At 46.4% G+C, this 144,179-nt stretch overlaps 1 protein-coding gene and 1 pseudogene across 1 annotated transcript; one reads left to right on the forward strand and one right to left on the reverse strand.

The window, feature by feature from the left end:
- Window positions 1–6,650: 6,650 nt before the first annotated feature.
- On the reverse strand, window positions 6,651–7,482 carry LOC146193989 (uncharacterized; annotated as a pseudogene).
- Window positions 7,483–56,763: 49,281 nt separating this feature from the next.
- Window positions 56,764–109,696, forward strand: LOC146193990 (acid-sensing ion channel 2-like). The gene is made up of 13 exons (XM_084600145.1): window positions 56,764–56,852; window positions 60,506–60,741; window positions 62,400–62,596; window positions 66,150–66,310; window positions 76,157–76,266; window positions 77,073–77,233; window positions 80,370–80,474; window positions 82,436–82,563; window positions 85,110–85,184; window positions 94,222–94,273; window positions 95,314–95,348; window positions 95,467–95,539; window positions 109,150–109,696. The coding sequence occupies exons 1-13, from the start codon at window positions 56,764–56,766 to the stop codon at window positions 109,579–109,581; spliced, it is 1,854 nt and encodes a 617-aa protein (XP_084456271.1). The 3' UTR covers window positions 109,582–109,696.
- The last annotated feature ends 34,483 nt before the right edge of the window (window positions 109,697–144,179 follow it).

Below are 144,179 nucleotides of genomic sequence, written 5' to 3' on the forward strand. Positions count from 1 at the left end.
AGTGGGTATAGTCAGGCTGATGATGATGATAACATTGTAACCCTTTTGAAAATTGCCGTCCCAAGTTTCAGGAAACGAAGTTTCTAGCCAAGGCACAGGACAAGATAGAAAAAGAAGTTATTGAAGCATTTTACATTCATCAAAGAAAAGACAAGTACGTTAGCAAGCCTTCTATACTCCTTTCTAAAGACGAACTCTCCTTTTTGGAAGTAAATGTGTAGTTCATTTCACCGTTTTTTTTTCTACGCGTTTTTTTTATCTCATTTTTTTTTTTTTTTCATTTATTTTAGGCGCCTTCTACACGCTGCCTTACACCTTTTGAATTTTATACTTTTATTTTTGACTTCTCTCTCATGTCGTCTTCGATTTTCAAGCTCTTGTGGCTGCCCGCCTTTATATTTATCTTGTCTTTATCCATGCGACCTGCCTTTCACGCATGTGATTCGCAATGATTGAACTGCTTCAATCCCGCCTAGTTTTTTTCTCCTTTTTTCTTTTTGTTTTAGTTTTCCGATTTAGTGTGGTGGTTATCGCACGTTGATGCAGATCAGAGATGTTTTTAAAGAGTTCCTAGGTTTCTTTTCTGCTCAATAAAGTTGGAAGTTGCGCGTCTCTCCTTTTGTGTCTTTCTTCTTTTGGCGTTTCTTCAGTGCTATAAAAATCAAGATCATGTACCAATAACCCGTCAAAAAGTCCTGCTCCTGATATGGCTCTATCCCACATGGGTCTCAAGAGTAATGAGGTAGCACATGAGCTAGCTCGAGGACTCACTTTCCGAGCAGCTTATCATCTTGCCCCTACATGCCCGCCTTGGTCAGAAAGGACACCATACTCACTTTTTTTAGTCAATATTTATTGCCTCAGGGCATCAGTAAGATATGAGATGAAGGATGAATGAATGATTAAATGAATGGAAAAAGGTTGGCTGATTTTATGAAGTCCAGAAGTGCGCGATGATGAGGTCCCTGCGTCCAAGTGACGTATGAGGCAGGATTGGTTGCTGAAAGGCCAGCTATGCTCAGGTGCCGGATTCGTGTTGGCTTGAATGCTGGGCAGTCCCACACCAAGTGGTGGATATTGGCCTCCACATCTTCGTGTTTACAGATCGGGCATCCTGGGCGAGGATATAAGTGTTGGAAGTGTGACCGCGTCCTAGTGACAGCTGGTGCCAGGGCAACACCGACCCGGATGCTCCTAAGCGCAACCTCCTCTCCACGGGTGAGACCGTGGGGAAGGGATATCGTACACGGAGGGATAAGTGCACGTGTGCGGCGCCGGAGGTGCTCCTTTCTTGACAAAAGGAGGGTAGCGTCGTCCACTTCGAGGAGCCGTGGGATGGATGCGTCTTGGTAAACGAGGCGGGTTGCTAAATCAGCTTGACTTTGGGAAGGCAGCAGATCCCGTGGGACCCACTCAATACGTATTGATTGAGGGATGCGTGCTGCAAGCTGGTGGATGTCTTGGCAAATTTTAGGGCAGCGGCTGACACGTCGGAGCAGATGTACTGCTTGAAGTGCGTCAGTGGGGATGACAACGTGGGCTGTAGCTGGAGCATGGTTATGGACGCCACGGAGCAGAGTGCCTCCTGAACTGCCACGAGCTCAGCGCCGAAAGATGTAAGTGGTTCCGAAAGCTACAACGTAGTTGTCTGATTCAGGCTAGGTCTCCGTGGACAGTAGATTGCCGTTTTGGCTTCACAGCCTTGCAGGCTTCCATCTACGTACACTACTATGGAATCTTGAGGCAGGTGAGTATCTTGTTCTTCAAACCTCTGGCGAAGCAATGATGCTGAGTTGGCAGACGTTGGTCTACGGATTTCAGTTGGCTTATTGTCTCCTAACTGTATAAATTTCCAGGGAGGGAGAACTGGCGCAGGTGGCTGAAGAATAATGTGTGACGTTGCATACGCCCTCAGTGCTTGCGTGGAATGTGACAAAGTGGCCTTGAGTCTGCCAGTATCACGGCGCAGCTGCACCAGTTCATCGATGGTGTTGAGCTGCGCATTCTCCTGTAACGCTACTTCACTTCGCGCGACCTGCTCCAACACTATCGTCTTTCTCACCAACTCTATCCAAGTCCGCACTAAGAACTTACAAAGACAGCGGCGCGCACATATGGCGCCAGCTCCAGATGGACACTTTCCCCAATCTCTTAACGATTTCATAATATATTTTCTGAACGGTATATGCCGATGCGTAAATACAGCAATATCCCAGCAGATCTCCTTCTATGGTCTGGATTTGTCCACGGCAAAACACGCCAACACCTACTCAACATGCCTGGGAGGCTCGTCTACGCAGCTCCACCCTGGACGACGACCAACGAACGCTCATCGGCCTCGCTCTAGAGGCTGCGAGATTCCAAAAGTCTTGGCCGACCCGTAGATCTGGGCCTTCGGCCCTTGACTGCTTTTATTAATGGTTACCAACCCAACCAACCCAAAGCCTAATGTAAGGAAGTCAAAGAACGAACAGCGCCGCGGCATCGCCATTCCCATCGCTTGTCTGCGGCGCCCATCTCTCGCGTTGAAGCTGTGCCCTGCGGCTGGCAATTCTATCCTGCTGTCCCGAACTACTGGCAGCGCTAGATGTTCGACCAAGCTATTAAACCTACATTACACTTGGTGGAGGTCAATCCGTGGTTTTCGGTACCCATCTCCTCCTGGAACTTCGCAGCAGAACGTTGACTGCCCCAATGACTGAGCCGACCTCGTTGCACCCAGCTCCGCCCGTCACCTGCACTGGTGCCCTTCGTCAATGGGACCCCGCTACCTTAGTGAAATCAGCGATGACGACGTTAACGATTGGCTGTCCGCTTACGCACGGGTCAGCCTTCACAATAACTGGGACGGCAATCGTAAGCTCAACAATGCCATCTTTTACCACGAGTCGGACATTACCACCTGGGCTAATTTCAAGACTAAATTTTGTGAGGTCTTTGGCCACCCCACCGTCCGCAAACTCTTCACGGAACAGCGTCTTTGGTCGCGAGCGCAGCTGACCGATGAAACGTTCACCATGTTATGTTGAGGACGTTGTTGATTTGTGTCGCCGCGTTAACCCGACCATGACCGAGGCCGTTAAGATACGTCAGGTCCTGACGGGAATCGATGGCGGCGCCTTCAATATACTCATCGCCATGGGCCCCACTACGGTCAAGGAAATCTACAACCTCTGCTAAAGCTATGACGAGCTCCGCTAGGAGCATGTTTTGATTCGCCGCCCGCCTGACGCTTCACTCGCTGGCCTAGCCGCGGAGTGGGAGTTATCTAGCCTCTCCGAAGACACCAAGGCTTTTGTATCTGAGGAGGTCACGCAACAAGTTTCTCTGCAGCTATATGTTAAGAAGTCACCAACTGCCCTTGTTCCAGAGCTTCGCCGTGCAATCCAGCTCCGTGCAATATGTCTCAGAGTCGTTCCTAACTCTGGTTCTCAAACAGCTCCAGTCGCACCGTTCTCTGCGCCCACAATGCGACCTTCCGGCGTTGCGCCACTGAGCTACGATCCAGCATTCGTGCCGGCTCCTGTTCAGGTACTGTATCGCACGTATGCCGAAGCCGCTTCTAGTTCACCTCCTGCGCCAGCATATGCCTATGCTTCGCCCCCTGTACATTAGGCACCAACAGCTTTTGCTCCCCCTTTGCCTCAGACATCATCTCCATGGCGCACTTCTGACAACAGGCCTATTTGCTATCACTGTGGCATCCCTGGGCACACTATACACGCTACTGCCGGCGCCGTTTATCTATGGCCGTTGTTGCACGGCCTGCGCCACCTTATTTGGCACCCCAGTTCCCAGTCCCATCGGGCCCTCCAACAGCGCCCCTGATACTCCGGACTTCCTCCCTCGTCGTTCGCCTTCACCACGTCGCCGCTCCATTTCGCCAATGCGCCGACGACCCGCTACCCAGCCGGAAAACTAACCGCCGCAGTTCGCGAGGCACGAACTGCGTATTCGACAGAATTTCAGTCCTCGTGTTAATCCCGGGAATGTTATTGCTGTCATCGTTGAAGGTGTTCATGCTCTTGCGCTCGTCGGCACCGGTGCCGCTGTATCCGTTATCAGTCAAAACCTATGCCGCTCTCTCCGAAAGGTGACTACGCTTCTCATGGGACTATCGCTTCGTACCGCATCCACTCACAGTATACAGTCGACAGCCGTCTGCACTGCTCGCTTCGTCATTGCTGGAGCCTTGTACATAATAGAATTCTTCGTTCTCCCCACATGTTCTCATGACGTCATTATCAGCTGGGATTTCCTGTCGCAGCATCCAGCTATCATTGAGTGCGCCAGTCATCAAGTAGGGCTCATTGAACCAAGTGTTGCACCGTCTGATGCCCTGCTCCACGAGCCGTGTCCTCATTCTGCGGCAAAACTCCTCGTAGCTCATGACACAACCATACCACTCGTTAGCTCTGTTCCCCTCACTGCCTCTTCTGCCACCGACGCCACAGTCCTCTTTATGCCCTTTAACGTTGTCTGCCGCCGCCGCTACTTACCGTTGCCATTTGCCTTCCTTGACATGAACAACGGCGCTTGCACACTTCTGGTAGCCAATCCTCTTGCGTCTCCTGCTATGTTTTTTTGAAGGGGAGTGCCTCGGCCCCATCAAGCCCGTGGACCTTCTGTTCGCTTTTGATGATGACATTCCCTGTTTGTCCAGTTGACGCTTTGACTCCAACTCGTGTTGCATCCGATCCGCTGCAGCGGGACCTTTTTGACCATTCTGTGGACAGTGCTCTAGAGCCGCACCTCTGTGAGAAACTTCTTGACCTTCTGCACCACTTCCACTCCTCCTACAACACCCCGCAATCTTCCTTGGGTCGCACGACGAGCGTTTCCCACCTCATCGACACGGCGCTCACCCACCTCTCCATCAGCGGCCGTATCGTGTGTCCCCGACTGAGCGCCGTGTTATTGCCGAACAAGACGACGACATGCTGCAACATGGAGTAATTAGAAACTCCTGTAGCCCATGGTCGTCTCCTGTGGTCCTAGTTAAGAAGAAGGATGGCTCAATACGAGTTTGTGTTGATTATCGCCGCCTCAACAAAATTACTTGTCGCGATGTGTACTTTTCCACAGGTTTTATCATTCCCCTCTGAGTCATTCCATTATCAGCCCTGCTCACCGCTTTTCACTTCGCACCAGTCACCCGAATGCCGTCCACACACCTCGAGCATCCACGTCTTCACATCTCAAATCATTCTTTTAGACTGCAAAAGATTGGAACGGCCTGCCAGCTGAAGCCTTTGCCCATCCTGACCATAAATGTTTCAAGACGTTCATCACCAAATTAATTATGATTTGTTAGTCCACCCCTCATGTAACGCCCTAGTGGGAATTTGAGGCACCAATAAATAAAAATAAATAAATAAATACCTTGGAACGTCGAGCATCGACGCAGTCGGGCTAACAAAACACATAGGCGGGTCAATCGATGCTGCAACTTCTGGAGCTAGGGAGAAAGGCTGCACTGCAATTGCTTGCAGTGGTGAAGCCGGCCGTCTAGAGAACCTCTGAACAGAGACCTAAGCAGATGCATGCAGGGGAAGTGGGTTGAGTAGTAGAAGTTCTTCCCGCACGATTTGCTGGATAGTCGACGGAAGATCTGGTTGGGCATGATCATCAAAGCTGGCTGCGGTAGACATGTTGGCCAGCCGCCCAAATTTCGACGCAATACGACGTGTTTCGAGAGCTTGAAACGCGCGGATGTGTCTAATGACATCGGAGACAGTTTTAAGGTTGTCTGGCAATTAAGAAGTTGTACACGTCATCCGCGATTGCCTTCAAAATGTGGCCTACTCTGTCTTCCTCGGGCATGTTGGAATTGACACATTTGCATAATCTGAGGATCTCTTCTGTATAGGTGGTACAAATTTCGTCGGGTGATTAAGCTCGTTGAGCAAGTTTCTGCTCTGCCCGCTTTTTTCTCGGAACATAATCGCCAAAACGCTGTTTTAGCTCGGTGGAAAACCGTTCCCAAGTCGTAAAGGTGTCCTCGTTATCCTCAAACCAGGTTGTCGCCGTGTGAGTTAGAAAGAAAACGACATTTGTTAGCATGGTGACATGGTACCATCAGTTGTACTGACTACCTCGTTGCATCAACTAGCCCAACACTGTTTTATTGTACTCATGCAGGCAGTCATTCGTTCATAGCTGGCGTCTGCTTTGAAGAACACTTCGGCCAAGTATGCTAGATTTTTTGACACAGAATGATCATTGTGTGTGTTGCGAAGCGAACATATCCCTAAATGGCGCTCTGCCGGTTGTTCTACATATCGCGCAAAGCTTCTCCTGTAATCCAACATAGTGTAATGTGCAGTATGCAGGTTCAGTATGATCGTTACGTTTGTAATGTTGTGTGCGCATAAAGAGAGTCGGTTAATAAAGTGGTTTGGTGCACGACTGCGGCCGTGTACCAACCCCCATGGTGCAGGTCGGAGGCATCCACGTAGAACTGGACAGCTCAGAACGCTGTAGGTGAAAAACAGCTGTGAAATGACAAACGACCGAAAAAAAAACTGCGCACTGCTGCAGACGGCGAGCGCAGAAAATGATAACGATGAAAAATTTTTATTTTTATACAGAGAGGGTACGGCAGCGGTCCTTAATAGGCTGACCCTTACAATTACTAGGTGGGCTTCCTCTTACGGGAGCCCGTTGGCGTCAGCCCCGGCCCGGATCCGCTCGACCAAGGCTCGTTGCGCCGTTAGGTCAGAGCAGCCGAGCAGAGCCGCCTCCCAGTCCTCCCGGAAAGAATTGGGTAGGGGGGATAGATTGGGGGTTTTTTGACATGCCCACACCATGTGGAAAATGTCCGAGGAATTTTCCTCACAGTGCGGGAATTTCTCCGTGCAAGCGGGGTCAAAGTATATTAGTACTGCTGGGCACGGTGAAGTTTTGGTGTAAAGGCGAAAGAGAATGCGCTCATATTCGCCTTTGTGAAGCCATTGCATGGCTTAAGATATATTGAATGGCTGGATTGGTAGAATTGACTGATTTCTTCAAAAGTGTAGGTGGGATTGGGTTCGGAGTCCAGATCGGTGGGAGATGAGATTAGTGCCCGGAAAGTTAGCACGCTGGCGGCGACATCGGCCGTTTTCGTTTCCCTCGAGGCCAGTATGCGCCGGAGTCCAGATAATCATTCGATGCGCGGGGGCACCGAGATAGTCGCTGTTTTGCAAAATTTTGTTAGCGAGTATGATATGTACCCTGCTCCATATTGCGGCAGGCACCCCGTGAGTCCTGACCTGTGGCGGCTAGCGCGATGGCAATTACCTCTAACGAGTGTGTAATGTGGTGTGCGCATAAAGAGAGTCCGTTTATGAAATTGCTTTGGTGGACGACTGCGGCCGTGTACCAGCCCCCATGGTGCGGGCCGGAGGCATCCACGTAGAAGACTCCATGTTTTTGTCCTTTGTGTCGAGCCAAGGCTTCCGCCCGCGCGAGACGTCTGCCACTATGATTCTCTCATGTCATGTTGGCCGGAACAGGGCTTATCTCCAAGGCATATCACTACTGTGTTGGGATATGTACACGCTCTTCCGAACGTCTTGAGTGGTGGTTGATCAGTCAGGCAAGGAGGCGGCGACCCGACAGCGTTTTAGACAGTCTTGTGTATTGGTTGATCAAGTGGGGTTCTCACAGCTCATTAAACGTGTTCACCATTCTCAGACCAAGTAGGCGTTGGTGGGGGGTACTTATTTATTTATTTAGTAACCGCTGGTCGGAGGGGTTGATCGGGATGTCGAAGGCACGCTTGTGTATTTTACGGAGAATGATTTTTTAGTGCATTTTAGTCAAATTTATGCAGGTGGATGCATGGAGCCGAGTATAGGAATCGACTGGTTAGAAACGCATGCGCCTGTCGCAAGGCACTTTTGCTTCTTAACCCCCGCGCTTTTTTGAAGCCCGGCGAAACATGCGGCGCACCTGGTCCCCCACCTTGTACGCCATTTCGGCAGTGTTGTGTCAGCTGTGGGATTTTTGTGAATAATGAGACTCAGGACTCGGATCTCATAGTGTTCGGGTATGGGTCCACTGTTAAGGATGAGGTCGATTTTGGTGGTGCACTTTCGTGAAGAGCATATGTGCACACCCCCAGGGGCTGGCAATAGGCGGCAGAAAGGTGGGCGGATGAGGTTAAGAAGTTCGCAGAGGTCAAGTGAATGTAGCTAGCACAGGCCCAGATTAATTGGAGGAATATGGGAGAGGCCTTCGCCCTGCAGTGAGTATAGTCCGGCTGATGATGATGATTGTGACGTATGTACACAAATTCAGATTTGGGCAGGGAGCACTGAAGGCCGCAACGACGGGCGTAGTTGTCTACGATGTCCGCCGCTTACGGTAGGTTGGCCTCTCTTTCTCCTACCGAGCCGTGGTTAGCCCAGATGGTGATGTCGTCGGCATACAGCGCGTGCTGTATCAGTCGACCCTCGCCAGCTGAGCGGGAAGTCTCATCATAGCTAGATTGAATAGGAGGGGCGAATGAATGAATGAAAAACTTTATTTACACAAAGGAAATTCTCCCGGCGTTGGTGGAGCCCTCAGTCCGGGGCCCCAGTGGCCTTTGCCGTCTTGCGCGCTCTGTCAATCAGCTTGAGCTGGTCGTCAGGCGTCGAGCAGGACAGCGCAGCCTCCCACTGCTCCGGTGTTGGTGTGGTGTTTATTGGTGCTACCTGTGTTTTTTGACAGGCCCATGTAACATGGTATAGTGTAGGGGGTTCTCCGCATAGTGGGCATTTATTTTCATATGTAGTGGGGTGGATTTTACTGAGTAGACTCCGATTGGGGTATGTGTTAGTCTGTAGCTGTTTCCAGGCAACCGACTGCTCTCTATTGAGGTCTTCGTGGGGAGGTGGATAGATCCTCCTTAAGGCTCTTTGATGTTCAAGGATGGCTCCATAGCGTCTAGTGACTGCGTCCGGTTCCCCGTCGTTGTGCGCCCCCCGGTTGGCGTATGCTCGGGCATTGGCGTCGGCACGTTGGTTACCTTTGACAGTCTCATGGCCTGGTGTCCACGTTATGAAGCATCTCGAAAAGCTGATTTTTCTTGCTTTGAGTATGCGGATGGCCACAGTGGATATGCGTCCGCTGCTATACCTTCTGCATGCTTCTTGCGAGTCCGTAATTATTTTTGTGGTAGCCTCCTCACCCTGGTGGGTGATAGCGAGAGCGATTGCCGCTTCCTCAGCCTCGAGAATGTTGTTGCTCTTGATCGAGGCGCAGTTGACTTCTTTGAGCTGGTGATCAACCACACTGGCTACCGCTCCGCGTTCTTTGTATGTGATCGCGTCGACGTACAATATGTTTTTTTTTTCCCTGCGAGGCTTCTTTCGTGTGCCTCGGATCTTGCCTCTCTTCTGGCCTTGTGTATTTTCGGATGCATGTTTTTCGGAATCGGGTTGACCTTAATGATCTCTCTTATTTCTTTCGGTATGCTGCCCGTGCTGTTTATTTCTCTGCAAGCATCTCTCATGCCCAGTATATTTAGCGCGTTCCTTCCCGTTTGCGTCTGCATGAGTCTTATTTTCTGCGCGAGAAGGTGGGCCTCGATGTGCTCTTGCACTGTGTTGTTTATGCCCAGTTTATTGAATTTTTCGGTCGAGGTGTTGACCGGTAGTCCAAGAGCGCATTTGTAGGCTTTCCTCAGGATTGCCTCCAGTTGTTCTTTTTCCTGTTCGAGCGGAATTTCGTAGGGGACGCCATATATAATTCGGCTTACAACGAGGGCCTGTACTAGCCTACATGTGTCCTCCTCGGACATGCCTCGTCTTCTGTTGGAGATTCTTGCTATCATTCGCGTGACCTGCGCGGTGGTACTTGCTAGCTGCCTGATTGTTTGATCTAAACGGCAATTGCTTTGTATCCGCATGCCTAGGATTTTTATTTGTGATACTTCCGGGATCTTCTTTTCCCCTATGTAGATGTCTATGGAGTTGTGCAGATCGTACCCTCTTCTGTGGACTCTGAGCACCTCAGATTTTTCCGGAGAACATTCAAGGCCGCAATGTCGAGCGCATGCGTTCACAGCGTCTGCTGCTCTCTGCAGACAGTCTTGCTTTTCTCCTAAGGATCCCCTGGTCACCCAGATCGTGATGTCATCAGCATAGATAGCATGTCTGGCTCCTTCAATTTCTTCAAGTTTTTTTTGCTAATCCGATCATAACAATGTTAAAGAGCATAGGGGATATCACTGAGCCTTGCGGTGTTCCCTTTTGGGGGTCGGGAAGGTGTCTGTCCTGATGCCGCCTATTCCAATGGTGGCGGTTCTGTTGCTCAAGAAGGCTTTCACGTAGCTGTGTATTCTCTGCCCGCAATCTAAGTTGCAGAGCCCGTCTAGCACTGCCCTGTGACTGACATTGTCGAATGCCGCTTTGAGGTCGAGCGCGAGCAAGATGTTTTCTCCGTATTTCGGGACCGTGTTAAGCACCTCCTCCTTGATCTGCAGGAGGATGTCCTGTGTTGATAGATGTTTTCGGAATCCGAACATAGTGTGCGGCATGAGGTCATTGTCCTCCAGGTGGGTCTGCAACCTCTGAAGCACAATTCTTTCGTTTTCCTTTCCCAAACATGACGTCAATGAAATGGGTCGTAGATTTTCCAGGCTGGGAGTTTTTCCGGATTTAGGAATCATTACTATTTCCGCATGAGACCAGTCTTTCGGGATGGTCCCCTGCTCCCAGTGTGTGTTGATGAATTCAGTAAATCTGTGGATTGAATTCTCGTCCAAGTTCCTAATCATGGCGTTGGTAATGCCATCCTTGCCTGGGGTGGTGTTGTTTGTGGCAGACATAACAGCGTGTCTGACTTCTTCTATAGTAATGGGTTCGTCAAGAGTGGGATTTGCTACTCCCGTGTATGGCGAGCTGTATTCGGCGCCCGTTTCGTCACCGATGTATCGCTGCTTGATGTTCTCTAGCAGTTCGCGGTCTGTACCTTGGAATTGGTGCGCGATCCTTTGGATTGTCTTATGGTTTTCACACTTGGTCTTAGTTGGGTCTATGAGAGCCCTTAGCAATGCCCAAGTCTTGGCCAAACCTAGAGTCCCCTGTAGATCGTTGCATTTATGGTCCCAGTCACGTTTTGAGAGCTCCATCGCATATTCTTCGGCTTGTTTTGTGACCTCGGCGATCTTTAGCTTGAGCTTTCTGTTGTGCTTCTGCCTTTTCCATCTCTTTAGCAACCCCCGTCTAGCATCCCAGAGGTGTAAGAGATGTTTATCCATGTTGGGCGTTTTGTTGGTGAGAGTGACCTTCTTAGTGACTTTTTCCCAGTCGGATTTGATAGCCACTACACAATCCTTAATGTCCTTGATCTCTGTATCCTCAGACTCCGCCCTGGTCTTTCTATAGGCTTCCCACTGTGTGAGTCTAGCTTGACCATAATTTTTCCTGATCGGAAGAGTTTCTATCTGGATGCGCAAGATGCAGTGGTCACTGCCTAGCGTCTCCCCGTCGTTTTCCCATCTTGCCTGCCTTATTCCTTTGACGAATGCTAAGTCTGGGCACGAATCGCGGTTGATGCTATTTCCCACTCGCGTTGGCTGGATGTGATCCGTGATTAGGCTGAGGCTTCTGCGATCAGCCTCTCTGGCTAGATCCTTGCCTTTCGGAGTTTCTCTGACATAGCCCCAGCTTTTATGCCAGGCATTAAAGTCCCCAAGGATTAGAAGACCCCTCTTGCCTGCTGCTTGTTCTGCCTTGCCCAGCAGGTAGCTGAAGCTAGCGTTCTTTTGGCTGGGCGGGCTGTATACGTTAAGCAGGAAGATGCTTTCTTGGCTTCTCTTTTGGGTAATGACTTCGATAAGAACGTGGTCAATGTCCGTTCCCTCGATGTCGTGTCTGATTGCGGTGATAGTTTTGGCAACCAGCGTGGCGACCTTGCTTTCCCCCTGCCCCTCATATGCTGAGTAACCCGGGAGAGTGGGTGAGCAGCCGGTTTCCTGTAGGGCGATTATGTCTGGCGGTACTGTACAATTTGTGATATGTTGTTTAAGAAGACCCCGCTTTTTGCTGATCCCGCGGCAGTTCCATTGCCATATTTCAAGGGTTTCCAACTTGACCGAGCTCTTACGGTGCCTCGCCATGCTCGGTCAATGGCCTATCATAGGGTTTGCCTCTGGATTTCATGCTCGTGAATTGTACTAGGCGTTCTATATCTCTTTGCGCCTCTGCCTGGATGTTAGAAATGAGATTACTAAGATTAGCTAGTGAATTGTTCATGGCTGTCATGGCAGTTGCGAATTCTTGCCGCCCTATGGTGGCTGGCTGAGTTTCATCTCTTCGCGCGTTCGTGTCGGTCTGCCCTGTTCTCTGGGCTTTGAGCTCTTCTATAAGGTCGTTAAGTTTCTGTCTCAGTTCAGCATTTTCCGCCCTGAGTGTCTGAATGGTTTGTCTTAGTTCTTGCACTTCGTGAAGTTGTCCACTAGTGTTTTTACTGAATTGTGCCTGCGCGTTCGTGTTCTTTGGAACAGTGGGAGAAGTATAGAAAAGCTGCGCTGCCCAGCTCAACTTACTCTGTTCCTCCTTTTTTATCTTCTTCTGCTGCTGCCCCTTTTTTGTTTCTGGTGGCTCCCTGGTCCTTGATCTCGAGCGCGACGCCGACCTGGACCTGGAGCGCGACGCCGACCTGGACCTGGATGGCGAAGTAGCATCTGAGCTGAACCAGCGTTTCCGAGCCCGGCCGCGTCCGCCCGTGCCGCCATCGCCCTTTGCTGCGGTGTCGGTTTCCTCTTTCGTTCTGGTCCGTGGACTCCTCGGTTTTCTTAGGCGTTGCTTGCACTCCTTTGCCCCTGTGGGATGCGCTTCCTTGCACAGCGCACACCTGGGCTCACACGAATGACCGCCCTCGATGACTGGTTCACCGCAGTTCGAGCACACAACGGCGTCAAGTGTCGGGCATACGTCCGCCCTATGCCCAGGCTTGAAGCATATATAGCAAACTTGGCGCGATGATCGGTAGAGGTAGCAACGCGTCTCACCGCCGTAGTAATAAACGTAGCGGGGAACGATCTTGTCTTCGAATGTTATGACGGCGCTTTGAGATTTTCCAAGCATTCGTGCATATAGGATTTTCACTCCTTGGGTGCGTACCCTAAGATGGGACAGCAATTCGGTAGGTGTTGTACCGACATCCAGTCCGTGGATCACTCCTTTGCGTGAATTGTCCGGCGCGGCAACGTAAGCCGTCACAGCGTAGTCTTTTGCACCGAAGCGTAGTCTCGGAATGTTCTGTACAACGTTGGCAGTCTCCTTGCTTGGCGTGCTGATTATGGCGATGTTAGATCCGTTGTGCAGCCGTATAAGTAGGCTGCCTTCGTTGCAGATGTCTGGGTTTCCACATGCTTTAGTTATAGCCCGGGCCATCTGATGCGTGCTCAGCTGGCTGATGTCGAGCCCATTCTTTGGTCTAATAATGATTTTGAAGTCTGCTTTCGGCAGTGGAGGTAGTTTGCCCTTGCGAATAAGATTTTCCTTTTGTTTGGGCTGGCTCGGTGGTGGTTTGCCTGCCGCTTCGGTCCCGGTCTCCGGAACGGCAGTCAGCCTCGATTTGTGGTATTTTGCGACGAACCATCCTCCGCTGTCGAGTGTCTTCTTTGGTAGCGTTCTCTTCGTGTTTTGTCTCTTGAGTCGGTGTCGTGGCTCCGGTCGATGCCGCTGCGTTGTCAGCAGCCATCCTTGGAAGCTCCCGCGTGAGCTTGAGCAGCGTTTCGTCGGGCCGATGGCCCGAAGCTGCTAGGCTTAGCGCGGCGTTCTCTGCTTCGGATCTGCGAACGGCCAGAAGATGGTGAAATCTGGACTTACAGATGAAAATCTGTTATCAGCAGATTCAGCTTGATTAGTGGAAGCCGATGGAGTATTCCACTTTCTGTAACGTTGATGTTTTCCGGGTAAAATACGGCGTCGAAGCAGGAGGTCATGTGGACCGCGTCCGCTCCATCTGGCCCCCTAGCGGAAAACCAGGAGGGGCGAAATGACCGCTCCTTGTGGAGTCCCTCGCGTGCCTAGTTCGTATAGACCCTATTCACTATCAAGTTTAGCAGGCGGCAGTTGTGGCAACCCTATATTGCGGGGACACCATAACGTTGGGCGGTTCGAAACTAAAAGCACACAAAAGCGCTTCTGACGTATCGGCGCCGGTCTATCGGCGTTCTCCCTGTTACGCACCGCTCATTTGTCAGGGACTTGAAACGCCGTTTGCAACGCCGTCCAACCAGAGCTCGGATTTCACCGACGCCGTGTTCTGATTCGCCGTGTACCTTCTCTCTCTCTTTTAGAGCGCAGCTCTTTGGCGTACGTTCCTGGGTTTCGCGTCGGCGTCGGCCTCGTAACCAACTCCGCCCCCCTTTCATCCCCCCAGCGCTAGCAGCGACCGACTGATACCGCTGGATGCCGCTGACGCCGCTAAAGAGTCAAGATAACGTGACTGCATAGAACACCGTCGCCGCCATGCCGAAAGAGGAAGGAAGGGTCCCCCCCCCCCCCCCTGTTCCTGTGTGGCGGATAGGGTGCTCTTCAGTTGTCGACGCGCCGTTATTTCACGTAGGCCCCGGCACGACGACGAATACGTGACCACCTTCCCACGGCTAGACCTGGTTCTTGGCGCTGCGGAAGCGAGGGTATCATATTATTTGCGTCGGCATCGGCGACGTTGTCCCTGAAACCAACTCCGCAGCTGGGGTTGACTCACTATCGGCGTCAGCAGCATCAGTCAGTCGCTGCTATCTCTTCCCTCCTCCCTTTATCGCGTTGTCCGCTTGCTGCGCTCGCTTCTGCCCCCATCGTTTGCCGCTGGGTGTACACGCCGCCCCCCTCCCCCCTCTTCCGGAGAGTCTCCGGTTGTCAAAGCGCCGGCTCGAACTTAATTCCTTTCTTCGCTCCTCCTCCAATGCAACCCCTGTGCGGTGGCAATCAGGGAGCCAGATCGGTGGCGGCGGATCTGTATATGTGCACCGCCCGAGCCGAAATTGCCGCTGCCGTTCGCCACTGGGAAATTATCTGAATACGTGTGAAAAATAAAAAAGAATTATGTGATAGCGCATACATGTGTTGCTCGATTTCTTTGCCTCAATCTATCGAAAAGGTGAAACAGCTTATTTGCTGCGCTCAAATTTCGCATTAGGAAGTAACGTAATCGTCGGTAATTTTTTTCTCCCTCTCTGATGTTGCATTGTGCGTGCCATGGTTGCCAGTAAAGCTGCAATGACGTCACGTGAATAAGCTCTATAGGCCGTGTGCGGTGTCCTGAATCCGGATATATGATTGTTGCTCTGTGAGAAATTGCCTAATATAGTTAAAGTTGTTTTGGTCGCAATTTTGAGAGTGATGTTGTGAAAGGCCTCTTCAAATGCAAAGCGAGTACTACTTTATCATTGAGGCGATATTCGATCGAGTTGAGAATTTTCCGTTCTAGTCGAAGCAAGACATCCTTTCGCGCACCATCGTATCCATTAATGTTCCCACACAAGAAGTAAAGGAGATTGAGTGGAGGTTGTCTGTGTTAATGGTATACCAGCTTTGGGAATGAAGGTGACCAGCGCCGCCTTCCAACCAATTGGGAGTGGTGTTTCGCCGGCACCTAATAGAGTTTATGTAAGCGAGAACTGTGGACTATGCTGAATCGGGTAGATTGGCAAGTACTTTCACGATGATTTGATCTCGTCTCGGAGGCGTGCTCACTTCATTTTTCATTGGGCCGCCGCTTCAGGTCGTGTAGCTGTAACGGTTGGTCCAGCTCTGCGTTATCGGAGCCTGTATACGAATCCTCGGGGATCCTGGTGTGTACAGAGCTATTGATCTCAGTGTTTGCAGTCCAATTTTGAGATGTCTCCATCGAAGATGCGAATTGCTCGTTTTAGATGTTTTTGCGTTTACCACTCGGGTTTGGGTAGGTCAATAATTAGGGCACAGAAGAGGCGCCACGTACTCCGGCTGAACATTTGCCGCGCCGCCGTGTTGCATCGATGCACCCAGTTAGAGTAGGCGAGTTGGGCCGCATAATCTGCCGCTCGTTTGGTGAGATCGGCGATACGAATGTTGAGCTTCGGATTGTGTTTTTGCCAACGACGGAGAGGCTGTGCTGGGCCTCACAGAGGTGAAGGAGGTGATTGTCCACCTCAGGGGCCACCTCTGAGAGTAGAATGAGTTGAATTTGAGTTTATAAGGAGCGAAGGCTGGATATCTATTGCTGGGACCAGGCTTGGTACCCTTGCTTTTGAACGGGGGTCAGTTTGGTGTATCTTTGTCGGAATTTTGTCCAGTCGGGCAATTTTACCTTTGCGAAAGGTTTTGCCATTGGGAGGCTGCGAACGTTTGTATTGAGTATGCAGTCGATACCCCTGCCGATTCTGCTGTCTGCGCGCACCACTATGTTTTTAAGTGAAAACGCCGTTAAATTCTTCAGTTTCTTAAATTCAGCCACGTCCACTACATGAAGAAATGTGTGACAAGATGTAGCGGCGGCCACAGCAGTCCGATGGTAAAGGCCACGCGCAAAGGAAACAAATTATTATACTGACTTGACCTCTAAACACCACATCTAACAAGAATCATGCCTTTTAAAGTTCTTTTAAGAAAGCAAGAAATTCATCTGCGATGAAAATTACATGAAAAGCTAACAAGATCATATTCCTGACGGCTACCGGGCGGGTTGGGCAGTTTATTTTCGTTCGCTTACATGCTGTCTGAAAACTGATTTTTATGCAGCATTCTAGGCTCTGTATAGTTTCAACGACCGTACTATTGAGCCAGTGTAGCGCACGTGGCCGTACGTTAAACTGTATGAGAAGCTTATCCAAATTAGACAAACCCGAGCTGTCAGAGCGCCTGTTAAGGATCTATATCCCGCTTCCCAATACAAACCTATCATGCTGTATTAAAAACGTTTAATGTGGAGCGTCCCATCTCTGGGAAGATGTCCCCACATGCACCCCAGATGCATTCTTTGTGTAGGCCCGCATATGACTGGGACTGTACCTGCAAAGCGCGGGGCCGTAAAATAACATCCCCCCGGAACACCATCTCACCAGCGTCGACGCCGCAGCAGTCCCGCAGTGATCAGCCGGAGCGCAAAACAAACAGAAGCAGCTCCACAACTTTGAGAACGAATTACAGACGCTGACAAGAGAGCTGCAAGAATGCACAACTGAGCTGGGCCGACCGCGTTTCCGGCAACGCCATCGGCCATCTCCAGCCAGCCCAGCCCTTGCAAGAAGATCCCAGGGACCGGGAACGCCGGGCCTCTCGTGACGAGATAAGCCGCCTTTCCTCCTTCCTAAGTACCCCTCCACAGCCTCTCAATCCGACCCACCCCTCGTTGATCCCACCTCCTCCTCCACAGAATCTTCGAGTATGTACCCTACAAAGAAACAACGCACCTTACATGCCACACCTACCCTCACGTCCCCAGAAATAGACGCTAGATTTGACGCAATGGATGCCAAATTTGACCACAAACTAAAAGAACTAGACGCCCGCCTTGAGGCTAAATACAGTCACCTTCCCGCTGCCCTTACCGAAAAGCTGGATCAGCGTATGGATGCGATGCTCAACAAAATGGTCCAAGTAATGGAAAATCGCTTCACCCAACTTCTAACCCCTCCCTCTACCCACACCCTCTCTCCGCAAGCTCAGCCGGCCTTTTCCCCCGAAGAACAAATGCCAGTAGACTCCTGTCTCCTTCCCCTCCTTCAACCTCCTACACTCCAGTATGGCGGGGCGGACCAATAATTTCCTCCCATGTTAAGTTGGAATCGCCGGTGCTTTCGGGGCAAACGCGCGCCTCTGCAACTTCTCCTCCCCACCCTCACCCCTAACATACTCCTTTTACAAGAAACTGCACACCAGGCAACACTTCCTGGCTACACATCGACACGCACTGACAGCACCAACACACCCAGGGCGTCTACACTCATTCATCGCAACATCACGTACAAAACTCATCACATCACGTCACAGACGCTATGCGTGGTCACAGAACTTTTAAATCACACATATACTCTCCCATCAATCTTCATAGCAAAATATATACCACCCACCATCCAAGCCGATGGCCTCGTTAGAAACACTTCTTCGAGAGCTGCATCAGCTAACAGGGAAACTCCCGCTGCTGATAGGCGGAGATTTCAACAGTCAGCATATTGACTGGGGATACACAAAAACCACACATTGAGGTCGCAGGCTCTCGCTGCTCCTGTAAAACATCTAACTCAATGTGCACAACATGTTCCATACTCCCACGAGGATTGGAAACAGTGTCAGCATGGACACTAGTCCCTGACGCTGAGCCGCTATCTATTCAGTGTTACCTGGAACAGAACACAACATACACTAGATAGTGGCCACTACTTTATCAGATCACTGTCCCGTACAAACCTCCCCGTCACACGTACACAGCACACAAACTCATTGACTGCGATACCTTTCTCGCTTCGCGAACCGCCAATTCAGACGCTCCCATCAAAGACATCAACGTTTGGGTGCAATCACTTATGGATGATGTTCACTACAACACGCGACGCATAGAAACTACAACCGAAACCCCTACCCGTGACTCACGCCTAGCCCACCTCTGGGAGGCTTATCATGGCATCCTGGGACGTTGGAAAAACAATAAATACAATAGACGACTAAAAAAGCGGCTGGCCGCGCTTCAGATACAAATAGAACAATATTTTCAGGAGCTGTGCAGATCCGATTAGGGACAAGTATGTGATAGCATAGCCGGAAACCTGTCCACCAAACACGCATGGCAACTTCTCCGACATCTCATTGACCCTACCCGCACCATGTCAACAACACAACAGCACGTGACACGCCTCATACAAGAACATATTGAAGATCCCGACGCCCTCCTAGACACACTTCAAAACACATACACCTCTCCGGGAGCCACAGCCTAATTCGACACTGGACACAGAGTCCACGGAGACGGAAGTCAGAGCAGCCCTCCTCAGTCTCCGAACAAACTCCGCACCTGGTCTGGACCAAATCACAAACACCATGCTCCGTAATCTGGAAGAGCAGTCGATCACCAAAATTACGGCATACTTTAACCAGTGCTGGGTGGAGGGTGTCCTCCCGCAGTCCTGGCGTCATGCGAAGGTTATATTTATACCCACACCTAAGTTACTTACACTCAAAAATCTTCGCCCGATTTCACTAACCTGTTGCTTCGGGAAGCTTTCCGAACATGTTGTGTTAGCGACACTTACAACACATATGGCACACAACAATTTATATCCGCACAGCATGGTGGGATTCCGATCCATCTGTCAGCACAGGACGCCATGCTGCAACTCACCCACGACATTTTCGGCCCAGTCCTTCCTTGTCACACCAAGGCAGCCTTAGCTTTGAATCTTTCCTAAGCTTTGGATCGCATCGAACATGAGGCGATCATGACTGCCCTATCCACATTGAATGTAGGTGCGCGAACGTACATTTCTATTCGAGCATTCCTCACTGGCCGCACGGCTGAGGTAAACTTCGGCCCTCTTTCTTCCTCCTCCTTCACGCTTCAAAGTGTCGGCACCTTTCAAGGGTCCGTCCTCTCCCCCTTTTTGCTTAGCGACACCCTAATCCGCCTCGCCCGAAAACTGTCAGACATCCCGCATTTAAAACAATACAATACAATAATAAGTTTATTTCCAGGTTCAACTGGAGGGTTCCCCGGATAAAAGCTGCCTTCGCAGCTTGACAGTGTCCAGGAAACCCATACAAGCAGCAGCAGACGAGTGGTGAAGGAAATCTCCAAATATGTCGTACATACAGTTCAATTCAGTTCAGTTCAGTTCAGTCGTGTCCGACTCTTCGTGACCCTATGGACTATGTCACGCCACGCTTTCCGGTCTCTCACTATCTTCCTAACATCACATAACTTGATCTGCAGTGCCTCGAGGATGTCATCTAACCATCGCGTTCGCTGCCTACCCTTTCTCCGGCGACCCTCAACCTTTCCCAACATCACATCTTTATCCAGCGACTCCTCTCTTCTCATCAAATGACCAAAGTAACTGCGCTTTAACTTTAGAATTTGACCCTCCAATGAGCAGTCAGAGTTTATGGTCGACAATATCGACTGATTTGACATTCTGGCAGTCCAAGGAACTCTCAAGAGTCTTCGCCAGCACCACAATTCAAACGCGTCAATTCTTCGGCGGTCAGCCTTTTTCACAGTCCAACTCTCGCATCCATACATCACAACTGGAAAGACCATAGCACGAGTAGTCACATTCAATAACAAAAAATTAAATACACATGTAAACTCACTTATAAGCTTTAAAGTAAATGACACAAAGAGAAAAACAGTTGAAATGCGCAGTAATTTAAGGGAAAAATGTCAACTGGGCAAACATTCGGCAATCTACAAACAGAAGCATCAAATCACATTTGAACAAAATATTTTCGCAGCTCGGCATTTATGTACCTTATTGTATTTTGCTAAGTGTTTAAAACATGGGGCAGGTTGTAAGATAGCATTTGTAATTTATCATCAGTGCGAAAACGTGGTACATTCCATGCATTAGTACTTCTTGTGTGCATGTTAGCACGATGCGTCTCCAAAGATGCTAAGGAAGAATAAAATTCGGCAACGGATGCCTTCGAAAAATACATGATTTGTAGTAACCAATAATCATACAATTGATCAACACGGATAATGTTATGTGCTTGGAATGCATATTTGGAGGTAGTCGCATAATCAACATTAGCTATTATTCGAACAATTTCCTTTTGCAATACGAGAAGCTTATTTATGTTTGCCTTGGTCATTGTGGGCCACACAGTAGTTAAGGTGAGAAAAAAATAATGCGTAATAAACTTGCAGTTTACACTGCATAGGTAGAGTTGCACGACATCGCTAGAGGGCCCCACAGACAGAAGAGAGTATTTTTGCAGATAAGTTCAAAGTGACTATTCCAGTTTAAATGAGATGAAAAATATACACCACGGGATTTATGTTCCTCAACAATTTCTATTTGTTGATTTTCAAACTTCAGTACACAGTTTGGTGGTGTCGGCTTGTTTCTTGCGCGAAACATTACAACCTTCGACTTTGTAGGATTTACCTTTAATTTATTCATCATGACCACCTAGCTAATCTATCCACTAGGTCGTTACCTTTCGTTATTTCATCATTGAGATTAAGGCCTGAAAAAAGTAATGTGCTATCATCGGCGTAAATTACAAAATGAATGGAAGACTCTAGTTATAATGTCATTTATATAGGTATTAAACAAAAGGGGTCCAAGTACGCTCCCTTGCGGGACACCACAGCTAATAGGTAAAGGGGATGAAAGTTCATTATCTACAGATACTGACTGGCTTCTGTTTTGGAGGCAATCTTCAAGCAGTCTGAGGGGTTTACCACGGATTCCATACATTTGAAGTTTATAAGCAAGGATCGCATGATTTAAGCAGTCAAATGCCTTACTAAAATCAAGGAAAAGGCCCACCGTATACAAGTTGTCATTAATATTGTTCAAGATAATTTCTTTCATTGCTAATAAGGCTGTTTCTGTTGATTTGCCTGTTCTGAAACCAAATTGCGACTCAGATATTACCTTATGTTTATCAAAAAACTTCGTTATTCTTGAAGAGATAACCTTTTCCAGTCCCATAGAAAACACGGGGAGCACCGAAATCGGCCTATAGTTTCCTGGTAGGTTTCGGTCGCCCCTTTGTAAATTACTGACACTTTTTCAGTTTTCATTCCTTTGGGAAAAACCCCGGATTCAAGTGCCAGGTTATAGATATGAGAAAACATGGGACAAATTATAGATATGACATATTTCAACGGTGTCATCTGCATGGCGTTTATATCTAAGGCTTTGCTATTACTAATTCTCATATACGCGTTATAAACTTCACTTGCATCAGTTGGCTCGAAGGATATAGTTTCGCTAACCTGACTAGGATAACCGGCGATAAGGGTGCCTGTAGGATCTTGAGGTGAAGTAACACTATTACGAAAATGTTTGTTGAAATGTTGTGCGAGTGCTCTCCCCCTTACTTCGTCTCCACTGACAAGCATCGTTTTCGTAGCATGGTTATTTGCACGGCGACCAAGGACATCATTTAAATCTTTCCAGGTAATATCAGATCTACTTGAACTGACGTTAGAAAAGAGCCGCTGATAATAGATATTTTTAGCTTTCCGCAGCTCCGCGTTCAATCGGTTCCTTAACTTTTTGAAAGAAAGCAGCGCATCTTCTGTGCGTGTTCGAAGGAACATTAGATACCGGCAATTTTTGTCCTTTATCATTTTGAACAATTGTTTTGTAACTCATGGTTTTCTTATCTTTTTGGCAGGGGTGCGTACTTCCAGCGGAAAGTGCTTCGTATAAAGACGAAAGGAATGGTGAAAAAATAGGTCGTACGCATCATTGACGCTCGTTTTCTGCAACACACAGGACCAGTCAAAGTTCATAATATCGTGCTTAAAAGCTTCCAATGAGCTATCGTTGATGCGCTGCACACGTATGGACTGTTTCACAATGTTTCGCTTAACATGCTCATTCCGAAAAACGACAAATACTGGACATCAGAAGTAATTGTACCGCAAGAGAGTACACTGGTTTCAATATCCATAATTAATAAATCAAGTGCAGTCGCACTAGTGTACGTGACACGTGTTGGTGTTTCTATTAAGTTTACAAAACCGCAGGATATAAGTTTCATGTTCAAATAACATACAGTAGCATTCTGGTCAAGCATATTGATATTAAAATCACCACTGCACAAAAGCGAGCATTTGTTCAGTGACGCATATTCTAGAATCTGGTCAAAATAATCTGTAAAAGCTTTCATGTTGCCATTTGGGGGGCGATATACAACAGAGATCACTTGGTTTCGATGTTGCAGTGTTAAAACTTCATAATCTTCTGTAACTTCACGGAATATTCTCGGATGATTCCTTTCTGCACCATTTCGTCCACCTGTTCTTGAATTATCTTGCGCTCTGCCGGGGAGACTCTAAGGTAATTGGCGAATAGGGGGTGCGTCCCCTGTATTAGTTTTGTGCCGTAGCCGAGAAGTTGGGAAATGGCTACCCGATCCGTTTGAAGCAAAGTCAAACACTTGGGCATGAGTTGTCAAAATGTGTCGCAGAATATGACGTTCACTAGATGAGAGCGATTTGTTGACCATGGGCCCTCAAACTCGGCACAATATTCAGACTTGTCTTTCGCGGCTCCTTTGCAATCGGAAATAATTCCAATGGTATGAGTCACATAATTCTCAATTCGCGTGAGTGTCAAACCAGAAGGAAGACGAACAGGCTGTTCTGACACGCTCAAAGCCCAGAGATATTCGCGACCATCCTCCACCTCCACGACGGAGCGTGGCACCAAAATATTTTTTTTCGCTCCATTCGAGACATCTGGCTCGACGATTATTGAATTGGGATCTTGGTGAGTGTCAAACCAGAAGGAAGACGAACAGGCTGTTCTGACACGCTCACGGCCCAGAGATATGCGCGACCATCCTCCGCCTCCACGACGGAGCGTGGCACCAAAATATTTTTTTTTCGCTCCATTCGAGACATCTGGCTCGACGACTATTGAATTGGGATCTTGGTGGGTGTCAAACCAGAAGGAAGACGAACAGGCTGTTCTGACACGCTCACAGCCCAGAGGTATGCGCGACCATCCTTCGCTTCCGCGACAGAGCGTGGCACCAAAATATTTTTTTTCGCTCCATTCAAAACATCTGGCTCGATGATTATTGAATTGGGATCTTGGTGGGTGTCAAACCAGAAGGAAGACGAACAGGCTGTTCTGACACGCTCACAGCCCAGAGGTATGCGCGACCATCCTCCGCTTCCACGACGGAGCGTGGCACCAAAATATTTTTTTTTTCGCTCCATTCGAGACATCTGGCTCGATGACTATTGAATTGGGATCTTGGTGAATGTCAAACCAGAAGGAAGACAAACAGGCTGTTCTGACACGCTCACAGCCCAGAGATATGCGCGACCATCCTCCGCCTCCACGACGGAGCGTGGCACCAAAATATTTTTTTTGCTCCATTCGAGACATCTGGCTCGGTGATTATTGAATTGGGATCTTGGTCTGGGCTAGTTGGTTCATAACTATCACGAAATAAGCACAGCGCGAAGAAACAGGACTCAGGAAGAAGACACATATGCGTCAGTCCTGTCTTGTATGTGTCTGCTTCCTGTGTCCTGTGTCCTGTCTCTTCGCGCTGCATTTATTTCGTGATGACTATTGAATGTTTACCCATAAACGATTCAGATGACTTCATGGGGAGAAACGTCGCCGTCATCGCCGGCAGCAGCACATCTTGCTTCAGTGCGAGACCTCCTTGATGACTCTGAGACATGTTATCTACTAATGCGAGTATAACGTTCGGCTGCCAACAAATTTCACAGGCATTAAAGTCTAAAGTCGCACCACACTCGCGCAAAAAGTCAACACCTAAGATCACGCCATGCGTGCCACGTCTCAATACAACGAATTCTGTCTTATAGCACTCGTCACCAATTACAACTGCATCTGAGCACAGGCCAACCGGAAATAAAGTTTCACCCCCCACTCCAAAAAACGTAGTGTTTTTGTCCCACACAAACATAACTTTCTGTCGAAGGCGGTTCTTAAATGAAATGCTCATAACTGACACGGCGGCACCAGTGTCAACCAAAGCATCCGTTTTAACATTGTCTACACACACTCACACTTTGTTCTTTAACATGACGATAGGCAGAGGTATGCGTGAAATTGACCGTTTTGCCACCTTACCGCCATCGATCGCACCACCTAGTTTCCCAGCGGTGGAGAAACAAAGCGGCGATGTGGGGATGGTGAACGGGGTTGTCACTGCGGCGTGGGAGTGATGCTGCGATCGGACACAGGGGAGTCATTCCTTGCGCGCCGTTGAGGGGAAGGGGGCCTATAGAAGGTAGAGGGTGGCTGCTGCTCCCACTGGGCACAATTCGTGAAGCGTGGCTGGCGGCTCTTGTAGTTCATTCAGGATCCCTTGGAGGCCGAGATGGGGCGACAGAAGCACGACGAGGAGCACCACGAGGCACTTCATCCAGATGGAGTGGATGCTGCTGTAAATAAGGGTGTAATGTTGGTTGCAGGGTCCGCTCCACGCCGTTGTTATAAGATGGTTCGCTGTTATTTTGTGCATCCCATGGCATGCGCTGTTCCCATGATGATACGGACCTCGATGTCGGGTGGTAAGGTACATCAAAATTTATACTTTGCCACTGAATATTCAACTCCTCGCGTATAATCCTCCTGACCATAGAAGCGATGTCTTCAGACTCCGGAATTTCGATAGCGGCAACAGTTGTCACATTAGAAAGACAGCCAAATTTGGGCGCTATCGGACGTGCCTTTAACGCCTCAAATGCCCGGCACTGCTTGATGACATCTGCTACTGTGGCAAGGGTGTCCCGCGAAATAAGGAAGTTGCACATATCCTCAGCAATCCCCTTGAGAGGATGCCCTACCTTGTCTTCTTCTGACATCTGCCGGTTTACAATGCGACAAAGTTTCCTCGATTTAACGTGTGCATGTCTCACCGGGCAGCTGGGCTCTCTGGGAAAGCTGATGCTCAGCGCGTTCCTTCTTCGCATTGGAAAAGACTTTGACTTTCTTCAACGAATCGATCCCAGGTCGTCAGGATTCCTTCGTGGTTGTCGAACCAAGTCAGAGCCGTGCCAGCGAGGATGAAAACAACATTGTACAGACGTGCGATCCGAGTTCCGGCGGTTGTACCTGCTGCATCTTTCGTAATGTTGGAGCCATTCTTCTACGTCATTTTCGTGCTCACCGTGGAACGTACGCGGCTCTCGCTGGTAGGGAAAGGTCGTCGTCTCTTCAGGTCGCTGTTCATGAGTCTGCGTCGTGCGGGTGGTAGCCATTGAAAGGTACTGTTGAGGAGATAAAGGTGGCAAATCTGCTACACGACGGCTGCGACGAGGTACTGGCGGATCCAGAACGTTTTTACCCAGCGCCTAGCACCAAATGTAACGGATGAAATGGTTTTAATACAGCTGAACGTCGAATGAAGGACAGACGCACACGGCTCAGAAACCTGGATCAGTCTGCGCGCGCCTCGCCTCCTCTGTTTCTGCTCTTCTCAGTAAGCCGCTACGCGGCGTAACAATATTATTGACAGAGTGGCCTGCACTGTGTGTCTTTTTGCGGATGATTGCGTCTTGTATAGAACAGTGCGAAACAGCGATGATTCCAGGATTCTACAAAAAGATGTTGATTCAGTTGTCGACTGGTGCCGGATGTGGAAAATGGACATTAACTTGAAGAAAACCGCACACATGCCTTTTTCAAGACGTGTTCAAATGCCTGACTTTTCTTACGCCATTGACGATGTGTTGATGAAAACAGAGTATGAATTTAGGTACTTGGATGTAATCCTTACATCCAATTTATCTTGGAACTAACACGTTGGTTACACAGTATCGAAAAGTGCAAAAATGCTTGGGTTTCCGCATCGCAATTCCAAATCGTTCCCCGTTCTCTGACAGAAAGACCTTATTTTTCGAATGTTCGCTTCATTTTAGAGTACGCGTGCACAGTGTGGGATCCTGTCTGGCTTATAATCCCCATTATTTCCCCTCCCTTAAGAATCAGACGGTCGTTTCGCAATTTCTCCTTTCCCTTGCCCTACTCCACCAGTCTCCCAACCTCCCCTTTGTTACACTTACTTGTTCATTATCTATTTGTTCATCTTTCTCGGAAAATACTAGCGCCCTCTTCAGATCTGCCACTTTTCGTCTGGGATGACCGGCTGGAGTTTCGGGCACTTCAGCACTACAAGGTCTAGTCTCTATTTCAACCCCACAAACCACGAATAATATATCTACTTCCTCAAATTTTGCCCTGTACGTTTTCGTTCGCAGGACCCCTGTGCTTTGAATAATAGCCAGCTGCCTCGTGAGTTATCAAAATATATTTTGCCTCCTTATCTCCTGTTTTCGCTTTCTATACACACCTAGCGTCGATTCTTCTTGCATTCTTGCCTCCCACATCTTTCTATATATTTCACCTCCTAATTTATTGATGGACTTCTTCCTCACTAATATGTTCCACTCCCTCTTCAAATCCAGATTAATTCGAGGCCTTACCATCTTGTGGTCACTGCATCGCACCTTTTCGATTGCCTCTACATCCTGCATAATGCCGGGGCTAGAACTCAGTATGAAATCAATTTCATTTTTAGTCTCCCCTTTAGGAATTTTTATGTCCACTTCCGGTTCTTTAGTTTTGCTAAAGAAGATATTCATGACTCGTAAGTTATTGCGTTCAGTAAACTCAACTAGTTTACTCAAACTCAACTCGGCTAGCGTTCCAGCATTCAACTTTGGCAGGCTCAGTTTTCCAATGGCGGTCTGTCCCCCCCCCCCCCCCCCCCCCCGGAGCCAGAAAATGTTTAGCAACCCCCGCTGCGTCACAGGTCTGACCGCCACCGTGGTCAGTTGCTCCACAGCCGCTGGTGACTGAGGGCCGGGTTTTTGTAGGACTGATCATGGGAGGTTGTGGCCAATTACTGCACCAAGTTGGCTAACTCCTGTTCTTGGGAGGGAGTGCGTTGCCGGTGGTGTTCACCGGTATCAGGTCGTTTTTATTCAATTTCATCGACACGCGTGTTATCTATTCTTTTTTTTTTTTCTGGTAGAGAATTTCGCGGCACCGGAATTCGAACCACGGTCCTCTTAGATGCGAGACGGATGATCTACCTCTACGCCATCTCCACATCCGCATTTCAGGTAGCATTTGCCTTCGTTCAGCCATATGTCTAGAGATCTATAATTCTCTACATGGTCAATCTTTGTTTTCTGTACTTTGATTGAGTCGCCTTTGTCATCATTATATACCATCATCTCTGATTTCTTTCTTCTGAATTTCCGCCCCAACTCAGCACCCTATGTCCCAGAGATTCTTTTTAGGTCCTGAAACCCATCCCGCTTTTCTGCCAGCAGGACAATGTCATGTGCGTACGCCAATCCCGGTAGCACTTGGCTTATTTTATGTCATCCCAGCATATATCCCAAGTCTACTCCTACGTCACTCTTCTCAAGGCTTTTTTTCCATCTGTCTCGTACGTCATCAATAGCAGGGATGAGAAGGGTCAGCTTTGTTTGAGTCCACTTTTTACTTGTTTGGCTTTGTTGTTTGTGCCTCCCACGTTATTATAGCCTCGTTATCTGTGTATAACTTTTCTAGGAACCTGACCAGGCCGCCATCCAATTCATATTTTCTTAATTGGCCCCACAGCTTACCCTGATTCTCATTGTCACATGCTCAAAAAGGCTAACCATAGAGATCTCTTGTTGCTGCAATCTCTATGCACTGGGTTTTTATAAACAAGTTATCATCTAGTCCTCTGTCTTTGCGGAAACAGTTCTGCAGCTCACCTAGTATCTCCTCATCCTCTGCCCATTCTTCTAGTCTACTTTTAACAAGTTGCATTGCCTGTCTATATAGGACTGGGGTGACTGTAATTGGGCATGCCCAGCTTTTTGGGACATGTACTACTCACGCCATCTACCGGCAGGTGGCGGCGACAGAGCGCGTTACTTAATGGGAACGGGTACAAAAAAATACCTAAAACGTGAACAAATGCACGTACGCAAAATGATTCCGGGATTTATATAATATAGAGTTAGCCGAAGACTGTGCCGAAGTTTCAGCTCTGTGCTCCTATTACACGAGCTTCCCAGCGCGTCTGAATATTATGCATTGCTTCCTATGGCAAGGCACCAAAATTTCCCTCTTTTTCAGACTTTGAAACTGTATAGCGTCGTAACGCGGATAGATATCGAAAATGATTCCCGGTTTTAGGTACCCTAACATATGCTGATTAAAATGGTTTGCGTCGATCTGCATAGATTTAATCATGCAGCTTCCTGGTGCCATTTTATGTGCAACCTGATGTCGCCTCGCATATGAAACACGGCGCCTGCAGTGGGCAGTTACGCAGAAGAGATGGTTGGGTGATTCCACATCAGATGGATCAAAGCGTGGCTTGTCGAAATTTTTATGTGATGTTTCCTGATGTTTAAAAAAAATATCTGCAACTGGTTTTAATCCATTTTTGTTTTCTATAAGCACCGGGTATAATTAATGGCCACGAGGTCTAGCTCTGCTGTTTGGCTAAGTTTTTATGAATGACATAAAGTGTTAAAGTTATGTAAATAAAATCATTTGAGTTATGTAAATAAAATCGTTTGACTACATATCAAAATGTTTTTATTTCCGTTCAATTATTTTTATTTTTGTTTTTTATAGCGAAATTTTTAACGAAACGTCAACCCAAGGAAACGACTTTTTTTTTTGCTATTTTGCGTATCTAAAAAGAAAAAGATTACTACAAAGCAACAGAAATGTGCATTATGTTTCATGTTAACTTATCTATCAAACTGCCAGCGCTCCTATCTAACGTTTCCGATTAAGCGTTATAATCGGGCTAACTTCAAAAAACGCTGCGCAATGGAAAATTCGGACAACAATGAAAATACTTTGTATTTCTTAAAATTAGTCCACATATTATCCTCTACATCAACTTTCATAATCACTAAAAACTTATTGCGTAATTCCATTGCACTAATAGTTACGGCTTCTTTAATGAGGTCCCTCCGCAAGGCTCAGCGCGCAATGCGGATTGTAGAGTCTACGGGGTCATTCCAAGCCAACGCATCCAGACATTGCACTCGACCATCTTCGATTTCTTTTTAATAAATTATGGCCTGTTGTATTGCTGTGATGAATATTATCCTGGCCTTGTTATAGCGGAAAAAAATTTTCCAACGCGGCCGCCGTTTGCAAACGGAGCGAAACCTAGCCGCACAATCAAATTTGTAAAAATTAAAGTTCTTGACGCACAACTTTTAAACTTTTTCATGCAAATAAAACAAACATGTTTAAAATGAGTTCACATATAGATTATTTATTGTAAATAAAACGCGCATAATTATGATTTACAAACATTTCAAGCTCTGAAAGTTACATTTCATTCTACTGTATACCCTTTAGAGGAGGCACTCGAAGCAGTGGAATAGGTCTCTGTCCATGCCGTCGCAGTCAACCGCATCGCCCCTGTTACGCTAGCTGCTAGCTTTACTAAAAAAAGGCAGTTCGTTTTAAAAAGGGCAATATAGTGCGAACATAAAATATTATAATACACACTGTCCTACGCAACAATTCGAAACAAAATTTGTGCAGTCAAAATCACCGCGTCATTACAATGTATTGCTGTTACATATACAACCTAAACAGTCCACTACACATGTCGCTATAATATGAATGTAGCTATAAACATTTCACAACAGACAGGACGCATAAAAGAAGCAATGCTTTAAGAAAAAACAGGAAGGCAAACTTCTCGTCGGTTAGCAAGGAATATCAGTCAGCAAAAGTTGACGTAATTTGAATATAAATATGCTCACGGTTTATACAGCCAATGCAGCTTATGTCGGACAATGTAGCAATATCCTTGAGAGTTTCAAATGTTGTGGCTCGAGCTCCCCAGATGGTGCAGAAACAACGGCACAGAACGGCAGACTATCACATGCAGGAATAAGCGGACAAAGGAGTCAGGCCCTCTTAAATAACCTCGGGCGTAGTTTTGGCGCCTTTTTTGCCTGACAGGAGTGCTTTCTTCTATATATCTTCTGTCCTGCTGTACCTGATTGGTGTATTTTCCCTCGCCGGAGACGTCTCCGCAGTCACACTGACTTTAGATATTTAGCTTTCGGCATCGCGCGCGCGCGCGTGTGTGTGTGTGTGTGTGTGTGTGTGTGTGTGTGTGTGTGTGTGTGTGTGTGTGTGTGTGTGTGTGTGTGTGTGTGTGTGTGTGTGTGTGTGTGTGTGTGTGTGTGTGTGTGCGTGCGTGCGTGCGTGTGTGTGTGCGTGCGTGTGTGTGTGTGTGTGTGTGTGTGTGTGTGTGTGTGTGTGTGTGTGTGTGTGTGTGTGTGTGTGTGTGTGTGTGTGTGTGTGTGTGTGTGTGTGTGTGTGTGTGTGTGTGTGTGTGTGTGTGTGTGTGTGTGTGTGTGTGTGTGTGTGTGTGTGTGTGTGTGTGTGTGTGTGTGTGTGTGTGTGTGTGTGTGTGTGTGTGTGTGTGTGTGTGTGTGTGTGTGTGTGTGTCGCGCGGCCCTGCAGCCTAATATATGTATATGTTTATTTATCCACTGCACAGACGAGAGAGAGTTTTCTTCTTGGTCTCAAATTTAGTGCGCCGCCTGTGCTACGCTATGAGCAAGGAGGGCAGGCGTGTGTAGCTTAGAATGCTTCTTTAGAGGATCTAAATATACACACTGCACGTTCGCTACTCCCAAAAGCACGATTCAGCCCCATGTCCCATTTCGTTTCTCCGTATGTGTACATGAAGCGCCCCTCTCCACCCATAAAAACTGGGCAGTAAATCGTGCCTACTTAAAGCACTCGAACGCTGCACTCTTCGTTCTTTTCGCGCATTTGTCCTGACTCTTGGTGTCATACATCAATATGTCATCGGGAAGGCCAAGTCAGGCAGCCATGTCAGTCACATAGAACTGACAAAACGAATGGCGATGCAGGGAAGAAAAAAGCGACAGTATGGTGCTCTTTGTTCTGGTGCCTGTGACGGGCGTAGCCGGGTTTTAAAGCGAAAAAAAAAAAAGAATAAACCAAGACCCGAGGATAAGCCCCTTTACCATGCGTTCAGCAGGGAATCTCACAATGTGCGAATACACGCTTCCAAGAAAAAAGCAATTCCCTTGCCCGCAGTGGCCCAAGTGTCCGAACCCCACTTTGCGGAGACAGACATCTCCGTTTTTTTGTGTCTTTTTTTAATGTAGCCTTCGTGAACTTAAGGAAATGCAGGCGACCTCTTCCTGCAGCTGGTCGCGTGCTCGAATTCTTGGTAGCTGCAAGGAGGAAGTTTGTACACCAGTTCTGTAGCCTCAGGTCAAGCGCAGACGTTTCGGCCCCACATTCTTTACTTGGGCTTCCGATGTTTCAGACTCGTCAGGCGAGCAATAAGCTGGGCTTTAAATCAAGAGATGTCAGTTTTATTGCCTGTCTCGGCTGCAAATGCTTTCTTCCTTTGTAGGACACACGAGGGGCGCAGGCCAGCGGAAAGGAGTCAGTGGCGAAAGCTTGGTCCCGCACAGAGCCAACGGGCACAAAAAATACAGGCAGCGAAGCTTCTTTAGTAAGAAGACTCCCCATTTCTTTCTCTTTCTGTCCCCCTCTTCACACTAAGCGGGCGACGGGGGTCTGGGGTCCCACAAGAGCAAAGAATAGTCAGGCAGAAAGAGGGTAAGACCGTTTGGAGAGGGCGGAAGGCCTGCATCGTTGCTCTTGTGCTGAACAATGAGAGAATCTGTTTGTTCAGTAGCAGTCGCGACAACCCAAAGAGGACCGGTCCGAACGTTCGCTTTTTACAAGCGGAAAGCAGAGTACATTTTCAGTGGAAAGCTTTGTTTAGAACAGGAGCTTAATTGGTGACTGACAGTCATTGCGCCGGCACTTCACTCACGGCACTGAAAGCCTCAGGAACAGCTACAGGTTCTGAAGCGGCTGTTACACAGAAGGATAAACACGAAAAAAAAAAATGTGTTTGTCGACCGTAGAAGCTGCTGTTTTACTCCGCAAGCACCTGAGCTGCGGTCAATGGTAAATAAAAGAGACTGAAGAGGTTAGTAGGAGAATAACACTGAGAAAAGCAAGCGCAGAACTATATATGCCCTAATTACGTTATTCAAAACTTTGTGCAAGAAACAAGAACAAGCGAAGAATGCCACCCGCACACTGTGTTCGCATCCCTGTTCCACGCGGATGGGGTGTTTCGAGCACTGCACATGCTCGGACTTACCCGAAAGCCAGAGCCCGCCAGGAACGCATCTTCAGGTAACAGCGCAAAAAACATGGATGGAACACAAGAGCAAGAACACACAGCAGATCTCGTTGTGTGTTCTTGCTCTTGTGTCCCGTCTATGTTTTTTTTTTTTTTTTTTTTTTGCGCTGTTACCTGATTCTATAGCAAGTACAAAACATTTTTTGGCGTAAGAACTTCCGCCTTGAGTGGAGCGCGTGAATGTTGTTGGACGCCATCAGAGCAGATATGGAATCTGTACGACGGTACACAGAGTGCATAAATGTTGATTTTCCAAGAATTCGATAATTTCTGCCTCGAACGTGATATTCAGAGCTCACTCAGAGCTCATTCATATACCCTTAAAGAATGAGCTTAAGCGTCCCCAATAATGTAGCACCTTACACTTACAGATCGTGATAGGCAAATAATGTAGAAAGAAGCTTCCGCCGTTGCTTTCGCAATTCAACTAGGGTCAACTAGAGCTAAACCGCATTTCTTTTTTTTTATTGGAGCTGCCTATTAGGACGTACTGTAGATGTTGTGTCCGCTAGATAGAAGAACAAATACAGTGGGAATGAAATACGTTGCATTTCAGTATAAACTACAATCTATCCGGTAAATGCGAAGAAAGCGATCAGCTGGTGCTGCTGACGTAAACAAACCATTGGTCTAGAAAGCAAGAAATAGCAAAGCCAAGACCAAAACAAACAACATATCAGAAGTGGTTCTGTTCTAGCCAAGACAAATAAACTTCTCTGATTGCTATACAAACATGGTTTGAACTTCACTCAGAAATGCCCTGTTGGCGTTTTATTTATTTTTTGTCTCAGTAGCGATATTCACAAGTTTGTTACTCAAAGCCGATGTTACCTTTTGACAAAAATGCAAAACTTTCCGAGTGATATTTCTTCTGGTGATGTTTTATAGTTCCGGCTGCTTCTAGCACCTTGGTGGTAAGCTGGCTACATTCACAATATCGTGGCGCTTTTTTTTTTACTTGAGTTCGTGTAGTGTTACGAGACACATAGCTTTTTCCGTAGTTAGGAATCGCTAGCTGCGGTGCCACGTCACATCGCGATGGCACTTTGCAATCGCTGCAAACGCAGTTCGCAAATATATACGAAAGTTGCGAAGTGTGTTCAGTGTGCGGTGGTCTATTAAGGAAATGCAGTATCTGAATGAAAGCGATAATAACGCTTATGCTAACGCTTATATACATTTCATTTTTGCGCATTTTACCCGTAGGAAGTCTAGGTCGAAATAATGTCTGGTTAGAAAATGGGATTCTATATTCTGCTTATAAGGGACCCTCTGATATTGGAGATAAAAAACCTGCTCCCCAGTGCACGTATCTTATAAAACGGTTCAACTGTAGTCGTAAGATTTGCAAAATGAGTCTCCAGGAGGTTGAGAAGTGATGCACCCCGGGAAAAAAGGGCGCAGTGACACACAGTGTGACATGTCTCTCCGCGTAGGGCTGTATATTTTCGTTGTGTAATACAAACTAGCCCAAAGCGCCACCTTAGTAAACTCAGATTTACACCCCTGATCAGAAGCCAAATTAAAGTTTATTAAAAGATTTACGCAGTCAATGATGCTGAAAGCAGGGATACCGGGTGTTTGGAGAAGCATCTTTTCGTGAAGGCAATTAAAGCGTCTAACGGACCAATGTCAAAAATCATTCAGGGGAGCTGCAGGCTGCCGCTAAGATTTTATAATTGCTTTCGCCTCCCTTTGCTCCGGCTGAGTGACCCAGCTGTTTCATCGACGTAATGCTAGTACGAGGTTTGTGTCCGGAACTTAACTTTTCTGATATGAACCAACCATCACGGATAGCTACGCTCTTCACGAATTTTGTGACGGGAGTGAGACACTCCGGTACAAGCTGAGGAAACAACGTTTTGTTAAGCGACGTCTCTCGCTTCGTGCACGCTGAGCGTTCTTGAAATGAGCGGCCAGCAGTGACAAAAAACACTCTCGAAGTTTTTCGGAAACTTTGGCTTTAGCGGACTGTGGTAGAAACACGACCTTCAAGTTTAAGTACTCAAGTCGCGGAATAGCCGACACACCAGAGTAAGACACCACCACCAGAGTAAGACACCACCCCATAGACACCACCACCACTGCTTTCGCAAAAAGCTGCACAGAGCACGAGTAGGATTATTCCTTAGTTCTTCTACAGAGTTTCAAGCAGATGCATGTACCCTTGCTTGCGTTCAATTGATCAATTTTAATTTAACGGTTCCAATGACAACATAAGCATGTAAACTTAATTCAGTTTTCCCCTACGACATTACGTCATTACTATGTTCCGCTGAATCAAAGCATGTCGCTTGTATAAATGTAGGCTGCACTTTTCATGACTCCAGTGGTATGTAGTCCTAAATTTACAATACAAGGTTACAGTGAAGTTAATCCCAAAGCTGCGTCTTGGCTTGCTCTTGGCTTGCTTGGCTTGGCTTGCTAGCGCCTTGTTCCTGCCGGGTCGGTCTACAGATGCTCAGGCTTTGTGCGCGAGAGGCATCCCCAGAGGGGGCGAAAAAAAGAGAGAGGGAAACCTGCGAGCAGCGGTTCGGAATATGCGCATGTTGGGAAGGGCACGTTTTCAAGCGAATCCTACTGTTGGGCGTAAAATAGTTGGGCGAGGGTCGGTGCTTTCGTTATTTTACTTTTGTTCTTTTTTGTAGAGTCTTGCTCTTCAGTAAGCGCACAGTAGGCGTTCAGTTGGCTGCTACTTTAAATATCTAGAGTACTGTTCGAATTTTGTTTGTGATGGCTGTCGCTGGTCTCACCTTCTTGCCCCAGGGCTTGCGCACGTGCTCCTTGCATGGTGTGCAGTGCGTGCTGGACGAGGTTGGTGCAATGGCGGTACTGCGTGGCTGAGAACGATTCCATCATATATATAACGTAGCCCCGACGGACTTTTCTTGAAGTTTGACGCTGGTCAGCTTTCATGAGCTTCTGGTCTTGCGCGAGTCCGACACTGTCAAAGCTTGACTTCGGCTTTGCATATACAGTTAGAATGTTTAGTTCTCGTTTTCGATCCACGCGGTTCTATTTTGAATAATCATCTCATGTTATCAACATGTTGGCAGCGTTGTAAGGCCTGAGTGTTTTGTAAATGTTAGCACTAAGTCGAAATAAGTGCCAAGAGGGTGTGATTGAGAACAGGTAATAGGCTAGGCGGCAAGACTCATTGCTGCATCCATGTGCAGCGAGTGCAGCTACTGTCGTGCTATTTTTAATGACCGTCGCTGTGATTGCTAACTCGCAGATAAATTAAAACATGGAGCATGCGGACTTTGTCCGCTTGATTGAGAGCGTAAGTGCGTGGAGAATTCTGACTGTGTGCCTTGGGCATGCTCCACCCCGAACCTGCGCTGCGTGAGTAAAAAACACTTACACCTGCGAGGCGCTCATCATCAACATCAAGACGGTGTATTCTCAATATAATAGTATATTGTTCTTGACCAGTGAGGTTCATGCAGTAAGAAAGTGTCCGATGGCCGTGCTACTTTTCTAGCAAGAAACGGAAAAAATAATGGCGAAAAAAGAAAGAAGCAAACTTTTCTAGTGCATTGTGGTTGGCAGTCGGGCCGCACAGAAGAGGCGAACTGAGGACTGCATGCCGACCTATCTTTGGTATTCAAGTGGATGTTGGCTGTCCACATGGATTTGTTGGCGCGGCGCCCAGAGACATCTTCAGCGGGAAGCTTTGTTTCATTTTTTTTCGTCATTATTACTCACAGCCTCTCCTGCGTGACTCGCTTAAACGGTGGTCCCAGTGCGTCATTTCTACAGTTGTCTTTCCTGACAATTACCACAATGAAAAACCACGCCATTTTCAAGCGTAAGCAACGTAAGCTGAAAACAAATGCCTTCATAATACAACTCATCAGAGTGCTATTGTTATTTACTGAGCTCTACCGATCTATACAATCTAGAAAGCATCACCAATGACGCATCACGGAGAAATGGTCGCTTAATTGAAATGAATGCAAATATGTTCCACTGACTAAAAAACGTAATCCAAGAAGCTCGGCATACTGTTTAAATTCCAATGTTTTGGAAAATCTTCCGAATTTAAATGCCCTAGAGTGTATATTAGAGAGTACATTTCATGGAGAACTCATATAGAATATGCAACTAGCAAAGCACACATGGTATTGAATACCTTAATGAAAATTTCACACCGCCTTACATGTAAAATATCGGCTGCACCTCACACATATATTACATCGATTGTTAAATATGTCAGCGCCGTGTGGGATTCATGTATGGCTACATTATCAGATATCTTAGAACGCGTAAACCGCGTAACCGGCTTTGTTCTACAATGTTCAGCAAAGCATTTCAGAAGCTTGGCTGGGAGTTTAATTCTTGGTAGATCTAGTAGCAGCCTACACAGCTTTATCAATCCTAGTTTTATCAAAACACAACAAATCCGCCTACTAATAGCAGTGCTATAAAATTCCCAGCCAAAAGATTCCATCACTGCTGAAACGTTGTGTAGAAAATTGTAGCCATTAACAAAAAAAAAAAACGGCTACACGGTTCTGTGTGCATTCTAAGAGTCTGATAATGTTACCGTACGCGGATGTTACACTGTGCTGACACTATTAAGAATTGGTGTAATAAGTGGGAGGTACAGCAGCTCTTTTACAGCTCTGGCTGTGTGAAATGTTTTGCCAAGAAATTCAATATCCTGTATGCTTTGCTAGTTAAATATTCGACATTAGTTCTCCATGAAATGTCATAATTCAGTATGCACGCCCATTAATTTAGATTCGGAAGCTTTTTCCAAAGGATTGGAATTTAAACCGTATGTTGAGCTTCTTGATATACGTTTTCTAGTCAATTAAGTATATTTGCATTTATTTCAATTGGATGTCCATTTCCCCATAACGCGTCAATTGGTGGAAGCTGTCTAGATCGTTTACTGTATGCCGCAAATGTTTTATTCGTTGAGTGTCGGGCTGCACATGGTGCAGTCTTGTGCGTACAAGCGAATTTTGCGTGAAACTTTATGAACAATAGTGTTGCTATGTATTAATAAAAATAAAGATGCCAGAAAAGACCCCTGAGGTAGACTGTATGTAGCATCCTTTAAGGCGTAATGAGATCTACTAGACCGGTAGAGCTCACTAAGTAATAACAGCACTCTGACGAGCTGTATTATGGAGGTATTTGCGTTCAGATTACGGTGCTTATGCTTGAAAATGGCTGGTTTTTCGCCGTGGTAATTGTCAGGAAAGACAGCCCTGAAAAATTACGCGCGATAACCATCGTATAAGGGAGTCTGGCAGGGCAGGCTGCAACGAATAATGAACAGAATGGAAGAAAGCTTCCCGCTGAAGCGGTCCCTGAGCGCCACACCGAAAAATCCACGTAGACGGCCAACATTCACTTGGCGACCAAAAATAGGCCGGCAGTCCTCAGTTTGCCTTTCCTGTGCCTGCCGAGCTCACAGCACCGCACTAGAAAGCTTTACTTTTTCCTTTTTCACTATTATTTTTTCCGTTTGATTCTCGGAAAGCAGCATGGGCATCCGTCACTTTGCGACTACATGAATCTCGTTGGTCAGGAATAAGACCCCTTTAGATTGGGAATGCACCGGCCTGATGGCAATGAGCGCGCACGCAGGTGTAAGTGCTTTTTACCCACACCGCGAGAGTTGAGGGCGGAGAGCAAGCTCAAGGCACACATTCAGAATTCACCACGCACTTACGCTCTCAGTCAAGCAGAATATGATCTCATGCTCCACTTCGTAAATTCTTCGTGTGTTAATAAGCACAGCAACGGTCGTTAAAGACCAGCACAACACTCACTGCACTAGATGCAGCAATGAGCCTTGCCGCCTTGCCTCCGTTCTCAATGACACTCGCATGACAGTTACTTCGACTAACATTCACAAAACACTATGCAACCATCACTTCAAGCTGTACAACATTGTCAACATAACGATAACATGACAGGAATGACTCAAAATAGGACCATGTGCAACTAAACATTCCAACTCGTGCATGCAAAGCCGAATTCAAGCTTGTATATTGTTAGACTCGCGCAAAACCAGAAGCTCATGTAAGGTGACCAACGTCAAAGCTCAAGAAATGTTCGTCAGGGCTACGTTATCTATCTGACGGAATCGTTCTCGGCCACGCAGTACAGCCATTGCACCAACCTCGTCCAGAACGCAATACATACCCCGGAGAACGTGCGCAAAGCCTGAGGCAAACAGGCACTGAGACCAGCGACAGCCATAACAAATAATATTCGAACAAGATTCTAAATATTGAAAATAGAAGTCAATTCACCGCCCACTGCGAACCCGCTGAAATGTGAGACTCCACTTTACAAAAACGGACAAAAATAAAACTACGCCTCCTCCCACCAGGCTTACGCCCAACAGTTAGGATCCGCGAGAAAACAAACTAGCACTTGCCAGCGAGCGTACATTCCGAAACACTGCTCGCAGGTTTCCGTCTATGTGTTTTTTTTTTTGTTTTTTTTCTGTTCGCCCCCTTTGTTGGATGCTTCTCGCGCTCAAGGCCGTAACATCTGCAGACCGACTCGGCAGGGATGAGGCGCTCATAAACACAGAGAAGGGGAAGAAAGACGGCGCGCGCGGAAGGAAAGACATTTGTACCCCGACGCCAAGTTTCCCCTCCTTTTCCCTCAACCGAGGGATCCGCGGACGGCACTTGGCGACACAGTGCCAAAATTACTTCTAGCACCACGCAGCATTTCGGTTAACTTCAGAAAAACATTGTATTGTAAATTGAAGACTACACAGCACTGGAGTTATGAAAAGTGCAGCTTATATTTTAAACAGACGACATGTTTTGTTTCAGCGGAACAGAGTAATGACGTAATGTCTGTCGTACGGGAATAGTGAATTAAGTTTACATGCTTATGTTGTCGTTGGAGCAAATAAATTAAAATTGATCAATCGAACTCAAGCAATAGTACATGTGTCTGTTTGACAACTATGTAAAAGAACCAAGAAATAATCCTACTCGTGCTGTGTGTAGCTTTTTGCGAGAGCAGTGGTGGTGGTGTCTATGGGGGGATTATCCTTACTCTGGTCTGTCGGCAATTCCGCAACCTGAGTTCTTAAACTTAAAGATCGTGTTTCTACCACAGTCCGCTAAAGCCAATGTTCACGAAAAACTTCGAGAGTGTTTTTTGTCACTGCTGGCCGCTCACTTCACGAACGCTCAGCGTGCACAAAGCGAGAGACATCGTCTAACAAAACGTTGTTTCTTCAGCTTGTACCGGAGTGTCTCACCCCCGTCACAAAATTCGTGAAGAGCGCAGCTATCCGTCATGGTTGGTTCATATCAGATAAGTTCCAGACACGAAACCCGTACTAACATTACGTCGATAAAACAGCTAGTTCACTCAGCCACAGCAAAGGCAGGTGAAAGCAATTATAGAATATTGGCGGCAACCTGCAGCTCCCCTGAATGATTTTTGATTTTGGTCCGTTAGACGCCCTCATTTCCTTCACCCAAAGATGCTTCCCCAAACACTCGGTATCCCTGCTTTCAGCATCATTGACTGCATAATTTTTTTAATAAACTTTAATTTGGCTTCTGATCACGGGTGTTAATCTGAGTTTACTAAAGTGGCGCTTTTGGGCTAGTTGGTATTACACAACGAAAATATACGGCCCTACGTGGAGAGACATGGCACACTGTGTGTCACTGCGCCCTTCTTTCCCGGGGTGCATCACTTCTCAACCTCCCGGAGACTCATTTTGCAAATCTTACAACTACAGTTGAACCCTTTTATAAGATACGTGCACTGGGGAGCAGGTTTTTTATCTCCAATATCAGAGGTGCCTTATAAGCAGGGTATACAATCCCATTTTCTAACCAGACCTTATTTCGACCTAGGCATCCTACGGGTAAAATGGCAAAAAGGAAATATATATCCTTTAGCATAAGCGTTATTATCGCTTTCATTTACATACTGCATTTCCCTGATGGACCACCACACACTGAACAGTGAACACACCTCGCAACTTTCTTGTATTATTTGCGAACGGCGTTTGCAGCGATTGCAAAGTGCCTTCACGATGTGACGTGGCACCGCAGCTAGCGATTCCCAACTCTGGAAAAAGTTCTGTGTCTCGTAACACTACACGAACTCAAGTAAAAAAAAAAGCGCCACGTTATTGTGAATGTAGCCAGCTTACCACCAAGGTGCTAGAAGTAGCCAGAACTATAAAACATCACCAGCAGAAATATCACTCGGAAAGTTTTACTTGTTTGTCAACGGGTAACATCGGCTGTGAGTAACAAACTTATGAATGTCGCTACTGAGATGAAAAATAAATAAAAAGCTAACAGGACATTTCTGAGTGAAGTTGAAACCATGATGGAATAGTAACCAGAGCAGTTTATTTGTCTTGTTTATTTATTTATTGTTTATTTGGCTTGGCTATGTCTTGCTTTCTAGTCACAATGGTGTGTCTACGTCAGCGGCACTGATCGCTTTCTTCGCATTTACCGGATAGATTGTTCATATTGGAAAAATACAGCGCAAAAAGACACAAGACGAACTGTCGCAGCTGTGTAAAAGATGAAAAGAGCAAGAAAACAAAAAAACTGCCACCTTTAGTTGCGAACACTAAGATTTTATTTCGACACCGAGATAAAACAACAAGAGAGCTGATGGAAGCCTATTTAATCCGAAAAATACAGTCGCAATGTTTAAGCCAGCCTTCGGTTATATTAGTAGATAAGGAGGAGTCGTTTCTGGATAATTCATAATCTTGGCCTTAGTTTTCACGGGAGATGGGAGGAAAACATCCCCCAAAAATCTATCATCCGGTGTTTATGACGTATGATATGTTTTGACCCCTTGCAATGGGCTTCGCGCAAGTGCTATAGGCTTCTTGTAATCGCTTGAAAGACGTATAAAAATGTGTTTCTTTGCAATAAATTTAGTTGCGAGTCAGCGTACGTCTATCCGTCTTCTTTTCGCCTTGTGTCTTTTTGCGCTGCACATTTCCAATGGGAACCAATACCCAATTGTCTATCCTTCTTCGGATAGATTGTTGTTTATACTAAAAGTCAACGTAATTGACAATTCCCGCTGTATTCTTCTAACTAGCGGACACAACATCTACGGTATATCCCTGATAGGAAGCTCCAATAATTGGAGAACCCAACGGCACTCCCGGTAAGCTCGCGCAGAAGCTCGCACGTGCAGTCGCGCTTGTGCTCCTTGCGGCAAGCTTGAGGAGCTCATCTACGTTGCATTCCCACTGCAGGTGCTTCTTTTAGTCATTTGACAGGCGACTGACTTGCTTTTTTTTTTTTTTTTTTTACTGAAGTTGTAATTAATCGTCATGACGCAAGCGTGTCCCTCTTTTTTTTGTTGTTTTCACTATAGCTGTAACTGAACCTGGCGATCGATGGTACCGCACCTAATGTAAAAATGTCTGTTACAAGCGAGACTGAGTATACCAAAATTCAAGGCTAACTTGTCCTTTATAGCCGACTGTCTTCTACATCGAATGTCTAATAAAGCAAAGGTCCAATTAATAAATTTCATATGGGTACCATTCATTTGGGTGAACGGTGTTTCTTATATCCGACTACCTGTTATATCCATGCCTTTTATGACGGGGTTCGACTTTATAAAATCATCATTATGTGAACGATGACGTCAACAATTATCTGCCTCTCCCATAATCGACAGTAAATGTAAGCATGAAATGGTTAGGGGCTACGGGATGGGCTCGGTGCCTTCTTGAGACTATCAGTTTGGGCTTGCGTTTAATACATGACATGGAATCATAAGCGCACATCCAGGTGAGGACCAGGAAGGACAGGATACACGCACGAGCGCTAACTCGCAACAATTTGTTTCAGGTCACAGAGGCATATAGCATACCGATATATTGTGGAAAAAGTGTCTAGAGCAAATTGAAAGGTGTCCTAATGATCGCCTCCATGAACACCGCAGGAATGTGTGTGCACACACATCCGCCGCGCGCCCTTCGTGTGTTGATGGCCGCCCAAACAGTTTCGTTTCTTCTGTACTTTTTCTTTTTTTTTTTTCCCACGCGCACTCCGCGTGCGTGGCGTCCGCTTCTCTTCCTTGCTTAATTGTTTGTTTGTTTTTCGTTTGTTTGCTTACGTTCTCTACCCCCCCCCCCCCTTTTCGCCTTGCGGTTATCTTCGCGGGGCGTACTGACAAGGAGTTCTGCGTACGCGACTCAACTTGTTTCGTTTGTTTGTTGGTTCGCTAGGTCGTGCTCCAAACAGGCCCCCTATGTGCTCGGCCTGGTCCGCAGCACTCTAGGCCTATGGCTCAAAGTTGGCAAAAAAAAAAGTAGTGCGCAGCGCTCAGATACCAGCGGTTCACGATAAAGGGCAGCAAAATTAAACGAGAACCCACTGCTCCTATAGTATCCCAACAAAAAGTGTCATGGCAGTTCGGTTCCAGGTGGAGCTCCAGACAGAGCCGGTTGGTTTGTATGCAATGGTGCGCCGATGAAAATTAAAGCACAATGAGGGGCTCGCAATGAGCTACATAAAAGAGGAGACAACAGCCACTACCCACACAAATGAAAACAAGGGATGTGTGTGTGTGTGTGTGTGTGTGTGTGTGTGTGTGTGTGTGTGTGTGTGTGTGTGTGTGTGTGTGTGTGTGTGTGTGTGTGTGTGTGTGTGTGTGTGTGTGTGTGTGTGTGTGTGTGTGTGTGTGTGTGTGTGTGTGTGTGTGTGTGTGTGTGTGTGTGTGTGTGTGTGTGTGTGTGTGTGTGTGTGTGTGTGTGTGTGTGTGTGTGTGTGTGTGTGTGTGTGTGTGTGTGTGTGTGTGTGTGTGTGTGTGTGTGTGTGTGTGTGTGTGTGTGTGTGTGTGTGTGTGTGTGTGTGTGTGTGTTTTGGTGGGGGATGAGTTCATCAATGCGGAATAAATAATGCAGCGTCATTGGAAAACTTATTATAAATAAGAAGAAAAAAAAGAACGTATGGAAGCTGTGGAATTTGAAACAGTGAGCTCTAAATTTCAAGCTAGATGTAGAAATTAGACGAATTCTTGGGACATCGAGCGGCATTATTGAATTGGCATTACATTTTTAATATTGCGGCGCAGTATGGATTCGGCGGCTCGTTGCCGTTACGGAAAATATCTTACTGCAGTTTTACACACCTCACGCACGTTTTAAAAGCCTCTACTGTGCTTTTCTTAAATAAAGTGGTAATAAATGCGATTTGGAGAGTTGTTGTAGTTTCGTTCACTTAGTTTTCGTTTTGGTTTTTTTATGTATAACTGGAACGTAATCTGAGACTAAATGAATTACATATCGGAAGTAATTGTAATTTAATGTGAATAATTTTCTGAGTCGTAATTGGTATTTTTTTTTTATTCCTTTTGAAACGCAATTTTTCCGTGTATGCATCGGCGGCATGTACTAATATATGCAATTGTATACCTCCTAATATTCGCTAGGTTACGCGTGGCGAGAGTTTTTATCACCGAGGCATGCTCCATATTATTATGGCTGGGACTGTACATACAACGCGCCAGTGCAGCGCTGACGCGATCGTCGTTGTGCCAGCCTTCTTGCCGACTCGACTTCCTCGCGGCTCCGCTCGGACAGTGGAGACGGCGGCGGCGAGCAACCGCGCGACGATGCGAGTGGCGAGAAAGCGAGGGACTGGTGCCCGCGCGTGAGCTTCGTCTCCCCGTGCCACCACCCCCTGTGGTGTTGGTGGTCGGTGGTCGAGCGTCCAAAGAAGAAAAAAAAGGGGGCGCGAAAAAAAAATAAGTGCGTGGTGCAGAGTCTCGCGACGTAAAAAAGCCCCACCGCTGAGCCCGGCAGCTCTGGCCGCTACTCGTGTCCTTCCTTAGGCGAGAGAGGGAAGGGCAGAAGAAAATGGAAAGGAGGAGTTCACGGTGGTACACCGCGTGGTGCCAGTTTGCCGAACTAAAGACCCGTGTCCCGGAAAGCTGGGCATGTGTAAGATTTAATCTTGCCCTTGCTTCCCTTACCCTTATAAAATAGGTTCATCCTTCTCAATTTCCAGTCTTTTGGCACCTATTCTCCCTCTATTATTTGCTCAATCAGGTGTCATAGTTGCGATTTGCTTTTTTGCCCTAGCATGCTAATCAGTCTCATAGGCATGCCATCAGGCCCTGTCGCTGTTCCTGCGAGTACCTTCCTTTCTATTCTGTCCTATTCTTTTGCAATAGTCTCTCTCCATTTCTCCTCCTTAGCCATGTTGCCTTCAATATTTTCATATCTTCCTTGTGTGTCCTCTCCAGGCTCTGCAAATGTAGCCGCTGTTGTGCTCCTGATATAATCCTTGGCTTCCCTCGCCCTCTACCATTTTGTCTTCCTGTTTCGTCGGTGACCATAGCATCCCCTTTGTCTTATTTGCCTGTGCTTTTATGTGCTCCCAATACTTTTTTGAGGCGCTTTTATCTTCCTTATTAACCTCCATCATACACTGGACTCCGACTTTTCTAATTTTATCCTGGATTAATGTGGCGGCCTCCCTTTTTATCTCAAGGTATTCCTTTCTTTTATTTCTACTTCTTGAGGGGCCCCTTTTTTTTTTTTGCTGACACGTGTGCTCTTTATGACCCTTGGCGTCCCACTATGGCAGCTTCAACCTCTATGTCCCACCAGCTTTTCGGTTTATGTTTTTCCTTTTTCCTTCCCTGCTTGAGTTGGCCCCTCTCTAGCTCTTTCTTTATGACTCCTACTAGGTCATCATATGTACACTCCCTATTTGGTTGTTTGGATACTATGTCTTCTATGTGATTCACCACTTCCTGCAACTGTGCTCCGTTAAGGTTATGGTTACCTTTCTGCTCTTGTCCTTCCATTGCTGCTGTTGCCCTCTCAAACCTGATTTTAATTCTTTTGTGATCACGTCCCAATCTTTTCGTACCGTCTTCATCAATTTCCTTTCTCTATAGCATGTCGTAGAGTTTGCGCGACATAGCGGAGTGTGAGTTATTTCTTTCCACGTTATTTTCTGCTCGCACTTAACTTCTACGTTTACTATTACGAAAACTTGAGCGTCGACAATGCTCCCAGCATCTTCCCTGTTTCATCTGTAGCTACATCAAAGTTTTCCAGATGGGCGTTCCCTCCCCCCCCCCTCCCCATGTCGCTCATAATAATAACTTCCCGTTTCGAGCCTAGTTCCCTGATTTATTTGTATATACATTGGAGATGCTTGGCATTCTCTTCTCTCGAATCACACCTTGTTCAGCGGCATATAAATCCAGCATTGTCTCTCGACCTCGATCCCACTATACTTTGCAGCGAAATATTATTCTTGCCGTTCTCTTTTATCTTTTTCTAGTCTTGCCCCTTTAGGAATGATCCGAGCCCTCCCTCTTTACGGTCTTTCCCCTGCCTGTTGCACCCTATACAAGTGTAGCCTTCGACATATGGAGGTTCTTCCCTATCCCTTAGGTGTGCTTCTGTCACCCGATATACCGCGAAGTTTTTATTTTCCGGTTTTTCCTGTGTTTCCTACCATTTAATCCTACTTCTACCGCCTTGCATGCTTATGAACCCCACATTTATGTCCCGTTTCCTTTTCCTTCTCTGCACATCAGGGGCGGCTGGAGAGGAATTTCCATCCCCATAGACTTCCCTGTTAACCTCCATAGCGGTACACTTTTTGATGATGATGTCGATATTCTTTTTCCCAGCCACTTTGAGTCGGAGATATGGGCAAATGTAGGCTATATTGCTAATCGCGAAGGCCTGCACTAACTTGAGGAGATTTGCTTCTTCATGTCGGAGTGCCTGTTACTAATTCTTAGAATGAATCGCATCACTTGCTTGAAGGGCGTTAACTGCGTCTCCGCTACACCAAGGTGCAGCGGAGGCGTAGCGGCAGAACATCCGCCTCGCATGCAAGAGGACCGGGGCTCAAATCCCGGTACCGCGCAATTCTCCACCGGATTAAAAAAAAAATCCGCGTGACGATGGAATTGCATAAACAGGTTTGGGGTGCGACCTGATGCCGGTGACACCTCCGGCAACGCACTACTTCACCAGAACAGGAGTTGGCCACCCTGGTGCAGTAATTGGCCGCAACCTCCCATGATAAGCTCCATAAAACCCCAGCCCTCAGTCACCAGCGGCTGCGAAACAACTGACCACGGCGGCGGTCAGACCTGTGACGCAGCAGGGGGTGCTAAGAATACCTGGCTCCGCTTGACAGGCCGCCATTGGAAACTGACCCTGGCAACGTTTAACGTCAGAACCCTAGCTAGTGAAGCTAGTTTAGCAGAGCTGTTAGAGAAACTAGAGGGTATGAAATGGGATGTCATAGGGCTCAGTGAGGTTAGGAGGCCGAATGAGGCATATACTGTACTGAAGGATGGGCATGTACTGTGTTATCGAGGCTTACCAGAGAGGCAACAACTAGGAGTAGGTTTCCTTGTCAATAATTATATAGCGGGTAATATAGATGAATTCTATAGTATTAATGAGAGGGTGGCAGTCATCGTAATTAGGCTTAATAAGCGGTATAAACTGAAGGTTGTACAGGCCTATGCACCTACATGTAGTTATGATGACCAGGCAGTTGAAAGCTTCTACGAAGATGTAGAATCGGCAATGCGAAAAGTAAAGACGCAGTATACTGTACTAATGGGCGACATCAATGCCAAGGTAGGGAAAAATCAGGCAGGAGACCAGGCAGTAGGTGACTGTGGCATTGGTTCTAGGAATAGCAGGGGGGAAGTTAATAGTTGAATTTGCAGAGCGCAATAACTTAAGAATCATGAATACCTTCTTCAGCAAACAGAATAACCGGAAATGGACATGGAAAAGCCCTAACAGAAAGACTAAAAATGAAATTGACTTCATAATGTGTTCAACCCCCGCCATTGTGCAAGATGTAGAGGTAATCGGGAATGTGCGATGCAGTGACCACAGGATGGGGAGGTCTCGAATTAGCCTAAATCTGAAGGAGCGCAACAGGTTATTAAGAAAGAAACGCATCAACGAATTAGCCGTGAGGGGGAGGGCAGAAGAATTCAGGATCTATGCTACAGAATAGATATTCAGCTCTAACCGAGGATGGCGACATTACCCTACAAGCAATGAACAATAATTTTAGAGATATCATTACTGAGTGTGCGGTAGAAGTAGGCGGTAGGATAGTTAGAGCAGATACCGGTAAGCTGTCTAAGGAGACGACAGATTTGATTAAGAAGCGCCAGAGTATGAAAGCTTCCAATCCAACAGACCAAATCGAATTAGCCGAGATATCAAAGCTAATCAATAAGCGCAAGGTGGTCGATATAAGAAAGTATAACATGGAGAAAATTGAGCATGCTGTAAAGAACGGGGGAAGCCTTAAAGCGGTAAAGAAGAAATTGGGCATAGGCAAAAGCCAGATGTATGCGATAAGGGACAAGGCGGGCAACGTCATTACGAATATGGACAAGATAGTCAAAGTAGCCGAGGAGTTTTATACAGATCTCTACAGTAGCCAAAATATTCAGGACCGTAACGAGATTAGTGGCAGGGAAAAACAGTCAGACGTTCCACCAGTGACGAAGGACGAGGTCAAGAAAGCATTAGAAACTATGAAAAGGGGGAAATCGGCAGGAGAGGATCAGATAACTACAGATTTGCTAAAGGACGGGGGGGAGGGGGGGGGGGGGATATCGTGCTAGAAAATCTGGCCCCTTTGTATACGCAGTACCTGGTGTCATCTACGGTACCGGAATCATGGAAGAATGCAAACATTATCCTCATTCATAAGAAAGGAGACTCTAAGGATCTTAAAAATTACAGACCAATCAGCCTACTGTCTGTTACCTATAAGGTATTTACTAAGGTAATCGCTAATAGAATCAGGACACCCTTAGACTGCAATCAAGCAAAACATCAAGCAGGTTTTCGGAAACGGTACTCTACTATCGATCATATCCATACCATCACTCAGGTGATAGAAAAATGCTGGGAATATAACCAGCCCTTATACATAGCATTCATTGATTACGAAAAAGCATTTGACTCAGTTGAAACATCGGTGGTGATGCAGGCATTGCGAAATAAGGGGGTAGGCGAGCCGTACGTGAAAGTGCTGGAAAATACATATAGTAGCTGCACAGCAACCATAGTTCTGCATAAAGAAAGTAACAAAATTCCCATAAAGAAAGGTGTTAGACAAGGAGACACAATCTCCCCAGTACTATTCACAGCTTGCTTAGAGGAAGTATTCAGAGACTTGGAATGGGAGCAGTTAGGGATAAGTGTAGATGGAGAATACCTCAGTAATCTGCGATTTGCTGTTGACATTGCCTTGCTAAGCAATTCGGGGGGTGTACTGCAAATAATGATTGATGACATAGACAGGAAAAGTAGAAAGGTAAGCTTGAAAATCAATATGCAGAAGACTAAGGTAGTGTTCAACAGCCTCGGGAAGGAACAGCAGTTTACATTAGGTAGCAAAGTACTGGAAGTAGTAGGCGAATATGTCTACTTAGGACAGGTAGTAAGCGCAGATCCGGACCATGAAAAGGAAATAACAAGAAGAATAAGATTGGGATGGAGCGCATTTAGCAAGCACTCGCAGATTATGACTAGCAGCTTACCGGTATCGCTCAAGAGGAAAGTATACAACAGTTGCATCTTACCTGTACTCACCTATGGGGCTGAAACGTGGAGGCTAACCAAGAGAGTTCTACTTAAGTTGAGGACACCCCAGAGGGCTATGGAACGAAAAATGGTAGGGGTAACATTAAGAGATAGGAAGCGTGCGGAATGGGTTAGAGAAATAACTCAAGTTGCCGACATTCTAGAGGAAATTGAGAAAAAGAAATGGGCATGGGCAGGACATGTAGTGCGAAGAGAGGATAACCGATGGTCGCTGAGGGTAACAAACTGGATTCCAAGGGAAGGAAAGCGTAGCAGGGGGCGGCAGAAAGTTATGTGGGCGGATGAGATTAAGAAGTTCGCAGGGGTCAAGTGGATGCAGCTAGCACAGAACCGGGTTAAGTGGAGAAATATGGGAGAGGCCTTCGCCCTGCAGTGGGTATAATCAGGCTGATGATGATGATGATGATGATGATGATGATGGTGATGATGGTGCTGATGGTGATAATTGCGTCTCCATTGAAACCATTTTCTTGGAGTATGAGACCTAAAATCCGGATTTTGGGAACATGAGGTATGGGTACTCCTCCGACAGACAGCATTATGTTGTGCTCAGCCTGCTTGCTTGACCGTATCAACCGGTAGATAAGAAATTCGAACTTTTTAGGAGAGCATCTTAGTCTTCGGTAGCGACGTACGCTTAAACCGCCTCTATGGCTTCTTGTAGTCTCTCCTCTATCTGAGCATCACGTCCTACTGTTGTCCAGAGAGTGATGTCGTCTGCATACAAACTAAACCTTTTCGTGAAGGTTTTTCCGCGCGTGTGCATACAGCAAAAAAAAAAAAAAAAAAAAAAAAAGAAACTTCGTGCGTAAGGAAAAGAAAGTGGCTTAAAATACAAAGTTCGGTGTGACAACTTAACCATAGGCGATAAGCAGTTCTTCTACAATGATGATACCGGAACCGCGGTAGAGCATGCAGCATAGCGGTCACTATCCGTTTCAAGACCTTCCTCCCCCCATCAGTCACTTGTGCCTCGATCGTGCTCACATGTCTGTCATACTATGTAGTAAACTTTAGTAGCATATCTCTTCCGAGAAGAGGGCAGTGGAAGCGTTTCTTGATGATAACAGCATTGACATTGCTATATTTACAGCACCGTGGCTATGAAGTAATAATCTAAACGAGGAGCTACTTGATAACAACATGTCATTTATAATCTACGGACTTGATAGAGCTTTATGCAGAAGTAGTAGTGTTTTAGCTTTTAATAAAACCAGCCTTAATTATTCTCTTCTTGTGATTTATACCCGCCACGAAATCCTTTGCATCAAACTTACCCTTTCCACAAGCACTTGCATAATCATTGCATGTTATCGCCGTCCCGACAGCGACAGTTCTTTTATTACTGATATTTACTCCGTTCTGCTCGATCTCAATACTCGTTTTCCTCGTGCGAATTACATCCTCTGCTGTGACTTTAATTTCCCCGACATCGACTGGGAAAACATGTGCTCATCTTCTCGTCAAGCGAAATATTTCTTTGAAGCTGTCCTGATGTTCAAGCTGAAACAGTAAATTTTCATACACGCAGCACTAGGACTCTTAATTGAGTCTTTGTTCCAGTCCAGAGCGCGTCCAATCCCTATCGTGCATGTGCGGGTTTCAGCGACCACAACACTGCGATATTCAACTTATCACTTCAGATTTCGCAACGGCAGCACTCTGTAAAGTACATACGATACGAGATTATAAAAAGAGAGACTTCGCTTTTATCAACTCAAGAGCTTGAGAACTTTTTTCTTGATATTAGGCAATCCGCATGTGATAAGACTGTAGAAGGAAACTGGCTAGCATTTAAGAATAAAATTTTCGAACTGGTGGAAACCTATGCGCCTTTGATATGCATACGCGGCGATTCTAACAAACCGTGGTATTCAAACTCCTGAACGAGGCTTTCTCAAAAGAAAAAGCGGCTTTTTCGTCAAGCTAAAAGGACTGCGTTGACTTGCAAATGGAAGCAATATTTTGCATGCTTACAGGAATACACACGTCTTCTAAGATGTGCGAAAAGAAAGTTTTCCCCCGATGACCTGTATGGCCTCCCTAAATCCAATCCCAAGAAATTCTGGCGGCTGTTGTCAACCAAATCAAGCAACTCGCACTGCATTATTCTTTTATATCCGGATGGTTCACAGGTGGCTCCAGAACATCCGACATCATCAAATATTATTTTACATCTATCTTCCTAATGAACCTGTCTCGAATACACCAACCCTACAAAGTTTTGACTTCCCTGAGATGGCACCTATCAACATCACTACATCTGGCATCTGTGCTCTGGTAGACAAACTAAACTCATCTAGTTCCGCGGGACTAGATAACATCACTGTGAAGATGTTGAAAGCCACAAAAGGTATATATTGTCAGTTTCTTAAAACAATATTTGATCAATCTCTTGCTAATGGCTCGTTGCCTAGTGACATGAAAATGAACAAAGTTGTTCGCGTATTCAAGGCAGGAAACCGGAGCGACTCGTCGAATTACCGTTTTATCTCGCTAACCTTCATTCCGTGTAAATTTCTCGAGCATATTATATACTCCCATGTTACGTCCCACCTGAATTCTAACTCCTCTTTCTTAAAAAATCAGCATGGCTTTCGTCTTGGTTGTTCATAAGAATCGCAATTATTTGAGTTTGATTCTTTGTTTCAGCCGAGGTCATCTATTTAGATTTTTTCAAAGCGTTCGACCCTGTCCCTCATTCACCCACTGGTTCTAGACTGGATTTACAACTTCCTCACTGCTCGCTCAAAGCTCACCATAAAGGCGGTCTTCCTTCCCCCTCTACTAGCGTACTTCCGGAGTTCCACAGCTGTCTATGTTGGGTCCACTTCTTGTTTTAAAATTTTTATTAACGACTTCCCCTATAAAAGTTCGTCCACCATTCGCCTCTTCGCCGACGGTTGCATTAAAGATGATCAAGATGTCCTACAAAATGATCTGAATCTCACTGAAAACTGATGTATGTTGTGGATGATGAAACATTATCATCACCTTTATTTTTCACTGCTAGATGCATGTACATGGTTTACAGCATTACAGAAAGAGATCCCGAAGTATAAACTGTCCGGGGGATCTCCTGTGACAAAATGAATAAAATTCGCGGGTAACTTACTAGGCAGTCATAAGAAAAGAATATATAGGCATCCAGAGAACAACTTATAATACTAACAATAATACATAATACAATGCAAACCACAAACAGTATAGAAATTATAAATAATCAAGAACAGGAAACCAAAGTGCACTGATTGCATAAATCTTAGAATACATTTTGCTGAAAAAAGAATGCGGAAATTTATGGTCCAGAGAAGCATCTTTAGTTCGAGGAACAAAACAAGGTAGCAAATAAGTAAGTCTTTAATGAATGATGAAATGAATGGAGAGCACGCTGTGATTTGATTTCGGAAGGCAGTGAATTCCACACAGATATGTCTGAAAAGTATGCAGTTTGTTTGCCATAATTAGTTCTGATTTTGGCCAATAGTAGATTGCGATGTTCAGAAAAGCTGATGTTATTATTGTTAAAAAACTTGGAGGACTCAAAACCACTAAGAACGGCATGATTATTACGTGTTTAAAGATAATTGATGCCAACCTAAAATTACGCTGTAGCGACAATGGCTGTATGTTAACTGTGCGATAAAAATTGACAATGAATGCACGGTAAGGGCTGAAAGTAACCACTTGGGGTGCTTGATTTTGAAGGTGGCGAACAGATGGAAGGTGAGTGTTCTGATGATATGCAATACGAAAGGTGGCTATGTACGAAGGAGAAATATAACATGCGAAGTGTAGGTAGGTCGAAGCAATGCCGGGCTTTAATTATCACGTGAATACCAAAGGCTGCTTTAGATTTAATGAATTTTGCATGCTGATGAAACTTTAGTTGATTATCTAAAGCGACACCAAGAAATATAGTGGATTCTGACGGGCAAATTACGTTCATGCCTAAATGCACCTCAAGAGCAGGAACTACCTCCTTGTTGCATGAATGAAAAACCATAAAGGTGGTCCTTTTTGGATTTATTTGTAGATAATTATTAGGGGGGGGGGGGGGGGGCACCTGGTATGAATACTTAGAAGGTGTGTGCTCAAATTGGCGGTTAGCATAAAAATATCACGAGCGTGGGGAAAAATGGTAGTATCGTAAGCGTAAAGAATTGAACTAGAGTAGCTGAGGCATTCTGGCAAGTCATTAATATAGCTAAAAAAGAGGACAGGGCCTAAAATGGATCCCTGTGATACAGCGCGGTTTATTAGCTTTGGATCAGAAAATATGCCACTAAATTCAACAACTTGAAGTCTGTCAGTGAGATAACTACGGATTAGGCTGAGTGCAGGACCACAAACACCAAGGCATTCTAATTTTTGAAAGAGAATGTTATGGGTCATTGTATTAAATGCTTTTGTTAAATCAATAAAAAGTGCGCCAACAAAGAAACCACGATCAAGGGTAAGCTTAATTTTGTCAGTGAATTCTATTAATGCAAGTTCGGTTGAGTAATTCGGCCTGAATCCAAATTGGTGTGGAGTTAAGTGATCGAATTTGAGAAGACAATTTGTTAGACAAATGACGATTAATTTTTCAATCAGTTTACTGAAAAACGGTCGTATAGTAATGGACGGTAATTCGCTATTATACTGTGGTCGCCTTTTTTGAAAACCGGTACCACTTTTCCATGTTTCAAGTGATTAGGAAAACTGCCACTTTTAAACATAGTTAATTAAGTGAGCCAGAACAGGTGAAATGTTCTCTGCAATGAGTTTCATTTTAGCTGGAGCAATTCTATTTAGCCCATGACCAGTATTTTTTAATTGCCTAGCGGTTTGAAGAACTTCGTTGGCAGAAGTTGGGTATAGAAAAAAGGAATGAGAGGTGTGTGTACACACTGGTGACTGTGAGTCAACGATTTCTGTTTCAGCGCTGAAAATACGATTAAAAGCGTTGGCAATATCTGTAGCATTTAAAAATGTGTCATTAATATCTCTAAGATTTGATAATACCAAATAGTTAAGTTATATACAAATTTCACGGAAGCACTCGAACGTAGCTTACCCTTAAAGTTGATTTTCTGAAGAGTTATCGCAAGTAGATTTTTATCGTCACCTTGACGTTACTATCAATAACAAACTCACTTGGGCCGACCATATCACAACAATTCAAGCTTCACGTACACTTTCCTTTATCAGAAGGTCACTTTCCACTTCCGCTCCTAGCATACGAAAAGTGGAATATGAAAAAGTTTGTTCGCAATAAATTTGAATGTGCATCCACGGCTTGGAGTCCCTATCAGCCCTACCTAATTAGCATGCTTGAATCAGTTCAGAACCACGTAGCACGCTTACGACTTTCACTCCAGCGTAAGCGCAATCGAGTCGTCACTTGGCCTCACTCATTCAGACGCGAAATTGCGCGCGTGTGATTGTTTCAGGTGTTATATTTCAATTTCTCCTTGGTTCCCTTATGACTCTTCCTTTTCGTACGCCACGCAGCTTGTTTAATTCTAATAGCGGCCAACGACTTCCACTGACGCTTTTAAAAAGTCCTTCTTCCCAACCGCAGTTGAAGAACGGAACCTGCTGCCCGATCCGCCTGCTTATAGGCTTGACACTGCTAGGTTTAAGGAGATGTTGTTGGTATATATTCTGGATTGACTTGCTTATTTTGCTTTAGTTCTTATCTATGCAATTTTTTTCTTCTTATACTGATATTTTATTCTGTAATTACTGCGTACTCGCGCTGCTGCCCGAAGCTCTCGCCTGCGAGTGTGATGTTCTTCGCATATTGATAAGCTTTAGTCAGGACTAGCGCGTTCTTTACTTCTCTTTGTGCAATGAGTTTTGTGGTATTTTGTTATATTTATCATGACCTTTTGTTGAGCACCTTGTTTTGTTTTCGCTCCCCCATTATGCAATACCCCGACAGGGGCCCTTAAGGGATATTAAATGAGGATGATAACGTTTATGCCTCGAATGCGTTCGAGGTTCAGTGGTAGCTGAAGCCGGGCCACATTGAAAAGAAATGGAAAGAGAACCGAGCCTTGGGGCATGCACCTGCTTCCCAGTCGGATGTCTCCGCATTTGTGCTCTTCAATGCAAAGTTTAGCTATCCTACCAGTAAGAGATTCTCTTACGTAGTTATGTGTTCGTATTCCGACCCCGAGATTCTGAAGGTTTGCTAAAATAGTCTCTTGATGAACGTTGTCGAACGCCTTCTCTAAGTCCGATCCTACGATCACTCGCGTGTCCTTTGTGATCGTGTTATGTAATTGGTGTTTAATTGGTAACATGACATGCTACGTGGACAGCTTGGGCCGGAAGCCTATTGTATCTCGTGCGAGAATAATTCATTCTCCTCGGATTTTTTATTTTTTTTTTCCTTTGAAATAGGGTTTCTCTATAATATAGTTATTATATTTGTGACATTAAGTCACTGGTAGCTGTTCTTATTCAAGATGTTCGTTCTTTATCTAGCGTGTCCCGCTTTTCTGTGCTCTTTCCAGAGCACAGAAAATTGTTGTTTCTAAAGAAAAGCTTTCAGAAATCATGGCGTTTAGGATTTCTTCCGTTGTAATACTACATTCTTATGAATAACCTCTCCGTAATCCAGTAGTTCACAGAGGGTATCATTTATAATGGCTACCGAATTTGGTGCTGCAAAGTAGTAAAAGTTTCCGATATTAGTAGACTTTACTGTCAATATACTACCACCAAACTAGGCGGCATGGAGCTCCGTGCCTATTCACGGTCTATGCGGAACGAAAAACGTTATACGCATGTAACAAACGCGCACTTTTTTTTGTGTGCCATACACATCCCGAGGTATATTTTAACTCAACTGACGCCGCCATCCGCAGTTGTTTTGCCATGCTCGCACAACTGCAGATGGCGGCGTCAGTTGAGTTAAAATATACCTCGGCATGCATACTTTCTCCGCAACCGAGCACGCGATATTATTGCTAGATTCAGCAGCAGAGTAAGCGAAGAGAATCCATAATCGCATTAACCTGCTCCTTCCGCGACCGCAGGGTCAGATCAATGACTGCAAGCGGACCGTCGGTTCAAAGCTTTGAATGCGCTGCAGCGCGCGTGTGTGTGCCTATTGATCTGGCCGCAATCGCGCCCACGGCCACGCCTTTGGCGAAGTTGGGTACGTGACAAAGTATATCGAACGATTTCGTTCGGCCTCGGATACAAGCGCGCGAGAACGTCGCAAACGGAGGTGCAAACTTGTTTCCCAGCGGACGAATGGCTTACCCCGGCGGGCAGGCGGATTGGTTTTACGACGGTTCCGTTCGCCCCCGCAGGGGTATCCATGAAGTCTGGGCGTCGCAGAGGTGAGGAACGAACACTACAAATTATGCACATTGTAATATTCAGATTATATGATTGATGTAGTACTTGTCAGTTGGGGGGGGGGGGGGCTAAATGATGACAGAATCCTTCTAGCGCGCATTGTACACCGGCTGATCCTGAGTAGCCTAATGCCTCACTCTGAGCTTTTTACCCAGGTCTCCTATCATTTCACTCCTTCCCTCTTTCTTTCATTCTCATTTCGCTTTCCACATAATGGGGTTGTATTCGGGACCACCTTATCTTGCGTTATTTATTCTCTCTAAAGGAATTGGTAGCGTTACGAACTACTTCCAATTATGCGCTTAATATTTCCTTTTACAAAAGAGAGGCTGCATGCCTATATACGACCACGCTGCTTTTACGCATAGGTCAGTGTAACGACTGCGTCGACACAAATGTGTACATATCGGTGTGTGCCCGCGCTATCATTCAGAAGTCAAAACACATATTTTCTAGCGTGTAACGGCGTTTAAAATAAAGCCTCATTTAAGACGACCTTGTTTTTCGGCTCACCCTCTCCATATTTATCATTACAGTGGTGATGACATTGATGTAATGGTTGATCTAGAGCTACGAGTAAACTGATCGCCAAAGTTAAGAAAAACCACCAGTATGTTGCAAGAGTTATTGCGACAAAGCTGGTTGCCAACACAATATCATCGTTTACTGTCTCAAAGCGAAGTTGGTCGTTAATCAATCGTTCGCTGCTGCCCGCATAACTAAAGTTCGAGAATAATTCTGCGTTCGGAGCGGGCATGGCGGGCTTGTTTCTTGTGTCCGACTTTTGGTCTTAGAAGTCACGTTGACCGCGCAGCTGACCACACATCACATGCGAGATGCTTGTTGCCATGGGTACAAATAGTGCTGCTGTCTGCGTGCAAAATGCCGCGCTTTTATTCGCCCTCAATGCTAATTTTTAATGTTTAGTTTTCGACAAGGAAATTTTCTAACCTTGTATTTTTAACGCAAGTAATTAGTGTTCACAGAGGGATCATGAACGAAATAAAAAATTTTATTATGGACAGCAAATATTGACCTTGCATAAGTGTACTTTTAAAACTACCTATTGCAACATTAAATCTCTGTTTTATCGACAACTCAGAGTATATCTTAGATGTTTAAACACCGTAACTAAACATATTGTGATCAGTAAGCAGAAATAAGTAGATATCCAGTGATGACAACTTTTACAGGGGAGGTTTCTCCAGCATGATTTTCAAGTGTGAAAGAATTAGCCGCGACTTATAGCATATAACGTTCGTCGGCTGAGCCTGCAGCCTGCCGTTCAAGAAAACGATTTCGCTGAAACCTGGCCTACGTTCATGAAAAAGTTTTACTTTTGTGTGTATTCCAGCTGAAATTGTCAGGTGAAAATTAATGTGACTGTACGGAGTTGACTTCTGATGTGCAGAAGGACTTATCTGACAAAATATGCATGCCTATTTTAGGCGGCAGTGAACGCTGGGCAGCTGCTGCACAATAAAGCAAGAAATTCGAACGAAGCTCCATCGTCCACTCGGGGGCATCGCGTAGTATGACAAAGAAGCACGCCAGGCTTGAACATGCGCTGCCGAAAGCAACGCTGTCTTTGCTACGTCCATGGTCCGTGGTAGAAATCGGGAGCGAGTGCAACTACGGTCACCCCTTTTAATTACTAGCAGCGAAACCCTTGGCCATATGGTTTTGCCGTGTGAGAAATCGTAGACCAGAATTCATTAGTATATTTAAATTTTGGCTGTAATAGAAATGCCTCCATTCGGTATAGTGACATCGAAATTGCAGTTTTTTCTGCCAGCGTTTAGTTAGGTTACGGCAGGGCTCTTTCTCCGCCGTTAGTCAAGCCGATTATGCGAATCCCTTCTGTGGTGGACCAATGTGGCTGAAACACAAGCGCAGGTCGCAGCATATCACCATCCCATATAAAAGCAGAGACCCGAGTTGGCAGCTCCTGCCAAAGGTAACGTCAGGCAATCCTACTTCTAGTTAGGCCACATTCCAGCGACATGCTCGTGATTTTTCGCTCACAACGCCGACGCCATCGTCAGAGTTTCGGTGAACGGATCCTTAACACTGTCACGTTAAAAGTAGGTACAGATGCTAAAAGAGATGTTATGAAGTTATAAATTTGTTTGTGCGTTTGGTTGCTTTTTATTTATTTTGTGCGAGAAAAATTTATCAGTGAGCCATGTTGTAAGCAAGAACAGCAAGCCGCGCATGATCACACGAATTTAATTTTCGCACTTGAGCGACCTTTCAGTTTCACCGGGTGGTCTGATGCCGGAATTCTCAGGCAAAATGGCGGAGGAATAAAGTGCTTGTTGCATGGCGCCTGTCACGAAACCAAGTGTCAGGCGCCCCGTGTATCACAGACTGTAATATTGTCCGAACGGCCGGGTTCTCGTATGTCAGACCATTAGTGCGCTGCAGAGAACTCACGGGCATATTCTCAATTGTTTTTATAATTTCTGCGAAACTTGAATGGATGTAGTGCGCATATTTCGCTGCATTTTTCATACCGTCCTAAACGATCGGCTAGTGAAAGGATGGTATTTCTATATGTCAGCGTACCCCAGTACGGCACTTTGTGTACGGTGCGCTAACTTGCTTCATTCATCATATCAAAAGAAAGCGGTTAATAAACATAAAATTCGAAACAAGAATAACATACCCTGCACTAGACATCCTAATGATGTTTTCTAACATTTTTTTTTTTTTTTCTGATGTCCCCGATAATCCGCTACCACATAGCGCCCTCTGACCGATGCACAAAAAGGAGCGGACGAAAGGTAGTCACTAACATTGATAAGCGTGACAAATTACCTTTGGGAGGAAAAAGATCGTTTTTCATCCTTGAGTTCGTCTATTACCATCTTCGTTTTGCCCTTTCTTTTATTGCCTTTTATTGCCATTTGCATGAATGAACCCCTTGTAATTAAATGTGCGAACGGCGGGATGTTTGATACTGATGCAAGATTAGAATTCCACGAGCTCTGAGTGACGTTGTTTTTCTCCATTTAAACTCGATTTACTTCGTCACGAGGTAAGAAGGAAGCTTGCTCCTTCGGACGGCTCTTGAGGCTCCCTTCCTGTTTTAGTGTGAAAGCGCTCCTTCACGAGGTAAATCGGAAAACCAGTAGGTATGTTGAGCCCTCGGCCACTTCTCTCTCTCTCTCTCTCTCTCTCTCTCTCTCTCTCTCTCTCTCTCTCTCTCTCTCTTTCTCTCTCTCTCACAAACACACGCACACACACACCAAATCACGCATATCAAACTGCCACTCCCTTGCCTTGGGCATTGCGTTTCGTCGTCTTCAGCAATTTCCGTTTGAGCGCAATTGATTTAAACACACCTTTACCGCACACCCTCTTAACGTGTATTATGCGGTACCAAAATTCTATACTGCAAAGATCTACAATCACCGATCTCGTCGAGTTTTGCCTGAAGCTTGACCTTGAAACCCTAGAGACTCGAGCTGAAAGAAAAATGAAACGTGGAGTGCTTGAACACATTTCGCATTGGTCAACTTAGCTAAATCAGCTGCAGTTATTTATCATTACTCTTTAGCTGCCGTGGCGTAAACGAACCGACGGCAACACGAAACTAATTGTGTAACGGTATGTGACGGCAAACCCGCAGCAGCCAGATCCAGGCGGCCCAGCAGCGCCGTCGGCGGCTTCTCCTGCGGTTCCGGCTGGCCGCGCGCTTGTGCCGCCTCAAGGCGCACGAAAAGCAGCCCCTGGAGAAGCTGAAGGAGCTCTTCGCCGAGTCCACGACGGGCATCGACCGCCTGGTGGTCATTGAGAACCGCTGGCGCTTCTGGATCTTCTGCACCGTCTACGTCGTCTTCTTCGTCGTCACCGTCATCAGCATCGGTCTGTGCACGAGCCGGCAGCGTGTGTCCCCCTTGAGGCTCGTCCTCTGCTATATGTATACATTACGAGTGCGCTCTGCTTTTTCATCCCAAACTTCCCATCCATTTCTCCCTGCCCGTTCCAGCTTCCTCCGAGCCGTTTCCTCCCCAAGCTCATTCCTGGAAGTAGCACACATTCTGCGTAACGTACCGGTTTGTGAGGCGCCTTTTCTTTTACGTATGTTCCATAGTTTAGCCGTCGTCGTCACCCCTCGCTTCCCCCGCCCCCTCTTCGCCGGCCCCACCAAGTGTTTTCTCCCTCTTTCTTACCACATTATTCCAATAATTTTTCACGTGGCATTTGTCTCACCTTCTGATCGCTTCACGAAGCAGGAAGTGAAGCCTATTCGACTTCAGCTAACTTCGCATGATTACCTTCATAGTCATTTCACAAAAACGTGAAAGTGACCGCGATTATTTTATTTGTCTTGCGCAGCTTAATTTTGTCGCTATTTCCGAAGCTTCGATTTTCTCTTTCTTCCTTTCTTTCTTTCTTTCTTTCTTTCTTTCTTTCTTTCTTTCTTTCTTTCTTTCTTTCTTTCTTTCTTTCTCTTTCTTTCTTTCTTTCTTCTTTCTCTTTCTTTCTTTCTTTCTTTCTTCTTTCTCTCTCTCTTTCTTTCTTGCTTTCTATCTTTCTTTCTTTCTTCCTTTCTTTCTTTCTTATCTTTCTTTCTTTCTTTCTTCTTTCTCTCTCTCCTTCTTTCTTGCTTTCTTTCTTTCCTTGTTTCTTTCTTTCTTTCTTTCGCTTCTCTTTTCTCGCGTTTGCTTCCTTTCTTTACTTCTCTTATCTCATAAAAAACACCTGGTGTGATTCTATTGCGCCCACCAGAAAAATATGCTGCGTTCCACAGGGCGCTGCTGCTGTGCTGCAGTTTCTAAAGGTCCCCAGACCCAGAGGTTTCTCTGAGAATTGAAATTACAGGGAGATCTGAACTTTACCGGCTGGAAGGAATGGGGGGGGGGGGGGGAGTGGAAACAGAGGAGCAGCAGCAGTGGTTTTTGCGGCTCATCGGTGTAAAAACGAACGTTACGAATTAAGATGAGGCCTCCAGAAAAATAAGGTGGCGTGTAGTACAATGTCCAGTGGTTCTGTACACAGAAAGAAGTGTCCATCCCCAACCATGCATTAGTGGAATTCCTCGCTAACCATGCATCCCTTTTTTCTATGAAAGATCTCACTGATAATAGTGGTATCTGAACGTGCTGTCTGGGCTCGCAATGAGTAGTAGTTTTACCTAGCATACAGCAGACGCTTATCTCGCTCACTGATAAGAATCCAGAATCCACGATCGGCGTTATGCGCTGACAAAGCCGCTGACTGTGCGATATCTGTGCACTGCTAGCACAGATATAACATCGGTACAGACGTGACATGAAAAAAAAAAATAAAACAAGCTATTTATTTCACTTTCTTATGTTCGCCTTGCAAGTCCAGAAGCTGCACAGACTCCCATGGTGAGGTGCGTCGGCTTAATAGGCGTGACCACCGGGATAAAATACCCTTCCTTGTACTAGGCAGTGTACAAATTATCTACTTAAAGCCACATTGTTTATTTTAAATTTTTCCAGCAGTGCTCGCATCTTGTATTTTACGCTTGAAATTTTGTGTCTGCATTGCAGGAAAAACGTTGCAGAATCACTTCGAGTACCGCGACATTGTGTCCATATCGATGACGGAAGGAAACAGCCTCCAGCTGCCCGCCGTCACGTTCTGCAACCTCAACCCGCTCAGAGCGTCGGCTGTCTGCTCGCCGAACACGATCGAGCTGATAAACGGCACTATAAGGAACATCCTCTGTGATCAGACGGGTACCATGGTAAGCTACCGTCGTGGTAAAAAAAAAAGTTGTGCAAATAGCCACAGACCGCTGATTCAGTTTCGCTACGCACCAAATACATTTATTTTGTGCTTGATGCTACTTTTTACAACAAATCGCGATATCTTCCGCTTTCCCCTTTTCTCTTTGCAATCAAGCACATGAAAACTATAAAACAGCATGATGTATACACCTCGCGCAATCGCTTTCGTGAACATCATCATCATTATCATCAGCCTGACTATACCCACTGTAGGGCGAACGCCTCTGCCATATTTCTCCAATTAACCCGGCTCTGTGCTAGCGGCGTCCACTTCACCCCTGCGAACTTCTTAACCTGATCCACTCACCTAATTTTCTGCCGCCCCCTGCTAGGCTTTCCTTCCCTTGAAATCCAGTTTGTTACCCTAAGCGACCATCAGTTATCCTCTCCGCACTAAATGTCCTGCCTATGCCATTTATTCTTGATTTCCACTAGAATGTCAGTAACGAGTTATTTCTCTGACCCCCTCTGCACGGCTTCCTATCGTTTAATGTTACCCGTAACATTTTTCGCTTCATTGCCCTCTGCGTTGTCCTCAACTTAAGTAAAACCCTCTTGGTTAGCCTCCACATTTCAGCCCCATAGGTGAGTACAGGTAAGATTCAACTGTTGTATACTTTCCTCTTGAGCGATTCCAGTAAACTGCTAGTCATAATCTTTCGAGTGCTTGCCCAATACGCCCCATCCCAATGTTATTCTTTTTGTTATTTCCTTTTCGTGGTCCGGATCGGCGGTTACTACTTGTCCTAAGTAGATATATTTGCCTACTACTTCCAGTGCTTCGCTACCTAACGTAAACTGCTGCTCTTTCCCGAGGCTGTTGAACTTTACAGTATAGATTTTCAAGCTTACCTTTCTACTTTTCCTGTCTAGGTCATTAATCATTCTTTGCAATTCATCCCCTGAGTTACTTAGCAAAGCAATGTCATCAGCAAATTGCAGATTACTGAGGTATTCTCCATCTACCCTTATCCCTAACTGCTCCCATTCCAAGTCTCTGAATACTTCCTCTAAGCAAGCTGTGAATAGTACTGGGGAGATTGTGTCTCCTTGCCTAACGCCTTTATTTATGGAAATTTTGTTACTTTCTTTACGCAGAACTATGGTTTCTGTGCAGCCAGTGTATATATCTTCCAGAACATTCACGTAGGGCTCGTTTACACCCTGATTTCGCAACGCCTGCATCACCGCCGAGGTTTCTACTGCGTCAAATCCTTTTCCTTAATCAATGAATGCTATGTATAAGGGCTGGCTATAATCCGAGCATTTTTCTATCACCTGGTTGATGGTATGGATATGATCGATAGTAGAGTACTTTTTCCGAAAACCTGCTTGACCCTTTGCTTAATTGCAGTCTAAGGTTGTCCTGATTCTATTAGAGATTACCTTAGTACCTTATACGTAACAGACAGTAAGCTGATTGGTTTGTAAGTTTTAAGGTCCTTAGCATCCCCTTTCTTATGAATGAGGATAATATTTGCGTTCTTCCATGTTTCCGGTACCGTCGATGACACCAGGCACTGCGTATAAAGAGCAGCCAGTTTTTCTAGCGCGATAACCCCTCCGCCCCCCCCCCCCCCCCCCCATCCCGTCCTTCAACAAATCTATAGTTATCTGATCCTCTCCAGCGGCTTTCCCACTTTTCATAGGTTCTGTTGCTTTCTTCACCTCGTCCTTTGTCACTGGTGGAACGTCTGACTGTTTTTCCCTACCGCCAATCTCATTACGGTCCTGATTACTTTGGCTACTGTAGAGATCAGTATAGAACTCCTCAGCTACTTTGACTGTCTTGTCCATATTCGTGATGACATTGCGCGCCTTATCCCTTAGCGCATACATTTGATTTTTTCCTATGCCCAATTTCTTCTTCAGCGCTTTAAGGCTTCCCCCGTTCTTTACAGCATGCTCAATTTTCTCCATGTTATGCTTCCTTATATCGGCCACTTTGCGCTTATTGATTAGCTTTTATATATCTGCCAATTCTATCTGGTTTGTTGAATTGGAAGCTTTCACACTCTGGCGTTTCTTAACAGCAAGTGAACAAGTGTGGAACAAAGATTTTTGCTACAATAGATGCATTTCAATTCGGGGTCATGTGGAGGAGATTCTGTAACGTTCTAACTGGAATTCCGTTCGTATGAGTTCTTAAGCTTAAGCCGACGTTGCAGTAGCCTGTTTCCGCTGGGAGGAAAGAAACTCTGCAGGGCTTTATACCATCCCGCCGGCATCCATAAGTCAAGTCCTTTTAACGCCTCTCTCTCTCTCTCTCTCTCTCTCTCTCTCTGCAGGGCTTTATACCATCCCACCGGCATCCATTAGTCAAGTCCTTTTAACGCCTCTCTCTCTCTCTGTCCATCTCTTCATTGTCACAGGCAATACCATGCACTCGCCAATAAAACGCTCCATGGCCTGCCACGTTATGCTAAACTTTGAAGCTGTTACATAACTCTCCTTAGAGTTTTTCTTACTCCATATTTTTACATCGCGTTGCTTGCTAGGTGTGATTTTCGACGTGAGCAAAGAAAAAGCGAAAGGAATGATCTGTCGACGTAAACAGGAGGAACACAAATCATAACAAAGTGGTGTAACTCACCACGAAACTGCATAAAATATACGCTGAAAATATGATGGATCAATGTGCTTTATAGCTTTCAGCATCTCAGAATACAAAGGCCCAGCAAAATCTGAGCTTCAAAGTTTTAACGTTAACGTTCGCTCATTGTCCTGGCGCAGTAATAAAAAGAAGCCACAAACGCTGCGCAAGAAGAAAAGGAACTCATAGCGGAAAGGTGGTGCTTGGCTTTTTTTTTTCTAGCCCATTATTAATGAGAAAGCATTATATGTCCCATCACGAAAAAAGCTGGCGGCGTTCATTTCTCGTTCGTCGTGTTCGCGAGGTGGTCATAAAAATCCCAGCAATGCGATAAGCAAGGGGTGACATCATCGCGTGACCGCATGACGCATATAGCAAGTCAAGCATCCAAGATGCATCACTGAGCATCCAAGACTATCTACTACCAGTTGCCACCGTCACGTTACGGTTACACAATGCTATACGTATCGTTCGTCTATGTCTTCTCCACCGACTGGCTTCCAGTTCTCCCGTCATTGTATAAACATTGATTCAATCGTCTGTCTTACAGCATTCTGGCTGGTATCATCCAATTTCTTGTTTCATATAGCATACACCTCCTAGTCAACTTGGAGGTGAGCTTGCGACAGGGATTCGAACCGACGACGTATGCACCTCTATTTGTGTGCCTTCAAAACAGAATTTCGGTGATTGTGGATTCCAGATTGCCAGTCTAAGTAGAATACGCAGACACATACACCAAATACTGCACCAGCAGAAAGTCGAAAACGTCACTCGAAAAACTTTCAATCGCATTCATACTCTCAAGCGACCTTAAGCTTTTCTGTAGAATTTTTTCTTTCCTTTTCTTACGTCCTTCGTCCTGCACTTCGTATGCAGTAGCCCCACTTACATAACTTTCTTGCATGCCTTTTCAGGACATCAACGCAGTTCACAACTTCACGACGGAGGAGTTGTACCCTTTTCTGAACATCGCACGAAAGTCCAACAACAGCCACACGCTGCTGGCCCTGGGGCACACAAAGCAAAGGATGGTCCTAAACTGCACCGTCAAGGGAGAAAGTTGCCTCGACGACAGGTGGGGATAAACGAGTTCACTGCGGTACTTGTCGAGCGTGCTGTTTAGTCTCCTTCGCGCAAGAGTGAGCTGATTCGCTCTTTCAAAGTCCATTGTCGCCGCGGTTGCAACGTACCTAACGTGCTTCGCATGCTCATTTGCTTGTACTTTTGTGCCACTTTTTTGTGGAAGACGCTGCAAGACGCCTGTCGCAACTGTTAGTCCTCTACAAAAATGGTGTCTGGCGCGACAAAAACAGGGACGTGTGCATGTATAGGAATGGCAGCCAGTTTTCAACGATTTACCACCGTCCTCTCTTGGTGTAAATCGTCGCTGCAAGAATGAAGCGAGATTTGCAGCACGAAGGACTATTCCTCGCTCGCTGCGCCTTTGAAGCTTGCATGACGAGCAACCAGACGCAGGGAGCACTCGTTTGTGATGAACGCGGGTGATTGATCCCTGGCTTGTCGCAATTTTGTGACAACGGGCATTTCTGCTACTCAGTGTCTGTTTGTGAAAATATATAGCAGCACACTGTACAGGAGAAAAGATATTGCACCTCTTTTGGCAGTAATACCCGCCCAGTTGATTGAGAGCGTACCACCCTGTCCCCACATCCTGGCCTGGCTAAGACAGGACGACTACAACCGTTCAAGTCATGCCTAGAAAATATGGACGAGTGCATTTTTTCAATGGGATGTTGTTTATGAATGCAATTTTTTCACATGTCACATAATTGATATATACGCTGATTCTTTTTCGTGACATTTTTAGTTTTCTTCTATTCGTTGTCAAAAGCGCGTCCCGTTGATTTTCTGATGCAGTCCTAATTGTTCAGAGCGTGCGGTGGGCATCATTTAAAAAAAAATTTTTACTATGCATGAAAGGTTGAAACCATTCCCGCCAACATACCTATAGCAGCATTTTATAACCTTCTCCAATTGGTCCACTGTTATTGTCGAATCTCCTCGGTTTTCTATACCTGTCTTTTGCAGGTACGAGGTCACGAAATACTTTAAGTGCAAGACGTTGCTAAGCATTAGACCATTACCATTACTATGTTCGTAAAAGTATTTTATAATGCATGCTCCACGGTTCTCTAACACTTATAAGCGATATCTAAGAAAGCTGTATTTGTAAGAGCAATGATGAAGACCCAGGTCAAGACATGTGCGTCCGTCACAGTGCTGTATTGGCTGAATTCGTACAGTGCACGGAAAGCGGTAAGGACTAGAACAGCCACAGAAAGCAAATACATACCGTGCTTGAAATTTTCGACTGTGAAAGAAACATGCAATGTGAACTGAAATTGATTGTTTCAAAAAACGTTGCGTACACTGTGCCAGGACCCGATATCCTGAAATTCAGTTAGCACGGATAAGTTTTTAACTGCGTCAGATCCTGAACAACTTCTTCTACGAGTTTTATAAGGCAAAAACCCGTACAGATGTTTGCCTTCGTAACTTACTTAGAATGAAACAGTGACCGAATTCCTTCGTGACTTTCACGAATTCTTTGCATATTGATTTCCAGAAATATAAAGGCACGAAACAAACTTATGAGGGTAGTTTCAAGGTGATTAGGGATCCTCTATGTGTTAACAGCGTCTTCTTGCCGAAGTTTGCAGACATAATTGCATGTCTGTTGCTTTTTATACCGTGTCCTTGTTTTAATGAGGAAAGCGACCGAGTTGATGTATTCAGACAGATTCTTGGACGGTGGAGCGATTGATTCGCTCTCCATTTTTAATGAGACGCGTGGCAACTATAGAGCGATCAGTGATGCGTAATATTCACTTTGTCGTATTTGCTGTTGACAACCTGCGCGCACTGGCAGATTCATCCGCATAATTGGAACCCCTCATGTTCGATGAAAAACAAACATTTTTCGGCATGGATAGCTCTGGATGAGTTTGCGGGCAACGAGGCTTCTGTTGAATTGCCTCCAGAACTTTCTCGCTGTGTCGTTAACATATCGTCCGAATGTAATTTTGTACTTGTATGCAGTCACACCAATACGGGCTGAAAGCAGCTGAGTTGGCTATCTGCTTGTAATGCTTTGGGCAGTATACATTCGCGACCGTGATTGGGTTCGTTGCTATGTGCTGCTCGTAGAAGTCTCATTTTTTGGATGGCATAGAGCGTATAGATCGTTCGGCCTTTGAATACAAGCTTTATTCACGCTGCATCAGGGTTGCGTTAATAGCGTCGGCAGTTTTTCTACTTGCTGATTCAGTTTATCGGTACAGAATTGTGCTCTCAAACCCGTGCAAGAAACTTCACTGCACTCTATGCAGGTTTATAGAGAACGGAGTGTACTATATATTTACGCGGCAGAATACAACAGAAGGACTATTATTTAACTAAAATCATCTAATGAGCTTTCTCATTTTTAGCTTTAGGACACATATTTAAATTGCATAGGTGAACGATGTAAATATTAAAGGCGAGCCAAGTTAATTTTATTCAGAGCTGGTATCAAGGTTCGTGGTCAAGAAGGCTCAAATTAATCAATTCTTGAAACTCCTCTAAAGTTGACCTTCTCGCGTTTCAGATTTGCACAATGGTTCTGTTTGAGTGACGTACAGACTCAGTTTACGCCATTTATGACTTACATACATCCCGTTTATGTGATTTCAGCGCTGATATCACGTGCAGGAATGCCATTTTAGCAATTTTGCGCTCATGCGAAGCCACAGTTGCGTCATATTAAATGCACATATTTGTCAATTATTTAGAACAGCGCTATAACACAGACATACAGAAAGAGAAAAACGCACATTACGCAATGTGTGTTTGTCTCTTTCTATCTGGCCGTGTTATAACGTTGTTTTAAAATGATTTTCAGCCAACTCGTCCAACAAACCACTCAGCTTATATTTGTCAAGTTTTACGTTTCAAGCTCCGATGCCGATTCAGCAATTTTATAAGCTAGACTCACATTCAACAATGGAGCTCTGCAATATCAAAATGTATCATGTTGGCTCGAAATCGAAAAATTAAAATTCGGTTTTATTGTATTTAATTATTCGCATTTTAATTGCATCCTGCCAAGGAAATAATGTCAGCCTCGTCATACAGTCCACCTGAATGGACCGCACCAGCGTTTTTAAGTGACTTGTGAAAGAAAATTTTTTATTGAATTTTATTACACACCCATTAAAGTAATGTGTAATAGCGAGAAGTATAGAATAACAACGACGTTCTATACACAAGGCTGGTCATCCCTGCTGTTTTTTGTTTCGTTTTTTTTTCTCTCTTTCTCTTTAGGAATCCCGAAACTTTCTTGAAAAAGTTTCGATTTTTGTCATCACCTCAAAAGCCACAGTAAAACAGGACTCTCAAACGGCATAGCGCGTATGCGGAACAGCGTTCACATATAGCTGGACGACATCAATGTATTTAGAAACGAATACATAAATATCGAACACAGTTAACGAACGCCGCTACTCCCGAATTAGGTTACAGATCTTTGCTACATGTTAAAGCCTGCTACAGATCGGAATGCGGTTATAATCTCATCTTTTGTGCAAGTGGACAGGAGACAAAAATGTCCTTTGTTGGTACTTTATTCATCAGTCAAATACACTATCGTCGTTATGAGTCTAAAATATATGTATCTCTGGTTGCATTGAAGCAGTTACGAGGTTAGTTTTCCAATTGCATTCAGCTTGCTTCCGACGTGCGAGAGCGCATTACTGATTTTGATTTTGGCTGCTGTGAGCTTATGACGTGCACAACGCCGAAGCCTTTTAGCGCCAATTGGGCTAAGACTGCCGAGTATAATGCGCAGTACTTTCAAGGTAAAGCTACAAGCATAATTTCAAAGCTGTAGCTCAGGGTAGCAAACGTTCTCTTTAAGTCCTGATTCTTGCATTCTTGTTGAGTTAATTCTTTGTGCACTGCTATTGTCATGAAACTTCATTTGTACGCAAGGAAAATAAAATAAAAGCGGCTATAATAAATATAAAAAAAGCTATATCTATTGTCCAGGTATCTAGTTTTTGTTTTATTTGGCCATAATTCTGATGTTTTAACATTTTATTTGTTCTGTATAACCGTGCCCCTCACAGTAATGCCGCAAGCGGCTGTATGGGTAATCTTACATGGGCATATACATGCCTGTTTTCTTTCCCAGGGATAATCTTTTTATTGCAGCACCCTACTTATGCTGACGCAAAAATTACCATCTGAGTACTATGCTAACATTCTGATATGAAAAGAAATGTATCTGGCTGTTCATATGCTGTCCAATAATGCATACTTGTGCTTTAGATGAGGTTATTCAGCTTTGAGTTGAGCATTTCCATCAATTGATTGTACCACATTTATTTTAAAATGAATTGTCAGGTTCGTGCTAGCGCTCAAATCGATGCCGTCACTCTTCGATTGATTTTTGACCATTGACCATCAAAGAACCAGAGAACAATGTGTGGCTATAAGAGAAGGCCGTACTGACACTTAAAAAAAATGTGGTTTTGGGAATCGAACAACAATCCCTCCCATCACCAGCAGAAAGCGCAAACCACTAATCATACAAGGCTGGTAAGAAAAGATTGTAATTTTCCTTGTCTAGAGCGATAATGATTGTAGCGATGACAATGAGGATGCAGATAGTGATAATTATGATAATAGCGGTGATAGGGACACTGCAGTAAGTGATAACGATAATGATAGTAGTAGCCATGACGATGACACAGCATTTAGTTGATAATGATAGCAATAGTAAGGATGATGATAATAGGAATGACAATGTATATGCAGTTAGTGAAAACAATCCTGTAAAGTGGCTTTCGCCATTTCCGCTCTTCAGCAAACTTAAGCACAGTCTGTTATTTTGTATTCTGCTTCTCGAGTTCTCTAAAAGTGCGAATCTCAACCAACAAAAGAAAAAGAGAAATGAACTAATTCTGTAAGCTGTTATTTGCCCTAAATGTTACCACCAAAAATGAAGCGAAATTTTCGGCGGTGTATTTAGCAAGCGTGAAAAAGATTATAGGATGCAAAAACATAGGTGAACGAGTCCAAGGTCGTGCTGCTGTCATGCGCACCGGCTGCTGTAAGCTACATATTAGCACATGTTCGACGTTCGGAGCCTCAATTCGCATCGGTTACGAATAATCATTTTTTTTTTCAAAAATTTATTCACCGAGAGCGAAAACCATTCGCCGTCTGGCTGACATTGCAGCGATACAGAAGTGTCGTTTCGGGTGCTACTTTTCTCCTCCCCTTTACATTCAAACTTACAGAGACATGTTTCGGGCCTAGCCTGCACGTTATAGTTAAAGTGTTGTGTTTCACTTATTTGCACAGTTTTTCTTTCATAACTGCAGCAGATGTTGCAGGTGACGTGTGTGCTGATACAATTCGCGACCAGTGCCGTTTACTGAACATTGTATTGAAGGCGGCCTGACTAACCGTGGAAACACAAAATCAAGACGAAAGGGAAACAAACTTTTGTTGTTGTTCTTGTCAAAAAAAAATTAAAACAGGTTCTGATCTTTCTGCCGCACCTTACGGTCGAGCGTGCTGTAGAGTACCATAAGCGTTTTCGACGATGTCAGTCTGTGATGCGCGCCAAGTGCAGGGCTTGATCAACGTTGACACTGCTACGTGTACTTACACGATCCCAGGTGCGCCTAAATCATATCTAGTCAGACAGACCGTTCCTAGAAAACAAAATAAAATACTCCATCCTCACGTAATGTTAGCTTCAGACGTAGGATATGCCATAGCATTGGTGTGACATCCGAGTAAGCTTGCATTGCCAGTTTATTCATATTACTCAGAAAATCGGCAGTCGCATCTTAGAATCGAGCTGTCCGCACTAGAACTCAAAATCAGAGTGCAGAGGCTGCAACGATCACTGCCGCTGGTAATAGTCATCAGTTCGTATCTGTGGGAAGCACCAAACGAACATTGATTAGTTATAAAGGCCAGCGACTAACAATTTCATTTTAATTGAACGGTTTGGTATATTTATTTATTTTGTAGGGCTTAACGTCCCAAAGCAACTCAGGGTATGATAGACGTCGTAGGGGAGGACTGCGTAAGTTTCGACCTCCTGGAGTTCTTTAACGTGCACTGACATCGCACAGCACACGGACTCTCCGTTTCGGCTCCATCGAAACGCAGCCGCCAGCGGTCGGGTTCGAACCTGGGTACGGCGGTACAATAGTCGGGCGCCGTAACCACTGTGCCACCACAGTAGGGCTTAATTAGAATGAATGAATGAATGAATGAATGAATGAATGAATGAATGAATGAATGAATGAATGAATGAATGAATGAATGAATGAATCGGCCCTTACTACCTGTAGCGACTGGTCCACATTGACATCAGACTGACAGCATCTGTCGAGAATGGCCCTCGTCGTACTGCGAAACACTAGGTCACCAAAGCCACCACCACCAAACAGCATACGTGGGAATGAGTGCATGGAGGCTGCCATCTCACGAAAGTGCCAGCGCCAAGACAGACAGGAACGAGGCGGATGCGGACGACGCAACCAGGAAGAAGCGATTAGCGGCAGCCGGACGCGTAGCGCCAGCACAAGAACAAGACTCATCGAGACGCGGTAGAGTGGGTCGGCTGGAATCGCTTAGCGCACCGCCGGGCAGCGGAACGAAGGAAAAATTGCGTCACTCGGCAACAGCCTAGGACGACGAGAGTGAGGCAACGCCGAGTGTCGATAAGCTTGGGGGTGAGACCTGGGGACCAACCAGGCAGCGCAGCCAGCCATTTCTTGTGGAAGGACAGGAAACGGCTCGTTTTTTTTTTTCCAGACTCCAGAATCACTTTGCAGAATCCATGTATGGACCGTAGCCATTGTATAAATAAATTGTAATAGAAACAGTGGATACAGACATTAAGCAGTAAAACAAAAAATGGTGCCTCACAAACTGTGACAATAAAGCATAGAAAAAACTGAAAATCACATAGTACACGAAGACTCTGCACAAGGACACTCCACAGCGTTAATTAAGCAAGCCACCTTTGAAATTAATTATAGTGTAACAGGGATTATGACCTGGCCCTAGTAAGTGAGCTTACCCTACAATAAAGCTCGTTATAATAGTTAATTATAGTTAATCTTTAATAAGAACGTAAATACGCTGTTTTAGCTCGCTGGAAGGGAGAAACGGCGGAGACGAAATGAAGGCCATGACAGTTTACAAAAACATTGATGGTGCTGTTAGACGAAGACAGGAGAGCATGCTGCCCGCCAGCACAGTTCGAAGTGTGCTTGCTTTTATGAACACGAACTCTTGTTTTCTTGTCATCGTGATATACACACCCAATCAAGGCAGGAAACTTCATGCATTAAATACGGATGAATTCGGTATTATACAAGCCTTACTAAGACTCCGCAGTTTTTTTTTAGAAGCTGCCCCATTTCACATCCAAGCCTTTGCGTATATTGGAAAAATTAAATGCTGCTATGCTTACTATGTAAGTAGCCATAGAGGTTGCTCTGCCGCAATGGCGGGTTACAGAATGACGCATAATATTTACTTTTATTGTGGACTTCCAAGATGATCATGGTCTCAGCCGGCTTGCCAATGACACCGCTATTATAGGGCAATGAATATGTCCGACCTTCCGTCAAACCATGTCTTTCTCATGAAATCCTTCGTTTTTCTTTTCCCTCGGCTGGCTGACTTCAAACCAGTTATGAGGAAGTATGTACGTGACATCAAGAAAACAGAATTTTGTAGCAATTACAGACGTCGTAATGCACAGCTCTCGTTACCAAAAGCCACATCCCACGTTACTAATCCGGTACACGTTCATCAGCGTCCAAGTGGACCTTTAAGACGTAAGAAGGCATTCACCAAAACAGCCATTAGCACAGAAGCAGAAGAGAGCACGCAGCTGTGGTTCCAGAAGGAAAACAAAAATCTCACGGGATGATTATCAGCGTAATGTGAGTGCTGGAGAGTTAGCTGTTCTGTAGCAGCAAATTATTTATTACGGGCTTATTTTAATTTTTTTGACCCCAAAATCGGGCTTTCAGGCAACCTGAGGAGAATCCAGATTTGGTTGGTACTGTAGCATACTCTGAAGACAACTTATCTCAAAATGACAGTCAGGTTTTACGTCTGTTTAGAGAGGTTGATTAGACCGTATGAACATGGACTTCGCTGTGAGCACTATAACCGAACCACCTTTGCAGGCTAGCGTTTTTGTAACCAGGTTTGTCTCCGAAAGGGCAAAGCGGGATTGCAAAGTCTCTTCCAAGCTCCTACTCCTAAAAGTCGGGCGCCGGGTCTGTGGACGGTTATACTCATTCCTGTCCGGCAGCAAATTTCGAACCTACCACCGTTGGTTTGTGCGTTGAAATTAGAGTATACCTGCCGTTTGTGTCTGCTATGCACAGCTGCAGCTTCCAAATGGTGTATTTGCGTCTTTTAATTTGCTTTCATCATCAGGTTGTGATTTTGCGAGACTGTGGGTGGTAGTTATAGACCATTTTGTAGGTTGATACAGGTGGGTTGAGCCTTTGGCAGTGGAGGCTGGTATGTCGTGGGTGGTGGGTGGACGCTCGCAAGTGGGAGATGAACCGGCCCTTGAAGGTGCCGGGTCGAGGCATCATGTGCCAGCGCTATCGCCATCAGCAGACACTATTTGCGATAATGGGCACTCTAACGCTAATGCGTTTAAAAATAAAACCACTGAGATCATGAGAGTCCACACAAATAGTTGCCAGCTTCGGCTAACTTGGACTGACTCGATTCATCCGAGATGCTCATGAAATTCGCTTCCCTAAACAATTATTTTTTATGCTTCACTTCAGTGAAATGATGCATTTGTAGCCCAAGGTTGAAACTGTGGCATATTTAGTGCGTGTATTGGAGCTATTGAGCGATGGTCAAGAAGACAGCTATCAGCGCAAGTAGCAGTGGAAAAAAAAGGGAGAGTCAAAATAGCAAGAGACAGTGACATCTGCGAATAGCAGTTTTTCAAGGGTAGAGGCGATATCCGCACGCTCGCGCTGTTTGTCGCGGCAGGCAGCAGCGAGGACATCCCCCCCCCACCCCAATGGGAGAAAAAAATACACTTCTTTTGTGTTTTCACAACTAAGGCCACTTTACTTTGCAACTGGCTTCAAATCTGAGATTTGCGACAAGTATTTGCACAAAAATATATGCCTGTTTTTAAACGTTCATATCAGAAACAATTCATATTCGGTAAAACGTACATTAACTTTCTATGTTCTATGGTTAACTGCAGATGCTTTTGAACCCCGCCGCGGTGTTGCAGTGCTTAGGGCGCTCGACTACTGTACCCAAGGATGCGGAATCGAAGCCCGGCCGTGGCGGCCGCTTTTCAAAGGAGACGAAAAGGTGCACGTCAAAGAACCCCAGGTGGTAAAAATTTCCAGAGCCCTGCACGATGGCGTCTCTCATAGCCTGAGTCACTTTGGGACGGTAAACCCCATAAAACAAACCAAATGCTTTTGAATTTGACTTGCCATACATGTTACTGAAGCACTGTTCACGAAAGCGCAGTTCTGGATTTAGTAACATGTACTGGAGTGGGCAAAAGTAAACGGAGCACGCTATTTCCTTCTAACTTTTTCACACGTTGCATGATTGAAACTGACAGTCGTGGTATGTGCGAACCGGTAGTAGACGCCAGTGCCCTTTCACTTGGACAATTATTGCGTTCTTATCTCTGGTGCAGAAGGCGTGATTTTAATTTTAACGGAAAGGCGTGCTCCGTTTACTTATGTCCGCACTTCTACAGACCAGCTGAATGACTCGGGGCATACGCTTTTAGCATCTTGTTAGCTGTCGCATGTTCGAACTTCCTCAGTGCCTTTTCTTTACCAAAGCGCCTTGTTTTTTGTCCTGCTACTTACAGCATGTACGAACCGAGCACGAGCCCCACGTTTGGCCTATGTTACTGCATATTCTGCTCAAACTTTAACGCTTCGAAGATCTCTTACCAAGCAAGCAACTTACCCGTTGACGGTAAGCAATTATGTTTTCTAAATCGTAGTTGTAAAACTGTTTTCAGAAAAAATTGAGCTTCGAGCCCGGAATAATGTAACGAAAACAATACGCGCAGCGTCACACATGCCGTCAGTGAAATGCACATTGTTTTGTCCACCACTGGCAACGATGACATTTACAGCGTGGCAGGATCATCACTGAATATTTGAATACATTCTGCATTGCGACAAACACATAGTGGCCATTTAATGCAATAGAACGTAGTATTCTAGACACCCGTGCCACCTGCACATCTTAGCAAGCATGTGAGTTTTATTCAGTGTGATGTGCGCAATTAATTCAGGCGTTTATTCAGGACAACGGTTACATAAAAATGTAGCTGCGCTTTGCATGGTGAGTTAAACTACTGGGCGCAGACATCGCGAGCATAAGTGAAATGCTAAGGAGCGAGAACTGCGTGCTGTGGTATAGTCGACCAAGGAAATAGATAAAGTACAAATACAACATCAAGGTAGAACGAGAGGAAGAATATGGATAATAGGGTATGAAAGAGCACTGAACAAGGGTAGAGGGAGGAAGCCTCAGTTCGCAGGTCGAGCCAACGTTTCGACAAGTGGACTTGCCCAGACGAAGACAAGTCCACTTATCGAGACGTTGGCTCAACCTGCAAACTGGGGCTTTCCCCCTCTGCCCTTGTTCAGTGTTCTTTCATACCGCATTTAACACCAGGGATGCTAGGGGTGCATCTAAAGAACCTTGGTCTGGCTTGAGAATAGCACTCCTTCTCCCTTTATGCCTTGATTCTTTTTTGTTTTTATCTTTAGGGTTGACGCTGGTGCTCGACATAGAGAAAGACGAGTACCTGCGCTCTAGCAGTGAGATGGGCATGATCATAATGGTGCACAGGCGGGGGGTGAGCCCGGACCCCAACGAGGACGGGATGTACCTGTCCCCCTACATGACCACTTACATAGGCATCGAGATGGTGAGTCCACTTCGCTGCACCGAAGGCGGAACCATTTGTAAACGCGTAAGAAAGACCTCAGCACAAAACCCCATGTCGTGCACAAATTTGAGGCTTTTACAAATATACATTGCATGCTGTGTAGAGAAGGTGAAAAAATCCTGGCTTCTTGTGATACAAGCCTGATCAGCGATCGTGAGATAGCTTCCGGTGCGGCCGCTGTTAAAAACGCCTCGGTGAATCTAATAAACTTCCTATTTAGCGCGTCCCAAGCAGGGAGGTCTATGTTGTTCATTACAAGACTGTCGAGTAACTTGCAATTCGTAGGTCAGAATGTGCCAATGAAATCTCCAAGTAGAGGATCGCGATTATTGAAGTAGCTTTTTTCTCATACACACCGAAAAGCTTGGTAATTTACCGTAACATATGTATGTTATATTTTAAAACAAAGTTAACAAATCTCCTTGGTTGGCTTAGTGCCATCGTAGAATCCGCCATGTTGACGATTGCCATGTCTGTCTTCTAAACAACTTCTTAAAAACTTGGCACAAACTCCTTTCTTACTGTGCACTTACGTGCGTATTTATGCGGGCCGGCAAATATTTTTACAGGTGAGCTTACTTTTAGCAGAGATTTTACTTTTTTTTTTCAGGTCATGCTAATACTCCTGGTTTCCAATCTCAAGCACCTGTTCACTCGATCCACTGTCTTGTCCGGCGCGTTTGGACATTGCAGATGGAAAAATAATGAAAACCAGTAGCACCTGGGGGCCTAATTTTGGCCTAGACAAAATTTGAATTTTGCCATTTCATATCTCGTAAATACATTTTCCACCTTCAACTAGCCAATCTATCAGGAGTTTATTCAATTTTCTCTATTTATCCTACTTTGCCCAATATACATAGTTTAGTTCAATTGGTCATTTTGACAGACGTATCGTATGCAGGGCGGTTACAGTTGAGCCCTTCCTACCGTATCTGTACAAAACGATACAGGTGTTTGAACCAGCGCTAACGAACAGTCTCTGAGCTATTTTTGCTAAACCTACTATTGTAGGTAAGGGTGACAAATTCTGTAGGAAAAATGCTGAGACATTTAGTCGCATAATTTACGTGATAGCAAAGCTTTGCAATATAATTTGAGTGCATTACTTTGCTTGTTTGTGGCAATTGTTCAGTTATGGCGATGCTACTACCACCGTTCGTAATACGCATAGCGTTTAACGTTTGGATAAACAGCAAATGCACTGCAAATTGTGACCACTAAAAAAAATATGTTATGTTGCGTTATTGTATTTTATATTAAGTCAATGAATCCAACATGTTTGCTTTACACTAAGTAAATGGCATAGAAAGCACCAGCAGAGGCGCTAGTTACTACGTTGCATCAGACTGCGTTGCGTCCAAAGTTAGGCAGGGAAGAATTGAACGACCTAGCCAGTCGCTCTTCGTTATTCTAGGATCTCTGCTGATGAAGAGAAAGTGGCGGTCAAAGAGCAGGCTCAGGAGAAAAGCGCAATAGTTGGGAGTCTCTTGGAAGAAGGCAGCAGCTCAACGTTCGACTCTATTATAATTGGGAGTGCATGTTGACAAAGGAATGTGTTACAGCAGCTACAGGGACCGGTAAACCATGAGAAGCTATTTTCCACGACGTTGTAGTGACGCAATAGCGGAGACAGATGGGCAAGTTGGTACGACATTCTGGCAAAAAAGCAGTGTGGGAGGAAGGGACGAGACACTTTTTTCCTAGGTTGTAGTGACTTGTTCATGTAGGATGTGTCGATTGGTCCCACCGCATTTCGTCACTGGGAAGAGTGAAATGAGAAAGCGAAAGACCGAGAAAATTGAATTGAGGGCAATTTTGGTCTGCTTATATTTTGAAAATTCATTCCTTAATAACTGCTGTTCTATATTACACCTATTCCTGCAATTATTTTTATTTGGTGCCTGCGTGACATAAATAATTCGTTTAAAGCATAGCGGACAAGCGTTGCAGGACCCCTTTAAGCGGAATGAGCCTCCAACAACGTACACCTCACGTCAGGTCGAGCGCTTTTCTTCGCTAGAGAAATATGGTGGGAATCACTGCTATAGCTGACTTCCGAAAGTCCCTCCCCCCCCCCCCCCCCCCCTCCCTCCATCTCAAAAATACCTGCTACAAATTTCTTCTCATGGGCCTCCATGAAGCAGAGGTCTCGTCAGGCGAATATTTCGTCGCATGGCGATCTGAAGAGGATCCCATCCGGAATTCCATCGATCGCATCCATGCCTCGCTTCTGGAATATGCGCAGCAGGCTCTCGTCATATCTTGGGCGCCTGCTGGCGACTCTTCTGGCCCGTTGTTTGGTCACCCTGATGTCAGAAAAATATATTTTTCTTCATGATGATCACTGTCGTCGACAAGATCCTGTCTATAAAGGGAAAAAAGGCCTGTAATTACCGCCGATTAGACCTGCCAACTCCGTTCCAGCTGCGCCCGCGTTAGCCTGATTAAATCCCTTACCGTATCTCCTTACTCGGTTCCCTGCCTCCACCGGTGACGTTTGTCTTGGCTATTTATCGATTATTTTATTTACCGATTAAGCAGCATTATTGTACCTTGACATATGGTGGGTTATGTTTCTCGCGTTGTGTATCCGCCCAAATTAATTTTCTCCTCTTGCTTCCCACTATAAAAAAAAAATGACCGTCTTAATACACCTTCTTTTTCTCTCTCTAAATGTTACCTTTACTCTCCTTTTTACAGCTACCTGTACTGCCCTTAATATTTCAAGTGTTTGTTGCTTTTCGATCAGCACTGGAGGGATACGTGGTTACGAAATGGCACTAAGCCACCAATAAGCATAAGGTATAACGTGCCAGCAAACATTATAACTATCACTTTGAAATACTGTCATTGCTACTCGTCTCGTGTTTATGTGAGTGCCGGCGTTCCTTGCATGACCGATAGAACAGTACTATGTTAATTTACCCACCATGTTGGTCTACTGGGGACAACCCAAGTTTATTGGTTACTTGACGAATGAAATCTTTCCTAATAGATATACCGATTCAGTAATTTTGTAGAAGCTTCCTGTGATAATTGGTAAACCAACCGAAAACAATGTCACAAGAATACACCTTCGCGCTGATAAGTTCACGCTCCTTTGTGATCGCAGAGAATGATGGAGCGTCTTCCCGCTCCCTACAAAGACCGGTGCGTCACAAAGTGGCCCGCGAAGTGGCAGGGCTATGTTGCTACAGACCAGACGTACTTTCAGCAGGTCAGTTCCTTGCTTGCTTACCTCAATAACTGATCAAAAATCTCTCATCATACTAATATACATGTTTTCTTGTTTTTAGAAGCATCAAATAAAAAATAGAAATTTTAACCAACGTATGCACGTAAAACGTGATAATAAATACTATGTCGTTGTCCTGATTCATTCCCAGAAGAGTAGAATCAGACGCCAATTGTATTGTTCAGGTAGCGTGCATTTATTTGTTTATGCCAGTGTTTTTCATTGCCATTCAACGAAGAGCTTTCACTGAGTGCACGCCGTTAACTTCTCAGTCCAGCGAACTGTTAGCCCGTTTTTAGTTTTGCAGGTAGTGGTTATATCTATATATATATATATATATATATATATATATATATATATATATATATATATATATATATATATATATATATATATCAATTACTTCCAACCACTCAAGCGTTCGGCAGGTCCAATGTCACCTGCGTTTGTGCAGGTTCCGCTGCATCAAAAATAAGGAACTGAGCTCGCTTCACCTATGAACGTCATAGAGACGAAGTCTAGCAGGTACGCGGAAAGGTGTGCCTCGCTATCGTCTCTAAATAACGCAGAACCGCCACGCAGTTAACTACGGGGCTTACCCTGAAGGCTGCCAGGCATGCAGCAAGGAGGTTTCTCGTCTTGCTCTGACATTCCTACGAGACTGTGATCTCGGATGCAAATGGGGGCAGCAGCGGTGTCTGTTTGGGGTAATTGTGTGTACAGGATGTCGCCTACATGCCAGTGGAACTATATAGCTATATAGTGGAACAATTGTCGGAATCTTCCGCACGGCTGATCCCTCCAATAGCTAGCAACAAACTCAACGTCATTCGGTCGGGGTTTAAGACTCGAGGTTACAACCGAGTGTTTAAGGACTACTCCAAGGGTTTCACTAGAATACGAATTTGTCATCGTTATGTCTTTGCATATCACATACCAGCTGTAAATCTAACAAAGAGTTTAAAAAATACAGACTTCCGTAGCCTAGCGAAACCAAAGTTCTGCACCATTTTTTCGCTCTCCAAAGTTGATTATTAATAGCTACTTTGCCAACTTTTTTAATTATTTGCTTGAGGAACAAACTGTTAAAAGTTAACGCATACTGTGTCTCGTCTTATGGCAGGTTTAAAAATTAATTAACGCATGCGTTGTCTTCGTGTTGTCCGTGCTCCGAGCGCTACAGTCTTTATCATAAACTGTCAATGCAGAAGTTCGAGGCCGTCTTGAAAACGACTGACTGAAAGACTTGCAGTACATTTACGTATTTGTTTTTTGTTGGCTTCAAGAAAACTTAAACAGTACAAGAAAGAAACTTTCAGCACATTACAGCGGTGCCAGTTCATCGACGACTCGTCATGGGCATTCTCTCTTAGGGAGTGCTGCGTGTGTATCGAACGAGAGATGTGCACAAGCAGTTGGTCACGTGGCAGCTTTCTTTTAGGACCACTGAATAAAAACGCGTAAATAGTACCTTTTCAGTAGCAGTAGTAGTAGTAGTTTCTTTAGGGCATTTTTTATCAGTTTTTTGTTTTTCAGGGCGGTTTAACACTTCTTAATTTGTACTTTCCTAAGCTGATCAACAAAAAGTTCGCTAATTATTATCCACACATTAATTAATTTGGAGAACGAAAAACATACTGCGGGCTAGGCCACCTGACTCTCAGTAGACTTCAGCTTGTTTCAGACGTTTCAGGCATTCCGTCCTTCTTAAAATCTTGATTAAATCTGGCCGGTACATATTGTATATAACAATATGATCGTTGTTGCAACGCTTGTCCAACATGTAGCGCTTGCCGGAATGTTGATATCAAGTTTTGAAAGATAATTCTCATGAAATCCATAGATTGTGGCAGCCTACCAGGCCTGCTTATTAGTGCTGACCAGTTGGCCAATTTAGTCATGCATTAACTATAGACTAACTGATGAACTTCTTTACTTTCTAGATGTGTTTCTCAATATGCTCACAAGCGTTTATACTGAACTACTGCAACTGCACGAGCGAGGAACTGCCGCAGGTTCGCAACGTTTCGGTTTCATCGGACATGATGTGCAGGAACGATGAAAGCAGTAAGTGTCGTCATTTCACCGCTCTGCATGTTCTTTACACAAAAGGCAGGTGCCCCAACTGCACTACAGGCAACCTGCAATGAAGTTTGCTGTGTCGATCGCCGCGCCGTAACACTGTCCTAGCGAGAAGAGCAAACACTTCTGAGGCGGCTTTTCGGGGCGTTTTCTCACCACCTGCAGGAGCTTGCAGGGATCAAATTGCACGCTCTATTGAAACTTTGCATGGCATGTGTCAGATAACTGGGCTACATCAAGAACGCCTGGGCAAGGACGTTATCTGCCACACGCGTATCTATAATGCTACTAAATGCGCTCGGTCGTTTATCGCGAACCAAGCGGCTAACAGCAGCATTTTTTAATCACACTGCGGGGCAATTGCAGTGCTACCTATGCAGTGCAGGTTCCCTATAGCTTTAAATAGTTGGAACGTTGTACTCCTTATGTAGAAACAAACGAGGCTATGGTAGAACCTGTATTTTCCGCATTTAACCGTGGTGAGCCTAATAAACAATGCCACCAATCCCTCACCATCGCCGAGGTGGATGCTTGATAAAGGAAGATTAGATAAGCAAAGGAGAAGCAAAATGCGCAGACTTATTTTTTCTCGTCCGCCGTCAATAATGCTGGCTATTTGCTATATTTTATTGTTTGTTTGTTTTTCAAACGTATAATGCAGATGAACATAATGACAGCATGAATACACATTGCTGCTTGTTAGGTTACAAGCAGAAAACAGTTAACTGTTTGTTACGTATTCAGGCAGTACCGATTACAGCACGCACGGCATAGGAAACAACTTCGTGTTAATTTGACTTACACAGGATGGGCTTCTTTGCCTTCTAAAGAGAAATCATTGCATGGGTATTTTTGCATTTCGTCTCCGTCGAAATATGGACACCATAGCCTCGAAACCGCGAATTCGGGAGAAAATGCATTGAGCCAACGCTGTGGGGCTACTATTGAAGTGTTTCCAATTCTTTATGGCAAATCTCCTAAGGTGGCGTGAATTTTGAACAGTGGAGAAATTACGGATCAGCAGGTTATCCAAGCGCATGCATAAAGTCGCATAGGAAGGCTAGTCAGCTTTTATCGCATCGCAGATAGTTCAATAAAAAGAAAAGCTGCACTTTGTAGCTGTGTGACTGCACTTGGGTTATTGCCATAATGAGTAAATAGTGCTTTGTGCAGAAAACTGTTTATCAAAACTTTCGATGTTATATAACATTTCAGCTAACCTCAGCGGCTGTCTGGGCTTCGGGGTGTGGGAAGTTTGATTTCCGCCGCCGGACACTTACTCCAAATGACTACAAGTGGCTTCCCTGACTATGCCTAGCCGAATTGAACCTCGTGGAATGCGCACTTTAAAAACTCCGCTGATCCCGCTGCGTCGACGCACAATGGCTCACAATGCAATTTTTACGATGACGGTAAATGTACAATATATTGCTTCCCTCTTATGAGGAAAAGTTCTTGGCTAGTTTCCCATCGTGGTTTTTCCTCTTCGTCGTAACGAGGGCGCTAATGAATCCAGCTTAGCTTAGGTGCCGTGTACACTGGTGTAAGTCAGCGGTGCGAAATCTAGACCAGCTGCTTTCAGATTAACGCAGAGGCCACACCTGGGGAATAGAGCAAGGGGGGAGGGAGGAGACAATCACGCTCTCATCGTGCGTATTTTATTTTTTTTTACCTTTTTCACCGCGCAGAAGGTGTTCACCGTGTTTTGATCTTGTTTTTTTTTTCCTTTAAGCATATTGTTATTACCTCCTTGCTGTTACAAGTCTAGCAGGCAATGAGACATTGCCCATTTGGAGGGGAAAAGTCTCACTTTCACCATTGTTCCGGTTTTTCTAGTTTGTAGTCATTTCTGTAGTAATGTGCCTGGAACAAGAACCAAAAGTAGACTACGTTGGTGTGGATAAGGAACTTTCCGGTCAAAAGGATTCCGTCTCTATTCACTGAAGGGTGCACTTTTTCAAAGCGATAGCACGGTAAAAGCGCAGTTCTGCTCAAAAGCCGGCGTCTACGTGACTGGATAATCATGATTGGTCGAGAAGGTTCATGACGTAGTCATGATGTTTCACGCAGTGACGCCGCTTAGAGAAAAATGCGTGGTTTAGCGGTGGGGTCTAAACTCCGACCCCTCGGTGACCAGCCAGCACTCCACTCTTATGCCATCGAGGCATTTTTTCATTGTGACATGGAAGTATAAAAGGACTGAGAGGTTTATGTTCAAAATTAACCATAAACACCGGCATCACGCGAACACTGTACCCGCACATAAAAATTCCGGTGGACACACCTAGGCACCAAGTAAAGGCAACATATACCCTCCATTAAAGCACACCATTCTGCGCCAGCGAGATACTTTAGTCGCCGGGATTAAAAATCTGCATGTGCTGGCGACAAGCAGTCTATATGTACCAGTGGCCCTAAGTAGCCGCCATTGGACGATATCGCACCATATTTTTAAGGTGAACAAGTGTCGTTCAAACGTTGGTCGCCATCTGCTCAATCGTAATACGTTTTATTCCATTTCTTGCGAACAGAAAGGATGTGCTCGGAAGCTATCCTAGCTGATACATCGTACAGAAGCCTCAAGAAATGCGACTGCCCATTAAAATGCAGGTGACGTCATCAGAACTCAACCTTCTTTTCATGTTTGCCGGCCTCCTGCCCGCCTAGGTACAGCCGTACGAGGTTACAGTTGCCGAAATTTGCTATGCATGTGATGCATGTGCTTTTTGCCGTTTCTTTTTTGTCAGAATTGCATGTATTCAGTGGCACTCTGATATATTTTACTTTTTTAATTGTCCTCCTAGCCTAGCTCTTACATTGACAGAGGCAGAACTCTGAATAATAAACAAAGCCATAAGATCGCGCATCCGTGAACAAAGCTACGACGTGCAAAAGTCTTGAAAACTGATTCCTTTGCTGAAAAGAAATTATTGACACGTAGAAAGCAAAAGCTATAACACCTTGAAAGATCCCCTTTCGTACAAATGGAAAAGCAGTTTCGTGTCAATACTCGGTATACGCGTATTGTCGTTCCCCGAAAACTCCAGCAACGGAAGTTCCGGTTGCGTCCCTGAAAAATAAAACACAAGCTAATGTTTTGTTCGTGTATACACCCAAGTGCAGAAACTGAAATGCACTGTTAATAAAATAGTTTTCTGGATTAAAATTACTTTTGGTAAAGAGCATAATAGATCGGTGGCGTACGTCGTGCCATCTTTGTTACGTTGAATAAGTTAACTTGAATATCGGCGCAGTGTAATTTGTAATTTCGTTAGAAGAGTTTAAAGCGAGTTAGACGGTGATTGTTGCTAAGTTGTCTCTGAGCGCAACCTAAAGGTAACATACGCTCACTGAAGGTAGGAACTGATTACAGTGAAGGTAATTCTATAGCGTAACCGTTGTCATACCGTCACATCCTGGCTGTGTTCGCGGCTGGTTTTGCTGCTATTAACAATAAAAAGCATCGTATTATGAAACCTAAACGGGACCGCGCCCCAGGAAATATGTTCGTAATTTATTTGAATGTTGTGAATTAAAAATTTTAAAAATGCACGTGCAGGAATCGAACACGTGTTCTAGAATCAGGTGCGTGGTGTTAATCCATTGCGCCACAGAAACGACGGGAAGTGCAGGCTTAAATGCACTTTTCTTCTTTTTGATTCAACGTACTAAAGATAGCGCGACGGACGCAACTGGAATGATCAGAGGATTAGTGCAAGCAATTTTATTTCAGCAAACTATTTTATTGCGTACGCATTTTAGTTTATGTACTGCATTGTATACTCCACAAAACATATACTAGCTTTATTTACTTCCTTTTTGTTGTGTTTTATATTTTAGTGACGTACCTGAAACTTCCATAACTGCAGTTTTCGGGGAATGACAATACGCTCGGTATACTCATTTTTACGATAAAAATTGTGTGAAATAAAAATGTGTCCACTTGTACAATCCGGCCGCCAGATGTTCTACGCAAGTTTATTATGGAAGCCCTCCGTGCGTAGCCCCCAAGGAGAAGGAATCTGAATTCGTCTTCGACCTTACTTTGCCTATGTTATCCTATAAGCTAGCATTACAGAAATATCCTATACGTACTGTGCGTGCATTTAAACACCGATGTAATGAAATTTACCAGAGCTAGTAACGATTATTAAAGAATATTGTTAGAACAAAAAATTACGGAGGTTTAACTCTCCTAAGCCTAGATGCAGAGCGCGAGAACTGTGTTCGGTTTGGTTACGCTTATTGTTAAGCTTCCATGTCAAATGCCAAGGCCAAAGGTCAATTTGTCGTTAAGTCAAGTCAAATCAGGTCAAGTTTTGTTTCTTCCCGTAGGAAAAGGAAGAGTCAGGACTAAAATCTGTGGAAAACAGTTTGACGGCGCCCTATAGCCTCTTGCATACGGTAGCATATGAGTGATAGGAAAACGTTAACATGAGTCACACGTACAATAAACAACTAGAAATGCAAATGGAAAAGGAAATGTGCGCGTAAATCGCACGTACAAAAATAGACACATACAATGAGACAAAAAAAAAAGAAAAGACATCCTATATAGAGTCGGGGAATGAACAAAAAAAAAAAGGGTCCTATATATGTTTAGCAAAAATATTGCAGAAAACCAGGTGAGGATTAACAATGTTCAGCAAAAACACAAAATAACATTTCAACGAAACATTTCCAAAGGTCAGATTTGTTCTATCCTATTGTGTTTTTATGCATGTTTAAAATATTGGGCAGGTTGTAGGGCAGCATTTTAAGTTTATAATCAGTGCGATAACGTGGTATATATCCCATGTATCCGAGCACCTTGTGTCAAGTTAGCACGACGCGTGTCCAGAGATGCGAGAGCGGAATAAAACTAAGAGACGGAGGACGACGGAGAGTAAATTCTTTACAGTATTCTAAAATTGTATGTTATCAACTCGGACGATGTTATGCGCTGGGAAGGCGTGCTTAGAGGACGTTGGGTTATCAACTCACCTATTATTCGGACTATTTTCATTGTATTATCAGAACCTTATTTGTGTTTGTTTTAACCATCATTGTCCATACCAAACTACAGTAGTTAAGGTGCGAAAAAATAATGCATAGGAAATTTGCAGTTTACATATTAAAGGTATACTTGCATGGCATCGAGAAAAATCCCCGCAGACAGGCGATATTTTTACAGAGGTGGTCAACGTGCGTATCCCAGGTTAAATAATATGAAGGGTCAATTGGTCAACGCTATGTTAAGCAACGTGCTTAACTTTAAACCAAACTGTTGTCTTCAAGGTCAAATTGTCCCACCCAATGACCTTGGCGAAGCGTGGCGTATAGAGCTCTCGCTTTTAAAATTCGAGGGGGCACTTTGGACCATTAAAGTGCGATGAGGCGAAAGACGTTATAGCGCGGGGGTTGTTGAGTTTTGCGGTCTTTACTAAACTGGGTCGCGCGACCTGTTCACGCCAGTTGTCACTCCACTTATTCCACCATAGTGGTACCGCCCATTGACGTCATGGGATTAACTTTGATGACGTCACGTGGTTAATTAGTTAATTGTAACTGATTATTTAGTAATCAGTTACAATTACTCACTGCGCTGCTCGAGCTCGCTTGTGGAGGCCTAGACTGGCTGTGCTCTTGAAAGCAGACCTCGAGGAGATATCGGCCTCGTGGTTGCGGAACCACAGGTTAGCAACGTCCGTTAGGTAGAATATCACGTTATTTAATTTGAGACCGTCGTCCCATTTGTTGTGCGTACTGACCCGCTCATATGATGACAGCCAATCTTCCACGTCGTGGTCGCCGGTTCCGCTGGAGATAGGAGGGTCCCGTTGGCGCAAAGCTCCAGCGCAGAAGACGGGGGACGAGGCGGTTGGACTAGGAGTGGTAGCATCGGTCATGGCTGTTGTCGGTAGTGTGCGGCTGCGAAGCTCCAGGGCGGCAGGAAATCCTGACCTCCACCAAGTGAAAGGGGGTGTTTACTGTCCTTTAACAGGGATAATAGCCTTCTCCAAGTTGCACAGAGAACCATACAAGAGCACAGCCAGTCTAGGCCTCCACTAGCGAGCTCGAGCAACGCAGCGGCACTTCGTCGTTCTTCTCCTCGTCTTTGTGATATCCTCGCCTGGTTCATCCTCGTCTTCATAATATTTTCGCAGAGTTCACTACAATTTATTTGATTCCTTAAATAATTTAAAGTAACAATAATTTCTACTGATTTTAAATTAAACAATTAAATAAATAATATGAATTAATGTTCTATTGGTTCGCAATTATTTTTTATGATGACGTCACTCGTCGGGTGATGACGTGATTTGATTTACAGATTGAATGTGACACTTTCTGCTGACAAACGGATGGACGTACAGTCAGTGCCTGTCCTGTTGTTGATGAGTGTTCGTCCGTGTCTATTCGCATTGCCGATTATTAGTTTGGACGCACGGACGCACGCTCATGAGTCTATAAGTCTTTCGCCTTAAAATTGCTCTCACAAATTTAGGTGCGATGGCTTGTCGTTGAAAACTTCGTGCTCACATCCTCGCCGCGGCGCCCGTGAAAGACGGCGACCCTTGTGCTCAGCAAAAATACTGCCCGAAAATATGAAGCGCTCAAACTGCTGTTGAGCGCACTTTTGTTAGAACACTGCAGCGCGAGACCAAGAAAATAAAAGAGGGGGCAGTGATAATATTAACGCGAACATTTTTCAAATGACATCGCATTTATGGAATTTTTTTTGTCCGTAAAAACTTTCTTGTGAGAAATTTCACCCAGGTTTGTTAGTTTTTTTTTTTTTCGCTAACTTGCCATAAGGCATACTATAGTAAGTCATTTGACTCGTTTTCTGCCAGGAACTGAAGAAGGCTTTTGCTTTTAGTGTTGCCTGTTTTCCACTTGGATAAACCCTCCTCCCTCGTCTCTGGCAGTCCCACTTCCTGGAGAATCCTTGTCTTTGACGCCCTCGCCCCTGCACAAGTCCACAGGAGGTGGCGAACGTCCACCTCTGCAGTCGGTGTAGAACATTTCGGGCAGGTGGTTGGTCCTACATCTTGAGAGTCCCATTGGCACGTGACCGACGGGGTAAGGGCTACCCCAGCTCTTATCCTTCTAAGGGATACCTCCTCCAGTCTAGTTAAGTTATAGGGCCGGGGTAAGTGCACGGCGAGACGAGGGCACTTGTACTTTTCCCCAAAGAGAATGCTAGAATGGGAACAACAGAGCGAGCATCAAAAGGTAGCTTGGGGGGTGGGGCGGCGGGGTGCATTAGTGTTTAGATCTTGGTGTGTGAGGTTGTCAACTTCTCTCGACTCAGCGTTCTCAGCATTACCTAGTGTCCAGTGTATCTGGAAGAGTATCTTTGTTTCCTTATTAACTGCATGGATATCCTGGGTTACACGTAGTATCTTCGTCACCCTTTTCAGTTGTTTATGGCGGCTAAGCAGTCTGTATAGATGAGGGCTCCTGTTATGGACTCTATATTTTATTTATAGCCTTGATTGCATCGCGGGTTGTATAAAGTTTCGTCACAAGGTGTTCTGTTTCGTATTCATTATGTACGTTTAGCTCTTCGTGAGTCGGGCTGGTAGCTGCTCTTCTGCCGCTATTTTCTATAATCGACGCATCTGTATATGCAATACAGGTTCCTGGGAGCACCTCAGCCAGAGAGCGAGACGCCGGCTTATCTTTACGACGTAGCTTAGTCATTTTGTACGTCGTAATAGTCGTGAACTCCCATGGAGGGGGTTCAGACATTGTTGGTGTTTGCCTTGTCAGCGCATTGATCAAGGATGCCATGTGTATAACATATTTTCATTTCATATTTCTTGTTGCATCTCGCTTTTCAATGAGCTCTGTCAGCTTGTTGAGCTGCGCAGATACCTGAAGAATAGGTATGGGGTTGTTTTGGTAAGACAGTGATTGTGAGCATTGCATTCCTATTTATTGTTTCCAACTCTACCGACTGTCGCCTCGTGAGTCTTTGGAATTAGGCCTGGTATAGTATCCTGGGCTGAAGAACCGATTGTACAAGACGTCTTGCAATCTCCATTCGGGCTTCTCCTCCCCTTGACGAAATATGTTTCATCAAGTACAAGGAAGTCGCAGCTTCTTTTTTCATCCTATGAAGCCATTTTGTTCCCTTGCCAGATTTATAAATATCTTGGCCAAGAACTCTCAGCTCATCCACCTGTCGTAATCCCCGATTTCCAATCTTTAGCGTAACTCTTTTCGATGCCAATTGTTTTTTGCCATTCTTATTCGCAACATGAATGAGCTCGACTCGCCGCGAAAAGACGGGTAAAGGGACAAGACGGTTTCACTCGAATTCCATTTTAATGCAACTTTTTTCCTACTTCATTATTGTCTTATGATAATACTCGAATAAAAGTGACCGAATTGTATTGCATCAAAGTGGCCCTACATTCGGCATGTGCCTGCTATCTATGGTGGAGGTGGAGGAAGCAGTGCGAGGGAAAGGCGACCTCGTTGATATCGCTTACCACCTGCGCACACGATTGAAAATACATATGCGTGGGTAGCACATGGTTCTAATCAAATTTATAAGCAGGAGAAAAATCAGTAAATTGCAGCTTCATCAGTTAAAACTCAAGTGCACTTGGTGGCAACGTCTCCTAGCTCGTTACTCGCGAAGCTGCTTAAAAAATTGACAATAGCTAAGTCTTGCATGCCTGATATCCTAGGTTTTCTAAATGATCCATTGTGCAAACGCCTTCACCACGTCATTAATTTAAAACCTCTTCAAAGCGCGTGCAGACTGGCTACCGCGGCGCTTTCATTCCGGCTGCTTTCAAACACCAATCAGCAGTGTAGTTCTTGCAGCTCGTTTATTACTCGACACCATCCAGGAGACTTTAGGTGACACGAGGGTGTAACAATACACAAAGCGCGAGTTTATCACGAAATTCTAAACAAGCGGGATTATACTTCCAGAATTTCCCTGAAACGTCGCCATATTAGACCTACTAAGGCGCTTTACCTTTTTTAATTGGTTCACAGGAAGGGAAAGGCGCAGTTTCTGTCACATTTGTTTCTGTGGACACCTGAACCGCACCGTAGGGAAGTGAGGAAGAGGGAATGAAAGTGAAAAGAGAGGAAGAGGAGCCGTAGTGGAGGGCTGCGGAGTAATTTGGACCACCTTGTGGTGGTATAAACATTTACTGCCAGTATTACAGAGGGTGTGGGTGGTGGTGGTAAAAACTTTATTTAGTGAATGCCAAAAAATAAATAAAATTATGTTGCCGCCGTTCTGTGGGTGGCCTTCCGGCTGCTGGTCGTGGCCTCCAGGTCATGCCTGGAGGCGACTTCCTCTGCCCAGGTGGTAAGCCGCTGTTGAATATGGGGCTCCGAGCTGGCCGAAGCAGCCTCCCATAGCTGAGGGCTGTTTATTTGCCAGGAGACGGGGGGACAAGAGTACAGAATGTGAGCATAGTCTGCTCGGGGAGAGCTGCAAAGCGTGCATTTGGGCGAGAAGGCACCGGGGTGAATAAGGGCAAGGCGTGCAGGGGAGAGGAAAGTGTGGGCCTGTAAATGGCGCCACGCATTCTGTTCGTTTTTAAATAGGGACTTGTGAGGTGGAGGCAAGGATAAGCAGGAGTTGCGGTAGTGGAGGGTAATGTTATGGAAGATGAGGAGGGAGTCACGCGTGTCCATCCCGGATTGGAGGTAGTGGGCATAGTCCCCTAAATGGCATTTGAGAGCCCTCGCCATGTACGGAGGGCCCTCTTTCAAAGCAAAGGAAAGCCCTTGGAGGGCTATCCGAGCGAGAGCGCATGTAATGATCTTGCGCTGGTCCTTATAGGCGGTATGGGTGATTAGGTTTTCCCAGTAATCTAGGGCCACCTCTGGTGAAGGAGGATGTGGGAATGAGGGGCAGGTGAGTAGTGTGTGTTGAAAGCCACCAGATTTGCAACAGAGCTACAGGAAGAAGAAAACTGGTCAGGAAAGCGGGCGTGGAGAAGATGGGGTATGGGGCTGTGCGCGTTTGTAGCTTGCGCCAATGGGCAGCTTGTTGTATTGTGAGATTCGGGGCAGGGGGTGCGTAAGTCCGTCTAACTTCGCGGTAAGTTAAGGATGTCGTGAAATAACTGCAGGCACTCCCCGCAATCTGAGGAAGGCCGTTCCTCCCCAGCCTGGAAAGTGAGGCCTCGGGCCAGGGAGTGAGCCTCCTGATTACCGGGAAGGCCCGCATGCGCGGGTGTCCAAATAAGGGTCACAGATTGTCGGAGTTGCCAAAAACGCAAAAGGCGGTGAGTGTTGGGGGACGCAAAATCATTGGCAAAGTTAAGGATAGCCGTTTTAGAGTCCGAGATTTTTTTCGTGGCGGGCGTGGATATCATATATCTAGCGCAATGGCTGCCTCCTCCGCCTCTGTTGTAGAATCGGTGAGAATTGAGCAAGCAGTGAGAAGTTTTGCATGATTATTTGTAACTGCTAGTACTTTACGATGGGTGTTTGCATAAGTGGCCGCATCTACATATGCTACATTGAGGTCCTCTCCATATTGTCTGCATAAGGCTTGCGCCCTGACTGTTTTGCGTTTCCAGACCCGCTCTGGGTTCATGTTTTCAGGCAGGGGAGGGGGGGGGGTGTACTTAAATTTTGGAGCGAATTGCAGGAGGTAATGGGGTGCCTTCAGATGGGAGTCCTATAGGAATATGGGTAGAGAAGAGAGCAGTGCGCAACCAGCTAGTGTACGCGAAAGGCGGGCGGTCTGGTGTGCTTCACGGAATTCTTTATACGTATTATGGTCCCCAAGCTTGAGTAAGCTGAGTGTCGAGGTGCTGGGAGGAAGGCGTAGGGCTGTTTTTGTACAACTGCGGAGTAAAGCGTTCACTCGATCACGTTCCTTGCTAGTGAGGGGTAAGTATGAAAGTGCGTATGCGACTCTGCTAGTAACGTATGCTTGTGCGAGGTGAAGTGTATTTCTTTCATGAAGGCCTGTTTTCCGAGGTGCTACACGATGAATGAGTCGAGTGTTTGATGAGCATGAGTCTGGACTGCTTTGATTACATCCCCATGTTCTCCATGGAAGTAGAGAGTCATCCCTAGTACTCTGATTTGAGTTACTAGGGAATCGATTTTTACCGAGTGTCAGAGTGAGAGGTGGGCTATCAAGATTAGTTGATTTGGGTCGGTAAAGGAAGAGTTGCGATTTAGACGGTGAGCAGGATAGGCCTCTCTCTTTCACATAGGTGTCAATACTGTTGAGGGCTGTTTGGAGGTGAGTCCCTATGGTGGCGTCACTGCCTCGGCATGCCCATACAGTGATGTCATCCGCATAGAGGGCGAGATGTATGTCTGGAATTTCAGAAAGTTGTTTTGGGAGATGAATAAGGGTAAGTTAAAGAGTGTCGGTAAAAGGACCGCTCCTTGAAGTGTTCCCCGAGCACCGAGCTTGATGTATGGAAGCGTATGAGGGCCCAGTGTGAGTCGCTATTCGGTTGCAGAGGAAGGCCCTTATGTAGTTATACATATGGCCGCCAATTCCGGCACAGTAGTCGGGCATCCTAACCACTGCACCATCTCGGCAGGCAGGCGCCTTCTTGAAAATCGCCACTGTACCTGTGCTGTAACGTATGGTGCTCCTCCCTCTCCACTCATTCATGCCGTCTAACCATGCCCCTTTCGTGTTGCTCTTGCGCAGTCAAGAAATTTACAAGACGTCGATCTCAAGAACGGGGTGGGCTCAGCGCCTCGTAAGTCTCATGTTTGTCATGCATGCACACATTATTAGAGTCATTTAAATGCTACCCGTATCAAGCAGCCTCTATCGGGTGGTAAACGCAAGCTATCCGCTTTTTTATATGCACAACAGAGCAATGTCATGCGCCCGCTATGGAAGTGTGCTTACGCTATACCCCTCCCCGTTATTTTTCTTCAGAGAGGGAACGGAGGTTGGTTGGTTCTAAACCCATCGCCGGACACCCACCGGTAAAAATGGGTACAAGCGTACCGGCCCGGCGCCCGGCTTTCTCAGGGGTGCGCGCTTGAAAGAGGCCTCGCTAACCCCGCTGCGCACTAGTTTCGAACACTGCTGCTTGGAGAGGCGGTTCGAGCCACCGTGTTTGCACGCGGTTCGGAACTCCGTCCTGATTGGGAAAGCTCTAACGATCGTGTCTGTGGAAGGCCCACAGGATGATGTCTGCTCACAACATAAGAAAAACAGGGCCACAGAATGTGCTTTTGTTGTCCGATGACGGAACAGAACACTCTCCCATCGGCGCAACTATTTGGGACCCTTTCCCAATCATTTCATCCCAAAGAGCCGAGCTCCAGGCCGGGAGAAAGCTTTTACCCATTGAAAGCCGGTGGGTAACCGGCGGCACCGGGAATCGAACCTGGTACCTCCCGAATACGAGGCGGATGCACTACCACAAGGCTACCGCTGAGGTTTGGTTTGGCGCCAGAAATTAAGCTTTGGGCATTTCTGACCTAGGACCTGGGTCATATTGTTTGTTGGACTGCTGTGTGCACATAGCGATGTTCCGTCGAGTAATATTGAGGCGCAGGTTGGGTCCGCAAAGTGGCTGTTTACCGGCTGATCTTGTCATCAGAGAACATTTCTTGTCGGAATGTTTCGGCTCTGAACGTCATCCTAGATCAATTAACATTGGAGCCTCCTTTGAAAGTTTTGATCTTTTTGTTGTCTGCGTGGCTTCTCGGCCTTTCCTTCTATGCTGTCAGAGATACTAGACAATTCCATAAGCGATATAACTTTTCCCATTATTTTTTGCAGCGGCCTGGGAGCCGGAAAGACAAGCTACAGAGCAGGTAAGAAATATGTGACCTTGACGCAATCTGTTCTTAAATCGATATTTCCGTGTCCACAGTGCTGTAATGTTTTCAGCCCGGCGACTTGCGCTACAGTTTTCTTTTGTCCCGTTGCCAGGGCACTTGTCAAGGCCATCATCTACTTCGAGTCGATAATCGTGGAGAAAATCACGCAGGTTCCGGAGCTCAGTGTAAGTTCACAGCGCACAGCATATGTGCTGCGGTCGTGGAAAATGCCGTACTTTTCTCGCTAAACTGTCACACTCTTAAGAGACACACTGTTTTACTGTAGTGCCATGAAACGAGTGTGCTTGATGGGGGGGTGGGGGGGGGGGGGGGGTGAAGAGCGGTGTGTTCAGCTTTGGCAAGACCAACTTGCCTTGGAACTTTGCGCCAGAGTTCAGTGTCGAGGCAGGCAAGGCAGCCACGACATTTATCTAGAATGATGTCTATTTGTTCATTCCGATCCGTTGCACGCTCATGCTTGACAAAAACGTGGAAAATTGACGAAAGAACGATGCAGTATGCCTCAATCGAGCTCACTTTGGCTTGCAGCGTGTGCGCAGCGACCAGAGCGCGTTGCGAAGTTCGTGGTGCCGACATTTGCTATGAGCTTCTGTGAAAGAAAATGAGAAGCTTTCGCTGTTCCATATATGTGCGCGTCATACCTTGAGCTTTCTCCCTAACCTCATCATTTACCTAAAGTGATAAAGACCGGCGCACCAGGGATTGGTGTGGTAATTCATACTGTCACAACTCAAGCCACAGGGAGCCGTGGTGGGTACGCGGTACCGTAAAGACCCGAGAGTCAGGTTTGCTTCTAGCTCCGATGACAGTGTCCAGCACCAGCGCGCCTCTCGAGTCAACGACCGCTTCGTCGTCGTCGACACCAAGCACGGCGGCCGCGCGGCGCTAGGCACGTGGCAATATGCTGATTTGTCACAGCTGGCCTCTTCGATTGTGAAATCGGTGGATTCATCTCGTTACAACGAAAAAGGACGTAAATATATGTTATGGTGCAACGAGAGCGCACACGCTTACTAAACGAAACCGCACGCATTGATAGCAGCGAAAGCGATTATACCTCATAGCCCTATACGTATACCCTGGAATCAACGACGTAAGAACTTAATTACTTCGTAAATTAGCTTCAATTCCACTTGACACAGTGGGCAGGTGTCAGATCGGAGAGAGTGAATTCCTTTTCTCCAATTTACGAAAGAGGAGGGGGAGACAGAGCACGTGAAACAGCAGGTTGCTTAGTGGCTTTAAAGGTATTATTATTTGAAACTTTATTGCCGCCGATACAGGAGGTTCCCCTGCTCTCCCACCCAGGTACGCAGACCCTAATAGGGTGCTGGGAATCCGCGACTAGAAGCGCGCAAGGATACATTGATTCTTCGCGGCCTCAGCCGCCAGGCGGACGACTTCTTTTTGGGTCTCAAGGGTTTCGCTTTGGAGAAGGGATTCCCAAGCTTCCGTGTCATGAATGTTGGCCACTGCCCCAGGCGAAAAGGGGCATTGCCAGATTATGTGATCTAGTGTACCTCTCTATCCGCAGTGTTTGCAGTTTTCGTGCTGTCTGTCATCTAATTTTAAATGGTGCAGCCATACTGGGTTGGGGTAATTTCCGGCCTGTAGTGTGCGAAGACTTTTGGCCTCTTCGTTGTTTAGCTCTTTATGTGGAGTGGAGAATGTTTTTCTGTTTAGTAAGGACGAAAGCGAAGGAACAGCGCAACTGGAAGGCGGCTTCCGAGTGAAGAACACGGAGGGTGGCTATCCTGCAAAGGGGGTTTATGACGTGGAGTAAGAAATGTGGAACGACAGTGCACTTATATGGCCCCAAGAACGAAACTGTAACAGTGTATTCTGCATCTGTTTTCTTGCTGGAAAAATAACGCAGGTTCGTCAGTATCCGATCTTATTAGCGCTTTCATGCAATTTTTGCCTTTAACTTGCGCAGAGCAGTTTTAGTTTTTGTCATGGTTTCTTCCGTACCTTAATAGCACAGCTATGTCATGGTTTGATTTGGATTTTGTTGCGGAAGCAACTCTACGCGAGTCGCTGAGCCATTTCGCGGAGCCCTCGATGAGCCAAGCTGCGCATGCGCGAGGATCGAGTGACGTCACACGGAGCACAGCTGGAGAACTGCGTCGGAGCGCCGCCGACTCCTCCGCTGCGCGGGTGACTCAGAGGTACCGCCGCCGCCGCGTTCGCCGCAGATGTTGCTTCTGGTCAAACTGAGTGAAACCACAGCCAATTTTTAGAGCGCAGCTTTTTGGCGCCCGTTCCTGGGTTTCGAGTCGGCGTCGCCATCGGCGTCGCTGTCGGCCTCGTAACCAGCTCCAACCCCCTTTCAGCCTCCAGCTCAGTCGCCATCTTCCTGCGTGGCACCGACCGCGCGTGTTATCTGATTGCTGAGCGCGCTCCCCTGTTCGCCCGTCCTCTTCCTTTGCGGCGGCGAGGGCGCTCTCCATTTGCCGAAACGCCGGCTTGCTATCAGCGAATCACGGTGCGTGCATCCCAAGCCGAAACGCAGTCACGTTCTCTTCACTCGCTAGCGACGTCAGCGGCATCAGTCAGTCGCTGCTACCTGTTCGTCGCGCAACTTTTATTTGTGCCCATGTGCTGCCTCCCGCAACCTCCAGGTAACTTAACTGCTCTCTTCATCCAAGAACTGGATGACAGCCAAGAACTTTTAGTGGAGTGTTTCTTCAAGGAATACGTGTGCAAAATTGCAAAAAAAAAAGTATGTAATTTACATACGTGTCTTGCTCAAAATATTTGCCTCAATTTATCGAAAAGGTGAAACAGCTAATGAGCAGCGCTCAAATTTTGCATTAGTAAGTAACTTACTCGTCGGCAATTCTTTATGTTGTTGACACTGCTGATTTTCCTGCCGCACGCTCACTGAGTGAGGGGTGTTTCTTTGACCACGCATCACTTGTTAGTGCACTCCAGTCCGTGTTATTCTCTTCTGTGTCTTCGCATTGTATGTGCGCCTTTTTAACATGGATCATTACCAACTGGCCCAGCTTTCTATTTTACTGAGCTATAACAGCTTTAGCTTAGGTATGCACCAAGCCTGTAAACTCAGCTCTGGTAATTTTTCTAATGCAGCAGTGCGATGTAAAGTACGAATGGGTGAATGCGGTTTCAAAAAGTACTTGGAAATGGATATATCGTCAGTAAGACTATAGACGATCTACGAACGCCCTGTATCCCCATAATGCATGGGTGCAGGAAGGTCGCAGTGTGGTAGCCCCTGTAATTGATATCACCTTCCACTAATGGCTGCCAAAAACTATATTTATAAAAAAAACATTTACCGCCATTGGAAAACTATATGTTGCAGAAAAATATTTACAAACCATGAACGAACGTAGGACGTTCTTTGCACTTCGCGTGATATATGAAGGCTCAAGATTGCTTTAGTCTCCTTAGTTGAATCTGGTGTCATCTCGTCTACTAACTATTACTTAGCCCTAAATGAAAAACAAAAAGCCTAATTAACTGAGCAATTCATTATCTCAGCTCACTAGAGGACGCGAGCGCACAAAGTACAAGTAATATTGGAAGTCTGGTCAAGTCGGTTCATAAGTGGCCTCGACCCGATCGAAAAGGCTCAATAGTGATCTTGCTCTTTGTTCTGTGGCGCAATAAACACTACTTTCTCCTGATATTCAAATCATGCGCTGAAGGAAGCCAGTACTTATTTGGGCGGAGATACTCCGTAAAGTAGTCGTTAAGATCTGACACAGGAAAATATTTGGAGGGTGTTAAGAGTTGCGGTTTTGCAACAGAATCGTGCTTTAGTTTCTTTAACTATACGGCCAGCAGTAACAGCCACATGAGCAAGTTCTGATCTGCAGGTCTCCGCACAGCGAACTGGGTGCGGGTTTCTTTCGTTCGTGTCTCGCTCACATCTCTTCCTAATACAACACTTATATTGCATATTTCCCTTATTTTTCCGTCAGTGCGTCATAAGTGTTGCAAGTCGTGCTTAGCGCGATCATGCTGACCACCTGGAAGATTTTCGGGATATGAAAATTATATAAAAGAAGAACGCTTGGCAGTCTAAGCACACAACTACAAATGTTTTGTTTTGTACTGTATATACTTCCTGCAACCTTCACTATGCGGTCGTCGGTGTCTGGCTCACAGGAAGCAAGAGAATTCACCTTATTATCGATTTTTGTGCTTCGAATACATTTCGTGGGCGCTTTCACATATGCACTTTTGTTTGGCGCGCCATGAAAGTAACGTATGTTTATCTAAACCTTATATGCTTGTGTGCAACTCAGTGGCAAAGCAGAGAACTCTCCTCAAAAGAGGCCCTCCAGTCTGTATAGTGTAACTTGGTAACAAGTAATTTACTTGCATTACTCCGCTGACATGTCGTAACAGCGAACAGAATAAGAAAAGAATCCACAGCGCTAACAAACTTTCAAATATAGACACACACGGGACCGACGCTGACTGTTCTGCGTCGGAACGCTACTTATATATCTCTGCAGTTTAGTTTTTTTTTCGAATTTGTGCAATATATAGGGAGGTGCCGCTCCCTTTCGCCACGGCAATGGACAAGGAGACCACTGGGCCTCCTTTAGCAACCAGTCGGTCGACAGCAGTCGCCCAGAGGAAGAGGGTGTACCATCCAAGTGACTCAGGCTGCCAGGACATTGATGCGTCCTCGGCGCTCAGTGACGACTCCTCGACCGACGACGGCGGGTTCGTACCGGTTGTCACTAAAAAAGCAAAACGCCGACTGCGCCGACAAGCCGCCAAGTCGTCCTCATCGAGCACGGCTACGGTCATCGCGGCGCGAAGTGCACCGGCACATACGGCCTTATTTGTACCGCAAAATGAGACAAACAACCTGAACCATCTAAACAGGCAAGCTACCTTCATGTATCTGGAGAGTCTCGTACCCGAGGCCATCAAAGACGTGAGGATAAATCCTTACAAAAATATCCTTGCCATTGATGTCACTGAGCGAAGCGCACTCGACAAATTAGCCGCAGTAACCAAACTCGGAAATATCAGCGTTCGCCCTCTTAGTCTCCAAGGCAGCGGGACCACGGCTGGCGTCATTTACAACGTTGACATTGGCATCAGTGACGCTGACTTACATTTCCTGATCAAGCCGGTGACTGATAGCATTACCATGTCCAAGTTAAGCGCCTTGGAAAGTCAACATGCATCAAACTTACGTTCAAGGGTGACTGCATACCAGCGCATGTCAAGGTCGGGCACTTTCGACATTGAGTTCGACCATTCGTGCCTAAACCATTACAATTCAGGAAATGTATGAAGATAGGCCACGTGAGCGCTGTGTGCAGCAACCCCATCGTGTGCCCCAGATGTTCAGAGGCACACAGCGCTGATGTGTGCCGAGCAAACGCCTTGTAGTGTGCCAACAGCAGTGGCTCCCACGACTCATGTTCTAGAGACTTCCATCGGCTAAAGACTGAGAGGGCAGTACTGAGGCAAATGATGCGAGATGGTTCCACGCAAAGAGAAGCCGCTGCAAAGGTGCGACGGCATCGCTCGCACCGAAAACGATCGACAACCACCGTTGAGGAGAAGGCTCCAAGTGCTACTGTCCAACTCCGCGACCACCTATACAGTAAACGCAGAAATCCCGCCTTCTAGTGGTGCTAGACCTGGAGCCTACCACACCTCTTGGCCATCACTACCGAAGCCTTCTATGCGCACTAGGCCAGAAACGTTGCTGCCATCCAAACGTCCAACACCTATAATTGAGCCAGCGCAACGACAAGACTCTTACAGCAGCCAAGATCTGCAAGTGATCGTTATGCTCACGTCCCTGATGAATACCATGCGCAGTTTGCTGACGAGCCTGAACACGCCAGCAGCAAACAACGCTCTGCAGGTATTGGACGCACTACATCCAGTTCTTGCGGCCTTACAAAATTAGGCACCGATGCTAGCCTGGACTTACCTCATCAGAAAAAAGTCAAGCAAGCTTTTATTTTGCAGTGAAATTCCCGTGGACTTCATTCTCGTATTTAAGATATTCGGTGCTATGTCTATGAAAATCATTTTCTCATTCTCGTTATTTGTGGACCGAACATTTCGAAAATTTTGCGAATATCCGGTTACGAGGCATATTCTTCGCATGCGTGCACCAGAACTAGCAACGTTACCGTATAAATTCGACGTGAACTAACATACGTGCTTCATCCGGTTTCTCCAAACAATGATAACCAATATGTCTGCATGACCGTGAAGAGCCTCGCCTTGACGTTTACACTTGTAGCTATGTACTACCTGGCGCCATCAAGCCGTTTTGATACCGAGAGAGACTGAGTGACCTGATGGGAGTCACAAGTGGTCCATGGACTATCACAAGAGATTTCAATGCCCATCACCCTTTGTGGGGTGGTGTTAGGATGAACCTCGGGGGCAGAAAGCTCGTCTCCTTTGCCTCGGACCATAACCATCAATGCTTTAATGACGGAACCCCGACGTATATTGGAGGAGTGAATTATAGCAGCTGCCTGGATTTGACTTTCGTTTTGGAATGCCTTACAAGACGCGTTCGCTTGGTTTCAGATATTGAAACCCTTGGCAGAGACCACATCCCGAGCTACCTTACCATTACCAGCCATGTCACATCTTCCTCAGCACCACGTATGCGCTACATTGACTAGAAAGTTTTCAAGGAAATTATGGAAGATGCTTGCGTTGAAGGCTTCTACACGAGTATCGAAGGAAACATTAAGGAGGCTATGGAAAGAGCGACCCGCTTCTTCACCCCTGTGGCAAACTACACCCATTTTGATACTGAATTACAGCGACTGCGATCGCTACGGCGGCGAGCAGAGCGTAGATACCGTCGCACGAAGTCGCACCTAGACCTTCGGTATGCCAGGCGCATACAAAAGAAAATACAGCGCAGTATTCAGACATTTGAAACTCGACGCTGGCGGACTTTTTGCGCAACAGTGGATGCACGGAAGTCCTTGTCACAGGTTTGTAATGTGATTCGTGGCCTCCGAACATCCCCTCAACAGCGCTACCCGTTAAAATTCGTTGCGCTGTACCAGCGACACAGCGAGGTTGATTTAGCCGATGTGCAAAGATGACTGCATGGCCTCCCAAACCCGCCAGCAACGGAGTATTGCTGTGATGTTCCACCATCGAGGGAGTCCCGTATGAATCTGTTATTTTCTTTAGAAGAACTCGACGCCGCGCTAGCTTGTTGCAGACGGTCGTCATCGCCGGGGCCCGACGGTGTGACGTACGCCGCGCTTACCAACCTTGGCCAAGAGGCTCGTCGGGCTCTTTTGGACCTTTACAACAAGTCATGGTGCGACGGCACAGTTCCCAATGACTAGAAGACCAGCCGACTCATTCCACGGCTGAAATCCGGAAAATCTCCCATCGAGATTTCATCATATCGTTCGATAGCACTTGTCAGCTGTGTCGGCAAAGTTATGGAATGAATGCTGCTCACGCGCATTGAGTAGTACTTGGATAGATACCAAGTGTATCCAGGCTTTATGTCCGGCTTTAGACGTGGCCGTTCGTCTATCGACAGCGTGGTTGACCTGGTTGCATTCGTTTAGCTGTAAAAAAAAAAAAAAAAAAAAAAAAAAAAACTTTAAGATTGACTGCGGCGTTGTTTTTGGACATTAAGGGCGCTACGATACCGTAACATTACACATAAGGCTATTATGGAAGCATTGCAAACCACTGAGATTAGAGGCCGTATGTTCAACTGGATATGCAGCTTTTTATCAGAGAGGTTGCTTTTTATCCAGACTCAGGACGGACCAACCTCTTTACACCGGTGCTCACACGGAGTCCCACAGGGTGGGGTGTTGAGCACAACCCTGTTCAACCTTGCTCTCATTGGCCTGGTCAATTTGATGCCACAATCTGCTCAGATGTCCATATATGCTGATGAAATCTGCATTTGGGCGTCAGGTGTGACTCGTCCCCAAGTCCGTGAGAGACTTCAAAGGGCAGCATCAATCGTGATGTCTTACCTACATTTGCAGGGCCTTAGCATTTCAAGTGAGAAATGCTCTCTTGTGGCCTTCATATGAAAACCAATGTCACACTATACTATATCTATAAACGGGAAAGTCATTCCCTAGGAGAAAAGCCATCGCTTCCTGGGAGTTGTCATCGACAGATCTCACGTGGAGCCCACATCTGAATGACATGAAAGAGAGACTACCTGCCATAGTCCATGTTCTCTCCTTCCTCGGGGGAAAGTCATGGAGCGCATCAGTGCACTCGATGCTCCAACTTTATCGATCGTTAATTATGAGGTACATGCGGTACAGCCTTCTGATATCCAACAACATCACGAAGACGAGCATTCGGAATCTATAATGTGTGCAAGCGCAAGCAACTGTTGTTCTAGCCGGAGAACATCCTGTCACTGCCTATGTTATTGTCGAGACCCTGAGAACACACATTAGACACCTCGCACGAGTTCCTAATCACCACCTGGCAAATCTCCCAGCAACTAGATCATGTACTGCCTTTCCCAAAACCATTGAAGCTTACCGCCCGTATCTTCCCTCGCAGTTCACCCCTGCTTCAAGACCGTGCACACCCATATGGAACCTACATGAACCTCCGATTTACCTATCAATTCCTGGCATGAAGAAGAAAGCTGGGGTGGCTGACAGCCCTGCTTGTGAACGATATGGCGTTGATGAAACGATTTAGCACGTCCTTTGTGATGGTCCTGTTTTTGCAACTGAACGACATAAGCTGCGTACTGCATTGGATCGTCTGGACGCTCACCCTTTAACGAAAGGGAAGATCTTCGGACCATGGCCACAAAAGTCATCTGCTCTCAAAGCCTACAAGGCACTTCTTTGCTTTTTAGGAGCGACTGGCCTGATTGACAGACTGGCAAGGGTGGAAGAACGGGCTAGTTGGTAATTCATCTTGGAAATCAAACTAGCGCACTTCAAAACAAGGACACAGGAAGAGAACGACAACACAGCGCTGACAGACTGACTTTCTCACCTCCTCTCCTCTTCTACCCTCCCCCTTTAATCCCCCATTCCCCTTCCCCAGTGCAGGGTAGCCAACCGGAATTCATTCTTTTTGGTTAACATCCCTGCCTTCCGCCCTCCTTTCCTCCTCCTCCTCCTTCGAAACAACAAAATGAAACTTGAAATGAAATTGAAGTTGGAGTCAGCAGCTGTCCTATGCGTGTTTTTCTGTTAGTTTGTTCGCGCGGTGAATTCTTTCCTTTTCTGTGAAATGCACCAAATAGCCTAGCAATTGGCTTTACTTGAACAGAATAAGCTCGTTAATGTTTGGCTGTATCAAAAACGCAAGAAGCATCAAAACTATCGAGCTTACAATTCGTCTGGTGGTTATGCTTCTCCTTCCTAGACAACAAGAAAATCTTGAATACGGACCATTTTTGTGTCACGGAAGAATTCTATGTGGCGGCCGCTTCACATTCAAAATGTATCCGCCTAAAGCCCCAATTGCGCTTATACATTACTGCCATGCCTATATGCGCACACCGTACTGTAACACTGGTTTCACGGAAGGAAACGCACTGCTTTTAGAGCTGTAGGCAAGAGTTCCCTCCCTGATTCTCCGCGCTCTTTGCCAGCCTCTTTTATTTTCCTTATTTTCTCGGGCATCAAGATTTGCGGTGTGGTATTCCCACGGGAGAGAAACCCGCCCCTCTAGACCGTGATGTTGTGAAAACGAGCCGCCTCTGGGCACCTGAACCGGTTTCGGGGAGGAGGGGTGTCCGCGGCCTTTTCTTCGCTCTCCTGGCAACTTGGCGGGTTGCGCTCTGCGGGAAGCGCGTTGTTGTAGTTGGTTGTGGTGTGGCAGGGTGCTCTTTTGCCGTGACAGGCCTTATTATGATATACCAAGAAACATTCTTTACCATTTTCACCAGCTGAAGGTTACCCACTATGTCGGTCGGTATGCCGGTCGCGATGCGGAGTGCAGAAAAGCAATCTCGAGTATGTATTGAAGATCATAGTGAAGTGGACAGTCCTACGCCATCCTCTCTGTTTGTGGGACGAATAATTCGTATAGAGTGTTCGTAGTAAATTAAAATAAAACGGCTGGCATCCAATGTCTCATCAAGCAATCTTCCAACGACCATGAAAATTCTAACCTACAGTGCTTCCCTTTAACCATTTTTTCCCGTACAGCCTTCGCGTCTGCATTACGATAAACAAACATAATAGTCGGAATATATGTCGCACAAAAACTCATAGCGCAAATTATTGTTAACATGCCATCGCATGTGCACACTGATGCATGCTCCATAACATATGATCGTCGGGTCAGCTACTTTATGCACTGATTATTTTAAGCATGTATAGAACTGCTCTTTTGGTAACAATAACTGTATGCTTAAAATGTTCCATTTAATTTGATACATCACACGCTTGCTTATCCAGTGCAAGACAACTTTTGGTTTGCCATTCTGTCGCATCACTAATTATACGCAATCATTGTGATGTAACTTTCCCAAGCAACTGAACATTCTTGCGAAGCATGGCATGATCACAGAATAACATGCAAAATAATTAGCTGTAATGCCTAACCTTTCGATGTAACGTTTTTCTTGACGTTTTTGCGTCTTTTGTTTCGCACTCATTTTTTTGTTTTGGTGCAAGTTTCATTACCATTTTGTTTCCTGCCAAGTTCAGTGCCCATTGTTCGTAAAATGCTACTGACATATGCGATATGTAAATATTTTGTTCTAATACGTTGCTTTTTCTGTACAAACTAGAAATCTCATACTACCTCCGCGATTGCTCAGGCTCGGTCGCCGTGTGAAGAATAGTTACAAGGAGTTTTTCAAGCTTCGGCTGGCAGCCTTTTAATCTTTTCGTGCGTTGTAGTATTGAGCGAAGTAAATACAATAATTTGATTTCATTTAATTTTTTAAGTAAGTGCACTTCTCATCTAGGGACCTAGTAGTAATAGAAAAAAGAGTGACGGTATGCGTTCTAGTTTGTTCCTATCGTGGCTCTGATGCCTACCTTGTCTCTATGCTCTTATTTTGATATTGAACTGATGTGATATTTTATATAAAATATGCTGGCTACTTGATCGTAAACCCGTCTCCAGCTTCCTCGTGCCTTCCCCACCCCATCCACACTGCCAGAGTTCAAAATTTCAACGATACATACTGAACCCGGCTGCGACGAAGGAGCGAGGCAGGCAGCACATACATCGCTCTTCTCGGCACGCGCCGAACCTCTGTTGTCTGATCCCCTCTCGGACTTCGTCGCTCGTGTGAATGCGGGAGCAAGGGAGGGGGTTCCGCCGGCCGGCGTTGCACCCACACCCCCTTCCCGAAAGGCTCTCCTGTGTGAACACCGCTTTTAGCTAGCTAGCTTGCCCATGCAAAAACAGCATGCTTGGATCGTAATATATCTGTCAAAACTATTGTGTTGGAAAGTCCATTACAGTAAGAAAGCAAACTCATATCCCTAGAAAGGTCCATGGGAGTGGGGATAAGTGTAATGTGCTCTTACTCTTAAATTATTATTATCGCCAGGAATATAAAATACGAGAAGATAGACGGAGAGCATATTGGGAAACGGTCACCGGAAGTGACTGAACACAGGCTTGCCTACCACAAGACTCGAGTCTTTTCATGTTTTAGGCTACCTCTTCGATCAAGTGTGCTTCCTCCGCCCTAAAATAATTCCAGCTATAACGATGCTGATTCGAACATGATGTGCTGATGGCTCAATATTTCAAAGCTAAGCGTATCGATATGGATCGCCACCTCGCACCTCGCAGTTTGATGCATTGCGCAGAAACGTTTTTGTCCCATGCAATATATTACTCCAATCAATATTCATGAAAAGATCCTATGGATTCGGCGTCATTGGCGAAAGTATAACACATCGAGTACCACCACACCTTAGCGTTGGGCGTACCTTTAAGCTTTCTGCCTTCGGGACATCTGGTGATGCATCTAACTGGCAGACGGCCGCAAAGCTAATTATGACAGACCACAAAACCGCAGAAGGCACAAAAATGTCGCATGCGGACATCACGTTACTGCGTCCACCAACTAACGGCATGTTAGCAGGAGTACGTCCTTTAGAGGTAAGGAGGAGGAGGAGAAAACATTTATTTGCGATGATTTGATTTGGGAAGGGTGGTGCATTTGGTTGTGGAGCTGAGTGGCAGACCCTATTCCGGGACGCCAATGGCCGCCGGAGCTGCCCGAGCTCTCTGGACCAGGACTCACGGACCAGGACACGCTTGGCCTCCAGGTCCGAGCTGGACAGGGCCGCGCAGCCCTCCCTAGTTGCCTGTTTTATAGCTTTTATTTTTGTATTTTGCTGACAGGCCCACATCATGTGGTACAGGTCAGCACACTGGCCGCAGAATTTGCACCTACACGTGAATGTCGGGTCCATGTGTTTTAGTATGGCGAAATTTAGAAAAGCACCCGGTTTGGAGTCGTCTAAGGTGGCACTCCTCAGATCTGTCGAGACCTTTGGCGGGTCCCGGGAGTGCCCTCCTGCACAGGCGTAAATAATTTGTAATGTCCGCATAAGTTATGAGCGGGATTGGTATGGTTGCCTCGGTAGAACCGGAGGATTGAGCGGAATTCCCCGGGGAAGGAACGCTCAGCAACCGCGTGAAAGGTCTCGTTCCCCTTCACCCCCTGGTGACCGGGCACCCATATAACCTGTTTTTTACTAGTGGCCGAATCTGAATTTTTCGTATGTGGCAATAATATTTTACGGACGATTACAGCTATCCTACCCCGCACGCAATTTCGGCAGGCCTGTTGCGAGTCCGACATTAGGTAGGCTGAGTCGCAGTGGGTGGCGGCCAGCGTGGACCACCTTGCAACATGGACCTCGTTTTTTTTTTTTTTTAATACCTTCTTTCGATTTAAAAAAAAAAGCTTTTTTTTACCTCGAGCTTCTGCTCCCTTTTATTTATTTTTAATTGGTTTTAAGCCTGGCAAAGCTTTTGCTGGTCCGGGCTCCTTTTTTGTTTTGTTTGTCTTTTTCTCAGTTCGGGAGGACGAATAAAATGGTAAATGGCCAGTGCAATAGCCACTTCCTCTAACATTAGTGCGCCGTTAGTGTTTACTGAGAGCCCGTTCGCCTGTCTTCCTTCGTGCACAACAGCAATGGTGCAGATGCCATCCTCGATGGGACCCGCTGCATCTACGTTATATGTGCCTGTCTTACTGCCATAGTTATTTTTTACACATTTTGTCCTGGCTTCACGCCTGCCCTGATTATACTTCCAATTCATGTTTTTGGGGAGTGGCTTAACCGTCAAAGTATTTTTCCACACTTCCGGGATGTCCACTCTGTTTTCTGTGGTGGGGAGAATGAGGTCTCGGAGGGCTTGCCTGCTGGTGCTGGTCACCGACAGCCTATCAGTTTGGCTTGTTCTGTGCGCCTCAATCAGCTCCCCTATTGTATTATGGATCCCAAGTTCTCTTACTGCGACAGGTAATAGACTTTGAGTATGAACTTGGCTGATCACGGCGAACGTGCATTCGTTAGTAAATCATCTTTTTTTTTTTTTTTTTTTAGTGCGGCTGAAAGATAAGAGCACATGGCATGGTTGGGAGCCAAATCGCTCTTGCATAGAAAGGACAAACTCAGGCCTCGATTTGCCATGAAAACCTGAAAACATAATCGGCGAATTCGCAGGCGCTGAAAAAGTTTTGCGTGTTATCATCACAACTAGTCGATAATTGTAATCTGTCTTCCGTATCTTGAGCTAACTTCTCACATCCGTGTAATGCACTTGCCTACCACTTCCGACGCAGGACGCAACCACTCTCAGCAACGTCGGAGGGTTCATGGGAATGTACTTGGGCCTCTCGTTCTTGGTCATCTTCGAGATCCTGGAGATATTCGTGCGCTGGTTTGTCTACCTCTACCGCAGACGCCACGTCTCGGTTGAGCCGCAGCAGAAACCACAGGCGCCATTCACTTGGCAGAGGCACATCGACAAAGCCGTCGAGGCCGCCCAAAACTCCGGCCGCCGCGGTTTGCATCAGAAACAGCGTTCCTGCTGGGAGATCATGAAGGACCCCCGATCAAGAGGCGCCAGATCAGTGGCCGTTAGTAGCCACCCTGGCCCGCAGCAGTATGGATATTTTGACTCTTCCTACTGGAAGAGCGCGGCTGAAGAAGCTTTAGGACCATTTAACCCGGTTTTCCTGCACCGAGGCCTCCGGCCTCGGGCGTTCTACTAACGCGTTGTGGCCTATCGCGCCTTTATTCTTCTTTCGCAGATACCTTTGATATACTGCATATCGTAGCACTGATAAAGCCTACGCGGGATCCTCGGTTGAAAATAAAGCTCTATAGTTGGCCAAAAACCCTTAAGTTACGATGGTTGTCACGCCATCTTGCAGCGTTTACGGGAACTGTTCGGCGTTGCTGAAAGCATCTGAGAACAGTACAGATAATTCCAAGTCGCCAAAAAAAAGTCGCCAACTGCCTCCTTCTGCTTGCTTTTAAAAGCTACAAAGCATCTGTATTCCGCGAGGTAACTGCTTCACATACCACATCTGCTTCTCCGCATGAACTAGTGAGTATGCTGCCTTGGTGGAATGACATAGAAATTAATGTTTTCGCTCTATGTACATACATATACTGGCTGCAGCTCGTGCCTGTATATTGATTATAATTCACTATAATTTTGATTCGAAACATCGTAATTTGCATGATTAAAGAACTCTACTGTTCGAACTCCTTTTGACACAGATGGTGGCTGTATACTTGTGCATGCATTCAAAAAGCAACATGCACATGTGCAGACCGGTGACCATATGTGCATGCACTTGCGGACTAACCCTATACTTGAGCCAAAACGAGATGGAGGGCAAAGCTATAGTGTGTTAGACGAGAACATTCCGCAAAAAGGGCGAGAACAGCGCGGTTCAGCGTCCAGCATTGTGTGCGTCTGCGGCGGTTGTCCTGAAAGAGTTTAGGATTTCAGCCAAATGACCACATTCGCAGTATACGCGTTGTTAATGAAACAACATAAAAGCAAGCAACAATATATATTGTGGGACAGCACTTGCACAAAACGTCTGTTCTATTCCAGAACCAGCTGGCACACAGCGCGCGACGCTCCGAGCAGCAGTCAGCGATGATGATGATGATGATGATGATGATGATGATGATGATGATGATGATGATGATGATGATGATGATGGATCTATACAGATGAAAGAGGTGAAAGTTCACGCGCTGCGCTCACACAAATCCCCCCGACAAGAGAGCGGCCACCCTGGCCGCTGATTACAGGGATGAGGGACGACGGGCATAAGGCTTCATGCGCGAGACGTGCACGATCTCTTCGGAGCGGCGACGTCGATCTGCGACAGTGTGCGAGGGAGTAACGCGGTAGTTCACCGGAGATGTTTGTTGAAGTACTGTATAAGGGCCAATGTAACGATGGAGGAACTTCTCACACAGGCCAGGAATGCGGATTGGTATCCACAGAACTTCATCACCAGGGTAAAAGGAGGGAGTTCGATGGCGTTGATCATACAGGGCTTTGCGTTCTTGTTGAGCATCTTCAGTGTTCAAACGGGCAAGTTGGCGACACTGGGCCATATGAGTGGCAAATTCTTCGCCCAGAGATTCAGACGTAGAGGGAGCAGAGAAGAAAGTAGTATCGAATACTGTCGATGGTTGACGGCCATAAACTAAAAAGAAAGGGCTATAACCAGTAATGCGCTGAACAGCGGAATTGTAGGCGTGGGTGACGAAAGGTAAAACATTGTCCCAGTTCCGGTGATCAGGAGCAATATACATGGATATCATGTCGGACAGAGTGCGATGAAACCGCTCGATGAGTCCGTTGGTCTGAGGGTGGTAGCTAGAAGAAGTCTTATGGACGGTGTTGGCTGCGCGCAGTACTTCCTCAAGGACTTGAGAAAGAAATGTATTTCCACGGTCGCTAATGAGAATATGAGGAGCACCATGACGCAAAACTATCGCACGCAGGAAAAAATCGGCGACTTCAGAGGCGGCACCGGAGCGAAGAGGTGCGGTTTAAGCGTACCGCGTTAGATGGTCGATGGCAGTGACAACAAAACGGTTGCCGTCTGACGTCAAAGAGAGAGGACCAAACAAGTCAATGGCGACCGTGTCAAAAGGCACAGATGGGCAAGGTAGAGGTTGCAGTAGGCCAGCAGGAGGAGATGTTGAACGCTTGCGATGCTGGCAAGACGGACATGATGAAATATATTTGGCGACGCTGGCAGAAAGCCCAGGCCAGAAGTAGCGGCTCTTGATACGGTCGTAAGTTTTAAAGTGGCCTAAATGTCCAGCAGTGGAGTCGTCGTGGTAAGCCTCCATAATTTTAAAACGAAGGGAGCGAGTGGCAAAGGGTACCCAGCGTTGACCCGTAGGGTGATAAATGTCGCGGTAAAGTGTTCCATGGTGAAATCGGAACCGACGAAGCTGACGGCGCAAGCGACTGTTCGGTACAACTGATTCTCCACGGAGGCGAGCGATGATTGTGCGGCAGTAAGGGTCAGTCAGCTGCAGGGACGAGAAATCACCATTGTTCTCGAGTGGAGCTGTAGCGATGGGTGCAACATTCAGGTGGGCCGCAGAAGGCTGACTCGGATGGCAGGTGGGAGAGGAGACCGTATGTGGGGCCGCGTCAGTAGGTATCAATGGGCAGCGAGAGAGAGCGTCAGCGTCGAGGTGTTTTCGCCCAGATTTATAAGTGATGGTGAAGGTGTATTCTTGAAGACGTAGTACCCAGCGACCCAGTCGACCCGATAAGTTCTTCAGTGATGACAGCCAACAAAGTGCGTGATGGTCTGTGACAATGGTGAAGTGGCGGCCATACAAATAAGGTCGAAATTTTTGAACCGACCAAACAATGGCGAGGTACTCTTGCTCGGTAATAGTATAGTTACGCTCAGCTGCAGTAAGCGTACGACTGGCGTATGCGACGACTGGCTCTTCAGACACTGCGCTGCGTTGCAAGAGAACCGCGCCAATACCGTGGCCACTGGCGTCTGTGTGAAGTATGGTGGGCGCGTCAGCGTCAAAATAGCGAAGCACAGGAGTGGAAGTGAGTGCCTGCCTGAGAGCTTTGAAGGCGTCTTCACATTCAGTGGACCAGTTGTAAAACACTTGGGAAGACACGAGCTTGTGTAACGGGGCCGCAATTGTTGCAAAGTTCCGAATAAAACGGCGGAAGTAGGAGGCTAAGCCAAGGAAGCTGCGAAGATCTTTCTGACGTTGGGGCCGAGGAAAATTAACGACAGCCGCAATTTTTTCGGGATCAGGCTGGATTCCTGCCTTACTGACGACATGGCCGAGTACTTTGATGGTCTTACTGGCAAAGTGGCATTTCTTGGTATTCAGCTGAAGCCCCGCCTGGGCAAGGGACGTGAGGACTTCAGTGAGACGCCGTAAGTGCTCAGCGAAGTTTGACGAGAAGACAGTGATGTCGTCGAGATAACATAGGCATGTTTTCCATTTCATGCCGCGAAGCACGGTATCAATCATGCGCTCAAAGGTGGCCGGCGCATTGCAGAGTCCGAAAGGCTACACGTTGAATTCGTAGAGGCCGTCGGGGGTAGAAAAGGCAGTCTTGTCCTTGTCTGCATCGTACATAGGAATTTGCCAGTATCCCGAGCGGAGGCCGAGACTGGAGAAATACTCAGCTCCTTGGAGACAGTCTAATGCGTCATCAATACGAGGCAAAGGGTAAACATCCTTGCGCGTGATCTTGTTAAGTGCCCGGTAATCCACGCAGAAGCGGACTGAGCCATCTTTTTTTCGAACGAGAACCACAGGTGAGGACCAAGAGCTCGTGGATGGCCGGATTACATTTCGAGCAAGCATGTCAGCAACTTGCTCCTCAATGACTTTACGTTCTGCTGCTGAAACGCGATACGGCCGTCGTCGAACAATAGCAGAGCCGTCCGTCTCTATGCGATGAGAGGTGACGGAGGTCTTCCCTAACGCTGAGGCGCACACATCAAAAGACTCTCGGTGCCGCATGAGGACGTCTAGGAGAGCTGTGGACTGCTCGGATGTGAGGTCAGGGCTGATGGCGGCTGCGAGCGCAGAGGATGTCGAAAATGGAGGCTTGGCAGCAGGCGGTGGTGCGCTGGAACGTGTGTTGAGGGGAACGGGATCGCAGTCAAAAATAAACCCAACTGTGGCTCCTCTGGGCAGTAAGAACGGCTGGATAGTTGTATTGAGGGCCGCAACCACCGCGCAACCACGGGTGAAGGAGGTGAGGCACGAGGCAAGAGCTAGGCCGTCGGAGGTCCACCGAGGAGCGGGCATAACGAAGGCTTCGCCATCTAGAGGGTAGTCCAATGCCACGATGATCAGCTGCTCGCGTCCTGGGGGCAAAACGAAATCAACTGCTGCGAACACGTGTGGTGGATTTCGGTAATATATCGGGGTCGGTAATATAGAAGTCAGTAATATATCGGGGTCCGCAAGATGAATAAGGCGCTCACAGCAAGAGATGAAGGTGGACGCCGACGATAAGAAATCCCACCCCAAGATCATGAGATGAACGCACGTGGGGAGCATAATAAATTCGATATGATGCCGCTGGTTATCGATGAGGACACGTGCTTTGCATTGGCCGGTGGGTTTCATAAGAGTTCCATTAGCTCCACGAAGTGGCGGACCGATGTATGGCGTTATAACTTTGCGCAGATGAGAACACAGAGAGAAATGCATGACGGAATAAGCGGCGCCAGTGTCGATGAGGGCCTCAACGTACAATCTTTCAACAATCACTACTAACATATTCGACGGTCGCCCAGGAGGAATTGTAGATTTTGAACTCAAAGCAGCTTTCCCTCCAAAAACTGCTTCGGTTAGTTTTCCGTTATAGGTTGGAAGGGTTGCGAGGCAGGACGAAGCGGTGACGTGCGGCGAAAAGGCGAAGGGAATCGGCGTTTCGAAGGACGCGAGGGCCGTGAAACATTGGTGGAATTCGGAGGAGAGGAAGAACGCCGGTAAAAGTCTGAGTAGGGCAGTGCAGAATCATCAGGCTGGCGCACGCGGGCACGTTCAAAGGGAGCATAACCCCGTTGCTCGTCTTGCTGGCGGCGGTGACAGACACGGGCAATGTAGCCACGTATTCCACAATAGTAGCACACAGGGCGGGAGGGGCGCCAGGCTGTAACAGGACGGTGTCATGGCAGCGACGTGACCGCACACGGGTGCCGAACAAGTCGGGGAAGGCGGAGTGGGTTGACGTGATGTAATTTCGGCATAGGTTGGCAAGGAATGTTGGGAGGCGTTGGAAGGCGGCGAGGGAGGTTAGGAGGCAATGGGAGGTGGGGCAGGTGCCACAGTGCAGTTGAAATTCGTCAGTTCATCGTTGATAATGCTGCGCAAATTCACCGTTGCTGGCGGAAGAGTTGGAGATACTGCAGAGGGGTTGGTGAGGCCGTAGAGCTCCTCTCGGATCATGGTGCGGATTAGGGACCGCAAATTTTCATCTATGAGGGAGCCACCATCACTGGGGTCTTGCACGAGGCGGCAGGACTGTAGCTGGTCCAGACGTTGACATGTAGATGTGATGTCAGATACGGACGACGGGTTTTTAAACACGAGTGCATTGATAGCAGCAGTGTTGATGCCCTTAATTAAGTGGCGAACACGCTCAGATTCAGGCATAGCAGCGTCGACACGGGGACAAAGGGCCAGAACGTCCTCGATATACGACGTATAGGACTCGCCGGGCTGCTGGAGACGAGCTTCAAGTTTTTTCTTTGCCTGCTCTGAGCGACCAGCCGGAGTGCCGAAAATTTTCTTTAGCTGGTCCGTGAATGTAGGCCAGTCAGCGATGTCATCCTCGTGATTGAGGAACCAGGTTTTGGCGACGTCAGCCAAGTAGAAGACGACGTTAAGCAGTTTATGAGCGTCATCCCAGCGGTTAAATGCACTGACCATGTTGTAGTTGTCGAGCCAGTCGTCGACATCTTCACCGCGAAGGCCACCAAAGATTTGGGGATCGCGCTGGCGGCTGGTGACAGTCCAGGCAGGGGCAGCCGCAGTAGGAGGAGGAGACGCCGGGGGTGAGCGAGCACCGTTGCCCTCATCCATAGCACAGGGCCGTTGACGCAAGCGAAGGCCTGAACGGAGCTCCAGGGAGAACGGTAGGTGGGTCTAAAGCGAGAGGTGGGGAATACGAATCGCACCTCCGCCACTTGTGGGACAGCACTTGCACAAAACGTCTGTTCTATTCCAGAACCAGCTGGCACACAGCGCGCGACGCTCCGAGCAGCAGTCAGTGATGATGATGATGATGGATCTATACAGATGAAAGAGGTGAAAGTTCACGCGCTGCGCTCACAATGTGTGTGTGTGTGTGTGTGTGTGTGTGTGTGTGTGTGTGTGTGTGTGTGTGTGTGTGTGTGTGTGTGTGTGTGTGTGTGTGTGTGTGTGTGTGTGTGTGTGTGTGTGTGTGTGTGTGTGTGTGTGTGTGTGTGTGTGTGTGTGTGTGTGTGTGTGTGTGTGTGTGTGTGTGTGTGTGTGTGTGTGTGTGTGTGTGTGTGTGTGTGTGTGTGTGTGTGTGTGTGTGTGTGTGTGTGTGTGTGTGTGTGTGTGTGTGTGTGTGTGTGTGTGTGTGTGTGTGTGTGTGTGTGTGTGTGTGTGTGTGTGTGTGTGTGTGTGTGTGTGTGTGTGTGTGTGTGTGTGTGTGTGTGTGTGTGTGTGTGTGTGTGTGTGTGTGTGTGTGTGTGTGTGTGTGTGTGTGTGTGTGTGTGTGTGTGTGTTTAACTGTATTGGAAGAGGGGATGATATCCATTCAATAACACGGAAAGTTGAGCTAATTGGTACATATTTTTCAGGAATAACAGCGCGGAGACGAAGGACAAGGAAGAAGACAACACCTGCGCTGATATCCCTTCTATATCTTCGCCATGACGGTCACCACTGTTACGGAAAACATGTGTGATTTTGTGCTGCCGTACCAACGCATCGATTAAAGGTGTAGTGTACATAAGAGCCTACAGCTCAAGTATTACGCAGAACTGAGGACAATTAGCCATCCTGCAAGGTATTTGTCGCTGCCATGAGCGTCTCGTACTGCGCTGACGGATCAACCATCGCCTTGTATTGACATTTTTGTCGAATTGATGCATTTATCAAGACTGAAGTCAATCATTATTCACCCCCGTTAGCTTGAAGGAGTCAACATGCTAATCTGCGTCAATTATGTGACTACCATACTGGTCCAGTGCGCCATAAGGTGACCAAAGAAATTAACACACACACACACACACACACACACACACGCACACACACGCATATATATATATATATATATATATATATATATATATATATATATATATATATATATATATATATATATATATATATATATATATATATATATATATATATATATATATATATATTCAAGCGCTACCTCAAACCTCCATCGCTCTACTGCCATCGATTTCGCCGAACTGCTAAACGAAGTTTCCGAATGCTTTACGTCTGACATTATTGATACTCTTGGTGTTCTAGACCACGTCGATGTTAGCAGTGACCTTTCTGCCTGTAAACAACGCGACCTGCGTGCCTTACGGCTGGAGTACGCCCCGTGCTTTGCCTCATCATCGAAAGCGTCGCTTCTTAACGTGTGTGATCGTCCGACCTATTCGACAGCAGCCGTACCATATTTCGGCCAAAGAACGTGAGGCAATTTGGACACAAGTCTAGGAAATGTTAATGATGATGTTATTCAGCCGTCTAAAAGTCCGTGGTCGTCGCCAGTCGTATACTGGTTAAGAAAAAGGATGGCACGCTGCGTTTTTGCGTTGGTTACAGGAAGCTGAATGACATCACAAAAAAAAAGATGTATATCCATTGCCCCGTATCGACGATTCGCTTGACCGACTTCGCAACGCCAAGTTCTTTTCCTCCATCGATTTAAAAATTGGTTATTGGCAGTAAGAAGTTCATGAGCGCGATCGGGAAAAGACTGCCTTTGTAACACCCGATGGCTTGTATGAATGTAAGGTATTGCCTTTCGGTCTGTGTTCAGCGCCAGCGACGTTCCAGAGAATGATGGACACCGTACTTGGTGGTCTTAAATGGCAAACCTGTTTGGTTTATTTGGACGACGTCATCGTGTTTTCAGAAACATGTGACCAGCATCTTAAACGGCTGCGAACGGTATTGGACGCTCTTCGCTCGGCCGATTTGACACTCAATCCGGAAAAATGTCACTTTGGATATCAGCAGCTGAAATTTCTCGGTCATGTGGTTAGCGCTGACGGTGTCCGGCCTGATCCTGATAAAACAGCCGCTGTAGCCAACTTCCCCATTCCTACCACGAAGAAAGCAGTCTAACGTTTATTGGGCCTGTGCGCGTACTATCGCCGTTTCATTGCTGATTTTGTCAAGATTGCAGAACCCTTGACGCGCCTGACACGTGATGACGTCCCGTATGTCTGGTCTTCCGAGCTGCGCCAACAGCTGCACAACCCTCCCGTTCTTGCACGCTTCGATGAGGACGCCGCCACCGAAATTCATACCGACGCCAGCAACGTCGGTCTGGGTGCTGTTCTGATCCAGCACCAGCAAGGCGAAAAAAAAGTGATCACTTATGCCACACCCTTTCTCGGGCAGAATCAAAATATTCAACTTCTGAAAACTAGTGTCTCGCCGTCGTTTGGGCCACAATGAATTTTCGACCTTACCTCTACGGTAAGTTGTGACAGACCATCATGCTTTGTGCTGGCTGGATAGTCTCTGAGACCCATCAGGACGTCTTGCACGGTGAAGTCTTCGTATGCAGGAATTGATTACTCTATCGTTTATAAACCTGGACGTAAGCATGAAGATGCTGACACACTGTCTCGATCATCCGTGTAGTTGGCCCATGACAGTACGGACGAAGACGCCCATTTTTCGGCATTATCAGTTCCTCTGATTTAAAGGCCCGGCAACGGGCTGATCCAGACCTCAAAACAGCGATCGATCATCTGGAGGGTTTCGATTCTACAGTATCTCGACTGTTTGCTAAGAACTTGTCATCCTTCTGTACGCGCGACGGAATCCTCTACAAGAAAAGCGCCGGCAATAGTGACCGAGCCTATCTTCTGGTCATCCCTGCAGATCTCCCTGACGAAATCCTTCATGCTTGTCATGATGAACCCACTGCTGGACACTTGGGCTTTGCACGCACTTTTACCAGAGTGCGCCAGGCGTACTACTGGCCCAAACTTGCCGCCACCGGATATGTTAGAGGCTGCCGCAAGTGAGTGACGCAAGACACCGCCATTAAAGCCAGCGGGTTTCCTGCAGCCTATTCCCCCACCGCTAGTACCATTCGACCAAATTGATGTGGACTTTCTCAGCCCTTTTCCTCAATCTTCAGCTGACAATAAGTGGATTATCGTGGCTACAGATTATTTGACACGTTACGCGGAAACTGTGGCGGTGCCACGTGCAACATCCTCCGAAGTGGCACAATTTTCATGACGCAGATTGTCCTCCGCCATGGCGCTCCTTCATACGTCATCACTGATCATGGCAAGGCATTTACAGCGCGTCTTCTTGAAGAAGTTTTCCAACTAAGCCAGACACATCACCGAAAGACTATTGCCTACCATCCTCAGTCTAATGGCCTTACCGATCGAGCGACTAAGCAAAACAATAGCGGACATGCTCGCCATGTACGTAGATGTGCGGCATAAAGCATGGGACGAGATATTGCCTTATGTCACATTTGCATATAACACGGCCGTCCAAGAAACAGCTCCATTCACTCCGTTTCGCCTAGTATACGGACGCGATGTACAGACCATGCTCGACGCTATGCTGCCATGTGCGGCTGGCGACCAGTTTGCTTACCGCTGACGCCTAAAAATTCACCAACTACGCTAAGGAAGCTCGCCAACTCGCCCGTAATCACATTACAAAACAGCAAGCAACAGATGCACGCCGATATAACGACCGACATCGCTATGTCGTGTTCCAGCCTGGTGACAAAGTCTGTGTGTGGACACCTGTCCGGCGCCCAGGCCTGTCAGAAAACTTCCTAATCGTTACTTTAGACCCAATAGAGTGTTGCATCGCCCATCAGAAGTTACGTACGAGGTTATTCCAGACGGGACTGTACCGAGTTCTAGTCGTCAGTGCTCGTCGGACCTAGTGCAAGTGCATCGCATGAAGCTGTATTTACCATCCGGATCGGTCTTTTCTGTGAGCTCGCGTTTTTTTTTTTTTTCGAGGGGGGAATAATGCCATCTGGCGGTTTGAGGTAGCGCTTGCAAAAAGAAGAAGTTTTAGACTCTTGTGCGCTTCGGCTAGCTACGACTGTGGACTCTTAAGCCTGTGTCTCTGTGTTACCGTTTCCCGTGAACCCCTGTCTTGACTGTGTGTCTCTGCCCCTTTCGCCGTTTCCCACAAATCCCTGTATTATATATATTGTTACGTACTCAGTACGTAACGGGGGCGTTTATTTGTAGTCTAAAGCGCTGCGAGTCACGCAAGGAACACTAGCACACACCACTGTGTCTTCCGTTTCTTCTTCTTCTCTCCAGCCTCTTCTTCTTTTCCTGACGCCCCGAAGCACGTAACACTTCCCCCCTCGCAGACGAAGCCCCAGGACAAGCAGTTTAAGGAAGGTGCCGGGGATGGAAACTTTTGAGCCTAGCCACGTGCACCACCTGGGTCCGGCGTGAGCATCGGCCACTTTCGGTGCGGCGTGAAATTACATAGTTCACGTCATTCAGGCGCTCCAAAACGACCGCTATAACGAAACAGCAGCTTCTGGGCTAAACCACGCTTGCGCAGCGGCGTCCACAGCAACACTAAATCACCGGACACATAAAAGACATGTGGGCGTCGGTTGTCATAGCGCTCCTTCGAACGTTCCTGTGAGTCTAGGATGCGGAGGCGGGCAACGCGGCGAGCTTCTTCGGCTCGACTAAGTAGTGGCGATAGAAGGCTCGTTGTGGAGGGAGAAAGGAAGGATGTTATCAAGACAACTGCGGGGAACTCGAGCATACAGGAGGTAAAACGGACTGTAGCCAGTCGTCTCATGCTGTGCAGTGTTATACGCGAATGTAATAAAAGGGAGGATTTCATCCCAGTTCTTGTGATCAGAGTCCACGTACATCGCCAACGTAGTGGTCAGAGTGCCGTTGGTCCGTTCAACAAGTCCATTCGATTGCGGGTGATACGGCGTTGCATGACGGTAATCGCAGGTGCATAGACGAAGGAGTTCTTCGATAACTTCAGCAGTAAATTGGCGCCCACGATCACTGATCAGAACTCGAGGAGGGCCATGGTGCAGGACGAGAAATCGCAGAAGAAATAGGGATACTTCGTAAGCAGTGGCTGAGGGTATTGCGGCTGTTTCTGAATATCGAGTGAGATGGTCAACACATACCACTATCCACCGGTTACCGTTAGAAGATCGCGGAAAAGGACCCAAGAGGTCGATGGCCACCTGCTCAAAGGGTGTGGTCGGAGGCGCAATAGGGTGCAGCGGTCCAGGTGGACGGGAAGTAGGGAGCTTGTACTGCTGGCACTTGAGTCAACTGGCTACATAGCGCTGAATGACTTGACGCATTTTCGGCCAGTAAAAGCGTTCCTGTGTGCGATGAAGGGTCCGGGCGACCCCCAAGTGGCCCGACGTGGTATCGTCGTGCATCATTTCAAGAACGGGAATGCGGAGGTTTTCCGGCACGACGAGGAGAAAGCGTGCACCTCCGGGGTTGAAATTCTTCTTGTAAAGTAGGCCGAAACGAACGCAGAAACGCGCATCTCTTGAATTATGAGCGGAAGAGAAGAGCGGTGCCAAAGTCTGATCGTTGCGTTGTTCTGTCTGGAACGGTTGAGGGTCAGGAAAAGTTGCCGGGATAGGCGCCAGGTAGTCATCAAAGTTGTCATCATCACTACCAGTTGATGAAAGCGGCAAGCTTGACAGACAGTCAGCGTCAGCATGTTGGCGGCCGCTTTTGTATGCCACAGTGAAGTTAAACTCTTGCAACCGCAATGCCCATCGAGCGAGCCGGCCGCAAGGGTCACGAAGATTTACGAGCCAACAGAGCGAATGGTGGTCAGTGACGATGGTAAAAACATTGCCATATAGGTAGGAACGGAATCGTAGCACCGCAAAAACCACTGCGAGGCACTCTTGTTCAGTAACGGTGTAGTTGCGCTCCGCCTTGCTCAACGAACGACTAGCATAAGCTATCACGTGCTGATCGGTGCCATGACGCTGGATGAGCACAGCACCAACGCCCACGCCACTAGCGTCGCTGTGAACTTCGATGGGGGCAGAAGGACAGAAGTGACGTAGGATAGGAATTTGAGGTAGCGTAAGGCAGAGTCGCAGTCAGTAGTCCAATTGAACAGTGCATCTTTGTGCAAAAGGCACGTGAGCGGGTATGCGATGTCAGCGAATCTGGGCACAAAACGACGAAAATAGGAACACAGTCCTAAAAAGCTCCGAAGCTGCTTCACTGATTTCGGTGCTGTAAAGCTGGTTACAGCCGCAATCTTCTGAGGATCCGGCCGAACACCATCCTTATCGACCAAGTAACCAAGAACAATTGTTTGGCGTTCGCCAAAGTGGCACTTCTTAGAGTTGAGAACGAGGCCTTCTTTCTCAATGGAATCAAGAACGATGGCGAGGCGGCTATTGTGTTCCTGAAAGGTCTTGCCGAAGATCACAACGTCGTCCAAATAGCACAAACAAATTTTCCACTTGAGTCCGCGCAGAATGGTGTCCATGAATCGCTCGAACGTGGCAGGCGCATTGCACAATCCAAAGGGCATTACGTTGAACTCATAGAGACCATCGGGGTCACGAATGCCGTCTTTTCTTTGTCGCTTGGGTTCATCGGTATCTGCCAGTACCCCGATCTCAAGTCTACCGAGGAGAAGTATGACGCCGAATGAAGACAGTCGATTGCATCGTCAATACGTGGAAGTGGATATACATCTTTTTTGGTGACGGCGTTAAGGCGACGATAGTCCACACAGAAACGCCATGTGTTGTCTTTCTTTTTAACGAGAATAACTGGAGCCGCCCAAAGACTTGAAGATTCCTGGATAACGCCACGTTGGAGCATGTCATGAACTTATTCGTCAATATAAGCTGACGTTCGGCCGGAGACACACGATAGGGCATCTGTCTGATCGGGCGAGAAATTCCAATATCGATAGAATGATGGATGCGAGAATTTGGAATCGGTGGCTGATGATCTCTGGCGAAGTCGAAAACCGAAACATGCTTGGAGAGCAGATCTGTCAAAATTCGGCGCTCCTGTGCTCCCAACGCTGTGTTTATCATTCCCTGGATTCGAGACTCTGCAAAATGAGATGTTTTCTCTTCAGGAGCATGGCTACTTAGTGCCGCCACGTAATTCGACACACCTTCCTCGTAATGAGCGAGCCTCATGCCACGAGGCAACACGGCTGGCTAGTCTGAATAGTTTACAGTCCACAGCAAGGTGTGGCCTCTGGTGACTGAAACTATGCAACGAGGCACCAAGGAACTCTTCTTTGCACAGGCCAGCGTTGTAGGTTCCACTACGGCGTCGAAATTCTCGCACAAATTCGTAGATGAAATAACTTGAATGAATTCTCCGGACATCGCAGGTACAACTGTATATTCAGACACAGAAAACGCTCCTAAATCGAGCGACGAGGTTTTTACAAGGGCCGACATCAACGCAGCATTACGCGAGATCTGTCCACTACGGCAGTCTAACGTTGCACCACACTGTTGAAAAAAGTCTATACCTAGAATTACTTCATGCGTGGAACGAGGCAACACTGTGAATTCGGTTCGAAACGCTTGGCCCCCAATCACAACTTTCTCATAGCACACACCCAAAGGCACCAATGATTCACCGCCAACACCACGGAATACCACAGCTTGATTCATGCTAATATATATATATATATATATATATATATATATATATTATATATATATATATATATATATATATATATATATATATATATATATATATATATATATATATATATATATATTCGAAACGCCGTAAGTGCTCAGCGAAGTTTGACGAGAAGACAGTGATGTCGTCGAGATAACATAGGCATGTTTTCCATTTCATGCCGCGAAGCACGGTATCAATCATGCGCTCAAAGGTGGCCGGCGCATTGCAGAGTCCGAAAGGCTACACGTTGAATTCGTAGAGGCCGTCGGGGGTAGAAAAGGCAGTCTTGTCCTTGTCTGCATCGTACATAGGAATTTGCCAGTATCCCGAGCGGAGGCCGAGACTGGAGAAATACTCAGCGCCTTGGAGACAGTCTAATGCGTCATCAATACGAGGCAAAGGGTAAACATCCTTGCGCGTGATCTTGTTAAGTGCCCGGTAATCCACGCAGAAGCGGACTGAGCCATCTTTTTTTCGAACGAGAACCACAGGTGAGGACCAAGAGCTCGTGGATGGCCGGATTACATTTCGAGCAAGCATGTCAGCAACTTGCTCCTCAATGACTTTACGTTCTGCTGCTGAAACGCGATACGGCCGTCGTCGAACAATAGCAGAGCCGTCCGTCTCTATGCGATGAGAGGTGACGGAGGTCTTCCCTAACGCTGAGGCGCACACATCAAAAGACTCTCGGTGCCGCATGAGGACGTCTAGGAGAGCTGTGGACTGCTCGGATGTGAGGTCAGGGCTGATGGCGGCTGCGAGCGCAGAGGATGTCGAAAATGGAGGCTTGGCAGCAGGCGGTGGTGCGCTGGAACGTGTGTTGAGGGGAACGGGATCGCAGTCAAAAATAAACCCAACTGTGGCTCCTCTGGGCAGTAAGAACGGCTGGATAGTTGTATTGAGGGCCGCAACCACCGCGCAACCACGGGTGAAGGAGGTGAGGCACGAGGCAAGAGCTAGGCCGTCGGAGGTCCACCGAGGAGCGGGCATAACGAAGGCTTCGCCATCTAGAGGGTAGTCCAATGCCACGATGATCAGCTGCTCGCGTCCTGGGGGCAAAACGAAATCAACTGCTGCGAACACGTGTGGTGGATTTCGGTAATATATCGGGGTCGGTAATATAGAAGTCAGTAATATATCGGGGTCCGCAAGATGAATAAGGCGCTCACAGCAAGAGATGAAGGTGGACGCCGACGATAAGAAATCCCACCCCAAGATCATGAGATGAACGCACGTGGGGAGCATAATAAATTCGATATGATGCCGCTGGTTATCGATGAGGACACGTGCTTTGCATTGGCCGGTGGGTTTCATAAGAGTTCCATTAGCTCCACGAAGTGGCGGACCGATGTATGGCGTTATAACTTTGCGCAGATGAGAACACAGAGAGAAATGCATGACGGAATAAGCGGCGCCAGTGTCGATGAGGGCCTCAACGTACAATCTTTCAACAATCACTACTAACATATTCGACGGTCGCCCAGGAGGAATTGTAGATTTTGAACTCAAAGCAGCTTTCCCTCCAAAAACTGCTTCGGTTAGTTTTCCGTTATAGGTTGGAAGGGTTGCGAGGCAGGACGAAGCGGTGACGTGCGGCGAAAAGGCGAAGGGAATCGGCGTTTCGAAGGACGCGAGGGCCGTGAAACATTGGTGGAATTCGGAGGAGAGGAAGAACGCCGGTAAAAGTCTGAGTAGGGCAGTGCAGAATCATCAGGCTGGCGCACGCGGGCACGTTCAAAGGGAGCATAACCCCGTTGCTCGTCTTGCTGGCGGCGGTGACAGACACGGGCAATGTAGCCACGTATTCCACAATAGTAGCACACAGGGCGGGAGGGGCGCCAGGCTGTAACAGGACGGTGTCATGGCAGCGACGTGACCGCACACGGGTGCCGAACAAGTCGGGGAAGGCGGAGTGGGTTGACGTGATGTAATTTCGGCATAGGTTGGCAAGGAATGTTGGGAGGCGTTGGAAGGCGGCGAGGGAGGTTAGGAGGCAATGGGAGGTGGGGCAGGTGCCACAGTGCAGTTGAAATTCGTCAGTTCATCGTTGATAATGCTGCGCAAATTCACCGTTGCTGGCGGAAGAGTTGGAGATACTGCAGAGGGGTTGGTGAGGCCGTAGAGCTCCTCTCGGATCATGGTGCGGATTAGGGACCGCAAATTTTCATCTATGAGGGAGCCACCATCACTGGGGTCTTGCACGAGGCGGCAGGACTGTAGCTGGTCCAGACGTTGACATGTAGATGTGATGTCAGATACGGACGACGGGTTTTTAAACACGAGTGCATTGATAGCAGCAGTGTTGATGCCCTTAATTAAGTGGCGAACACGCTCAGATTCAGGCATAGCAGCGTCGACACGGGGACAAAGGGCCAGAACGTCCTCGATATACGACGTATAGGACTCGCCGGGCTGCTGGAGACGAGCTTCAAGTTTTTTCTTTGCCTGCTCTGAGCGACCAGCCGGAGTGCCGAAAATTTTCTTTAGCTGGTCCGTGAATGTAGGCCAGTCAGCGATGTCATCCTCGTGATTGAGGAACCAGGTTTTGGCGACGTCAGCCAAGTAGAAGACGACGTTAAGCAGTTTATGAGCGTCATCCCAGCGGTTAAATGCACTGACCATGTTGTAGTTGTCGAGCCAGTCGTCGACATCTTCACCGCGAAGGCCACCAAAGATTTGGGGATCGCGCTGGCGGCTGGTGACAGTCCAGGCAGGGGCAGCCGCAGTAGGAGGAGGAGACGCCGGGGGTGAGCGAGCACCGTTGCCCTCATCCATAGCACAGGGCCGTTGACGCAAGCGAAGGCCTGAACGGAGCTCCAGGGAGAACGGTAGGTGGGTCTAAAGCGAGAGGTGGGGAATACGAATCGCACCTCCGCCACTTGTGGGACAGCACTTGCACAAAACGTCTGTTCTATTCCAGAACCAGCTGGCACACAGCGCGCGACGCTCCGAGCAGCAGTCAGTGATGATGATGATGATGGATCTATACAGATGAAAGAGGTGAAAGTTCACGCGCTGCGCTCACAATGTGTGTGTGTGTGTGTGTGTGTGTGTGTGTGTGTGTGTGTGTGTGTGTGTGTGTGTGTGTGTGTGTGTGTGTGTGTGTGTGTGTGTGTGTGTGTGTGTGTGTGTGTGTGTGTGTGTGTGTGTGTGTGTGTGTGTGTGTGTGTGTGTGTGTGTGTGTGTGTGTGTGTGTGTGTGTGTGTGTGTGTGTGTGTGTGTGTGTGTGTGTGTGTGTGTGTGTGTGTGTGTGTGTGTGTGTGTGTGTGTGTGTGTGTGTGTGTGTGTGTGTGTGTGTGTGTGTGTGTGTGTGTGTGTGTGTGTGTGTGTTTAACTGTATTGGAAGAGGGGATGATATCCATTCAATAACACGGAAAGTTGAGCTAATTGGTACATATTTTTCAGGAATAACAGCGCGGAGACGAAGGACAAGGAAGAAGACAACACCTGCGCTGATATCCCTTCTATATCTTCGCCATGACGGTCACCACTGTTACGGAAAACATGTGTGATTTTGTGCTGCCGTACCAACGCATCGATTAAAGGTGTAGTGTACATAAGAGCCTACAGCTCAAGTATTACGCAGAACTGAGGACAATTAGCCATCCTGCAAGGTATTTGTCGCTGCCATGAGCGTCTCGTACTGCGCTGACGGATCAACCATCGCCTTGTATTGACATTTTTGTCGAATTGATGCATTTATCAAGACTGAAGTCAATCATTATTCACCCCCGTTAGCTTGAAGGAGTCAACATGCTAATCTGCGTCAATTATGTGACTACCATACTGGTCCAGTGCGCCATAAGGTGACCAAAGAAATTAACACACACACACACACACACACACACACACGCACACACACGCATATATATATATATATATATATATATATATATATATATATATATATATTCAAGCGCTACCTCAAACCTCCATCGCTCTACTGCCATCGATTTCGCCGAACTGCTAAACGAAGTTTCCGAATGCTTTACGTCTGACATTATTGATACTCTTGGTGTTCTAGACCACGTCGATGTTAGCAGTGACCTTTCTGCCTGTAAACAACGCGACCTGCGTGCCTTACGGCTGGAGTACGCCCCGTGCTTTGCCTCATCATCGAAAGCGTCGCTTCTTAACGTGTGTGATCGTCCGACCTATTCGACAGCAGCCGTACCATATTTCGGCCAAAGAACGTGAGGCAATTTGGACACAAGTCTAGGAAATGTTAATGATGATGTTATTCAGCCGTCTAAAAGTCCGTGGTCGTCGCCAGTCGTATACTGGTTAAGAAAAAGGATGGCACGCTGCGTTTTTGCGTTGGTTACAGGAAGCTGAATGACATCACAAAAAAAAAGATGTATATCCATTGCCCCGTATCGACGATTCGCTTGACCGACTTCGCAACGCCAAGTTCTTTTCCTCCATCGATTTAAAAATTGGTTATTGGCAGTAAGAAGTTCATGAGCGCGATCGGGAAAAGACTGCCTTTGTAACACCCGATGGCTTGTATGAATGTAAGGTATTGCCTTTCGGTCTGTGTTCAGCGCCAGCGACGTTCCAGAGAATGATGGACACCGTACTTGGTGGTCTTAAATGGCAAACCTGTTTGGTTTATTTGGACGACGTCATCGTGTTTTCAGAAACATGTGACCAGCATCTTAAACGGCTGCGAACGGTATTGGACGCTCTTCGCTCGGCCGATTTGACACTCAATCCGGAAAAATGTCACTTTGGATATCAGCAGCTGAAATTTCTCGGTCATGTGGTTAGCGCTGACGGTGTCTGGCCTGATCCTGATAAAACAGCCGCTGTAGCCAACTTCCCCATTCCTACCACGAAGAAAGCAGTCTAACGTTTATTGGGCCTGTGCGCGTACTATCGCCGTTTCATTGCTGATTTTGTCAAGATTGCAGAACCCTTGACGCGCCTGACACGTGATGACGTCCCGTATGTCTGGTCTTCCGAGCTGCGCCAACAGCTGCACAACCCTCCCGTTCTTGCACGCTTCGATGAGGACGCCGCCACCGAAATTCATACCGACGCCAGCAACGTCGGTCTGGGTGCTGTTCTGATCCAGCACCAGCAAGGCGAAAAAAAAGTGATCACTTATGCCACACCCTTTCTCGGGCAGAATCAAAATATTCAACTTCTGAAAACTAGTGTCTCGCCGTCGTTTGGGCCACAATGAATTTTCGACCTTACCTCTACGGTAAGTTGTGACAGACCATCATGCTTTGTGCTGGCTGGATAGTCTCTGAGACCCATCAGGACGTCTTGCACGGTGAAGTCTTCGTATGCAGGAATTGATTACTCTATCGTTTATAAACCTGGACGTAAGCATGAAGATGCTGACACACTGTCTCGATCATCCGTGTAGTTGGCCCATGACAGTACGGACGAAGACGCCCATTTTTCGGCATTATCAGTTCCTCTGATTTAAAGGCCCGGCAACGGGCTGATCCAGACCTCAAAACAGCGATCGATCATCTGGAGGGTTTCGATTCTACAGTATCTCGACTGTTTGCTAAGAACTTGTCATCCTTCTGTACGCGCGACGGAATCCTCTACAAGAAAAGCGCCGGCAATAGTGACCGAGCCTATCTTCTGGTCATCCCTGCAGATCTCCCTGACGAAATCCTTCATGCTTGTCATGATGAACCCACTGCTGGACACTTGGGCTTTGCACGCACTTTTACCAGAGTGCGCCAGGCGTACTACTGGCCCAAACTTGCCGCCACCGGATATGTTAGAGGCTGCCGCAAGTGAGTGACGCAAGACACCGCCATTAAAGCCAGCGGGTTTCCTGCAGCCTATTCCCCCACCGCTAGTACCATTCGACCAAATTGATGTGGACTTTCTCAGCCCTTTTCCTCAATCTTCAGCTGACAATAAGTGGATTATCGTGGCTACAGATTATTTGACACGTTACGCGGAAACTGTGGCGGTGCCACGTGCAACATCCTCCGAAGTGGCACAATTTTCATGACGCAGATTGTCCTCCGCCATGGCGCTCCTTCATACGTCATCACTGATCATGGCAAGGCATTTACAGCGCGTCTTCTTGAAGAAGTTTTCCAACTAAGCCAGACACATCACCGAAAGACTATTGCCTACCATCCTCAGTCTAATGGCCTTACCGATCGAGCGACTAAGCAAAACAATAGCGGACATGCTCGCCATGTACGTAGATGTGCGGCATAAAGCATGGGACGAGATATTGCCTTATGTCACATTTGCATATAACACGGCCGTCCAAGAAACAGCTCCATTCACTCCGTTTCGCCTAGTATACGGACGCGATGTACAGACCATGCTCGACGCTATGCTGCCATGTGCGGCTGGCGACCAGTTTGCTTACCGCTGACGCCTAAAAATTCACCAACTACGCTAAGGAAGCTCGCCAACTCGCCCGTAATCACATTACAAAACAGCAAGCAACAGATGCACGCCGATATAACGACCGACATCGCTATGTCGTGTTCCAGCCTGGTGACAAAGTCTGTGTGTGGACACCTGTCCGGCGCCCAGGCCTGTCAGAAAACTTCCTAATCGTTACTTTAGACCCAATAGAGTGTTGCATCGCCCATCAGAAGTTACGTACGAGGTTATTCCAGACGGGACTGTACCGAGTTCTAGTCGTCAGTGCTCGTCGGACCTAGTGCAAGTGCATCGCATGAAGCTGTATTTACCATCCGGATCGGTCTTTTCTGTGAGCTCGCGTTTTTTTTTTTTTTCGAGGGGGGAATAATGCCATCTGGCGGTTTGAGGTAGCGCTTGCAAAAAGAAGAAGTTTTAGACTCTTGTGCGCTTCGGCTAGCTACGACTGTGGACTCTTAAGCCTGTGTCTCTGTGTTACCGTTTCCCGTGAACCCCTGTCTTGACTGTGTGTCTCTGCCCCTTTCGCCGTTTCCCACAAATCCCTGTATTATATATATTGTTACGTACTCAGTACGTAACGGGGGCGTTTATTTGTAGTCTAAAGCGCTGCGAGTCACGCAAGGAACACTAGCACACACCACTGTGTCTTCCGTTTCTTCTTCTTCTCTCCAGCCTCTTCTTCTTTTCCTGACGCCCCGAAGCACGTAACACTTCCCCCCTCGCAGACGAAGCCCCAGGACAAGCAGTTTAAGGAAGGTGCCGGGGATGGAAACTTTTGAGCCTAGCCACGTGCACCACCTGGGTCCGGCGTGAGCATCGGCCACTTTCGGTGCGGCGTGAAATTACATAGTTCACGTCATTCAGGCGCTCCAAAACGACCGCTATAACGAAACAGCAGCTTCTGGGCTAAACCACGCTTGCGCAGCGGCGTCCACAGCAACACTAAATCACCGGACACATAAAAGACATGTGGGCGTCGGTTGTCATAGCGCTCCTTCGAACGTTCCTGTGAGTCTAGGATGCGGAGGCGGGCAACGCGGCGAGCTTCTTCGGCTCGACTAAGTAGTGGCGATAGAAGGCTCGTTGTGGAGGGAGAAAGGAAGGATGTTATCAAGACAACTGCGGGGAACTCGAGCATACAGGAGGTAAAACGGACTGTAGCCAGTCGTCTCATGCTGTGCAGTGTTATACGCGAATGTAATAAAAGGGAGGATTTCATCCCAGTTCTTGTGATCAGAGTCCACGTACATCGCCAACGTAGTGGTCAGAGTGCCGTTGGTCCGTTCAACAAGTCCATTCGATTGCGGGTGATACGGCGTTGCATGACGGTAATCGCAGGTGCATAGACGAAGGAGTTCTTCGATAACTTCAGCAGTAAATTGGCGCCCACGATCACTGATCAGAACTCGAGGAGGGCCATGGTGCAGGACGAGAAATCGCAGAAGAAATAGGGATACTTCGTAAGCAGTGGCTGAGGGTATTGCGGCTGTTTCTGAATATCGAGTGAGATGGTCAACACATACCACTATCCACCGGTTACCGTTAGAAGATCGCGGAAAAGGACCCAAGAGGTCGATGGCCACCTGCTCAAAGGGTGTGGTCGGAGGCGCAATAGGGTGCAGCGGTCCAGGTGGACGGGAAGTAGGGAGCTTGTACTGCTGGCACTTGAGTCAACTGGCTACATAGCGCTGAATGACTTGACGCATTTTCGGCCAGTAAAAGCGTTCCTGTGTGCGATGAAGGGTCCGGGCGACCCCCAAGTGGCCCGACGTGGTATCGTCGTGCATCATTTCAAGAACGGGAATGCGGAGGTTTTCCGGCACGACGAGGAGAAAGCGTGCACCTCCGGGGTTGAAATTCTTCTTGTAAAGTAGGCCGAAACGAACGCAGAAACGCGCATCTCTTGAATTATGAGCGGAAGAGAAGAGCGGTGCCAAAGTCTGATCGTTGCGTTGTTCTGTCTGGAACGGTTGAGGGTCAGGAAAAGTTGCCGGGATAGGCGCCAGGTAGTCATCAAAGTTGTCATCATCACTACCAGTTGATGAAAGCGGCAAGCTTGACAGACAGTCAGCGTCAGCATGTTGGCGGCCGCTTTTGTATGCCACAGTGAAGTTAAACTCTTGCAACCGCAATGCCCATCGAGCGAGCCGGCCGCAAGGGTCACGAAGATTTACGAGCCAACAGAGCGAATGGTGGTCAGTGACGATGGTAAAAACATTGCCATATAGGTAGGAACGGAATCGTAGCACCGCAAAAACCACTGCGAGGCACTCTTGTTCAGTAACGGTGTAGTTGCGCTCCGCCTTGCTCAACGAACGACTAGCATAAGCTATCACGTGCTGATCGGTGCCATGACGCTGGATGAGCACAGCACCAACGCCCACGCCACTAGCGTCGCTGTGAACTTCGATGGGGGCAGAAGGACAGAAGTGACGTAGGATAGGAATTTGAGGTAGCGTAAGGCAGAGTCGCAGTCAGTAGTCCAATTGAACAGTGCATCTTTGTGCAAAAGGCACGTGAGCGGGTATGCGATGTCAGCGAATCTGGGCACAAAACGACGAAAATAGGAACACAGTCCTAAAAAGCTCCGAAGCTGCTTCACTGATTTCGGTGCTGTAAAGCTGGTTACAGCCGCAATCTTCTGAGGATCCGGCCGAACACCATCCTTATCGACCAAGTAACCAAGAACAATTGTTTGGCGTTCGCCAAAGTGGCACTTCTTAGAGTTGAGAACGAGGCCTTCTTTCTCAATGGAATCAAGAACGATGGCGAGGCGGCTATTGTGTTCCTGAAAGGTCTTGCCGAAGATCACAACGTCGTCCAAATAGCACAAACAAATTTTCCACTTGAGTCCGCGCAGAATGGTGTCCATGAATCGCTCGAACGTGGCAGGCGCATTGCACAATCCAAAGGGCATTACGTTGAACTCATAGAGACCATCGGGGTCACGAATGCCGTCTTTTCTTTGTCGCTTGGGTTCATCGGTATCTGCCAGTACCCCGATCTCAAGTCTACCGAGGAGAAGTATGACGCCGAATGAAGACAGTCGATTGCATCGTCAATACGTGGAAGTGGATATACATCTTTTTTGGTGACGGCGTTAAGGCGACGATAGTCCACACAGAAACGCCATGTGTTGTCTTTCTTTTTAACGAGAATAACTGGAGCCGCCCAAAGACTTGAAGATTCCTGGATAACGCCACGTTGGAGCATGTCATGAACTTATTCGTCAATATAAGCTGACGTTCGGCCGGAGACACACGATAGGGCATCTGTCTGATCGGGCGAGAAATTCCAATATCGATAGAATGATGGATGCGAGAATTTGGAATCGGTGGCTGATGATCTCTGGCGAAGTCGAAAACCGAAACATGCTTGGAGAGCAGATCTGTCAAAATTCGGCGCTCCTGTGCTCCCAACGCTGTGTTTATCATTCCCTGGATTCGAGACTCTGCAAAATGAGATGTTTTCTCTTCAGGAGCATGGCTACTTAGTGCCGCCACGTAATTCGACACACCTTCCTCGTAATGAGCGAGCCTCATGCCACGAGGCAACACGGCTGGCTAGTCTGAATAGTTTACAGTCCACAGCAAGGTGTGGCCTCTGGTGACTGAAACTATGCAACGAGGCACCAAGGAACTCTTCTTTGCACAGGCCAGCGTTGTAGGTTCCACTACGGCGTCGAAATTCTCGCACAAATTCGTAGATGAAATAACTTGAATGAATTCTCCGGACATCGCAGGTACAACTGTATATTCAGACACAGAAAACGCTCCTAAATCGAGCGACGAGGTTTTTACAAGGGCCGACATCAACGCAGCATTACGCGAGATCTGTCCACTACGGCAGTCTAACGTTGCACCACACTGTTGAAAAAAGTCTATACCTAGAATTACTTCATGCGTGGAACGAGGCAACACTGTGAATTCGGTTCGAAACGCTTGGCCCCCAATCACAACTTTCTCATAGCACACACCCAAAGGCACCAATGATTCACCGCCAACACCACGGAATACCACAGCTTGATTCATGCTAATATATATATATATATATATATATATATATATATATATATATATATATATATATATATATATATATATATATATATATATATATATATATATATATATATATATAAACCGGGTGTCCCAGCTAACTTGAACCAAGGGGTACCAAAACAATATATATGAGGTAGGTCAGTGAAACCAATTGCATTCAACTGCCAGCCTCCTTGCGCACTAGAGGCAATTTTTTGTTTTGCAATTACTTAATTAGCTAATTATGTTAATTTATCTAATTTATTAAATATCGACTTTAGACCAAACATGCAAATTGTAAAGTTGTAGAGCACCTTTAGAAACCCCCGTTTCTTCAATTGCGATAAAGAAAGTCTCACGTGTATCTTTTTTTCCGGGCTCAGAAGAAAGCCCGCGAAATACAAATAATACCACGTGACTAGTGCACATGTGCGCCGCGATTGTGGTGCTCTCAGTCGTGATTTGAGCGAACGAAATCAGCTGCGGCCTTGTCTTCTTGGCCCCGTTAAAGCGGCAGGCCGATATGCCTGCGATGGCTTCTTCGCCCGCGTCAGGCAGCCGGCCCACGTGACGGTGCAGTAGCAGCGAGAGCGGCGAGCCGACATCACCGACATTGTAACAAGGCCTCCTTCTCTTCTATCAGCAAACGTCAAAACAAACGAATGAGCGATAAGGCATCAGCCACTGAATCTGCGCATACAGGCTTGGGTAAAGGGGCGAGATGACATCATGTGACTCGACTAAAATTAGTGCTGCACCTTCATTTGCCGGTTCTTTATCGCCATCCGCCTGTCGTGATGTAGGCTGCTGCGGTGCGCAGGCCTGGCCAAAATCGCGGTGGCGACGGGCGAGCTCGAGCTCGCTCGAACCATCGCCAACATTTCTACCTGCCGCTGCAACGGGACCATCGGGTCACGGCCGCAGCTTATTTCGTTCGCTCGAACCACGACTGAGGGCACCAGAATCACGGCGCACAAATGCGCTAGTCACGTGTTATTATTTGTATTTCGCGGACTTTCTTCTGAGCCCGGAAAAAAAAGATACACGTGAGACTTTCTTTATCGCAATTAATGGAATGGGGGTTTCTGAAGGTGCTCCACACCTTTCCAATTCACATTTTTGGTCTAAAGTCGATATTTAATAAATTAGAAAAATTAACATAATTAGCTAATTAAGTAAATGCAAAACAAAAAACTGCCTGTAGTGCGCAAACAGGCTGGTAGTTGTATGCAATTGGTTTCACTGACCTACCTCAAATATATTATTTTGTAACCCTTGGTTCAAGTTAGTTAGCTGGGACACCCGGTATATATATATATGTATATATATATATATATATATATATATATATATATATATATATATATAGGGGAATGAGGGTACTGGTTATAATACATGAAGGAAAGAAGCCGACAGTCGGCGAGGCCAAGGAAAGCATTGGGGATGGTACTTTGTCTTTTTTTTAATTTTTACTTCATAATCGCGTAAATTAGTAATGTAATGTGTTTAGGGGAAAGATAAATAAACACAAAGTAGAAAGAAAAACAACGTGCCGATGGTGGGGACCGCACCGGACGCGTTATTCGGAGGTCGTGGGTTCGGTTCCCACCATCGGCACGTTGCTTTTCTTTCTACTTTGTGTTTATTTATCGTTCCCCTAAACACATTACATTACTAATTTACGCGATTATGAAGTAAAAATTAAAAAAAGACAAAGTACGAACCCCAGTGCTTTCCTTGGCCTCGCCGACTGTCGGCTTCTTTCCTTCATATATATATATATATATATATATATATATATATATATATATATATATATATATATATATATATATATATATATATATATATATATATATATATATATATATATATATATGTATAAAGTCACCCAGCAGGAAAAAATAGCACACAATGAAATTTCTCCAAAAGTTTGGTTTGGTTTGGTTTTGGGGTTTAACGCCCCAAAGCGACTCAGGCTACGAGAAACGCTGTAGTGAAGGACTCCGGAAATTTCGACCACCTGGGGTTCTTTAACGTGCATTGACATCGCACAGCAGAGCAAAACGAAAATTAATAATAATTAAAAAAAAAGGTTATACGATCTATCTGGCAAGTAGAGCCCCTCAATTTGTCTATCATCGCGTGGGCATCGACAATTCGCTCAGCCAGCGCCTAACATGATGCAAACAGACGAAAGTTGGCACGTACGCAGGGTACACCAGTTACAGCCTTTGTGTAGAGGGACCGACTTTTTGTTTTTCTCCGTCTCTAGATTTAGAAATCATGCTAATGATTGTTATTAAATCTAACTGCGAAAGTTTAGAAACGATAGAGAAATTTTCTGTCCACGCCTGCATGACTAGAACAATTTAAAATTGACCGGTGGCATAAGCGCATAATATCGTGTAGTAGCACCGCTCGCCCTGGTTCAACAGTGTTATGCTCAACAAAATCCCAGCCTTAGAATTCGCAGACTCCAAATGTCTTCTTGCCCACAGCCATTGTCCTGTTAAAGCGAGCGATACTCTGCAAGCCACTCCGAATGTGGCTGGGTTAGCCACCATCGTAGCCCGATGCACGTGGTCATTAGACCAAGGTCGTACTCCATCACATGAAAAACCATCAAAAATTGATTCCTTTCATTCAGCCATGCGAATGTGTCTGAGATCCAATTGGTAGTTGATTCGGTTCACATTTCGAAAACGCTGCCCAGGTTCGCAGCTCTTAATTCTAACGACGACCAGACAAAAAAGCCCCACTTTAACCAAGCCGTACGAACGTGCCCTGACTTGGGTCCCAGCAGATTTGACTCCAATTACCCAAGTTGGCAGCTACTTCGGCAGTGATGTGCGAGAGAGAGAGAGAAAGCTTTTTAATGAAATGGATTTTAGCCGGCGTGAATATTCGCTGACATACTACTCTGCATAGGGGGAAGGTGATTAGGGATCGTGCGGTCTGCGCACAAGGCGCCTTCGAGCGTCGCTGTTGAACAAGGCCTCACGTAGTTTTTTCGCAGAATGCGGGTGGTAGTGCTGCAAAAAATGATGTCCTTTTTCGGATACATGCTTTCTCAACACCCGAGCGAGAGGGACCTCGGACACCTCTTAAATACTAATGAGGGTCTCAGCCTTCGCCTCCCACCCCCGAGATCCCCCTGACTTTACGCCCTGGCACGGCCGCTCGATGGAAGCGCACTAGGTGCGGCCTGCTACGTCGCCCGAAACCGGCGGGAGGCGCCTACTTCCCGTCGCCACCGCCGCGGCGCCACCGTTCGGGGACAGCCGCGCGCGGAGAGCTGCGCCTGGCTGCGCTTTCAGGGAGGCGTCGGCGTGGTAAAAGCCTTTTATTTTAAGGATATAAGAGCTCCGCTTCACACAATTTGGCAACACGAATTAGTATATACTGTCATGTCTAGTGTGACCATGTCAGCACTTAGCGCTTGCTCGGCAACGATGTATACTGGAGTGTACCCCGAAAAACTTAATGTGACGGTGGGTCAAGACCACTCGATTGGAGAGCTCTCATTACCGTGATGTTGCATTCGGATCAAGTCGTTTGTCAATGAAAGTCTCACCCTGCTGTGAACAACTCCAAGCTGTTCAGCTGCCATGGTAGCCTAATGCATAACCACTTAACTATGTCGCGAATTCCGTGTGTCATTTTCATACCATTTACTCAATCCTGCATACAACTTTTATACACAAATTGATGTCAACCTGTTATAAGCTGACAGCGCTATCCAATAAAAATATATTGTCCTACTGTGAACAATCTCTGTGAAAATAACCAAATAACCATATAACCAACCTTTCTATCTCATTCTGACAAATGTTACGTTGGAAATATGAAGATGTTTATTAGGTTAAATCTACATGGTAACCTGGGATCTTCGACTCTGTTGGAGACCTTAAACTTTTTACGCCAGAAGGCTATCCGTCATGGCTTCCCGCATTTTGCATTACCGAACTAAGCGCGCTTCATAGAGCCGGTCTGCCTCAAGCTTGCTACGTATATGCGCCGAAACTTCGAAAGCTTTTATTACTATTTTTATTGGCTTCTCGCAAACCCGTACAATTTTTGCTGGTTTGTAATTTTCAATGGAAGAACGCGCATCGAGTGTTCCTGTGTGAAACTCTTAGCAGCGATCTCAACAATGTTGACGCTTCAGAGCGCAACTGCAGCCGAGATTCAGCGAGCAGCCGAGTACGCTTATTAAGTGGCCACACAAAAAAGGAAGAAAATTACCAATCGCAGATGGAAAAACCTTTCATGAGAGCGGTTTATGCCATAGCCATAAATGTCGCTCGACTGTTGAGTTGACATTTCCAGCTCAGTGGGTGCCGCAACTTAACAATATCTTGCATAGCGCCTCAGCATGGGCACGATCATTGTTTTCATAGATTAGCTGTGGGTACTGTGTACAGTGAGAAAACAATGATGAAATCTAAAGTTTACACAGCTTGCTACTTCACCGGACCTCTTAAGACTTCATCATCCTGTTAATAAAGGTGCTCGTAAGCTGACAAAGCTTGATTACTTCCTTTGCGGGGTACATCAAGCCTCCATTGTCCTTGGTTGTCATCAACCTGTAACTGGTCCAGTTGACTCATATTTCCTGCAACAGACATGTCGCCTCAAAACCATTACCTAATATCGCATAAATTAAGCAACAACCTGGTAGTGATAAACAAAACTTGGGGTTCCTAAATCTCCTTGCAGAGCCTCGTTAGAGTACCCGCTCTTTGCTACCAGCTTATTCACCGTATCCAGTAATTGCTGCCTCTGTCGCATATCATTAGAATGCAGCCTTAAGCCACCGCTTTATATGAAATAGCACCCTACACATAGCTATATAAAGCCCCTCTTTACTGAAGCCGTACGAACGTGCCCTATAGGAGTATAGTGTACCTGACTTGGGATCTAAGGGTCCCACTTTCAATAATTCCCATTTCACCCTTACATCTTATTGACTCTCTCTGATTTGGCAGCTCCTGCTACATTGAACATGTCGTGTTCTCATTGCGCCAAAGGTGTCTGGCCATATCACCAACGAACGTGCCTCTTACCAGAGAGGTATTTTTCCGACTTTCCGCCGACAGAGCGGGCTCCGGATTTTCTGTGGAACGTGTCTTTTCAGTTTATCGCGTCGACTCAAACAGTCTCAAGAGCATAAACAAATGTTGTATGCACAGGCTTCTTTGCTTGCAAGGCCACTCAGACTAGCGCGCGGCAAAATTTAGAACAAATTGTATGCTTATATTGAAAAAAAAAAAAAAAAACGCTTCGTACCGTTTTCTGATATGTATTCGCAACATAACCTGCGAGAAAAGCTTCTGGTGCTACTTCATCGTGTTCATCTGCTTCACAACACATCGTTAAAAATCCTAGTTCACTGACCAGCTCCCTGGTAACCAAATAGGTTAAACAACGCGACGGGAACACAGGAAAAGAGGCCGACACAAATAGCATGGTTGTGCCGTCCTCTTCTCCTGTGTTCCCGTCACGTTGTTTGCACTGTTAACCTATAATTAATCACCAACAAGTCCAATCTGCTGTCTCTTCTAGCAAATTCAATGGCAGCTGATAGGGTATTATGCTTCAGCATCTGGACTTTTTAACCTCAGCGCCACTTTCATTTCAGAGGAAGCGAGTGCGTTTCCACTCCTCGCTAGTGCCTTTGTCTGAAGCGAGCTCAGCAGATAAAATTTCTCTTAAGCGGAGGACGGCGAAAGCCTACCCTTGTCCTATCATTTGCCTCTCATCGTATGTCACAGTTCGTCATTTCATTCATTCATTCATTTATGGGATCGAATCCCGGCCTCGGCGGCAGCTTTTCGATGGAGGCGAAAAGCAAGGCGCCCGTGTGCTGTGCGATGTCAGTGCACGTTAAAGAACCCCAGGTGGTCGAAATTACCGGAGTCCTCTACTACGGCGTCTCTCATAGCCTGAGTTGCTTTGGGACGTTAAACCCCACAAACCAACCAACCAACCAATACTGTCAGCCACCATAAGGGGCTGTAACAGGAGTGGAAAATACAAAACAAAAAATGAGCAATATAGAACACGATGAAAATCAATAGTCAATCAAAAATTGTCTCTGAATACACACACAAACAAAACAAAAATGAATTACGCAGAAATCGGAACAACAGCCATTCTACACAACAGCAATAGAACTTCATCACCCTGTGGTAGTGCCATAGATGAAATTTTCTAAATGGCGTACAAATTCAGATAATGATGATGATCGAACAGCAGAATCTGGAAGAGAGTTCCAGTCCTTACAAGTTCGCGGGAAATAACTAAACTTGAAGCAATTACTTTTTATAGCCCATTCATGATGAGTCCGCCTGCGTAGTCATTGTAGCCCTTACCACTCATAACTAAGCAGGTTACTCATTTAGAATCAGCAGTGGTCATTACATGTCATCCTTTCACATATTGGTCATTTCGCAGTCATTAGCAGTAATGATGAGTCATGCCTAGTTATTATAGTCTACCACACATCGCTGAGCACTTGTACTCATTTCTAATCAACTGCGGTCATTACAAATCATTTTAGTCATTATTAACCATTATTAGTCATTAGCATTAGTCATTACCTCTATCAATGTCTGTTTATAACTTTTATTGATTACCTATCACCATCAATCATTTTCATTTTTAATCTCCCTCCTTGCACGTCCACTTTTGCGACTGACACACCAGTGCACAGATGCGACTCACAGATTACAGCCACAGCTTCTGCGCACAGATTTTCGCTCCGTGAGCCTAGAGCGGCTTTCGCCTTAAAAAACAAACGCATCCCGTCTCAACGTTAACGTGCTTGCACACACGCACGCTAAAAAGTTTGCGTTTACCACGCAGACACGAGGCGAACGCGTCCAGAAAGGAAGAAAACCGCGCGCTCAGAGCCGGCGACCCCGGCGGCGACGTGTCCCCGAACAGTGGCGCCCTCAGCAGAAATAGCGGGCGCAACTGTAAACTCCCCAAGGACGCGCTTGCCCATTGACGGCGGCGCGACGCAGCAGGCCGCACCCAGTGCTCTTCCATCGAGCGGTCGTGGCCCTGGTCAGAACTATGCAGCCCGCGACTGCAGCCTCGTAGCCATCACGTTCTCGTGCAAAAATAACAATTTCTATGTGATGTCAAAGGTTTCATTGGAGCAAAAAAGAATTAAACAAAAATAGGCCTCAGCCATTTAATTGTCAGCAGCTAGGTAGAAAGAGCAATTATAACGGTCAAGGTATGTACACTAAATAACTTCTGCCCAGCTCTCCAACCAATCACCCACCACCGCCCAGTTTTCGGGTTTCAACTAAATTTCTCTGATTATGCAGCGAAAGCTACGAGCGCGAGGAGCCCGCTTCCATGACGGGCTCATGAACCGGAAACGCAGAGAGACGCCTCCATGGCGAGATATCATCAACATCATCATCCAGAATGACGTGCTCTGCAAATAACCCATGACATTGTTTGTGAGTCATATATGACGTCACGAATTTTGGGCCAATCAGCGTTTCCAGCCGAGCTACCACGAAACGCTTGTCTCTGCAGTGGCTTCCGTCCGATGTGCCGAGTGCTCAGTGACTTAAGACATTTGCGGGTGGGCCTCAAGCAAACTACTGTATACTGTACCATAGTGTATATATTTCTTTTATTTTTACCTACCCTTTTCTCTCTCCCTATCACTCAGCTCTTTGATTTCCTCTACATTCTCCTCGCTATCCCTTTATCTCCGCCGCCCCAGTTCAGATAGGGGGTATTCACATGACGTCACAGCTGCCGTCAGTATGCAGCCGACGCCATCTTTGCGTCCTGTTTTGACTAGTACTAGTACGGGGCGGCGGTTAGGTTAGCTGTTCGTGCGCGTCCGTTTGCTCTGTCACTCTGCCTCATGCCAGCAGCATTGTTATGAAACTCAATCGGTATCATGAGTGACAGTTCGATTTATCTGCAAAGTGGGCGCGATGCGGACAGAGACCTGTACGAAACAAAACTTTGGTACCAACCCGTGTGCAGTCGATATGCGTAACAGCACGGTAAGCGTCGGCCTGTGCCCACGCATAAATATGTGCGACATTCTTGAATTCCTTTTCCTACAGACGAGCTTCATTACAAGAAACCAACCGCAAGTCTACTGACCACTCGAAGAACGCAACTACGTTACAAGCGGCTGGGTTAAGAGCCGCGGTTGAAGCAGACGAACTCGCTCTTTGTGCAATTACGTGCGTGCCGTCCAACGTTTATACCAACTAAACCGCTGAGTTTTTGTAGCTGATATTCTGCATATAAATGGCGTTTAGTAGCCAGTACCTTTTATACAAAACTTGTTTGGTGTACTTGCCTCAATCGATCAGAAGAAGTCGGATGTTTGCATCGTCTGTGGCGGTATAGGAAGCAAAAGAAACCGCTGCCACACGCCACAGCGATGACACCGGTAGCGCCACCTCGTTGCCTTGCGGGCTCGAAATAACGTTTTGCAACAAAACTCTTGAAATAAAGCAGTTTTGGCCAAGCTAAACTTGATTTGTTATTAGAGATAAATTTGTTTATAAAGTTCTTCAAACCTTCTGCAAAACAACTCTGCCCGCCTACGTTCCTTCGCCGAATCTGCATGCGGTCTGCTTTGATAGCAGCCGACACAGACGACGCGAACATCCGACTTCAGATCGAATGAGGCAAATATGGCAACACAAAGTTTAGCGAGTCCTCTTTGAAGGATTTTATTGCAACAAAACACAACGAGGAGGTGTTGGCGGCGCGCTGAATGCATGCGCATGACTGCAAGCGATACATTGGCGCGCTGCTCTTTTACCGGGAATGTGTCTTCCGAGTGCGTGAAAAACAGTCGTGCACAGATAGTGACAAGAGCTGGCTGCTAGGGCACATCCGGAAGATTCCAATCCAGCCCATTTTGACATACATTTCTCACATTCCATGATAATTGTGCGGTTGCGCCGTGCCAGCCATACGTGGCATCGCATCTCGGGGAAGTGTCTCGTTCGGGTGGAGTTGTTCGTGTGTACTTCCGGAACCTTAAAATGCCGAGGTCTTTCGCGCAGCTCTTCAGCTTCCGTTATTTACACTGTGCACGCGTCTATTACAGTCTGCGATAGCTCAATAAATAACATATAGCTGCGGATGCCACTGCTTGTAGAACCGCACGACAGCACTTGATACGTACGTTCGCCCTCTTCGTTCCGTGGACACAAAAATGGCCGACTGCGCCTCAGTTACCCACAATGCGCAGCGCACAGCGCGTCAATGGATGGATGGAAACAACTTTATTTAATAAAAACAAACCAAAAAAAATCTTCCAGGGTGGTCCCCTACTACAGTATTTCCCGCTCAATTTAATCCAAACGCCAGACTATTTAATCATAGCGCCATAGAATTTAATCTAGGCGCCACAGAAAATAATCCAAGCGCAAAAACATTTAATCCTGCCGCCACTGATTTTAATCTGGTCGCACTCCAACAGTTCCTGGACAGCCAAGACCATTAAATCTCTTTCATCAACCCTATAATCATGCGTATCAAATGATCGAGCTCTCTGAGCATATTAAGATGAATAAGGTTGTAAAGCGATTTTGATGAGTCATGCGACAGTGTAACGTGATTTGGTGCGACATGCGCGATAATGTGCCCATTTTTCAACAATATCATCACGGGTATCAATTGAAAGGGCTTTTCGAGCTTAATAAGGTAATATTTTAGTAACAGGATTTTGCTGAGTTACATGACAGTGTAACATGATTTCTCCGGACATGCGCGATAATTTGCTTTTTCTGTAACCTTATAATCATTGGTATCAAATGATCGGGCTTTCTGAGCGTATTAAGATGAATAAGGTAGTAAAGCGATTTTGATGAATCACGGGACAGTGTAATGTGATACGTGATATTTTTAGCTTTTGGCACCCTATAGTCATGTGTTCCTAATGATTCAGATTTTTTAGAGTAATGGGGCGAATGTTTCAGTAATATAGCTTTGCTGATTTACGAGGTCATGTAGCGTGATATGGTGTGACATCCGCGATTGTTTCCCTCATTTGGAACCGTACAATCACAGGTATCAAATGGGTCGGTGCTTCGAGAGCAGAAAGGTGAGTACTGGAATGAATAAATATTGGTGAAATATGAGACATTTCTACTTAACACGGTTGATATTCCATTAAATAAACACTTTTTTCAATCCTATCAGCACCGGTATCAAATGATGAATAGTCTTTTATAGCACGCCAAGGCAAATACTGCAGTAATACCTTTTTTTTTAGCGATTTGGCACAGTTACGCGGTTTGTTTTTAGATACGCGGTAATACATCACATTCTCAATGTTATCATGATGTTTTCCAGAATCATCCACTGAGTGCAGCAAAACTATTTTGCAGTAAAGCTTTTCTGCTGAGTCATGAGACGATGTTTGGTAATTTGGTTTGATATGCGCGATAATACGCTTTTTGCATCCCTATTGCG

This window comes from Amblyomma maculatum, chromosome 4 (assembly GCF_055883805.1).
Source record: "Amblyomma maculatum isolate TAMU_Amacu chromosome 4, ASM5588380v1, whole genome shotgun sequence".
NCBI lineage: Eukaryota > Metazoa > Arthropoda > Arachnida > Ixodida > Ixodidae > Amblyomma > Amblyomma maculatum.

Coding starts and splice junctions, on each gene's coding strand:
- LOC146193990 (XM_084600145.1), top strand. CDS start 56,764: ATGGCTTACCCCGGCGGGCAGGCGGATTGGTTTTACGACGGTTCCGTT. Junction 66,311..76,156: donor GAAAGTTGCCTCGACGACAG/GTGGGGATAAAC, acceptor TGCTACTTACAG/CATGTACGAACCGAGCACGA. Junction 85,185..94,221: donor GACTGCCCATTAAAATGCAG/GTGACGTCATCA, acceptor GCTCTTGCGCAG/TCAAGAAATTTACAAGACGT.